The 116,423-nt window shown below is 31.5% G+C and overlaps 7 protein-coding genes, 1 long non-coding RNA gene, 2 other non-coding genes and 2 pseudogenes across 22 annotated transcripts; 8 read left to right on the forward strand and 4 right to left on the reverse strand.

Moving 5' to 3' along the window:
• Positions 1–2,643: 2,643 nt before the first annotated feature.
• On the reverse strand, positions 2,644–17,381 carry LOC149889289 (low-density lipoprotein receptor 1-like). Of its 3 annotated transcripts, XM_090085275.1 has the most exons (17): positions 17,266–17,381; positions 17,011–17,133; positions 15,684–16,072; positions 15,351–15,574; positions 14,733–14,858; positions 14,099–14,288; positions 13,016–13,246; positions 12,272–12,654; positions 12,060–12,185; positions 10,664–10,751; positions 10,499–10,575; positions 10,177–10,270; positions 9,979–10,064; positions 9,490–9,589; positions 6,058–6,301; positions 5,768–5,886; positions 2,644–2,773 (listed from the first exon to the last, which is right to left on the reverse strand). In XM_090085275.1, exons 4-15 carry the CDS (start codon positions 15,466–15,468, stop codon positions 6,175–6,177), a joined length of 1,746 nt encoding a protein of 581 aa, XP_089941401.1. In that variant the 5' UTR covers positions 15,469–15,574; positions 15,684–16,072; positions 17,011–17,133; positions 17,266–17,381; the 3' UTR covers positions 2,644–2,773; positions 5,768–5,886; positions 6,058–6,174. The 3 variants fall into 3 exon arrangements, with proteins under 3 accessions (XP_089941401.1, XP_089941402.1, XP_089941399.1); XM_090085276.1 differs by lacking the exons at positions 2,644–2,773; positions 17,266–17,381 and adding an exon at positions 7,198–7,445 and having other exon boundaries at positions 5,703–5,886; positions 17,011–17,140; XM_090085273.1 differs by lacking the exons at positions 2,644–2,773; positions 17,266–17,381 and having other exon boundaries at positions 5,703–5,886; positions 17,011–17,140.
• Positions 17,382–22,569: 5,188 nt separating this feature from the next.
• Positions 22,570–23,465, forward strand: LOC149889290 (uncharacterized). Its single transcript, XM_090084152.1, has 2 exons — positions 22,570–23,101; positions 23,275–23,465. The coding sequence occupies exons 1-2, from the start codon at positions 22,570–22,572 to the stop codon at positions 23,463–23,465; spliced, it is 723 nt and encodes a 240-aa protein (XP_089940278.1).
• A 52-nt stretch (positions 23,466–23,517) lies between these two features.
• LOC149889291 (uncharacterized) lies at positions 23,518–24,203 on the forward strand. The gene is made up of 3 exons (XM_090084153.1): positions 23,518–23,527; positions 23,633–24,101; positions 24,188–24,203. Exons 1-3 carry the CDS (start codon positions 23,518–23,520, stop codon positions 24,201–24,203), a joined length of 495 nt encoding a protein of 164 aa, XP_089940279.1.
• A 272-nt stretch (positions 24,204–24,475) lies between these two features.
• LOC145195342 (uncharacterized) lies at positions 24,476–25,545 on the forward strand (annotated as a pseudogene).
• A 146-nt stretch (positions 25,546–25,691) lies between these two features.
• LOC149889292 (ATP-dependent DNA helicase PIF1-like) lies at positions 25,692–26,502 on the forward strand (annotated as a pseudogene).
• Positions 26,503–29,044: 2,542 nt separating this feature from the next.
• Positions 29,045–32,560, forward strand: LOC149889293 (uncharacterized). 8 transcript variants are annotated; one of them, XM_090086357.1, is made up of 8 exons: positions 29,045–29,476; positions 29,560–29,577; positions 30,611–30,631; positions 31,034–31,063; positions 31,137–31,157; positions 31,354–31,377; positions 31,460–32,232; positions 32,325–32,560. In XM_090086357.1, the coding sequence occupies exons 1-7, from the start codon at positions 29,383–29,385 to the stop codon at positions 31,657–31,659; spliced, it is 408 nt and encodes a 135-aa protein (XP_089942483.1). In that variant the 5' UTR covers positions 29,045–29,382; the 3' UTR covers positions 31,660–32,232; positions 32,325–32,560. The 8 variants fall into 8 exon arrangements, with proteins under 8 accessions (XP_089942483.1, XP_089942486.1, XP_089942485.1 ...); XM_090086360.1 differs by lacking the exon at positions 30,611–30,631; XM_090086359.1 differs by lacking the exon at positions 31,137–31,157 and having other exon boundaries at positions 29,046–29,476.
• A 6,409-nt stretch (positions 32,561–38,969) lies between these two features.
• On the reverse strand, positions 38,970–67,722 carry LOC145181928 (uncharacterized). 3 transcript variants are annotated; one of them, XM_090084940.1, is made up of 10 exons: positions 67,522–67,711; positions 64,188–64,261; positions 40,835–40,945; positions 40,584–40,706; positions 40,431–40,496; positions 39,957–40,079; positions 39,604–39,776; positions 39,443–39,507; positions 39,204–39,298; positions 38,970–39,085 (listed from the first exon to the last, which is right to left on the reverse strand). In XM_090084940.1, the coding sequence occupies exons 2-10, from the start codon at positions 64,201–64,203 to the stop codon at positions 38,985–38,987; spliced, it is 873 nt and encodes a 290-aa protein (XP_089941066.1). In that variant the 5' UTR covers positions 64,204–64,261; positions 67,522–67,711; the 3' UTR covers positions 38,970–38,984. The 3 variants fall into 3 exon arrangements, 2 of the variants coding, with proteins under 2 accessions (XP_089941066.1, XP_089941067.1); XM_090084941.1 differs by having other exon boundaries at positions 64,057–64,261; positions 67,522–67,710; XR_016451734.1 differs by lacking the exons at positions 38,970–39,085; positions 39,204–39,298; positions 39,443–39,507; positions 39,604–39,776; positions 39,957–40,079 and having other exon boundaries at positions 40,469–40,496; positions 64,057–64,261; positions 65,665–67,722.
• On the reverse strand, positions 43,791–53,824 carry LOC149889294 (uncharacterized). The gene is made up of 21 exons (XM_090084939.1): positions 53,768–53,824; positions 52,584–53,456; positions 52,441–52,479; positions 52,139–52,183; positions 51,934–51,987; positions 51,556–51,652; positions 51,307–51,472; positions 51,019–51,211; positions 50,868–50,906; positions 50,256–50,405; positions 49,735–49,797; positions 49,511–49,576; positions 49,382–49,426; positions 49,106–49,177; positions 48,866–48,922; positions 47,680–48,760; positions 45,944–46,486; positions 45,656–45,793; positions 45,127–45,186; positions 44,469–44,555; positions 43,791–44,137 (listed from the first exon to the last, which is right to left on the reverse strand). Exons 1-21 carry the CDS (start codon positions 53,777–53,779, stop codon positions 43,998–44,000), a joined length of 4,020 nt encoding a protein of 1,339 aa, XP_089941065.1. The 5' UTR covers positions 53,780–53,824; the 3' UTR covers positions 43,791–43,997.
• On the forward strand, positions 47,401–53,312 carry LOC149889295 (uncharacterized). 2 transcript variants are annotated; one of them, XR_016451735.1, is made up of 5 exons: positions 47,401–47,881; positions 48,096–48,147; positions 48,880–48,947; positions 52,589–52,637; positions 53,127–53,312. It is a non-coding gene; the product is annotated as an uncharacterized LOC149889295 (long non-coding RNA). The 2 variants fall into 2 exon arrangements; XR_016451736.1 differs by lacking the exon at positions 48,096–48,147 and having other exon boundaries at positions 47,420–47,881.
• A 29,403-nt stretch (positions 67,723–97,125) lies between the features above and the next one.
• LOC149889296 (U1 spliceosomal RNA) lies at positions 97,126–97,297 on the forward strand. The gene has a single exon (XR_016452268.1). It is a non-coding gene; the product is annotated as a U1 spliceosomal RNA (small nuclear RNA).
• A 744-nt stretch (positions 97,298–98,041) lies between these two features.
• Positions 98,042–98,160, reverse strand: LOC149889297 (5S ribosomal RNA). The gene has a single exon (XR_016452270.1). It is a non-coding gene; the product is annotated as a 5S ribosomal RNA (ribosomal RNA).
• Positions 98,161–104,017: 5,857 nt separating this feature from the next.
• LOC149889298 (ATP-dependent DNA helicase PIF1-like) lies at positions 104,018–105,106 on the forward strand. Its single transcript, XM_090084155.1, has one exon. The coding sequence runs from the start codon at positions 104,018–104,020 to the stop codon at positions 105,104–105,106; it is 1,089 nt and encodes a 362-aa protein (XP_089940281.1).
• Positions 105,107–116,423: the final 11,317 nt, after the last annotated feature.

A 116,423-nucleotide genomic window follows, 5' to 3' on the forward strand; every position in this document is an offset into this window, starting at 1 on the left:
AGTTGGAGGAAAGAAGACCAAACAACATTATTGTGTCTACGAAAACGTTAGATCATCCATCTTATTTCAACGTTAACGAACAATATGAGATTTTTGCCCAGAAAGACATTAAATTTGCTGCTCTCTCACAAACAATGATAGCTTTATCCATTGGGCTGAATTTGGAGAAAGGTGTTGCAGTGATAACATTAATGAATAAAATTACTGATCAATTGAATTATAGAAAAAACGAAGTTATTATTTCAGAGTCTGTAGATGATGTTATTATGGACGTGAATAGTAACAGCAAACAGGACGTGATTGTTAAAAAAGGAGAAAAACTTTGTAAGATTAACTACATTGATTTAAAATAGTTTTTTTCTTAATAAAAATGGAAATATTGAATGATAAACTTTATCCAGTTCTTCCAACAGCTCCTGCAGATGAAGGAGGTCATGTTTACCGTCTTCAAAAAATAGGCGAGATACAAAAAGAGATACAGAGTGAAAAAGCAAAGCGAGTTCATCTGAGCAAAAAGTACCATCGCGCTTTCAGAATCATTTCTAATGTGGATAATACGATGCAAGCCTTATGTATAGTTTTGGGTGCGACTGGAATTGGTCTTTTATCAACCATTATTGCCAGTCCTGCAGCGATTGCGTGTGAAGGTGTGGCTATTGGCATGGGTTTTTTATCCATTGTAGGAGGACAAGTCAACAAAAAACTAGCATTAAAAGCGGAGAAGCATGAAAAGATCAAAAAGTTGGCAGAGTCGAAATTGAATACGATCAGCGAGCACATTTCCAAAGCGTTGATGGACGGGAAAATAAGCGATTTAGAGTTTCAATTGATTTTAGACGAGCTTCAAAAGTTTAAATCCTTGATGGAGGAAATACGAGTCAAAGCTAAAAAGGGAATAGATGAAGTTACTAAAGAAAACTTGATTCAAAAAGGAAGAGAAGATGCGATTCAAACGTTCAATAACCTTTTTAAGAAAGGATCAACGTAGTCGTAAAAACCAATTTATGTTTTTTTCTACGTATTTTAAAAAGATGTTTTTCTTTAAAATACAAGACATGAATAAAAGGGATGAAATTGTGAAAGAAATTAATGACAGAAGAAAGAGGATTTATCAGAACAGTATCAACGACAACATTTCAGATACGAATTTTCAAGCTGATGTGAGCAAGCTGTTGAAGCCGATCATCGAGAGCAATGAAAAGATGATCAAAAGCCTGTTAGTCGATCAAAAAAAGAAATGGCCTTTCGAAGTGAACAAAGTTGGAGATAAAATGTACATTGGAAAAATGGAGGTGAAAGTGGATGTAAATGATATCATTGTTGGTGATGAAAGGTATGAAGGAACAAAAGGTCTTTGGGAGCTGATGACTGAATTAACAATACCAAAGAGCTATACCGATGAAGATTTGCAAAATTATGAAAAAATTTTAATGGATAGTGATGCTATAAGATCTGATTCGCAACCGCATAAACCGAAATCATCAAGAAGACCAAAGTATCAGCAACTTATTGCTCCTATTTGGGAAAAAATGATGCGTATTGAAAAAGGTAAAAAAGGTCGTGGAGTGATCATTCTTCCCAACGATCCTAATGCGTTGGTTGAAAAGCTTGAATTGAGTATCGCTGCTTGGCATGCTGGAAATACAGGATCGAGAAACGAGGCTGTTGCTATTTGCGATGAGTTGTTGAGACAAGGGGAGATTAATAAAGAGGAACATAAATCGTTAATGAGGACTATTGATAAAATTATTTAAAAAAATGTTTTATTTAAAAAAATGCTCATTGTGAACAAAAGAAGATATGTGAAAAAGAACGTTGTTGGGGGAGGTGGTATTGTAGACATGATTAAAAATTTCATAAAAAGAGAAGCTGCGTCAAGTGTAACAAAAGCAACAGTGAATTTGCTTAAAAATGTTGCAACAAGCAAAATTGGACAAGAAGCAATTACAGCTGCAAAATCTGCTGGTACAGAGTTAGCCCTTTCAGCCATCTCCGCTGCTAAAGACGTGGCTATTGATAAAGGTAAAAAGACCATTGAGAAATTAAAGACTGGTTCATCTATTCAAAGTAAGAAAATGTCTAAAAAGAACGCGATTCGAATTCAAGACCTGGTGAAAATGGGGCAGGGCATGAAAATAGTATGAAGATAGCATTCTGTTGCGATGACTTGTTATAAACTTGCAATGTCTTGCAATGAGAGACATTTAAATGAATTAAATAATTTTTTTATTATATAAAAAATGATAAGTACTGAGCGATTAAGAGTTACTGAGAACCCAGAGTATGATATTGGTATTGAAAAAGTTGATTTTTTTGAGTATCTTCCAACCAATCTCGATTTAAATTCTTCAGGCACGATTACTTTTGAGATTGACTATCAATCGATTCAAACAGTACCATCAGAGGCTTACATTCTTATTGAAGGAGTGTTGAAAAAGAGCGATGGAACCTTTTACGATGCTAAAGACAACATTGCACTGGTGAACAACGCTTTGCTGTATTTGTTTAATGATGTGACTTATGACTTGCCGGGAGAGCAAGTGGAAAGAGTGATGTATCCAGGTCCAGCCACCACCATACTTGGATTGATGAAATATCCTTATGGATTTCAGTTTGCTGATGGATTAAAACAGATGTGGTATATGGGTACGTCAAATCTTGTTGGAAATTCAGGATTCAATGTTAGACGAGACCACTTGTTTGCAGACACTACATCCGTTGGAGCTTTTTCGTTTAAAATTCCGTTGAAGCACATTTTTGGATTTTGCGAAACCTATGACAAAGTTGTTTATGGGTTTAAACATACCATCACCTTTACAAAGAAAGAATGTGATGATGCGATTTATAGAGCGGAGAGCGTTAGTGCAGGAATGATCATCCTTAAAAAATTCAGACTTTATATGCCTCGCGTTGAATTAGATATTTCAAGGAAGACTGATTTCATGAATTTAATAGCTCAAAAAATTCCCATTCAAGTGGCTTATAAATCAAACTAATGTGAAAGACAGCTTATTCCAGCCGGTCAAACAGAATTTACCTGGTCGCTTGGAAGAGTCACTGACAAAAGCATTCCAAGATTTATCTTGTTCGGACTTCAGACAAACAGAAATTCCAGTCAAACAGTTAATCCGTCACTATTCGACCATTGTGATGTTAGTAATTTTTACGTGACTGTTAATGGAATAAAGTATCCAAATTACAATTACGACTTGAATTTTGGAGAAAAGAGAGTGGTTATGGCTTATTCAGATGCGTTCTCTTTTGATGAAAAATATTACGGCACAAATGATCTTGTTTGTCAATCAGGGTTAACCTTGCTTGAATATATAAAATTATATCCGTTGTTCTTTGTGGATATCAGCAAGCAAAAAGAAAGAATGACGTCGGAAACAGCTGAATTAGTGGTAAACCTTAAATTTCGAACTTCAACTATTGCAAATACCGTTATTTTTGCAGTGGTTTTTTCTGATAAATTGCTTAAATTTGTTTCAGACGGAACCAACATGACTGCTGTTTATTAGTTTTTAATCTGAATAAAAATGGATAGCAAAACGGTAAAAGAATTGCGTGAATTAGGTAAAAGCCATGCGATAAAGGGTTACTCGGAAATGAAAATGGATGAGCTTGTGAAAGCAATAAAAAACACAAGACCAGTCATTAGTAAACATTCTAAAGAATCATGATTTTTGAATTGACTTAAAAAAAATCTTGTTATAATAAAAATGAGATATACAACATCATATTTGAAAAATTTGTTGAATGAAAACGGTGTTAGTAAAACAGCAGATGATTTAATAACGTTGATGATGCTTGCGGTTGAAAATAATTTGATCAGTAAAGATGCGATTTTAGAAAGAGCAAAAGCAAAAAAAGTAAAGCCTCCTCCAAAAGAAAAAAAACCTGCTGATCCAAAATAGGAATGGCTTCGTTTTGTTAAGAAAAAGCCCATCACTGTGAGAATAACCAACATTGAAACGGGTGAGGTGACTGAATACAAGTCTCTTTACAAAGCGATGGCAGGGACTGGACGTGGATGGAGATATTTAGAGCGTCGAGATGGAAAGGTGGATGATGGAATCAAGATTGAATTTTTAAATTCTGAAAAGCTTGAAAAACGTAAAAAGCAGCAAAATTGATTTTTTAACTTTTAACATGTTAAAAAATTGACTTAAATAAAATTCTTGGCATAAATAAAAAAAGATGGAAAGCATGCGAAAGGATGATCTTTTAAGTGCCCTTGATGATAGCTTTGAGTCAACTTCTGATACGGCTAAATCAAAAAGTTTGCTTAAATTTCTAAAAAACGTAAGAAAACTTCCAAAGGAACATCGAATCATTTTCAAAGAAATGGTTGAAGTAGCACCTTTTGAAGAAGTGATCAGAATTATAAAAGAAGACATTTATCTGCGTAATAAATTCCTGATCGGAACAAATTGGAGACTAAATGCTAGCGGACGTAATAATTGTCGTAAAATCACTGAAAATATTAGAGATATTAAAAATATGTATTCATGTCTTTCTAAATAATTTTTTAATTCTTTTCGCTGGGAATTAAAAAAACGGTAAAAACTTTTCGAAGAAGAAAATATGTTGAAAGTGTGCCAAGATTTCAAAAAATTGAATTGACTTAAAGAAAATCTTAGTATAATAAAAATGAGTATCTATTCTTCAAAACCAGAATTAATTGCCAAAGAGCGAAAACTTGAATGCATCGAAAAAAATTTTATTTCCCCTAATAAAATGGGTGATAAAACTGATGCTAAAAAGCAAAAAGCAAAAACTGCTGCTAAAGAGCGGAAAATTGAAAGTGACATAAAGAAAAATCTTTCCGTAATAAAAATGGAAAGTAAAACTGTGAAAGAATTAAAAGAAATTGCTAAAGAGCACAAAATAAAAGGGTATTATAAAATGAGAAAGGAGGATCTTATAATGGCTTTGCAGCCTGCTCCTCGTGTCGCCGCTCCTGCTGCTCCTCGTAGACGAACGACTGAGGCAAGACCGTTGCCTGCTCCGAAACCATCAATCATTCCACCAAGACCTGCTGTGGTAAAACCTCCTATTGCTCCGAAACCAATTCATTTGCAAAGACACATCCTTGACACACCTGTTTCAGATTCAACACCTGTCATTATACCAAAACCAGTCATTCCACAGAGACCTTCATTTTTTTCAAGCCTGACATCAGTTGCAAAAAGTGTGACGTCATATGTTACAACTAAGTTTAATGATATTAAAGAATGGATAGAACCCTACGTTCCTGAAATAGTCAAGGAGAATGTAAGCGAATCAGTGGAACAAATCAATGAAAAGATAAAGTCTATCAAATCACTTGTATTAAGAACAGTATATAAACAACACGTGTCAAAGCCTTATAAAATAAAATTCAAGTTGACTGAACATTCAGCGGAGCGTTCTGTGAAACAATTTTCTTATAAGCCTTCTTCTCGATATCAAGACCTTGCATCCTTTTTTAATTTGGTGAGAGAGTCTGCCATTCAAACCATGGAAGGAGAAAGAAACACCAGAGTAAGAATTATTTTAACATGTGAAATGAAATCTGTAAGCATCACGACTGGTGAAGAAGTGACTCGGGAAGCAAATTTTTCATCCAACTCGGAAATTATACTAGCAGCTACAGATGTAAGAACGCTCATGGGTGAAATGGAGGAAAAAGTCTTGGAGCGCAGCACCAATAACAATAAGTTGGGATCTAATTCTACCCTGTCAAAGATTTTAAAAATGGATATCAACTTTATTGATTACGTACCTCTCAGCGGTTTTTCCTATATTGAGCTGTCTATAGAGCTGAAAGACAAAAATGCCATCATCAACATGAAAAACGAGGACAACCAATGCTTTAAATGGTCGGTCACTCGAGCGTTGAATCTGAAAAATAAAAACAACGAAAGAATTGATGAAGACTTGATTCTAAAATCAGAAAAATTGAATTGGGAAGGTGTAAAATTTCCTGTGGATTATCATAAAATTAACAAGTTTGAAGTGGATAATCCAACTATAAGCATTAACGTCTTTGGGTATGAAAATAAAAAACCTTACCCTTTGCGAATATCTGACTTTGTAGATCGAAAGCACTGTGTTGATTTGTTGTATATTACAAACGAAGACACAGAACATTATTGTCTCATTAAAAATTTCAGCCGGTTTGCTGGTTCCTCAGCATCGAAACATCAACACAAAAGATATTTTTGCCGAAGATGCCTTCAAGATTATGGCCAAGAAGAAAAGCTCCAAATTCATCGAGAAGACTGCTATGATAACGCGCCAATGAGAATCGATCTTCCTAAAGAAGGGGCAACTGTTGAATTTAAAAACTATCAAAAGGGTATGAAAGTTCCATATGTTGTATACGCAGACTTTGAAAGTTTCGTCAAGCCTATCAACACTTGCACACCGAATTCTAAACTGTCGTATACCAAGCAGTACCAAAAGCACGTTCCAAGCTCCTTCTGCTATTATATCAAATGCTTTGATGACAACCTTTACAAAGGAAAACCTGTTTCATACACAGCAGAAAGCGATGATGACGATGTAGCTCAAAAATTTATAACCAGTCTTGAAACTGATCTTATAAAGATTTTCGACAAGATTGATTTAATAAAAAAGAAAGTGATGACTGTTAAGGATAAAAAGAATTTTGAGGATGCAACCCTATGTCACATTTGCAATAAAAATCTTAATGGTGATAAAGTCTTCAAAAAATGCTAAACTTGGACAGACCACGATACTTTCCAGACCATTGTCATTTGACTGGAAAGTATCGTGGAGCTGCTCATAACAAATGCAACTTGGATTATAAAATTCCAAAATTCATTCCGATCGTTTTTCACAATTTGTCTGGTTATGACGCTCATTTGTTTATTAAAAAATTAGGTGGGAAACTCAATTGTATACCCAACAATGAAGAAAAATATATTAGCTTCTCTAAACAAATCAAAGTGAGAGAATTTACTAATAAGAAGGGTAAACTTAAGGAAGTATGGAAAGAGCTAAGGTTTATTGACAGCATCAGATTCTTAATCTTCGGTTTAGACAAACTGTCTAAAAATCTAACCAACGATCAGTGTAAAAACGTAGCCGAATATTACAAAGAAAAACAGTTCAGTCTGTTAAGGAAAAAAGGCATTTACCCTTATGATTGGGTAGACTCCATTGAAAAGTTTTCCGAAACGCAATTACCTCCTATCGAAGCATTCCATTCCAAACTGAAAGATGAACCAGCAAAAGTTGAAGACTATGCACATGCTCAAAACGTTTGGAACGAATTTGGATGCAAAACGTTTAAAGACTACCACGATTTATATAATATTTCCGACGTGTTGATATTTGCAGATGTCTTTGATGATTTCAGAAACACATGTTATACTCATTACGGTCTTGATCCTGCTTGGTATTACACCTCTCCTGGATTGGCTTGGGATGCTATGCTAAAGAAAACTAAAATTAAATTGGAATTGTTAACCGATATTGATATGCTCAACATGGTTCAAAAAGGAATACGCGGTGGAATAAGTATGATATCTAATCGATATGGAACTGCTAATAACAAATACATGGGCGATTCCTACGATCCTTCAAAACCTTCGAAATTCATTCAGTATATAGACGCCAATAATCTTTATGGATGGGCCATGAGCAAACCTCTTCCCGTTAGAGGATTCAGATGGATGGCTGAGGATGAACTTTCCAATTGGAAATCCATGCCTTGCATTCTCGAAGTTGATTTAGATTATCCTGAAGAGCTTCACGATGCACATAATGACTATCCTTTGGCTCCTGAAAAAATGATTATTGGAAAAGTGGAAAAGCTAGTTCCCAATTTAAACAACAAGAAGAAATATGTCGTTCATCATGAAAACCTAAAACTGTATGAACGGATGGGACTTGTCATCACCAAAATTCATCGGGGTATAAACTTTGAAGAAGAACCCTTCATGAAACAATACATTGATCTCAACACCCAATTAAGAGCAAAAGCCACCTGCGAATCTGATAAGGAATTTTTCAAACTCATGAACAACTCCGTCTTTGGAAAAACAATGGAGAATATTCTAAAACGCATTGATGTTAAACTCATTACCACGAGAAAAGATGTCTTAAAATTATCCAAAAGCCCTCGATATGAACGAAATACCATTTTTGATGAAAATTTAATCGCGGTTCACATGAAAAGAACAAATGTCTTATACGACAAGCCTGTTTTCTTGGGAATGAGCATCCTTGACATCAGCAAAACTCTCATGTTTGAGCATCATTACGACTACATGAAGCTTAAATACGGAGATCGCGTGAAATTACTCATGACTGATACTGACTCGCTATTTTACGATATCGAAACGGAAGATTTTTATCAAGACATTGCCGGTGAAGTACTTGAAAATTTCGACACGAGCGACTTTCCTAAAGATCATTCTGCCATTCAAAACGCTGGATTCAAAGTGGGCTTAAATAAAAAAGTTATCGGAATGTTCAAGGATGAGGCTGCTGGCAAGCAAATTAAAGAGTTTGTTGGACTTCGACCTAAACTCTACTCCTATGAGGTATTTAATAAAAAAGAAGAACACAAAAATTGCAAAGGGGTTCAGAAAAGTGAGGTTGAAAATCGCATCACTCACCGAGACTATAAAGACTGCTTAATAAATAACAAAGAAAAGCTTGCAACCATGAACGTCATCCGCTCTCATCTTCACAATATCTACACTGAAGAAATCAACAAAGTAGCACTCAGCGCTAACGACGACAAAAGATTCATCTTGGAAGATGGAATACACACCTTGGCTATTGGACTCTACAAAAAAAGACCTTGTTTTAAATTTATGGATTATGATAAAGTCTTTGGCATGGAATGAACCACAATTTTTACTACTTCATTGTCGATTCTGGCATCTCCTAAAAAATTAAACCTGATAAGAATATTCTCGGAGCCATCTTGGGTAACATCGAACCCCTCAATATAATACGGTACCAATGAGCTGGAATCGGCATTTCCTAGTAGTTATGTTATTTGAAACATTGGGCCGACATGAACTCATTTAAAAAAATCTAGCATAAGGTCTTGGTTTTTGGGCACATGCATAGCTTAACAAAATTGACCAAAATTTTAAATATTGCAATGTATAGCCTCTAATTATACACTGCTAATTGTACTACGAAATTCCATTCTACATCAAATGATTGCATTATAACAGAAATAGAGAAATTATACCATGATATGCAACAGATTGAGAAAGCTGTCGCTAGTTGCAGCTGCAACTATTGAAACTGGGAAACCTAATTGAGCATAAGTATTTTAAAAAAGTTTACAGTAAAGCAATAATGAAAGCTGAAATTACTGCGCATTCCAATAAAATTCAAACTAAAATTTTTCTTTAATTCAAATGTTCATAATCTGCTGTAATAAAAGAGGTTGAAAGTGTAAAATAACAACTCAAACATAGTGCATTGAGATTTTTTTTACAAAAAAAAACTTACCTTCGGCTGAAATACCGACGCATCTGCACACCTATGAAAATGATAATACAAACCAAAACTGCTGCAACAACAGTGATAATCAATGGTAAACTAAACTTTTCTAGAAATAAAAAAAATTTTCAAAACCACATATTTTGCTTCCTATGCCATTTCTTTTTATATCTATAAAAAAAAAAAAAAAAAAAAAAATGTTTTTTCAAATGTTTTTGTTTTTTTTTCAACAAGAATTTGTTAGAACAAATAAATGTCAATTTGTGATTAAAAGAGGAGACAATCAAATTCTGATGGGTGCAATGCCATTTATTTTGTGGGCTTTATTACTTAATGTAATTTATTTTTTAATAAATTTTTTTAATTTTTTAATAAGTTTTTACAATTCAAACACATTTTTGTAGAGCAGCATAGGAAAATAATCTTATAAAAACATTAATGAGATTAAGTTTTTATGAGATTAAAGATTTCTTTAAATAAAAGGGGAGAAAAGATTACCTTGAAGAACTTTTGTTGATGGATTGTTAGTTAGATAGGCTCCGATATAGGAGGTACATCTTTCACCATCATAATCCCTTGGACATCTTACATTAAAAGCATAAATATATAATTAGAAAAAACTATTATAACAATAATAATACTAACAACAGTAAATTTGCATTAGTAAAGCAAAACATTTTTCAAAATCTTTCCTACTTGCAGATTGGTTTGTAAAGTAACTTGTTGAAGTCATCATGCTCTTTACATAACCCACCATTTTTACAATACCAGGATACACATCTATATCGCGCTGCAAAAAAAGAAAACACAATCAAAATAATAGAGTATTTGATAATATTGAATTCAGAAAGTTACTGAATCAAGCTTAGAAAATAATTGCTAGAAAATTATGTAAACTTAAATGATCTTTTCAATGAATCAACTCAATCTGATTTTTTTGACTTTGATTTTAATAGTTTTCTTCATGAAAAATTCCAAGTTTAGCATTTTTTGAAAAAAAAAAGCCTTTGGAACTTGCCTAATGAACCATTCTCATACAATGGATGAAGATCCAATCGGTTTTGACAACGATAACCTGCGTATCCATTCTTACATCTAAATAAAATAACCACACCATATCATACATTCTTGGGGGATAAAAAATCTTTTGAACAAAAATAAAAAACTAATTGGAGAAGCTTACAGACAAAAGGGTGGGACTTTTTCCTTTCCTTTCTTATCTATACAAACGCCATGATTTAAACAGAAATCCTCTTTACATAGGAATGCATCTGGTAAACAAACAAAAAAAATTACTAAACATAAAGAATAGATGAAAAATAGATATTAAACATAAAGAGTATTTAGTAGAAAAAAATGGTGTTTATACTTGCCTTTTTGATAGATATACTTTTAAGTGCAATTTGTTATATTATTATTTTATAATCAAACTTAGTAAAACCTGTTGTTGAACATATTTTGAGTTGTTTCTTTAGCTTTTGATAAATATTTTGAAAATATTTATCAGAAGTAGAAATAAAGTAGTTTAGTATTTAGTAGAAATAAAAGGTGTTTGTGCTTGCCTTTTTGATAGCTATACTTTTAAGTGTGATTTATTTTATTGATGTATTTTGTTTTATAGTCAAACTTAGTAATACTTGTTGTTTAACTCAGAAAAATAAGTCAAATAGAGTTTTACAGATTACCACAAAAAAGAATTATCTTTTTTTAAGAAATGTTAAAAAAGAAGTTATTTAGATGTAAATCCTTTAAAATAGAACTTTTGTAGAGATTAAAAATTAAATATTATATAGATGTATTTTGTTTTATAGTCAAACTTAGTAATACTTGTTGTTTAACATATTTTGAGTTGTTACTTAAATTTCTGATAAATATTTTAAAAATATTTATCAGAAGTTAAAGTAACAACTCAAAATATGCTCAACAGCAAAAATGTCAACTTTGGAAAATAAGTTATACAGAGTTTTACAGATTAAGGTTTTACCACAAAGAAAAATTCTCTTTTCTTAAAAATGTTAAAACAAAAAATTATTTAGACTTTTAAAACCTTCAAAGGTTTTGTAGAGAATAAAATTTGCCACAAGAAAGTTGCAACTCGAACTTAAAATATGTTCACCAGCTAAAACGTCACCTTTGGAAAATAAGTTTTACAGAGTTTTACAGTTCTAGACAGTTTTACCACAAAGAAAAATTTCCTTTTTCTCTTTTCTTCAAAATGTTTAAAAAAAAAAATATTTAGACTTAAAACCTTCAAAGTACAAGTTTTGTAGAGAATAAAAGTTGCCACAAGTAAGTTACTATTAATCCTACTAAGTTATGCTTTGCATATTTATTTTTCTTTCCAAATATTTTATTACAAATATAATTGTGAGCATGGTGATAATGAACAGAAATAAAAGTATTTCATAGTAGCACTGTTCAGATCAAAGTTATTTTTAAAAAAATAGTTATCTTTATAAAATAAAAACAAAAACTTATTCTTTTTATAACTTTTTATTTTATTATAAATTATGTTTAAATTTTAATTATGTTTCTATTTTAATTATGTTTTTATTTCAAAAATGATATAGGAACTGTACCAGGAGTGTTGCAAGTGAAACCATCAGACAATAACTCAATACCAGTAGGGCTAGCACATCTATATAGTTGATTATGTGAAAGCAAGCAAAGATGGCTGCAATAAATATTTGCACATGGATTGGAAACTAAATTGAAAGAACAAATTTATTTGGCTAGATCAAGAAAGTTTTAAATAATAAACTTAAAAACACGTAATAAGTATGTTTTATACTCTCAGGTTGAAGAACCCCATTGTAAACTGAGATGATGCTGTCACTTGATGGCGAGGCAATTAATCTGGTGACCTGACTCCCTTTAAATTTATTGCATTTTACCACAAAATCTTTTTCTATCCATATGACATCATCAAGAAACAATCCCAAAGTAAATGGGCATTCAATCCATTGAGTCACCCTTCGAATATCCTGACCATTTGTTCCAACACAATATATATAATTCAAATCAAACCAATAGATCATCTCAGTAGGAAAATCTAGTACCAGTGTGTATGGTAAAACTTGATGTGATTTGTAAACAATATGTTTTGTAGATTTTTCTCCATCCATGCTTACTGCCCAAATAAATCCCATTTCAAGCCAATACAAGAACCTTTTGCTACAAAACAAGCACATCAATTAATTAATCAGCATAGTGCTACCATAAATTGTAATATTAAAAAACATGCAATAAGGCGAACAAAAAAATGATAAGTTATTTGCATAGGATCTCAATGAACCAATGTTATAAAAGTTTCATTTTGATAATAGTTCAAAAGTTCCAAGGTTCAAAAGTTCACATTTTGCTTTTTCAACTTTTCCTTAATTATAATATATAATATGCATATATCAAATTGAAATATTAAACAAAAAGTCGAATCAAAATATCAACATAATAACCAAATTAAACTTCAATATTTAAAAGAGCAACAGAGATGTCTTTTTTAAATAACTTTAAATTATTTGGAAAGGAAAATCACCTTGGAGAAGGATCTACAACGAGAGCATAAGGTTTGTTAGCATTCACAAGTTGCAGCATGTTACTTCCATCAAGCTCAGAAACCTCAATAAGATTATCTTTTGGAAGAGTCCAGTAAAGCTTTAATCCCACCCAATCAATTGAGATAGCATAAACTCCGTTTAAATTTTGAATGACATCTTCTTTCATGAGGTTTTTTGAAATAGACTTGTTAGTATTTAAAAGATTTAATCTAAACATGAAAAAGTTGTTGAAATTATCTCACAGCAGAGAATAAAAAAAGCTTATGAACATAAAAAGAAGCAAATTAAAATGAAAAGTAAATCAATGGCATTGAAGTTTTGCAAATGACTTCTTTCCATCTCATATTAAGTTAAATTATTTTACTTTAAAGAGATCTTACTCCAAAAAAAAAACATTTACAAATATGGAAAAAACTGGTGTTAAAATCTCAAATCCTCTTCGTTCATACCTTCATTTTTTATCAAATCTTAAAAATGATGCCATAAAAAATGAATTCAAAAAGATTTTTTGAAAAAGCACATTCACAAAGAAAAAAAAAAGGAATAAGGTTTTAAGACATAAAATGGTTTTAAAGTTCATTTATAGTCTCAAATATTTATTAATGGTCTTAAAAATACAATCATTCTTAACTTGGTTTGCTGTCATTATAACAAAACCATTATGATAACAAACAGATGATAAGAAAATTGGAATCATAAGCTAAATATAGTTTAAGTATTTAGGAATAATATGTATATAAATATGCAAAAATGTAGGAAAAGTATTTAGGTGTCATTAAACCAAAACATAAGAATTACTACATTCCCCCACCCCCCTTACCCTCCCCATATTCCTTTTTTTATTTTTTTGCATAGATTTCAACAAAAAAAAAAACCAATGAAAAAAAAATATACCAATGCAATATGCTTTTGATTTCAAAAATATTAAAAAACTAAAAAACTTTTTGCATTCAGTATATAAAAACTATTATCAATTATTAAAAATTATCAAAGATTATTAAAAACCTAGAAATAAATTCAAAAACTAAAGTTTGAAAAAAAAAATTATGACAAAAAACTACCTGCTTATGACAGATTGCTCCTTGTCTGTCCAATAAATGTAATTATGCTTTGCATGAAAAGAGCTTCCACTACCAAGTGATATATTATTTAAAATGACATGATAATCTTCATCAAGTTTTTTGTATTTATCTTTTACCATGATTACTTCCCCAATGGTGTTATTACCAAGTATGTGCAAAAAGAAACCATCTAAAAGTTAATCATAAGATCATAAAGTTAATCATAAGATCATCCAAAATTAAAAGAGCAACTAGAATGTTTGTTCCAGTGAAAACTACACACTGTAGAATTGATTTCTGAGCAAGAAATACATTTCATAAAATTGCTCGTCCAGCCCAAGAAAGATTTAATAAATTTATAGTCAAATATCTTTATATTTAAATATAAAATATTTAACATAAGAATCCAGAAATCTTAGGTAAACTCTAAATTGCTTGAACTTTTCAGTGTTACACTTTTCAAGAAGTTGTATTATCTATACATGAAATATTATTTTTCAATTTTAAACTGTAATCTTTCAACAAAACTTGCAAAAAAAAAAAATATTACATTTAGTTATCTAAAGAGATAATCTGTAGAATCTGTAAGAGAATTGAGGTTAATGTTTACAAAATTAAAAAAGGATTTTTTTACCACCAGGGACATCACAAAATCTTTTATCACGTAACTCATATCCATTCATGCAACTACATTGATATCCACCTGGAAAGTTGCGGCACATCTGACTGCATATTCCCAGTACCAAACACTCGTCCACATCTAAGAAAAGCATAAAAAGCAAACAACTCTAAATATAAAAATGTGAATTTAGAAAATAAATTTTGGAATGACAATGGAGTCAGCACTTCAGATCTAAGACCTAAAGTGTGTAAGAAAAAAAAACAACAGATGATACTTGAATACAATTCAAAAAATGATAAATGTAATAATGTTTAGAACTTAAATGAGTAACATTATAGTTTACAGAAAAATTCCAAAACAATATTTGCATAGAATTTTATTTTATTTATTTGCATAAATTACTTAAATAGTCTAATCAAGATTTGTCATTGAAAATTACTAACTTCAATTAAATTACTGGTATAAAAGTGATTATGTTGACAACAATGATTACAGTAATTGATTTATTTTGACTATAACTTGAATAAATTTCTTTTACCAATATCTATATTGACATTTGATAATTCATAATACAAAGAATATCTATACCAATTGCCTTTTTAGGCGAGAAAAAAAAAAAACACTAATTACCTATGCAATGGGGATCCAAAATATTTGTACTTTTCTTCTGGTAACCTTCATAACATAGGCACTCCCTAAAAACATTTATGTCTTTGCAAATCTGAGAGCAACCACCGTTCTCAATCATGCACTCATCTTGGTTGCAAAATGGACTCTCATCAAACCCATTGCGACAATCTTTCTTTTTATCACAAAAACCAGATGAATTGAAGCATTGAAATGTATCAAGACATCTAAAAAAGAAAAAGATGCAAATTTTATTACCAAACATTTTTCTAAAGAATCCAATCATTTTCTCAATACTAAACTAAGTATTACTTTGAAATTGAACTAAATCCAAACCTTATAAAACCAGGTTTACAGGCAAAACTGCAATTTGACTCATCATTACCAAATAAGCAGTCATTATATCCATCACACACTTTTTTCTTATTGATACAAACATTTTTTTCACACTGAAATCCTTGACATAAAGGTGTAGAGCTGCAATGTCGCTCATCTGAGCGATCTTCACAATCTTCAATATCATCACAAACCACTTCCTGAGGAACACAGCTGTCAGTTGATTTGCAGTGGTGACCTCCTGCTTTACATCTTGGTTGTATATGGCAAACTGGTGGTGTTTCATCACTTAAATCATAACAATCATCTTCTCCATCACAAAGAAATGGAGCTTTTTATGCATCTTTGATTCTTGCAAGTAAAAAAGCCAACAGGACAACTCTGATTTGCTATTTAAAAACAAGTAAAAAAATTAACCTTTATAGTTTTTAAATTAAAAGCAACTTATATGAAAATTTCTGAGTAAAGCTTTAGGAAAATGTTATTAGAAAAAAAAAAGAAGAAAAATTAACAATAAAATATCTTCTGTATTGTTGTGTTACATGATTTGTACAGAAGCTGTGTACACAGTCTGGTTGTATAGAAGCTGTATACAAAGTCTGATTAAAGTCATTAGTGCTTAGATTTGACACTTCGAACCAAAGCAATTCAGTACTGCTTCCAGCTATAAAAATTATTTTCTTTTCAAGAACAATTTTCACATGTTTGTGACCTTCAAGTGGACTCTTTTGAGCTGTGTGCATTGGCATTCTGCAGTTTTGTCAATGTGCTTCATAACAGCTTTGAGTAGGTGGTGGTGGTCAGCTAAACTTTGATTACCAAGATAAAGAAGTGTACTTGTGACAATATAGACATTGGTGTTCAGGAGTTACAAAAGGCAGCTGTTGAGTGCAGCCTTTCGTAACATCTGAACATCAATGTCTATATTGAGAAAAAAAAGGGTCAAATTGCTCAACCACTTGATGGTCTTTTGCTGAAATATATACATGTGGAGTTGAGCATTGCCTAAACCTACACATCATATGGTCAAATTGTTCAGGGCAATAGCATTTGGCATTATTACCAAGTTGCTTATTAAACACTTCACTTCAGTGAAGCCTGCATTGGCAGCAATCAGGTAGTGAGATTGGTTTTTTTTCATCATCTATGTATGCCACATATAGCAGGCAACCCTTTCTCCTCATACAAGCCTGTGATTAACAACTTCAGTGCCAGTGAACTAAATGAACTACAGGAGAGTCAAGCTCATGGCTTGCCATACTTTTAAAGTTATTCTTTGCCCTTTAAACTTATAAACAAATTGAAATGTCAAAGTTAAAACATTTACCACATACACTTGGAAATTCATCACTGAAATCTCAACAATCATTCTCCCCATCACAAACCCATTTTTTATTTATGCAAATACCTGTACCACACAAAAAATTATGTTCAGTGCAGTTATCAGCAGCTAAATAAAAAAAACTATCACTTTAAAATTAGAACCATTATGATAGATTATGATTATTTTATTTTATAGCTTTGTCTTAGAAGAAACTAAAATTTTATTTAAAATTTTGAACAAGTTTTTAAAAACACGCACGACAATCTCTTTCATCAGCACTATCTTCACAATCACGCTTAAAATTGCATTTCTCTATCAAAGTGTAACAAGTCTTTTCACCATCACACTTTATTTGGTTTTCAGTGCATTCATCTAAAAATAAATTTTAGCCATTATAATAGTATGTTTAAATTTTCCTCTCTTTAAGTGTAACATGGCTTAAATCTTTAACAAACTACTGATTTTTTGAGAAAAAATATCTTACCAAAAGAGCGTACATCATACTGGCACCTTAACCCATAATAATTGTCAGCACATCTGCATTCATTGATATAAAAAAATGTAAACTTTTCATCTAAAATTTCTTTTTCCCTCAATATATATATATATATATATATATATATATATATATATATATATATATATATATATATATATATATATATATATATATATATATATATATATATATATATTGAAAAATTAAAATTTGAAAAAATAAATTATGACAAAAAGTTATTGTATATATATATATATATATATATATATATATATATATATATATATTTAGCCGGATCATAAAAATTAATTTTTTTTAGAATTTGTGAAAAGTGGCGTGATATAGTGTTGTTTAATATTTACAAAAAAAATATTTCTAAAGAATTGATTATACTTTGCATTTTTAAGTTTTAAGGTTTTATATGCTAAGTATATTTACTTTAGTACATGCATTAACTGAAACATGCATTTAACCCTAATTCTAGATATAATCCCAAGGTTATGAAATTGAACCAAACCTATACCTACCTAACTAAATTAACCCTAATGATATGATTAACTCCAACGCTATTATAACTTTTTATTATTATATTATTATTATTATATTATTCTATTTTTATATGATTGTTTATTAATTTCTGCTTTTATCAACTGATTGCAGAATTTATCCGTCTTATCTTGTATTTTTAGAAATTAACTGAAATTCTGATATGTTATAAAATTGTAAAACAATAATGATTTCAAGATCTAAAGCTTCAAAGAATCGTCATATACTTTTTGGAGAAGGTCGTCAATTACCCAATTTTTGCTTGCCAACCCATAAGCAAGTAGGCAAAGCATACTTGTCTGAGAAGAATTATGAAACTGAACCACTACGGTCTGTTTGTAAGAGACTAGCAGAGAAACTTTCTCAGATATGGATTAAAGCATCAGTTCCTACTATAAGTCTTCGAGGCATAGAATTACAGCTGGAGAAGTACATAGGCAATGTTCAGAAAGTGATTCGATCAAAGTCTGCAACAGTCAAACAAGATGAAATAGAAAAAGATCTTGACACATTGTTTGACAAGAAATAGAAAAAGATCTTGACACATTGTTCGTGTAAATGCAAAGAACTTTCGTCTTGTTGCTGTCCAATGGTTCTGAAGGTGCCAGCAATTGAGCATGACTTCCTAACTGATCAACGCACTATACGTGTTGGCAGAATAGCTGGAATCGACAAGAAGGAATCCGCACGTGCTGAGAGGCGTTTAAAACAAAAATCTGTTTCATTATCAAAGGAAGAGACTGCAGTTAAGTGTGCCAGAGTCGTTGAAGCATCTGATAATGAATCAGATAATGAAACAGACAACAATTCTGACACCGAAACTTATTCCCTTTCCGTATCAGATGTCGATACCAAAGTCACATCTACTCGTCTGAAAAACCGTTGTTTAAAAAATATTGCTCTACAAGCAGATGGTTTTGGTATATCAGATAGAGCAGTTGCCGCGATTGTATCAGCAACTCTGCTTGATTTTGGTATAGAACATATGGGGCCAGTGGATCGGAATAAAATTCGCAGAGAACGAAAACTACTGAGAACATCCTGTAAAAATGCTGATTGTAGAATTACTGGATTGTATTTTGATGGAAAGAAAGATCAGACTTTAAAACTTGAGGGGGAGAGGCAGACTGTGATTTCTGAGGAATATATTTCCATTTTATCAGAGCCAAATTCAAAGTTGCTCAATTCAAATGCTGTTCCACACTATTATAAAATGATAGAAACATCACGATTTCTTCCTGTGCGTTATCGAATAATTGTTCAGCAAGTTTTAAAGCGCAATAGCTACCCGGCTCATATCGAGAGCATTATTCTGGCTATGCTCAAAGACAACCGTCAAGTGATCCGTAAGCTTGCGTTGAAGAGAATTCTTCGTGCTCGTGAAAATGACATACCAAATCGAAAATTTCAACTCCCTGAGATACGATTTCAAGCGACTAGTTATGAAGAACTGATTGACTGGCAAACACAGCCCCGCTTCGAACCTGTTCTGACAAAACATATTCCAACTGTACAAATATTGGCATTGCTTTCGTCAGTTGAAGACATAGTTATTGACATTGAGCCATTTCCATGTCACAATCAAAGTGTTGAAAGTGTGATTAAAATTGTGACTGAATCAGCATCCAAAGTTTATGGTCATGAAAATCGTGATGGCTATATTCGCGTTCAACTGGAGCGCCGCAAGTTGATGCCTCACTTTGACACAAAATCTGAATTTAAGAACATTTAAGTTTAGTTTCTAATCAACGTTTGCTAATGATATATTGTTTTGACTGTTCAAATAATTTGAATTTTATTATAAACTCAATCAATAAATTATGTGATAAATGAGCGTTTTTAAGTTAATTTATTTGAAAACTTCAAAGGTAAAAATACAAAGTATAGCAAAGTAGTAGCGAAAAACGGTTTGCAGCATTGCATTCAGCGTATTTGAGAGCCAATTACTGGAAATTCCCGAAGAAATTTTCCAAATTTCTTTAAGTTATGATCCGGCCTAATATATATATATATATATATATATATATATATATATATATATATATATATATATATATATATATATATATTATTATTTTTTTTATTTAACCATAAAATCAAAAATTACAAATTTAATTATAATTTACAAAGTTAGGTTCGGTGTCACTCATATAGTTAAAAACTAGTCAATGGAGTGACACCTTATTAAAATAAACCAATAAAATAAAAAAAAATATTAAAACTAGGAAATAATAAAGAAAGCAACATTAATACAAGTAATAAAAAAAAGAAGTAATAGGAACATTGAAATTACTGCATTGAAATTTCCGTGATGCTATTAACTATTTTTGTTCTTTTTTAGAAAATTTAGAAAAATAAATGAAACTTTTGTGCCAAAACTAATATGGCATGTAACATGTTATTGTATGTAAGGGTTAAATTTTGTTATGAGGATTACAGTTCTAATGGAAAAAAAAAGAAGGTAAAGAGTATTGTTTGTAAAATATATATTTTGTATCTTTTTAAATTTTCTCGTGTCATTTTTAAAATTTTTATTTGCACACGTTTATTGTTGGCATATATGCTTTTTTGATATGTATGTGTATGTGGTAATAAGTGCTTTATAGTTGTTTTATCAATGTGTTTTTATAATAATGTAAAATGTTTTTTTATTGTTTGTGCATGTGTTGATATGTGTTATATAATTGTTTTAAAAATGTGTTTTAACATCTATATGAGGTATATATAATTAACTTTATATACATATTTAAACATATTTATTGTGTTTATAGTTGGTACATATGTTTATATTATGTTGTTTCCGTGTTTTCAAAGTGCTGTGACTTGGTGAACGTGTAGAGCAAGATTTGTTAACTATGCCAGCCAAGTGATGTACTTTTAACAGAGGGTTACACGATGGTGTTTAGTGTCAAACTGTTACTGCTTTAGGTCTAGCTGTTTTCAATCCTTTATTATTGAAGATTATTCTAAAAAAACGTAATAATGTATTTTAATAATATTTTGCGTAATGTTGTTACTTATGTTTTGTTTTATATGAATGTTATCTCACTTAAGTTATTATATACATATATTATATTAACTTATGGTGTGTGCTATTGTTGTGTTGTTGCTGTGATGTTTTTTTGTTATCTTTTGAGTTAGTAGACATTTGGCTTATCTTCATGTTAGTGTCTATTGTTAAAAATGGTCAGTAGGTAGTTTTATTAAAAATCAATAATCTAAAAGCTAATACAAATTATATTGCCATATATACAATTTGATTTATCTCAATTTGATTTTTTGTCTTTAGAGTTGTTTACTACATGATTTTGCTATAAATATTCTGGAATCATGATGTTCCAGCATGAATTATTTTGTAAAAGCAAACAAAATATTAATATTTTACATTTCCTTCTCTGGTAAATCATTACAGCTTTTCTCTATAAGGTACATTGATTTTAATTTTTTGTATATAATATTTTTCTTATTTATTTACTTATTCATTACATTTTTTTATTTTAGATTTATCAGATGATGTATTTATGTGGTATAGAAGAACAAAATAATGTAAAGTTTTGTGAATTTCTAAAAAATGTTTGCTAACAATTTTTTTTGAAGAAATAATGTTTAAGTTTGCAAAAAAGGGTTTACAATGTTTTTTTTTTGTTTTGTTTTGATTCTTCTTTGTTAGCAGTATGTTTATTATTAGAATTGCATGTTTTTAATAATTTTTTTAATTATTTGCTAAGCTAATTTTTTTCAAACATCTCCTAGCTGATACATATATTTTTTTAAAGTCATAAGTTTATTGTATAATTTAATTTTAATGACAGTCTGTTATATTTAAAAATTATTTGTGTGTGCTATTTAGAGTAGAAAGGAAATTATATAGGAAAGATCGCAATCTTTAGGATTCGTTTCTTTTCTGATTCGTCTAACTTTCAATTGAAAGTGAAGTTTAAATGGATGATATTAGGCTAGAAGCAGATATTAGTTTAGAAAATGGAAATGTTAATAGGCAAGTTAATCGTTGCAGAAATGAAAGAAATAGGCTTCGGCGAGATGAAATTAATAATCGACAAAATGCTAGAAATGCTGCTTCGCAAGCAGCAAATAATTCAAACCCATATGACGAGAGCTTGGTTAGGCGAATTGAAAATAATCGTCGCAGAAATGAAAGAGATAGACATAGGCAAGATGAAATTAATAATCGACAAAATGCTAGAAATGCTGCTAGATACGAAAGAATTTATTGTATAGCAAGAAGTAATACTATTTCAGATTATAGTTATTTAGGAGAAATGAATTATGTTTGTCAGCATTGTGGTGCTAAAAAATTTCTTGATGAAACACATTTTTTATGTTGCCATAATGGAAAGGTAGTTTTGTCGCAACCTTCATCATTTCCGTAAGATTTAGAAGATTTATTTAAAGGAAACTATGCAGATAGAAATGCCAATCTGAATTTTTTAAAATATATAAGAAATTATAATGCTTGTCTTTCTTTTGCTTCATTTGAAGCTAATGTAGTTCAATCCATGAACCATGGGCCGCCATGTTTTAGAATATGTGGTCAAGTTTTTCATCGTATAGGTAATCTAAGACCAAATCAAGATGTTCCGCCGACATATTGTCAACTATACATCTATGATCCACTAGCAGCAGTAAATTTTAGAATGCAGCAACGTGGTAATGATCTTTGCTTAAATGATTTAATGTTGCGATTGCAAACTATTATTAGTGAAGAGAACCCATTTGCTCTTGCATTTAAAAACATGGCTGAAGTGGAAGATGAAGAAGTGTGTCGAGCAGCTCTAGAAGGGCGCTCAGTGCCAGTTGTAAAAATGTCTTTGCTTGAAGGGCAAGATAGACGTCGCTTTAATCTCCCTTCACACGAAGTAACAGTTGTTAACGAAGTTGCAGTTGTACTTGTTGGTGAAGATGTTGCACCACCTGCTTCCAGGGAAGTTGTTATTTACCCAAGAGGTCATCCTCTTAAAACTATATCAAGTTTGTCTGCCAACTTAGATCCTATGGTTTATCCTCTATTTTTTCCGAGGGGTGATGCTGGTTAGCATAATCAATTGGTTCACAACCCTGAGCGTGCTACATTGGTTAGAAATCATGTTACATTATCTCAGTATTACAATTATAAACTTTCAGTTAGACAATTTTTTCTTCACTCTTCTATGGCAAAAAACTGTTTCAGCAATATGCTGTTTATGCGTATGTTAAAATTGAAGGCCAGCGCCTTGCTTTCGTCAGAAATAACCAAAACAAACTGAGAAGCAAGCAGTATGATGTCTTACACGACCATGTAAACAACCTCGGAAATGATCATAATGTTAGACCAGGGCGTGTTGTAGTTTTGCCATCAACTTATGTAGGAAGTCCTAGAGCTTTAAAAGAAAACTTTGAGATGCTATGGCTATAATTAAAAAGTATTGTAAACCAGGTCTTTTTATTACTTTCACTTGCAACTCAAAATGACGCGAGGTAACTGAAAATTTATATCCAGGTCAGACAGCAAATGATAGCCCTGACTTGGTTATTCGAGTATTTAAACTCAAATTAAATAACCTTCTCAATGACATTTTTCAGCATTGTGTATTGGGAAAGTTGTAACACATGTTCAGGTTATTGAGTTTCCAAAACGTGGTTTGCCACATGTTCATATTTTATTTCACTTTGCAAATGATGATAAGCTTGAAACAGCACATAATATCAATAATTTAATATCTGCAGAAATTCCAGATCTGATTGTTAATCGAAACCCTTATGACGTTGTTGAAACGTGCATGATTCACGGTCCATGTGGCATACTGAATCCAAATTCTCCCTGCATGAAAGATGGGGTGTGCAACTATCCTAAAGAATTTAATGCTAACACAGTAGCAGTTCATAATGGTTATCCACGATATAGACGTCGTGATAATGGTTTGGTTATCAATATTAAAGGTAACAATGTAGATAGCCGCTGGGTGGTACCTTACAATCCATGGTTATCAAAGAAATATCAAGCTCACATTAATGTTGAAGCTTGCATGTCTGTTAAGGCTGTTAAATATTTGTACAAATACATATACAAGGGTCACGACTGTGCCAATATTTTAATAAATGAACAAATTAATCATGATGAAGTAAACACTTTTTTAGATTGTCGTTATGTTAGTGCACCTGAACCATTTTGGCGAATTTTTAAGTATCCAATAAGTCATATGTCACACACTGTTATACGCCTTAAAGTTTATCTACCTGAAAATCAGTTAGTGTATTTTAGAGAAGGAGCAGAACAAATGGCTTCAGATCGTGCATCTCAAAGTGATACGCACCCAACAGCATGGTTTAAGTTAAATACTGAAAATGAAAGCGCACATGGCTATTCGTATGTAGACATTCTTTATCACTTTATATTTGATGATAAACATTGTAAATAGAAGGTTAGACAAAGGGGTGGTGATAAGGTGATAGTAAGAATGTATAAAGTTAATCCAACTGGAGAATTATTTTTTCTTAGACTGTTACTTTTGCAAGTAAAAGGAGCAACATCTTGGGAGGATGTGCGTACTGTTAATGGTATTGTCCTTGAAACGTTTTGTGAAGCATGTGTTTTGATAGGTTTGTTGCAAGATGACACTGAATGGCAGAATACTCTTTCTGAGGCGGTTTTAACACGTATGCCAAAGCAAATTAGACAGTTGTTTTCAATTATTTTGACCTTTTGTGAACCTGACAATCCTTTACATCTCTGGAATACATACACAGCTTTTATGATGGAAGATTTCATTCACCGCTCAGTCCCACTTCTAATAGCTGAACAAGCTACTCTTCATCAAATTGAGAAGATTATTAATCAAAGTGGTAAAACGCTGGCTGATTACAATCTGCCTGTTATTGAAGAGTTTATAGGCTGAAATTTAGAAAACTTTGATGAAAATGTTCAACATTTTATTGACGAAGCCAATCGAATGAGACTGTTGCTTAATGTCAATCAATTAAATGTATGTAATGCTATCCTTGCTGCACTGCACGAGCAACCAAGTGTAGAAAATCAATATTGTGGATTGTTTTTCATAAATGGACCAGCTGGTAGTGGAAAAACCTTTACTTATTATTATTTGATTGCTGAAACCATAGGTAGGGGCTTTAAATCTGCTACAGCTGCATGGACTGGCATAGCAGCAACTCTTCTTTCAAATGGATCTGCATTGCATGGCTTACTCAAACTTCCTTATCGAATATTGGATAATAGCACATGTAATGTAATTCCGAACTCTATGCACGGGCATTTTTTAAGACAATTTTGTTTATTTTTGCTTTATGAAACATCCATGATACCTAAACATGCCTTAAATGCAATTGATAGGTTGTTAAAAGTTATTTTCAACAACAACTTTCCGTTCGGAGGAAAAATCATTCTTTTTGGTGGTGACTTTAGGCAAAATCCGCCTGTTGTGAAAAGAGGACAACCAGCTGAAATAGTGAAATCGTGTGTAAAATGTTCTTTGCATTAGCAATGGGTGCAGAAGTTTGCATTAACTGAAAATATGAGAGTACAAGATGGGGAAGGTGAATTTTCCAAATGGCTACTAAAACTCGGGAATGGAACGATTCCTGTCAAAGAGGAGGATTCTTTTAAAGGATGCATTAAAACACCAAATCAGTGCATTATTAGAGAAAATGAATCAATTGTTGAAAAGAGTTTTGGAGATGCTGATCAAAATGATTATTCTAAACGCATGATTTTAACACCAACTAATGTTGATTCATTATCAATCAATGTAGAAGTGCTTGAATGTCTCCCAGGTGAGGTCAAAATATATTTAAGTGCTGATCAAATTGATACTGATGACCTTAATGAAAGAAATAACTTTCCTGTTGAGTTTTTGAACAGTTTAACTCCTTCAGGTATGCCACCTCATTGTTTAAAATTGAAAATTGGCTGTGTAATTATGCTACTTAGAAATTTAGATCTCAAAGCTAGGTTATGCAATGGTACTCGAATGAAGGTTTGTGCTCTTCAAAATGATTATATTGATGCAGAGGTTTTGACAGGTGTTTCTGGTGGTAAACGGGTTTTTGTTCCTCGAATTCAATTGGCTCCATCAGGTTTTAATTTACCTTTTGTTCTGAAACGTCGTTAGTTTCCTGTCAGATTGGCATATTCAATGACAATTAACAAAAGTCAAGGTCAAACATTTGATAGAGTTGGGGTATATCTCAAAAAAGCGTGTTTTTCTCATGGTCAACTCTATGTTGCATGTTCAAGAACTAGATCATTTAATAGTTTGTTTTTCAAAATTGATATACATCTCATTCAAGGTATGGTAGGTGAAAAGTGTTACACAAATAATATATTATAATATAATATAATATATTATATTATATATTATATATATAATTAATATATTATATTATATATTATATATATAATATAATATAATATATTTTCTAATGTTCTTAATTTATAGTCTTTAGATTTTTATTTCGAAAATTTACTGTTTCTCGGTTGGGAGCACATTTTGTATGTATAAATTTATTTATTATTTTAATTTAATATTGTTATAAAATGTGTTTATATGTGTTATATACCACCATATTTGTTTATAGTTGTATATATGTTTAAATTATGTTGTTTCCATGTTTTCAAAGTGGTGTGACTTGGCATTATGTTGAGCAAGATTAATAACTTTGCTAGCCAAGCGGTGTACTTATACCAGAGGTGTGACTTGGCAGCATTTAGTGCCAGGCGGTGTTACTGTTTTAGAGCTAGGTTGTGTTGTCTAGCCTTTTTTAATTATTTTGGAAACACATAATAATGTCTGTTAATGTTTAGCGTAATGTGTATGAGAGAGTATGCAACCTTGATCTTTAAATCTAGGGTGTTTTAATGTCCTAAATTTGAAGTAATTGAATAACTAATTATAAATGTATAAACAAATATACTTTTATGTATTTATATGTTTAGTAAAAAGATAAATTTAGTTAAATTGAAATTGGTTTTCTAATTTTGCCTTTCATATTTTAATTTGGATTTTAGGATCAAGAGTGTAAATATTCTATTGTTATGTGTTATTGTTGTGCTGTTTTGTGTTGATGGACTACTTGGCTTACCTTCATGTTGGTGTCTATTGTTAAAAATGTATAATAGGTAGTTTCATTATTGGAACTTACTGCTTTTATTCATTTACTAAAAGCGAAGGCAACATTATGCTAAAAATGCAATTTATATCTTAACTTTATTTTTTTTTTTTTATTTTTTTTTTTTTTTTAGAATTGTTAATCCTTTTGTACTTCGAAACAGATTTTATAGTTACATTTTCATGTTTATAATGAACTGTCATTTCAAAATAGGTTACTGTAAATAGGTAAATCGATTTTCAGTTTTTATATGGTGTGTTTTTTCTTTTCTTTTTTTTTTGTAATTATGGTATCATAATTCCATTTTTTTCTTTTTTTCATTAAGATTTACGATTGACGCTAATTTCCTTTTATTGTAAATTTTTGTCAATTAAAATGATATAAATATTTGCAATTAGTTTAATTATTTTTAAATTTTCTCTATTTTATGCCTAATAATTTGTTGTACCTAACTTAAGGGAACTTTTTAAACGGGGAGTCGCAACTAAAAACCTTTAAAAACATGAATATTGTAGTTTTGCGCATTAGTCAAATATCGAGTTACTTAAATTTTATAAGGTGTTTAACTAATTAATTAGCTTAGTTTGCATTTGCAATACTTTAGAGGAAAGAAAAAATTCTTATATATGTTAAATTCTTATATATCGCGAGGTTAGAATTATTTTGTTCTATCTCCAAGTTTAAACGTTGGAAGAAAGTTTTTGATTTTTTCTAAAAGTAAAAATTGTTTAAAATTTAGTTTTTATTTTTAAAGAAGCAATAACTTATGCTTTAATTAATTTATACTTAAGCAAATTATTTAGAAAAAGATTTATAAAATAATGCGTATTTTAAAAGTTATAATTACTGAAATTAATAACTCATTTTCTCCCAACTTTTAAGATTGGAGATAGAACAAAATAATTCTAACCTCGTGATATATTGAAAAGAAAAATTCTTATACATGGAAATCTTTGTTTTACATTTTGTTATTTTGGTAAAAGGTCTTCATCAAAAACTTTTTCTCTTAATAAAAGTAAAAGTAACTATTCTCCTGGCCACCATTAAAGCAAAAACGGGGAAGGGAAGTCCTTTATTAGTGTCAAAATATTTAAAGAATTAAATTTCGAGTAACAAAAGGAATTTTTAGTAAATGGTTGCAAATTAACGTTTACTAAAAACTATTGAAACCAAGAGTCCACACATAAAAATGGTCAGAAAAGAGGCCACAATATAAAATTGGTCTGTGTTGAACAGACTTAACAAGACCCGGGTGCGGTCAGCTTGGTTAACAAACATGAAAGTATGTCAAGTAAAAAACTATGAACGTAATGTAACCTTTGAAAGCCAATTTGAAACATTTTTGGAAACTAAATGTGATAGTACATTAAAAACACTATTTAAAGATTTTTTGGCTCTAAAAAGGGATTTAAGACTTAATCGATTGTGGCTTCCTGTTAAACCGCAAATAACGATTATAAGACAATATGGCCCAGACGGAATATGCGACATAAATATCAAATTTGTATTTTACTCATTCACAAAAAATGGAGTTAAGACAAATTGGCTCTTATGTCCAGATATGTTTACTGCACATATAAGTAAATAAACTAATTATTTGCGTAATGAGTTAGACGCATTGATAAGTTGTTTTAGGCATTAATTAAAATTGATGATTTATTTATAATAGATTATAATAGATGAGTTATTTTAGGTATTGATTAAAGTTGCTAATCACAATGTAATTAATTGAATATGCTAATCGTAATGTAATTAGTAATAACGTAATGCTAAAGTTAAACGCGCTTTTACTTTTTAGTTACTCTTGGTTGTTTTGTTACGCTTAGTGATGGGCAGGTTTTGTTTGTGCGCTGTTAGTTTTTCTTCTGTTCTGGAATTTTGAGATTGGAATTTCCAATCATTTAAAAAAGCACGTTTCTACTATTTATGTTCTAATACATCTTATCGTATTTTTCAAGTAGGTTATATTCTGTGTTGTAATTAGCGTAAAAATTGCATTATTGTGTCGCATCAGAAGGAGCGTTGTGCGTGCGTCATATATTCATTGTAAAGAAATTCATTGTACACAATGAATTTGGAAAACATATAAATTGTAAAAGCTGAGAAAGGAGAGAATCTTATAAATTGTGAATGTTATGACAACACGGTCGTCTTGATTTTGCATACTCTTTTATCACTTTAATCGTTTACATTTTTTTTTACATCTTAATATGTCTATTTCCTATATTAAATTTGTTTTTTATCATATTTATTTTTATTTTTATATCGAATTAATTAATAGAATGTCCCAAATCGTCAATGAAGGTTTGTATTTATTTAGATGTGTGTCATGTTACTGATTCGTATCATGTTAGGTAGTTAGTTCTTAAAAATCTGTTTATTTTTAGTCGCTGAATTACTAAGAAGTAAGTTTTGTTCCCTTTTGTTATAATAAAATGTTACAATTGCAGTTAGTTTGTGTTTTTTGACTTAATTTAACTTTACAATAAGAAATTGGTTTAGACAAAAATCTATATAAATTAATTCAATCCAGAAAGATTAAATAATTATTTTAATATTGAAGTAATTAAAGAGGTTTAAGAAAGAATCGAATTCAATATTTGTTTGCGTTTCTGTTTAAATGACAACAGTATTATAGGAGAAAGTAAGTTAAGCATTTTTACCTTTTAAAAAAGGAAAAAAAAAACTTCATATGTTTTTTTTTTTAAGTAGGTTTAAAATTTCAGGTTTTTAAAATCTTGCATTATAATCTTAAATATTTTTTAATTACTTAAAAAATTCATCTATGTTAAATAACATTAGGTTGTAGAAAATAGTTATAGTTTAATGATAAGGTTGAAGACAGTTAGAGCCGATTGAATAGATCAAAGATCGATTTAATCTACTTAACCTACTACCATAGTGAAAATTCACTATCAGTTGTTTGTTTTTGTGTTTAGTTGGCAACAATGTAGAGAGAGGTAGTAAGTTTTATGAGATTTGTTTTTTTAAAAAGTAACTAAAATGTTTTTAAAAAAAACGTTGTTGACTTTAAAGTAAAATAGTAGATTTTTATAATTTTTACAATAAGCCCAAGAACTTAGGTCCTACTTTAAATTGTCAGTAATAAACAGAAGAAATTTAAAATTCTCAGTAAGACAGCTTTTTATTATATTATATCAAGTAAGTTTAATTAAGATTTATTTTCCTTAGTTGTTAAAAAAAGAGCTAATAATGGTATTAGTTACATTAGTTAAATGAGTTTTTTTTAAAAAAGTTAAGTAAATATTTTAACGTCTATACATTTAAGTGCTTATATTATTTAGATACCTAAGTCAAGGCAGAATTAAGTCGTGTTTTTTGCTATTAGATATTTGTTAACAGGAATTTGTTTATTTGTACTGTAACTGGAATTTTAAAACTTCAAGTACTTTAGCTTTATTTTATTTTTTCTTTTAGGAGAGTTGGAAAAAAAACTAAGTATAAACTATATGATTATGATTATTATAGTTAAATAAATGAAGCATATATATCTGTAACTCAAAAGTCCAAGGTCAGTTGTCACATTGTAGAAATTGTCCAGGAGAGAGAAAATAGTAAAATAATTAGTCATTATTGGCTTATTCTTGATGGTTAAATTTGTTATTTTTTCGTGTTTTATTTAATTTTTCTTGAAGCAAATTAAATATATTTTTGAAAAAAACTAAAAATTAAAAATTAAAAAAAGTGAAAAGCCATTTCTGGACAATCAACCTTTGTCTTCTGAGGTACAGATACTAAGATTTAAAGTTTATCTTAGTTTAAACTTTTGGTTTAGTTTATAGTCAAATTTAGTTTACTTTTTGTTAGTTTTAGCTTCAGTTGTCTTTTTTCTTACTTTAGGCAACTTTATGGAGGAAATGAAGGGATTAGGTAAAAAAAATTATAATATATTTATGTCAATATTATTTCATCAATTATTTTGAGGTATATTTTTTATCTTCAGTGTCTGGTAAAAGTACAACTGGTAGGACTATGTTTTAAATTTTAAATATTTTTTCTGGAGAAATATGTGCTATTGGTGAAAGAATTATTTAGTTTAATATAAATACAAATATGACATTTTTAAACTTCGCATTTTACTCATTTTTATTAAGATTAAACTTTTTACAAGTTTAACCCTTTTTAGTTTTTTAGTTTTTTTATTTTTTAAACATTTTTAGCATCCTCTTCATCCTGTGAAAATGGTGAGGATATGCTTTATATTTTGATTAAATAAAGTTGCAAATATTTTTAATTTTTATTATATCCTTCTATTTGTAATTTTAGATCCGTTAACTTTTGAGCAATATCAAAGATATCGCTCCCAACACCCAGGGCCTCTCTCGGAGAGGTCCTTTAATAAGTGGTGTACCAATGGCGGTATAGATGAGCCATCCTTTAAATGGAGGGCTCATCCATACCGGGGTGTTGGGAAACATCGAAGAAAAAACAGCAACCAAAAGGTTGTAAATGTCTTCTATCAGTGAAGATATTTATAACCTTTTTGTAGCCGCTTTTTTCACTTTTTTTTAATATTGTAATTTTTTAATTTTCTTTAATAAAATATTTTGTATATTTGGTTTTTTTTTTGTCTTTTTTAATTAAAATTTTATTTTTACCAATTAAACTTATTAATTAAACTTAGCTATATTAAACTTGAACCATTACTCAATCAGCATAACATGATATCATAAAATCACATTCTTTATAAAGTAACATTCTTCATAATATAACAATATAATGTTTAAAATAATTAATTGGTAGTTTAATTTATTGAACTCTCTGCTTTTAAAATTTTCTATAAGCCAAGACAATGTTTTGCTAAATAAATGCAATTTATTTATATCTCAACTTGATTTTATCATTTTTTATCGATTTATTGTTTGGCTATTTGAGGCATTAGTTATTTTGTTTTTTAATTGAAGTATTTTAAATCTATTGTAATGTCTTTTAACTTAAACTAAATATTACTAAAAGCCAACATGAAATAACGTCATAAAACAACACCGACAAGCAGCATGACAGTATTTTAAGTGCAACAAGAGGTTACCGAAACTCAGGTATATTGTCTTTCAGTTTGTTTGGTTTTTTTTTCTTTCTCTCCCTCTCTCTTCATTCTATGTTTACTTATATTTTACAATTTTTTATTTAGGCTTATCGTATGACGCATTAATGCAATATAAAAAATGAAAGTTTACATATTTTTAAATTAGTTATACACATAATTGATTGTAACTTAACTTTTTTTTTGTTTGAAACCTATTTGTACTCAATTGCTTAGTTATTTTTTATAAATTTATTAAGTAGTGTGTAATTAACGTTTTAAAGTCAATTTCCTTTTTTAAAGAAACATGTAGCAAGTAGCTACTAAATAATAATCATGTATAATTTACGTTCGTTTTAAGTTAAAGTGATTAAAAAACTGCATGATATAAAAATATAACAATATTTCCAATTTATTTTTTCGTCAATTTAAAGCATAATGGTGCGTTATTATTTTGTGTTAGTAAATAAAAACGCAATATGTTGAATTAAGTAATGCAGAGGAAAGTGGTTTTTCCTTACTCTGATATGACTCATGTCATGTAAATTACGAAAATAATGTTAAATAATTGGTAAATTATTTTACCTTCGGAAATTTTTTTATTTTATTTTTACAAATGGGGGGTTTTTCTAAAAGGATATTAGTTAAGGTTTCGCAACTTAAAAATTGTGGAAAACAGCCACTATAAATTAAGTAACAGACCGACCATAACCCGTATTACGGGTTGCTTTTTGCAAGTATCATTAGTTCAATAATGAAAGTATATTATTAAATCAACAAATAAATCACTTTCTATCAACATATTTCTTGATGATAAAAATGATTGCATGAAGATCTTTCAGTTTATTTCATCAGTAAACATAAAATTGCAATAATAATATATTAGCGAAAAAAAAAAAGGGTTACTTTCCCAAATATTCATTAAAGCATTGTTTTCAAAATCATAGAGTTTAGCTAATTTAAATGCAAGTGGGATCTGATGATACTGCTATTGCACTGTCAATCAAAGTAAAAAATGTGAAAACTAAGTCTAGTTTTCCTTACTTAACAAATATGCAAACTGTTGACTTATCATATATGTGATAATGTGAAAGATTTTAAAAGTTCTAATATTTTTCTTTTAGTTTTAAGTTTTTTAGCTTTATCATTTTATTGGGTTTTGCGTTTGATTTTAAACAAAAATTATATCTCTCATTGATCCACTCAATTTCATGATGTTCCAGAATCATTTATGTCTCATATGTCCTCTTGTTTATTCTATAACGCGATAACATGCGAAATAATTTTTCGTATTTTTTTGTTTACTTTTCCTGAGCGTCTGCTCCGGAAAAACTATATTTCCAACTGTTTTAAAAATTACATAACTTATTTATCGTACTGAAATTGCAGATTAAATTTTTGATAGCACCAGCAATTTTAAAAGTTTCCGTGGCTAGGTGTAGTTTTTTTTGATATTTTATTGGTGGCATTATCAAGTCAAAGTTTTTTCGCAGTTGTCTAGAAATACACATCCCTTTGCTGCCTACCCACTAGTAAGCACTCTCCTCAGCAAAGGTTTACAATTAACTGAAAAAGAGAATAAAGGAAGTCTAAGAGTGAAAGTGAAAACTTTCTCTCATAATTTGCTGTCTGTCACATTTCTTTTACATATTGAATATTTTTCCGAACATTACGAAAAATTGCCAAAATGAAATATACGCTGAATAGATTTACTTTTACAAATAGTTTAAATCAACAAATAATATTAGCAACATGATTATAAATAGTTATTCCTTAGTTTTGTAGATTAATAAAAGTCTACGTCATTTAAATAAAGGAAAAATATATGCGAAAGCTATCCCTTGTAGATAGTGAATAAGCAAGGTCCTGAACAACTTATTCGATGGGCTTCTAGAACCCTGGGACGACTTCATGGGGGAAGAGATTTCCAATCGCCGCCTGACCTGCAGAATTTTTTTGATTGTAATTTTTTGTGGCAACGAAATTTTTTTTTTTAAAAAAAAAAAACATCATAAACGAAACTATTACAACGGTTTTTTCTTATTACAAAAAAATTAAATAGTTTCAAAAAACGCAATGTTATCAAGAAAAATCTTATGGAAAACAAAGCTTAAATTTTTTTTTAATTATTCCAACTGATAGGGCCTCACCCAGGGGAAGACTTATCTGAACTTCTTTAGGGGTCTGTTGACAGGAATATTTTTCTAGATCAATAAATATAAAGTAAATAAATTTTAAAGTAAATTCAATGATAATTGCGATTACAATAACATTTTTTTACTTAATAACAAGAAAAGGTTTAGCTATAATGGTTATAATGATTTATATGTAAAGTAATAAAACCATAATAATTTAATTCATATAAATTATTATGACCATAACAGTTTATATTTAGATTTGTAACCATAAAATAAATTAAACAAGCATTTATATTTTTAATCATAAAGTAAATGAAACATTTCTGTAAAATATTTAGCAAAGTTATATAATTAAGTTAGTTATTGTTAAGGTTTTCATATTAATTTAATTATGCTTTTCATTAAGGTTATATAAAAAATACGTTTTTACGATACGTTCTAAATATGCGCTAAATGGAAGAATGGATAAATGGAAAACTCCGTGTACAGTGTTCGTTATCTAAGAACAGCGTTTTCTTCGCATATTTAAATTTTCCTATCAACTGGAATCCCATCAAATCGAAGTTCAATAAATAAAATTAAATATTAATTAAATAAATAATTTAAAAATAATGAATATAAATAAAAAATAGAAAAAACAACACTAGTTTAAATAAATAAAGTAGATTAGCAATGAAGATACTTTGGAATATTACCTTTATCTAGTTTGACTTTATTCGAATTTTTCCGTTTTACAACAGATTAAGAAAACTAAATTATTGTTTTAAAACTAAGGCTTGCTTAAACAAAGTTGTTTTTCTAAAATTGAAGAACCATAAATTATCAAAAATTGGTTTTGACAAGAATTTAGAAAAAAAGAGCGATAACTGTGCTTCTAGTTGACGTAAATAGCTCACTAGCAACGCAGCCAGGGCCCTATCCTATAAAGCTTGTTACGCAAAACGCAAAAAATAAGTAAATGCGGAAAATTTTTGCATAAATTAAAATTTTGTGTAATTACGCAATTTTCAAAACAGCAATTCTACAAAAAAAATGCGAACTTACGGATTTTCCAAATTCCACGTAAAACTGGTAATTCTTACACAAAAAGAGAAATTTTAGCTTTTTTTTGGCTCACAAGGTAGAGACAAAAATTATATCTTGGAGAAAAGCATTTTTCTTATCTGTATTTTGTAAACAAATTTCATTTCATCCTTTCAGAGATTAGCGTACGAAAATAGAGGTTTTAAATCTATACTATGTAAATTTTATGTTCCGTGCTTACCTTGTGTGTCAAAAAAAGGGCCTGCATTTCTTAAATTTAGAGGAAAAAAAATCGTGTACTCAGTGATATGTTGTTTGATTTTTATTGATTAAAACCTAACTTCATTTATTAAAATGACAAAGATTTATTTTAGAGGATAACAAGTTATTTAATGAATAGTTAACCTCTAAAACAAATGATCTTTAAAATAAAAAACTTATTTAATGGATGGTTCACCTAACTTCACTAATGTTGGAAATATAATTTTTTTCTTTAGCTCATTTGCTCCTTTTTTATAAGTTTACACATAGAAAAAATCACAGCGTTTGAATAGGAGTTCGTCACTCTACAAAACAAGGGGTTGAATGCTTGTTTTGTAGAGTGATGGATGCCTATTGATAGGTCTTTTATGTCTTATATTGCAATCACTCGTGAGTTTGCTCGTGTGTAAACTTACCATTTTGGTAAAAGTTTCATCTTCAAGTTGATAGATTTTAAAATATTTTAAATAAATTAAACAACGCTTCTCACCCAATACGTACATTTAGCAAAATGTCCAAAAGATTACTGAAACACTTAATAAACCCTGATATTTTTAAAAATTATGTAAGTACGCTTTTCGAGGTCAAATACTTTTATTTACAAAAAAAGACATCTGCGGTTTGAAAAATAATTCACGAACCTTTGCACAATCATTCTTTGGTTAAAATATGTGTAATTATGCAAAAGTTAGAAGTTGCAGCACTTTTTTTTGCGTGAGAAACTTTGCGTAATTTATTCAAAAATTCTGCGTAATTTTATTTATAAGATTAAAGTTTACGAAAATTTTTCGTAATAGAAATCCTGTTTTTTTTTTTTGCTTAAATTATGCATTTTTCAGCTTTATAGGATTGGGCTTTGTATATTGTATAAAAGCACACACAAAATGAAAGAGTTGTGTTTTTTTTAAAAATACTTTTAACAGTTTTTCAAACGGTTGTATGAGTATGAGTTTGTTTAACAATAAGAATGATTAAAGAAATATATTTAAAGAAGTTTTCCTAACAAATTAAAGAAAACTTTGTATTTAAATTTTCAATATAAAGTTTTCTTAAATTTATAATTTTTAAACATTAATTAGCTTGAAAAGTATTAGGCATTAATTAGCGTATAGGCTATAACAAAAAATAAACTTCATTGAGTATATTTTAAATCACCTAAAGTAAATATTTTAAAAACTAAAAAAACTAGGGTTGTAGAACTATAAATTAATCAATTTTTAAAAACTTCTCTTTAATTAACTATTTACTAACTTGAATATAAAATTTGTTCAAATCACGAAAGTTAACGATTTTAAAGCAGTGAAATAAAAACACGAAGTCAAAAAAACTTTGTGCGAAGAAGTGTTTCGGATGTTTGTTTTTTTTCTCAATAAAAGTATTTCAATCATGGGTGTGTGCACTAATTTATTTTAATTTCTTAGTTCTTAGTTGTTTTTTTTTGGTTGAACAAAAACCTTTTCACCTGTAATTATCGATTGAAAGAAACAATATCTGTTACATGAAGTTTTTTTAATGAGCTCTTTTTCTTTTTTTTTTAAGCTTGCAATTTTCGTCATGAAAAATTTATTTAATATCTAAAACAGTTAACAAAAATCAATTCTTCTTATTTAATGTTTTAATAGTTGGCGTCGGTACGTATTAAAACATTAATATCTCACATAAATCCCACACAAACCCTTGCAACAGTTCATGCAAAAGTAGTCTTCAAAAACATTCTCCAAACAAATTTTATTTAGTTTGTATCACAAGGATGATCAAAAAAGGCTTGTAATCTTCTGCAGCACATAACACGATTTTCTCACTTAAAAGTAAACCAAACCAAAAACTTCCAATAAAATTTAACTTCAAAAGCTACAATTTTCGATTGGCTTCAGTGATGTCATAAAATTCTTATGGTTTTTACATTCTTTAAGTTTGATAAGTCTTTTATTTATAGAAAGCGAAAAATCTAAAAATTTATTTCATATAAGAGCAATTTAAAACCATGAGACTTTTTTTTTTTTTTCAATATAATATTTTCTTGATATCTTAGAAATTTTTTTGAAAATAAAGGTTGAAATTGTCTTCTTAAGTTTTTATTTAATTAAAATAATCTTTTCACAAAAATTCTTAATGCGACTTTTTTTTTGAAATTATTACGTAAAGGTTAAAAAACCATTTTGAATTACAAAAGTTCTTGTATCTTTAATTACATAAAGCCAAAGTAATTGTCGCGTACAATGTTTTTCATTAGAGTTTTGTTTATTTTAAAAATCTGTTTTACATTCTTGTTAACGGAAAATTACAATTATTTTGCAATTTTTCGTTCAACTTAATATTCCTGTATTCTAATACCATGAAAGTATTGTTTTTCGTTCAACTTAATTTACTTATATTCTGATACCATAGAATTAAAACTAGAATGAAAGTCCATCATTGAAATGTTTATAATCGTCCTGGTGTTAGGAATAAAAAGTTAACATCTTATTACTTAATCAGTTTTCCGTAAAAACATATAATTATAAATGTAAGTATGATGTCAAAAATTGAGCATGACCATGGCTTTATTGAAAGAGTCTAGCAGAAAAAATCAAAGTTTAAAGTATAATAAATTGTAAAAACAACCTTTAAACATTTTAACTGAAATTTTTTTTTAAATTTGCCATTTTTTTTAAATTTGCCACAAACATGCAAAGTTACCCAGCAAACAAAAAGACGTCTGTTAGTCGGCTTTAAGACGTCTTTTCAAGATCGAGGAAGACGTCTTAAAGATGTCTTAAAAAGGTCTACGTTGTCCGTCGAAAAGACGTCTTATTCAAGACTGTTTAAAGACGTCTTACTCAAGACAGCTTAAAAACGTCTTGTCTAAGACGGATTAAAGACGCTTTATTCAAGACGGTTTACTGAATATCACCAGCACACAAAAGACGTCTTTTAGTTGTCTTAAAGACGTCTTATAAAGATCAAAAAAGACGTCTTAAAGATGTCTTAAAAAGGTCTACATTGTCCGTCGCAAAGACGTCTTGCTTAAGATTGTTTCAAGGCGTCTCACTTACGACGGCCTAAAGATTTATTTAATTATGTATTAAGAAAACTGTGTAGTATTAATGGTATATTTAGGTTGCGATTACCTATTGTATTAACAACATTAAAAACACTATTGAGCAAGTTCAAGTTCTTACTTTGTTTTTTGGAAACATTATTAAAGAAGAAAAAGAAAATTATTAAAAAAAAAAAACAACGCAAATAATTTAAAAAGGTACATATAATACAGTTAGTTGGATTGTTACCAAGTATCTTTCTATTTAACAATTTATACAACATATAATAATATATACAATATATAACAATAAAAAAGAATACTTTTTTATTTTGTTTTTTGCCGTGAAGGAGCATTTTTACAATACCGTCCAATTTGCTGTTTAATTTCAGCATTTGAAACCTTTTCAAATCTTCTTTTTATAACTTCTAAAAATCATATTAATCATGTAGGATATATTTATCAAATATATTGGAAATAAATTTAACTTAACATAGATTTTTAACTAAATTAAAAGTTGAATAATTTAAACCTATTTTAGATTACCTTCTATTAAGTCACACAGTTTAGTTGATAACAAACCAATCTTTCCACCAGAACCTTTTAAGTTGAACTGTGTCAACAGGTTATTTGTAAATAATCTTAAAAACATATCGAATAAATGATAAAATTTATGAAAAATATTAAACAATTTATAATTATTGATTTCCATAATTACTATACATGAAAAATATATTTACCACAAATACGAAAAATGATTCCTATGCAAAATGTAATAAAAAAACCTATTCATGACCAATCTTGTCAGTTGTTTAAAATCTTCTGCACTTAAAAAACTGAGCTGTTTAACCTAAATAAAAGTTTGGCAAAAAAATTATAAAAAAATAACTATTTTCACTTTTAATTTATATGGATTATAAAGATTTACATATGGATAAAGATTTACCAAATCAAGTCGAACACAATCATCCTCTAAACTTTTGATAAAATCCTCATACTCTGCAATAGTGTCTAATTTCTTGATTGCAAAATTACTATTGGATTGTTTGTTTATAGCTAAAATAAGCTCCTGGTTTTCAAGAACCTTTGAAACCATCTTGAACATCATGTGTTGGTATTCTAAATTATATGAAGAAAATGAAAAAAGAAATATACAAAATGCAAAACATTTATTAATACATTTTCAAAATTGTTTACAAGTATTATTCTTATACCTAAAAAAAATCCAAATGTGAGAACAAACTCTCCACATTTTACTTACTCCAAATAAAAAAATCAAGTAAATGTTAAAAAGCTTACTTCCAACTTCCATAGGAAACTTATTTTTAAGTAACTTCTCAGATCCAAGCGCTTGAATCATGGTTTTTTCTTGTATGTCTGTTTTCTGAAGCTTTTTGTTTGGTTCTGATGTATGAGGTATAACTAAAGCAAAAAAAAAATTATATATATAAATAATAAAAAGTTACTTTTTTAATCTGCAACAAATCTTTTTAAAAAATTTTTGGTACTTTGTTATTATTAATACATTTTTTTCTTATTTTAGGCTTTAGCTCCTCGAGACCACAAAAGTTGATAGTTAAGAGGAGGGGGATTATAATATTTTTTAGTTTAGAGTCTATAAAAAAAAATTATATATAAAAAAAAATTTGATTGTTCCATTTCAGTTGATTGTGAATGTAAAAATAAGTGAGACAAAGATAAAGTTAACAATAAAAGAATATTCCAACTTTTATGAACAAAAAATATAGTAGAAATATCAAAAATAATACATACATAGTGCACCAGAATATGAAGGTGATTGTTCCTCTGTAGTTGAATGTAGAGGTAAAGAAGTTTCAGCTAAAAATAGGAATTCAGTAATAGTGTAGATTAAAAATATATAAATTCTAATTTTGAAAAAATTGAAAATTAAGAGACAAAATGTACCAGAACACAGATTAGATTGTTTGGAAGTAGATCCAGATGACAAATTAGAGTCAAAAGATCTTTTCAATGGTTTTTTCAACACAGATTTAAAAACTGGCGGAGGCAAAGGAAAGTCAAGTAACTCTAAAACATAATAGTTTTATTTATTTTTCTTTTAGTATTTATACAAACATATTAATTTACAATATAGATTTGACATTAAACAAATAAAAATAAATAATTAACATAAATATAATTAAATTTAATTATACCATTAACATTACTTTTCACTTTAAAGGTATCTTTGGAAACACAAATATCAATTTCATCTTCTTCCTCTGTTGCTGTGGTGTAACAATATTCTTTTAGTTCTTCCATATTATCTAAAAGAATCAAAACTTTTATAAATCCAATATAAAATCAGATATTTTGCCAGCACATACATGGTGGCAAAATATTTGATGTTTATATTGGATTTATAAGAGCTATAATATATATATATATATATATATATATATATATATACTTCTAAGAGCGCTATTAGGTCTACACAGTAAAAAAACCGCGTTAAGGGCGACACTGTGTTTTAGCTAAAATATTCATTAAATTTTAATTTTGGCGTATTTACGTCTTTGTTTGTAGCTTTTATGTAAATTTAATATAAAAAAAAAGTCTTAATAATATTTTCTAAAAATCTCGTGTAGCCCTTAATTTTTCTGACTTTTTTATGTAGACCTTAATAAAAAATATCTTTAAAAGCTATAGTAGGACTACACATATATAAAAGTTCGTTTTATTGGAACGCTTGTTTCCGACTGCAAAACAACTTCCTTTATAAAGTCAATTATTTAATAAGAATTAATGAAACCGCATTTTTATGATTTTTTTATTTGTTTGTTTGTTTTTTTATTTATTATTAAAAGACTTACTAAATATAAAAAATAGATAAATAAGTAAACGGAATTGTATTATCACGCTCTGGTTATATTCATGTTGTCTCTTGGTCGATTTTTTTTGAAAAAAAAAAGTAAAAAAATGTTATACGACTCATTATTTATATACCTTCATAACTTTTATACACTTTGTTTATACTATTTGGAATAAATTATTTTTTGTTAAAAGTTTGAAAACAGTTCTGCAAACAGTGAATGGACGTCATAAACACGAAGCCGTAAGTAGCTTATTTATTAATTAAATTGCCTGGATGTGCATCGTACGAGAAAAAAATTTTGTCTTGAAAGTATTTCTGAAAGCTTTCTCTTCACTCTCGATAAAAAGTGAATATCTTTAAAATATCTTAATCAGGTTTTTTTATTTATTTATTTAGATAACATGTAAAAAGTAAAAACTAAAAAAAAAAAATTTTGATGTAAGGAAAGGATAACATTTAAGATGATCATTGAAATATGATGATGAAAAGAAGAAGAGAAAGAAAAGAATTAAAACAATAAATAGTTAAGAAACCCTCAACTCAAATGTCTATACTTCAAAAATACTGATGCTTTCGAATTTTGAGTTCGTGCTCATTTTAGCCTAGAACTGGGATCAAACGGTGGTATAGATTATGGGACTTAGTGCTATAGTCTCTGGGAAACCCCACGGTGACACAATTATGGCCCTGAGGACAAAGTCACTTTAACCACTACACTAGCAATTAGAACAAAGCACAGATGTTTTACCTTCTCCCCATCTTGTCCCCTACAATCTATTATTAGCATAAAATCTTGTGTAAAAAAAAATTTTGTGTATATGATTTCGTAAGTGTTGTCTAGTCTTCTAAATTAACAGTAATACAGTGAAGAAAATTTTTGTTTGGAAAATGTATATATATATAAAATAACAACAACTTATCCTAAAGTCCGCGTGGCATAGTGGATGGTTTTAATACTGATCAAAGATTGTTCAAGGTTTCAATTAAACCTGCGTTATACAAAAATGTTTCTTTTGGGTTATTTAAGTTTTAAATTCTTTTAACCGCGCTCATCAAATTTTTGTACGTGTTTATATTGTAAAAAGACAAGCATATATGAAACAAACCGGGGTTTTGTTGTGTATGTTTGTCAACTATGCATAGCAGTTAAACTTTTTAATCTCCGTGAATCTAGTCATCTCCCCAAAAACGTTTATACTATTTCTAATCTTAAAGCTCATATTATTTCTTCCGAAAGGCAGCTACTCCTCGGTCTCAACTAGTATATGCATATACAAAGTAAATAGAATTTCTGATATTATGAAATGATAATGTTTAAGATAATCATAGGATAATGACGATAAGAGATAAAAGAGAAAGAAAACAGTTTACTGCAAAAATTAAAAAATGTTTAAACACAATTCGTAATGTTTTATATAATGAGCAAAAAGCTGATGTTGCAGTCAGTTATAGTTTTCTTTTAAATGTTGTTCAAATTCTTGCGTGTTTGAAAAAATGTATAACTTATCAACCACATGCAAAATTTTACTTTTAAATAGATAAAGTTCGCTGCTAATCACAAATTTAAGTTTGATTAAGAAATATTTGCACTCAAAGCATGATTTCCTAATTGAAAAATTATTTTACGGATAGATGTGTAAAGTTAAAAAAGTTGCACTGAGTTTTATAACTGAAATCAATTAATGAATTAGTATGATATTACATTTGAATTTTACTTTGTGTAACAAGTCATGGAAGATTGCCAAATAATCGAATAAGAGCCACAATCAAAAGATTAATAGAAAAAGTTTAAAGCGACCATATAAAAAAGCAATAGAATGTCAGCTTTCTTTTTTGAATCTTGATAAAAAAATTTCTTTTACCAATTGAAAAAAATTTTTAAAAAATTAAAATTAAAACCAATTTGCAAAACACTATCCTTACATTGTTTGCATAAGCCTACATAAATTTGAAACCGTTTGACTTAGAAATTTAAAATTAGAAGAACAAGTTATTATTTGAGGAAAAAGGTACGTGGCACCAAAAAAGTAACTTGAATATGAAAATTAAGTTTTTTATCAGCCCGACTTATAATATCTAACGAATTTTAAAATCCGCCACCAGATTTGTAGGCTTTTTGTAACAACTTTTATGCTTCAAAAACATCTTTCCCTATTACCAGAAAACGACCTCTCCATTCATAGGTTTAGAAAATTTCGGTTGCCGTGAAATAAAAAACAAAGTTCTTTAAGAATTTTTATAATATATTCAATAGCATTACAAGCAAAGAAACTAGCACGATGCGATAATCTCTGACGCGCTTTTGTTTGTTAGCAGTTCAAGTTAATACACGTTTTCCAATTCTGGTTATTTGTAGCTGTAGCATTGTTAATTAAAGCATCCGTTAGACAAAGGCGAAGTGTTAATGCAAATCTAGTTGACTAAACTCAAATATAAGCAAGTAATTCACTTTTAGGATCCCTAATATAATCAAAAATCGCAAGAAAGGAAAAATATAAATATGATTATAAAATGTTAATGTCTTTTAAACGTTCTTTCTTTTTATTTAAACTTTTCATTCGTTCATTTGTAAGTTTGGTTCGAGCTGTTTTATATGGAATTTCCTTCAAAAACTCTTCCAAAAACTCAAGCAATTCTTGTTTACCTAAAAAAAAATAAGTTAGAGATCTTCACTGCTAGCACAGTCAATTGAAAAAACAGTTAGTGTTCTAAAGCTTATTTTTGTCATGATGTAGTTTGAAATATTGCCTTATACAATATCTCTTACTTGTTTGTTTTATATTTTTTATTAGTTAAGTAGAAATTAAGATTATAATTATTTATAAGTATATATCTATATTTATATAGAACTATGGTTTTAAAATATTTATTTGTTATTTTTTATGCTCATGATTATATTTCAGATTTTGTAAAGCATAATCAAAAGCATAGTTCTTAGCGTAAAAGATTTCATAGTTTTTAAAAATGGAGATTACTTGGCATTTTGTTGCCATCAATGCAACTTTGAAATTTATCCAGCAGTATTTTTTCATCTCTTTGCATCCAAACATGATACTCTCTTTCTAAAAAATAAAATGAAAAAAATGATAATATTGGTTAGAGCATATTTGTGCAAAATAAAAAAGAAATATTTTTCAAAAAAAAAATACACATATATATATATAAATATACTCTACACCAATATCATGTTTACATTATACTAGTGTAGAGTATATATATAACTATTAGGAGAAGTTTAGTCATGTTAAATCTGGTTTATTTGTTATGTCTTTTTTAAAATGTTTAATATATTTTAATTTTTTCATTTATTCTGTATGTTTTGTTTTTTTTTATTTTAGCAAATAAAAATGTGATGAATAACATTGGAGCGCCATGTGTCTTGAGGTATTTTTCTTTTATTTCAGTCATTTGTTTTTTTTTTGTTTTGTTTTGTTTGTTTAATCTTTAAAAAGCTTTAAAATGTTTGTTTTTTTTCTAAGCCAATAATTGTTGGCTGCCAAATTTTATAGAAACATTATAAATATGATTCTCTAGTTTACAGATAGTTTTATTTATATCTCAGAAGCATTCAAACAGTTAACCATTTCAAAAAAACTAATTAAAAATTATATTTGTTACTAAATAATTAGTTACCTGCCAAATCTTTTTGTGGTTCTTCCACTTTTTGTCTCTTTTTTTTTCTTTTCACAATTTCTAAGAGAACAAATGATACAAGTTACAAAAAATCATACTTTTTAATAATACTAAATTCTGACAGTCAAATTAAGAACAGTGTTTAAAATTTTGAATGTAGATCATTCAGTTACACTGAGGTAATTTTTGACCTTTTACATGATTTCAAAAGTTAGTTAAAATTTAAATAAGAATGTGAAACTTTTGAAACAAAGTACTTTTATTTATTAAAAGCTGAATTAAATGAAAAATTTTTAGCAAAAATATAAGATAAAATTTATGGGATATTATGGAAACTTAAATTTAGAAACGTAAATTTAGAAACATTAGAGCAGTTCTGAAATGTTTAAATTTCTGCATAAGTTTGGACTTTTTGTGCAAATTTATGCAAAAAGACTTTTTCTTATATTATTAAGAAAACATAAAATACTAAAGCTATTTATATTTTATTTAAAATTTACCACAAATTTCAACAAAAACTGTAAACTACCTTTTTGACTTTCAGCTGATGAATCTGCATAAGCTTTATCTATGTCATTTTTAGGTTCGACATCAGCTTTGTTAGACACAAGATTAATAGTTTGAGGGAACCTTGAGCTCTCATTAAGTGTCTTGGAACAACTTCCATCTTTTTAAGAAAATAAAATCAAAAAGATATAAGTTTTAAAATTTTTTTTTTTTTTCTAGTTTTTTCTAAGAGCTGAGCTAAAGTGCTCTTTTTCCTACATCAAACATCTGTATGATAAATTCTCAAATTATAATAAAAAGTTAAACCTACTTGAATCAAAATTAAGAAGATGTCTTCCAACTTTAGTTATCTCCATCAAGGCAAGTGGTACTTGGTAGGTGTTCTCATTTATTTCTTTTGAATGGCCCATATGCTTAAAAAATACTGCTCTATCCTTTTCAGGTAAGTCAAGGGCAGAAAATAATGTACTCACTCTATGTCGATTTGTAGTGGCTTTCAAGTTTTCTGGTTTTTTTAGATTTAATTTTTGAATGACACTATGAACAGCATTCCAACCAGATGTATGTCCTTCAGAATTTCTTGTACATGCAAATAAAAACTTATTTCCTTCTGGTATATTTACCTCTCTTCTTATATCGCTATTAGCTATAATTTTTAATGCTGGAAGGGTATCTGGAGGAATAAGAACAGGAACTAGATGATTGTTTCCTTTTCCAGACATAAAAGTTATTTTTAAAGTTTCAACTAGCTTTTGATCAATCTCATCTAGACCAAGCAAGCGTTGTTTGTCTATCCATGTGTTTTCAATAGCTTGCTGGTATTCATCAAGATGAAGCCTGGCTGGTTCACCACCTTATATGTAAAATGCAAATATAAAATTTAAAGTTTGTTTTATATAACTAGTTTTATATAAAAAAAAAAAAACTGCTTCAAAATTTTAATTTTTTCTACTTGGATTATCCTTTTATTTGTTTTTCTAATATATATCACATTTTGTATATATAAAAACTCAATATAATATTAAGACATGAATAAGGACAATAATGATAATAATAGAAGTAATAATGATGATAATAATAATAATGATAATAATAATAATAATAATAATAATAATAATAATAATAATAATAATAATAATAATAATAATAATAATAATAATAATAATAATAATAATAATAATAATAATAATAATAATAATAATAATAATAAATAGTAATAGTAAAAATAATATTATTAAATAAAATATATAAAGTTATAATGATATTAAATAAAATACATTAAAAGAAAAATAATAATAATTATTATTATTACTATTACTTTTATTATTATTACTATAAAAGTCTTAAAAAAAAAGATATTTATTGACACTTAGCCTTTATATTTTTGCCATATATTTATAATAATGATCTACCATTTAATATGTTTAATCTACTAGGTTTGTTTAGTTTACCAATAAAATTAATTATTTGTATTATTTAAATATGTTAATATTCTATTCGAAGAACAATTTTATTTTAATCAAAGAAAAATCTCAAATACTGTATGAGGATTCTTGTTTTATTTTTTATTTATTTATTTTTTTTTTTAGCAGAAACTATTGATTTATTAATCATGTGTTATAATTCTTGACCTTGTTATATCAGTTAAAAAGTAGGCATAGATTTTAAAAAAAGATCTTGTATACAAATAACATAAAAAATTAAGTAAACAGATTATAAAGCCACAAAGGTTGTGAGAACAGCAAGCTTTTATGTCAATTTCACAAATATTAGTTGAAAACTTTATGTTTTACAAAATATCTTTTACAGTAAAAAACCACAACATTATGTTGCTAAATTAACACTATTTAAAATTACATTAACATCAGTTACAAGCTCTAATTTTTTTTTTTTTAAGCTTAGATAAAATTGTATTTGTAATTATAACAAACTAAGATTATGCAAGTTATATGGAAGTAGTTCATCCTGAAATGATATGATGTTAATAGCTGATATTTTTTTAGAATTTGTTAAATAGTATAAAAAACAATAGTTGTAATTCCATACCTCTTCTAGCATTTAGCAATGTAAGTCTTGCACATGCGCAATCCCGAAGCTCAACAAAACATTCAGAGTCAAACCATTGGTAGGAGTCTTTTGCTAAATCTGCCATTTTTGTAATTACAAAATTGCGAAAAGCAATGACATCTTCTTCAACTGGAAGTTCAGATGGTTTACGGGATTTTACGTTTTTGTTTTTATTTAGTTGGTAAGTGGCATCTCCAAAGATAAAGTCCTCCCACATTTCTAAAACACTAACAAACTTGTCAGTTTCACTAGCATCACTGTCATTTGCTTCTGATAAATATAATGCTTTTAGAACTTTTGCAGCACGTTTTATTAAATAAAATAAATTTTGTTTTAAACCAGCTTTGATCCCTGAATCTGCCTTTTTGGTAAAAATATCTATTGCTTCTCTTAAGGCAAAGAAGTTAGAGCGCAAAAACATACTACTAGAATCTTTACTTTGTGTTGGTAAGTTTTTGCAGTGTAAAAATAGGTTGTAAAGATGTGCTAATTGTCTCATGGCATTTCTGACAGAGCTTCTTGCTTCCATAACTTTATCAAGTTTTCTCTTTTCTTTATCATAAAAGACTGAACCAATTTTAAGAATTGTTATGTCTTTTAGGCAAATCTGACCAATTTTATCTGTTCGAAAATGTGATAAAATGTTTTTTTTAAATTCATCACTTAATCTTGCTTCTTCAGGTAATCTTAGAAGCCCCACTGGAACAGGAAGAACTTTTTGACATGAGTGTTTTTGACACGACTTCACATGATTGTGCCAGAATCGTTTTGAAACAAACACAAGGCATTGACTGCAATAACTAATTTCCATATATTTTTGAGCCTCTCGTTCTCTTTCATATTTTGGTTCCGCTTTTCCAGCTTCAGCTACATTGACTTCCAAAATCCCTTTTCTTTTAAACATTCCAAAAGCTTCATCTCTTTCTTTTTTCGATTTAATTGATAATGCAACTTCAACTTCTGGATGACTTTTGTGCATAAGCTTTATGTGTCTTGTTAAATATGATGTATAATTTTTACAAAAAATGCAAAATCGATGTGGTTTCTTTCTTCTTACATTCTAAAATTTAGAATTTTAAATTTCAATTTCTGAAAATTTTGGGATTTAACTTTATTCAGATTGATTTATGAATTGTGTAAAAAAAAATGTATTTTTAAAAGGTACCTTAACTTTTTTAGGCATTTCTTCATCAGGCAATGTTGGTTGGCTGTTTTGACCTACCTAGAATATTTAACAATAGTATGAAGTAAGAGATGTTTTCTTTTTTAATAGTTTTTCTTAATTTTATTTCATATAATGCTAAGAAAGATTTAATATGTTTAATATAAAATCAGTGTTTTTCTTAGTTTTTAAAATGTGAAGTACTTAAAATATTTTTTATAAAAAAGTCAACTTAATTTTTACCTGAGATTTGTCTGTCACGTCATCTATCATAAAAATGCTTGAAGCTGTTTTGGCATTTTTGATATCGGATATCTGCAAACAAATGTGATTAATATATTTGCTACATTAATCAAAAATAAATCAAAAAGCAATAAACTTAACTTGATTTTGATCACTTTAAACATGGAAAAGTTATTCATAATCAAATAACATTTAAAATATTAAATTAAGTAACACTGAAAACATTTTGTGTATTTAAAATTGTTTTCAGCTTAATAAATAAAATAATAAATTTACCTCTAAAACTAAGTTGTAGTTAAGAGCTTCAAAATCAATGTCATCCTAAAAAATCATTAGCATTTTGTTTAAATCAAATCATATCATAAATGCAAAGTGGTAGTAAATTAAAGTTAAAACTTCACATACCTCACTGGAATCTGATCTTGATGTGCTTTCATTTTCTAGAGTATCAATTCTTTCTTCATCACAGGACTGTAAATTAAATTTTTAAAAATCTATATCATTAGTTGCACATAAAATATTTCCATTTAAGTTTGAAATGCCGGATATTTTTCCTCTCAAATGATCAATTAGTTTTAATCAATCTTCAAATATTAAAAAGCATGAATTTGTTTACAAAAGCAGTATACCTGTGGAGTTTGGGGTAGAGACTCTTTTTCACTTTGATGTTCTTGAGTGATTGATGAAAAAATCTATTGTAAATAAAATAAAAAGATGTTTCTTTTTTTTTTTTTTTTTTTTTTTGATAATTGATAAAGTCACTAGCCAAAACAAATGTTAAAAAAAGTGTAATAACAATTGAAAAAGAAATAGAATTAACAGAATCAAAGTAGAAATCTAGTCAAATATCTTTCGAATTTTCATTATGAGTTTGAGTTTGCTTATAAATACGAGGTTTTAAAAAATATTACTCCCTATATTTAAAATATCCTTACTTTATTAAGAATATTTTTAGGGTTAGAGTAAATTAGATGAACCTTTAAGATTAAATACAAGAAGTAATATAATTAAAATAATGAATCTGTTATAAGTATGTTGCAAAACATGCAAAGAAAGTTTTTTTTTTTTTGCCAAAAAAATTTTGCTTTTAAATAATAATATCATGTATGTTTGTTATATATTCATTTAGTCTTTTTTTAGAAATATTTACTTGAATATTGTCTTTTTCATCACAATCTGTAGCTGCCAATTTTGTGACTTTATTAAACTGTACATCACTTCTGACTTCTTTGTCTTTTTCTAACTGTGCACTTTTCTCAACTGGTTCTATGCCATTTTTCGGTCTTTGTAATTTTTCAATCTAAATGTTTGTTTGTTTTTTTTTCAATAAAAAGAAAATGATCAATTTTCTCATATAAAATAGACACTTTTTCATTATACTTTTTTAGTAACAGGAGTGAATATAACATAAATATAAAAAAAATTTCAAAAATATCTTGTTTTTTAAAATTGACTTTGAGATAACAAGAAAATAATGCTTCAAAATCAGAAAGTAGCTTTAGAACTAAAAAAATCAGTAAATTGTTCTCAAAAATAAATCTTTCTCACTTAAGTTATTATTCATCCTTGTGAAGAAAAAAAAAAGTGTATTTTATGATAGCCCTAAAAAAAGAACAGCTCTAACAATGTGAAAATAATTTTAGAGTTAGGGTGCAGCAAACTTTATTTATTATAAAACAATTCATTTGGGTATTATTAAATCGTTGTGCACACAGTTATTATCTTATAAAGTGTGGATAAAATTTTTAAAAGGTTTTTTTACCTTTGATATTCTTTTTTGTTCTGTCTTCATTTGAAATTCCTGAGTTAAAAAAAGGTTTTTTAGTAACGTTTTAAGTAAACCACCAGGGAATGCAAATAATTGGCAAAATATAAAAATAAGTAGGTAAAACTTGAGAAGAAAATATAAAAACCTCAGCATGCCACTTTAGATTATCAACTCCATAAAAGTAGAGAATTTCATCACCAACACAAATGTCTTTCAAAGCAAATAAACATAAATGAGGAACATCACAATGCAAAATCTTTTTCATGTGTGCATTTGCAAAGTATTTTGAGTCATTAACATAGCGTCCTAAGTATTCATTGTATGGAGTTGCGTCAATGCTAAATAAAAATTTTTGTTTTAAAAGAATATCAATATAAATAAAGAAAACATTATAAAATTTAGATGAATTTTAGAATAAAAATTAGTTTAGTACCAGTATTCAATATTTTTGTGTAAAAAGTCATAAACATAACTGCCAGCATTTGTTTCTTCGTATAACTTTTCTTTATTTTCCAGTGTGCTTTTTGCAACGAAATCCCCCCTATATTCTACTATGAATTCTCCTTTTTTTATGCTTTTGCATGCAAACACTCCAAAACCTATACAAGTAAAACCATATTTGATATCTGTTATGTAATATTTCATTCTGATATTATTTTTTTTACATTAGAAGTTTTCTAACCTTTTGTTTGATTAATAAATTCTCTTTTTAAATAACTTGGATCTTCCTTTAATGATATATAGTGCTTTGCTGCCTCAATTGGAGAAAGTCGTTTTCTCTAAAATTATAATTTTTAATCACTGAGTTTCTCCTAAAAAATTGGCTTGCTATTTACAATATAAAAACATAGGACAGTCAAAATGTTGCTTTTTTTTCCCTCTGGATTTATATGAATAAAATTCTACAGCAAAAGTAAATTTTAATATAAAGTTTATTATAATTATTATAATATATATTTTAATTATTATAAATATTATAATTATAATTACTAAAGTCTAAGTTATATAAATGCTCTTTGTTGTTATCATTGTTGAGTTAGTAACCTAATGGGTTTGTTACCTGACTTTTATTTACTATCTTCTCTTCATGATATGGCTGAATGCTACTTGATACCTATAATTGTATTTTTGAAATAGTTAGGAAGAAAGTTGTGTGCTATTGAAGGGTTATTTTCAGAACTACTTCTTTAAAAGTGAATTACTCAAAAGTCTGTAGAAGTTGTAAGTTTTCTTGTTTGCATGTTCTATTAAAAAAAAAAACAAACCTGCAATGTTGATGTATTTATGTCACATGCTTGAATTGGTGCACCCTAATTCAATATAAGTATCTATAATGAACTGTGTTAAATAACGTTTGGAATATTGTACTACAGCTACTCTCACATTGCATGAAATAAATTTTCAGAAGTTTTATTTTTAGCCTAGTATAAAGGTGGGCGTGGAAGTCTATTTTTAATGAATAGTTATGTGAGGATGCATATTAAAAAAACAACTTTTGAAATAAATAAATTACAAGTTTGCAATAATGTTTGTTAATGCTATAGCTAAAACATGAAAGGTGACCTACCATGACAGATGTTATTATACTTGACACTGTTTCTCTCCACTAAAAAAAATGTTTTTAATGAGCTTGTTATATATATCTTTAGTATATTTTTATATCTAAATTTCAAAGTCAAAGTGAAATTAAAGCTTTTCTTTTCTTATTACCTCAGATATGGTTGGTCTAGCCGTTGGATTGTCTTGCCATGTAGTCTCGATCAGGTTAGTAACTTTAACCACATTAATTGTATTTTCCGTATATAAACCGGTAATGTGGCTTATGTTTGGTCGTTTTCCAGATTTGATTGCATCAAGCAAAAGTATATCTTTAAACAATGGTATAACACCATGCCATGCTGTGGAAAAACTGCTAAAAAGCTCGAATGCAGTTATTGCAAGAGCGTACATATCAGATTTTTTGTTTGGAGATTCCACCTCACAATTACACAGTTCAGGACTTGTGTAGGCAAGGGTCATTCCTTGATTGTTGGGCTTCGTCATATTACATGTAACTGTTGCTTTTATATCAACAAAGTCATCAAAGTCGCTGACTTTTAAAGTTACATTGTACTGATGCCCTGTCACTAAAATGTTTGAAAGCTTGATATCTCTATGAACTATATTGTGTTCGTGCAAATATTCAATTCCTTCTGACATTTGTAAAAGAAAATCTAATCTTTGTTGAAATAAAAAAATTTTCTCTTCATTTAGGAGATCAATCAGCTGAGACAGATTATTGACTTCCATTTGTTCAATGTTAGTGGCGCATAATTCAAAAAACAAAGCGGTTGGCCTTACAGAATAACCTAGAAAGTTTACAACATTTTTATGTTGTAGCTTTTTTAATTTTGTTGCAATTAGCATTGTTTTTCTTTGAGAAAATTGGGTTTTAATCAACTTCACGGCCGTTTGTTTGTTTCCTAAGTTATACTTGAAGACTGAAGCTGATGTTCCTTCACCTATTTTGGAAACCAAGTTTATAGGCATATCAAATACTTCATAGTTTTTTATGGAGTCCGTTTCAGCAACATCTTTTACAAGCTGTAATATAAATCAGTAATGATAACGTTTAGAGTTTAATTACGCTAAATTTATAAATCAGTGACGTAACAACTTATGATGAGATGATAGTGAATGCTGCACTGAATTTTTGAAAATATTAGTGATCCAAAACCTTTATTATCTTAGATTTTCTTGTCAGGTTATACCAGATTTATAATTACTCAGTTGATTGTTAATCAGTTAAGTAATGATAAAAATTTGATAAGTAAGTAATGAAATTTAATAATATCTGATTCTCCAAGAAAATATATATATATAATAATACTATATTAAAAAGTAAATTTGCTTACCTTAGAACTCATTTTCAATAGTCCTCAGAATTTCGGAAAACAGTTAAAAATATTTCTAAATATAAAGTTTTAAGTTAATGTCGCTTTTGATGTGGCATGTATGATTTTAATGTAGAAAAAACATTAATTTCTCTACTTCTTAATGTAAAACCATGTTAAGTAGATGTTTAGTTGTTTATTATACTTTATTTTAATTTTGTTCACTGTACTAACAAACCAAGAGAACGTGTTTATGACAGTAATGATAAATAAAAATTTTTGTTAGTTTTATTTATTTGTGTAAGTAATCCAGTCAACTACGTTAAATTACAGGTGAATAAAAGATTTTACATCTCTTTAAAAATTTTTCCAAAGTTTGAAACTTATAAGAAATTCAATTTATATGCCATGAAATTCGGTTTCCGAATTTGCACATTACAGTAGCTAATGTAGAAATTAGGCAAATTTTATAATGAGATGCATAAACATTTTTTAAAAAATCAACAAGCGTTTTTTTTTAACGCTCAAGCTTCAATGTTCAACTGAAATCCACGTCTATTTTTAAACACTTTTGTTTTAGAAAACATTTCCAATTATTTGAAAGATGATAGTAAATATAGAATAAACATAACTTAAAAATGGTTTTCATTTATAACTAGGTAATCTCAACTTGGGTTACCTTTATTACTGTTCTAAGATTCTTGATATTAAGTTACAGTAATTTTGAAATACTCCTTATTATTTTGTTTTATCTCCCGTTTTAAATGTTGGGAGAAAATGAGTTGTTAATTTTAGTTAGCAATAATAACTTTTAAAACACGCTTTATTTTATAAATTTTTTCTAAATAATTTGCTTAAACAATTTATCTAAAGCATAAGTTTTTTTTTTTTTTTAAATTACAGCTAAAACTTTAAACAATTTTTACTTTAAGAAAAAATCAAAAACTTTCTCCCAACGTTTAAACTTGGAGATAGAACAAAATAATTCTAACCTCGCGAATTGTTTAACACAAAACTTTAAAAAATAAGAAATACCTTTCTATCACTTACTCTTCACAGTCTTCTTCGGTCACATATGCCTTATGATATCTCCTAAAGGCTATTTAAACGTTTTCAAGGAGTCAATTTCGCGTTTTTAAAATGAGAATTAAAGTAAATCGGAAACATTTTGAAAAGAATGAAGTCAAATTCCAGTGATGGATAGAAACCAACTTCTAAGTTTACCGACTTATTAAGCAGATGAATTATTAAATTAACGACTTTTAAACTTCATAACAACTTTTTAACAGTAAAAGGTTACTCGAAAGGTATTAGAATCTTTGTTTGCTTTTCTTTTGTTAACCCGTTCTTAATTTATTTACTTCTACTTAATTGTTCTTAAATCCAATTTCCACTCTCACTCTTAATTAGGTTAAAAATCTGATTTCACTTCCTCAAACTGTTATGCAAAATATCACTAGTTAAATTTAAGTTTTCTGGTTCGGAAACTAAGTGTTACTAACAACTGCCTCCTTTTTAATATCGCAAATATTATTCCTTTGTGAGCTTTTTTAAAAGTGTTGTTAATCTTCAATTGTATCTTTGAGAAGTCATTTGATATCTCAATTTAAAATTCTTTCTTGAACTTTACTAGTTAGTTAACTGTTACAAGAATCAACAGTTTAGAAAATCTTGAAGCAAGTAATAAAAGATGATAATTTACCCACAACATTTTTACTACTCAAAAATATATAATCTTATAGATGACTTTAAGTCTGCGAAGTTCTTTACCTTTTAGTAAAATTGCGGAGCAGCCATAAATTAACTCTTCTTGTCATTCATAATTATGAGGCAGACTCTTATTTCAGTTTCTGAAATAAAAGCGTTTTATATTTTTTAATTACGAACAGCCTCCCTTTTAAATGCCGTATTTCGTGTTTTGATAATGTAAAAAATACCTCTGATAGATTTCGATGTTTGTTTTTGCACATATAATCTACTGTTTATTACTTCACTTTGAAAATATATTTTATTCCCCTTAAATTGAAATTGATTAGGAAAGTTTCATATTATTTTTTGCAAAAAAGTCAATTGAAGTCATTCCCAGCTGTCTTTAGTTCGATGCCTTCTAACTAACTAGTCAATTAGATAGCTGTTCCTATTTCAAAAACATACCTTTTTAAAAACCTTAATAATTGCATCTTTTTTAGTTCGTTGTAAATTATCTAGTCACAATTATGTAAGCACAAATAGAAAAACGCACACAATATTTCAATTGTTTAACAGTTGGTTTTTAAACAAATGCAAATAAAAATCAAATAGCACGAGAAGTTTGGAAACCCATGGAAAATACTGAAGGTTATATTCACTGTTTTAAGTTTGGCAAATTAGCAAATTCGAGTTCACGTTGAGCACACGAACACTGAGAACAAACTTTTTTTGTAAAGGTTTTTAGTTCATTACAAAAGCTGTAAAAAGTTTCATTTTAGTAATTAAATTTATCTTTAATTTAATTTTTTAATATGAACTAGAAATATAAAAGTTCTTGGAATCTTTTCCATTTTCCATTTTTAGTTTTAAAAAAAGATTGAAGGTATTGATATTCTATAGAAGGTATTGATATTCTACTGTAGGAGCGCGACACGAAAAGGCATAGTTGCTTATACAGAAGCAAATAAAATCCTGGAATTGATAGTAAGCTTTTTCTATACATAAATAAAAACTTCCGTATGAGGAAATTAGCTTCCCATAAAAATAAAAATTTAATAAATCTGGAAATCTCCATGTGCGAAAGCCGCTGTAATCAATTCTGATGGAATATTGATAAAAATTTAGCATAGTTAAATGTATAAAAGCGTTCACTTAAACTATTACGGCTACAAACAAAACAAAACATAAGTTTTTTGTTGTGAAAAGTAAAACTTAAATATAAAAAACTCATTTATCATAAAAATGTGACCTATGGAAATTACTGAAGGTTACATTCACTGTTTTAAGTTTGGCAAATTAGCAAATTCAAATTCACGTTGAGTGCACGAGCACTGAGAACAAACTATTTTTGTAAAGATTTTTAGTTCATTATAAAAGCTGTAAAAAGTTTCATTTTAGTAATTAAATTTATCTGTAATTTAAATTTTTAATATGAATTAGGAATATAAAAGTTCTTGGAATGTTTTCCATTTTATATTTTTAGTTTTAAAAAAGTTAACTCGACTTAGATGTTTTTTTTATGACAGCGCTAAAAAAGTTGACGCAAGCGCCTTATAAGTATTGTTGTGGCTATTTTTGTTTAAGTTGTTCCTATTGTTAGTATTACTGTTTCTAAAATTTATTAATATTAATTTGTTATTATTATTTTTATTACTTTTATTGTTTTTATTATTATTATTATTACTATTATTATTTATTATTATTATTTTTATTATTATTATTATTATTATTATTATTATTATTATTATTTTTATTATTATTATTTTTATTATTATTATTATTATTACTATTATTATTTATTATTATTACTATTATTTTTATTATCATTATTATTATTAATACTATTATTATTATTATTACTATTATTATTATTACTATTATCATTATTATTATTATTATTATTATTATTATTATTATTATTATTATTATTATTATTATTATTATTATTATTATATTATTATTTTTATTATTATTATTATTATTACATTTATTATCAGCGTTATAACATAGCATAATACTCATGACAAAACACACTACTCATAACAAAACAACATTAATTTGTCAATGACGTTTTAGTGATTTAATTTACCTAAGAGTTTTGTTAAGTTTATTGTAAACTCTGGAAAAATTAAATTTTTTAGCTATAAGAAATATGGAAGCATTAAATTAAATTTTTTTCCTTATTTTTTTGAAGCTTAGCATGGTTTTGAGTCCATTTTAGGGAGTATATTACAGATACCGTTATTTTTTTCTCCCAATGTCTTTTCGAAAGATAAAAGAATATATTGAAGTTAGCATTCATAAGTAACAATTTCCAGGTAGCTGTTTCCCAATTCTTTTTCCTTGAACTTGACATTGTAACTATGGATTTTAATTAAACTTCTCTATTACAGAGATGTTTAATAACTACGTGATTTTCCATATATTCATAATTATTATTTTTCGTGTGAACTCTATATTTCGCGTGAACTCTATTTTCGTGTGAACTCTATGTTTCGCCATTCGGCTTATCATTTACACTCTAATTTTATGATTGTTTTAAAACACGGGGGCAGGTTGGGAGAAAATGAAAGCATTACTTAAATAATAATACTCATAGAAGTTGGAGCGCGACAAGAAAAGGCATAGTTGCTTATACAAAAGCAAATAAAATTCTGGAATCGATAGTTAGCTTTTTCTATACATAAGTAAAAACTTCTGTAAGAGGAAATTAGCTTCCCGTAAAAATAAAATTTTAATAAATCTGGAAATCTCCATGTGCGGAAGCCGCTGTAATCAATTCTGATGGAATATTGAAAAAAATTTAGCATAGCTAAATGTACAAAAGTATTCATTTAAACTATTACGGCTACAAACAAAACAAAACTTAGTTTTTTTTATTGTGAAAAGTAAAATTTAAATAAAAAAACTCATTTATCATAAATATGCGACGTTTCTGGGTTTGTTCATTTGAACGCGCAATTTATTGTTTTTTCTTTATAAGAATAGATTTTTTTTTATAATGCAGCTGCTACTACATTGTAATTCAAATCTATTCAAAATGTATTCAACTAAAAAACTGAAATACTATCCCTTATGAAATAGTTTCTGAAAATAAGTTTTCCATGTTTCACTAAATTGTCTAAAACGCTTTCTTTCTCTAGAATATTTTTTACCGAGGTATAATTCCAATATATATTTAGTAACATTTATGTATTGAATACTAAGTGCAACAGTTGCGCCTTAAGTATTGCAAATTTCTGAAACAGGTTGACAACATCTTCATGATTAAGTTTAAAATTTTTTTTTCGCAATAAAGAATACTTTAGTGTAATTCTCGTCATTTGTTTTTGAAAATTATAAATTGTCCTTTCTTATTGGAAATTATAGATTTTTTAACTTGACTTATAAGAAAAGTTTTCGTTTGAAATTTGTCGGGATTTTGTTTCGTTATAGACTTTCTACATTTGGAGTCTAAAAACACTTTCTGCACATATTTGTACCAATTTAAATTAAATAATATTTGCAAACGGATATTATTTATAAAAAAAGACGCCGTTTATAACTTGACATTCTCTATATAGTTCACCGAAATCACACTATTTTTTGTATATAATAATAAATTAACGAAATAGCCTTTTCTTTGTCATCTGTAATTGCATTACTGAAATTCAGTATCATCTGTAATTGCATCATTGTACATCAGTGCCCAGATTACTACTAAAAAAATAAACTATATTCTTCTAAAAAAATACAGATTAATAATGAAAATTGGAACATAAATATCTTATCGGAACAAATTATTACAAAAGTGTTTCAATAAAACTTCAAAAGAAAAATTCATTCTTATGAAGTTTTTTTTTTTGAAATCTCATTATGATTAAGTTTCCTTCCTTTACAATAACAACGATATTTTTTTTATTAGTTATTTTTTTAAGTAGCTTGCTACTTTAGAGTGGAATTTTATAATATGTTTCGCAGTTTGAAAATTTTTAGAACACCATTAAAAAATAGGACAGTTAAATAAATCCCATCATCATTATAAATATAATTAATAGTAAAAAATTTTCAAAAATTTAAATTGTGAGCATATTTCTAATACCATTATATTAGCTATGCCATTATGTTACTTATTGCTATACTGTTTAAATAAAAACCAATGCAAGTTTTATTTTAATCACTATCCATTAATAATCCCATTCTGAACAACTTTTTAAAATGAAATTAAGGACATTGTTTAAATATAACAAGTAAGTCTGAATACATTTCGGATCCACCATTTATCTAATCAGATTAGCCTTAGCTCTGTTTCAGTTTTCCACATAAAACCTAGCATATGAAAATGTCTTTGTTTTCGATGAGTTTTTCATGTAGTTTTGTTTCGTTTGTTAATATGCGTGATTCTTTAAATTTACATTGATTTTATCATTTCTTATTTAAAGTTAGCTAAGAAATTATTTCGATTATCGCTGTAGGATATTACAAACTCATTTGGTGTAGCCCTTATCTGCAACTTAAAACACTCAAAATATATATGCAATTTAAGGACGAGTCGCTTTAAAATTTTATTTATATTGTGTGACGTTAATCTCCAATTTCAATTGCTCAAAAGTGTATATGCCTTTGAAGACAACACCGTGTAAAAATTTACAAAATTCGTGTAGACCTTATCTCTATTTTTAAGTACTCGAAAGTATATATGCAGTTTAAGGCGACACGCTGTAAAATATTGTTAGTTCCGTGTAGATCTAATCTTCAATTTTAAACATTTTTTTTTTTATTGTATTATATTCGGATTGTATATCTTTATTTCATTAGTAATTATAATATATAGCATTTGGTATATTTATTTACATCTAACTTAATCCATAAAATATGCTTGCTTATATATATAGTATATTTATTATATATTTCTATATTAGTTTTTTAATTGAGTTTTCCTTATATTTATTTATCATTTATTATATTTGTATTTATTATACTTTATTTATTACACATTATTTAGGGTGGCCATCTGGGAGTATTGTGAGGTGGGGCTTTTTATAATTTACTTATGGGTATATTTCAGGGAATGGGGATGGGGTTTTGGTATTTCGCATAGGTTAGGAGGTTCGGGTTAAAAATGTGTGGGGGTATGGGGAAGCCTCCTGGTTCTGTGTAGCATTCTGACTTATTCTTGTTAACACGCGTACTTTTCTTTACGTGCAAACTTTTGTTTTAACTCTAATAATAACAGTCCTTTTTCTTTAATATACCGTAATCGTTATTGAAATCTCTACACTTTAACATTATATAAATACTAATTCTTCTAAACTCCTTTTATAAAATCAATTCTCCGGTCTACTTATATTCCGAAGAACCTAAAACTTTGTACCATCTCTTTTCTTCGTAATTCTTGAAGTTGAATCTTGTATCCCCTCCTTTCCTATCTCTTAACTAACTCCTGACTGACCACTGACTGACTCTCATTTACCGACTAAATCCAACTAATTCTTCTGTTTTGTATCTCCCTTTTTATATTGGTTCCAATGCTTCGGGTGTTGGCGTCTTTTCATTTTTTATTCGTTTCTTTGTAAAATATTAATTAATGGCTATAGGTGGTTTTATTTTTATTAACGACATCTTGTTTTACTTAGAATTAGCTTCCTCACAGTATTTAGCCAGGACAGTCTCGTATTTTTACAAAATGTCCCGTGTCCTTTATTAGACCACATTTGTCCCGCATTTTTGAATTATTTAGTACAAACTTCACTTTTGATTTTTTAATGAAAGTTTTAACGTTTTTTTTAAAACAATTTGCAAATAATGATGTCGTCGAATATTTCTATTTGAAAAACTAAATTTGCCATTTTATTTTTAAATATTAAATCAAAATCTTGTTTTATAAATTAAACTTCTTTTGTCTTACTAAAAAAATGTTTTCATCAAATAAATTAGTCAAGGAACAGTTTTGATGTTGTATCAAAGTATCAAATGTAAAAATCGACTTGATATTAGACAATTGATTCATTGACAACAATTAATTACAAATCTAACTTAAAATGCTTACATTTTCATAATCTAATTAAGGAAAATGTTTCCTTCCTTAATAATGTTATTTCAAAAGAAAAATATTTAAAGTAAAAGTAAATTTATTTTTTAAAACTTGATTTATTTAAAGAAATATCTCACAGTTATTATTGAGTTTCTCAGCCATTAAATTAAATTTTGAATTAAACAAAAAAAAATTTTTTGCAGCACAATAACTTTGTACTTGAGATTGCATTCTAAATTTTTTTTTACTTAAACGCACTTTTGTCATTCATTAAGAAATAAATTATATATGAAAATGTTGAGGAACTTTTTAAAAATAACTACAAAATTTAAAACATTTTAAAAAACAAATCAAAAACTACTTTTTGCTTCAATATATTTACAATAAAATTTTTTTAGCTAAATCCCGTATTTTTAGCAAAAATCCCGTATTTTTGCCAATTTTCCCGTTTTTTTGAAAAAAAATCGAAGGCCACCCTAACTTTATATATTGTTTATTGTATTTTATTTATACTTTATCTTTTATTTCTTTCGAATATTTACTTGAAAATGTATAAGTTGTTCAATTGATTTCGTGTAGACCTAATCTGCAATATTAGATACTCGAAAGTATATATGCAGTTTAAGGCGACACGCTGTAAAATGTATAAAACTCGTGTAAACCTTATCTCCATTTTTAAGTACTCGAAAGTATATATGCAGTTTAAGGCGACACGCTGTAAAATATTTGTTAGTTCCGTGTAGACCTAATCTTCAATTTTAAACTTTTTTTTTTTTAATTGTTTTATGTTCGTAATATACATTTTTATTTAACTTGTGTCTATAATATATAGCTTATAGTATATTTATTTGCTTCTAATTTAATTCACGAAAATATACTTTTTTATATGGTACATTTATTGTATACTCCTATATTATACTATTTTTCTTTGAGTTTTCATCATATTTTTTTATCATTTACTTTATTTATCATTTGTTATATGTATTTATCATACTTTATTTATTACACTTTATTTATTGTTTATTGTATTTTATTTATACTTTTTCTTTTGTTTCTTTCAAATAATTACTTGAAAGTATGTAAGTTGTTCAAATGATTTCGTGTAGACCTAATCTGCAATATTAGATACTCAAAAGTATATATGCAGTTTAAGGCGACACGCTGTAAAATGTATAAAACTCGTGTAGACCTTATCTCCATTTTTAAGTACTCGAAAGTATATATGCAGTTTAAGGCGACACGCTGTTAAATATTGTTAGTTCCGTGTAGACCTAATCTCCAATTTTAAACATTTTTTTTAAATTGTTTTATATTCGTAATATATATATTTATTTGATTAATATTGACGATATACATCATGTATTCATTATGATTTGCATACATATATCGTATTTTATAAATTTATACTTCTTACCATTTTGCATACTGTGCATTTATTTTTATATAGCATATTCAATATATTTATTCTATATTTATTTTTTATTCCTATTGTAATTTATCTATTATTCATCATGTTTTATTTATGTATTACTTTTCATTCATCAAAAATTTCGACTATCTAATCGAATGTATATTAGTAGCCTATTCTCAAATTTGAAGTATTCGATATTATATGCAGTTTAAGGCGATATCATTGCAAAATATTATCGATATCGTAGTTTTATATTCCTATTGAAGTACAATAGAACAAATATGTAGCATTGGATGAAGTTATTGCATTAGTTTGTTGAGAAATAACAGATTGGTGTTAACTTAAACACAGTTTTGTACGTATACAAGGAAGTGTCCGTTGCAAGCATCATTTCTTGTGAAGCGCGGTAAAAATGTAAAGAAACTATGATGATGTGGATAAATTTATATAGAAACCTTGATATTTATTAAATTGGTATAACTAATATTGTTTACATTGATATAACATAATATTGTTTAAAAAAACTAATTTAAAAAAGATTTTGATTACTTAAAAATCTACGCATTACTTTTAAATTATAAAATGACGTAACTTCGATTCCGTGCCAAATTGAATTTTTTTTGGCGTAAGAAAATGTATATCTTGTTTATTTCGATAAACACTCGTTTTCAAGACAAAACAAAATATTTTTTAAATAAGTATTCTAAAAGTCTTTATTAAACAGTTTTTATATTTTTGATATAGACTTAAATAACATAAATAATTGTTAAAAATATTCGTGTAGGCCTAATCTTCACTTTTACGGATTTGTACGATATACATGCTTAATAATAAAACGCTGATTTTTAGCGAAATTTTAAATAAAAAACAAAAATGTTAAATGGAAACTCTATAAATTATCAAAGAAAACCACACGGGTTGTGAAAAAAGTATCAGCTAAAAAAGATTAGTCAGAAAAGTTATGCTTGAATTAAGGTCTACACGAAATATGTCGCCCTTAGTTATATGTAGACCTAATATAGCAAACTTTCACATTTCGTGTAGACGTAAACTGCTCTTATATATATATATATATATATATATATATATATATATATATATATATATATATATATATATATATATATATATATATATATATATATATATATATATATATATATATATATATTATAGCTCTTATAAAATATTTCATACCACTCTCAAATTTGATTTTAACAAGTTTATATTTGTCCCATGTCTCATCCACATCCAATTCATCTTTAACAGCTCTATGATAAGATACACCTGCAGGCCAGAATAATATTTTTTTATCAGTATCTATTCACCTTCTAGGAACAACATCTTCTATTTCCTCAAAGTTCTCTATCCAAACAGCTCTTGCCCAAATCATGGTGTAAAACTAAATCATGAAAAAAAAGTAAAAAATTTCAAATATCAACAAAAGTCTTATATTAAGTTGGAATAACAGAAATAAGTAGCAATAACAAAAGACAACTGTCTTTTAATTTAAAAAACTTATAAAGGAATGAAAAGGAACAAAAAAAATCATTAGGTTAATAATTATGGTGAAAATGACAAGGAAGAGCACTGATTTGTCTGAAAAAATAGACAAATAAAACAAAAAAAGGAATTAAAAACAGCGTTAAAATAACTGTGTGGGCAGTTTAAATAAATCTGTTTAATATTTTAAATATTTAAGATATTTTACTTCATCACTAACTATTAAAGGTAGTTTTAATAAATAATCTAAATAATAAAGAAATGAAACAATGTTATAATAATGTTATTTTATATATATATATATATATATATATATATATATATATATATATATATATATATATATATATATATATATATATATATATATATATATATATATATATATATGTATATATATATATATATATATACATATATATAACTTTATTTTTAACTTTATTTTTCCATTTTATTTGTTTTTTACAGTTTATATTTTTGTTTAAAAAGATACTCTTTAATTGAAATTATCTTTGCTTTATTTAAAAATGTATTTAAATGCAATTATTTATCATTTTTTGAAATTTAAAAAAACCACTTTTTAAGTAAAATTCAGTAAATGAACAAATAAAAGAAATAAAGTTAAAGAGCTAAAAAAGTAAAATTAAAAAAAAAATTATCTAAGAGATTTAATTTTTTATAACATTGTTTCATTTCTTTATTATTTAGATTATTTATTAAAACTACCTTTAATAGTTAGTGATGAAGTAAAATATCTTAAATATTTAAAATATTAAACAGATTTATTTAAACTGCCCACACAGTTATTTTAACGCTGTTTTTAATTCCTTTTTTCGTTTTATTTGTCTGTTTTTTCAGACAAATTAGTGCTCTTTCTTGTCATTATCACCATAATTATTAACCTAATGATTTTTTTTGTTCCTTTTCATTCCTTTATAAGTTTTTTAAATTAAAAGACAGTTGTCTTTTGTTATTGCTACTTATTTCTGTTATTCCAACTTATTATTAGGTTTTTGTTGATAATTTAACTTTTTTTTTATATTTATTTTTTTATAGATAATTTCAATTAAAAATTATCTTTTTATACAAAAATATTAACTGTAAAAAACAAATAAAATGGAAAAATAAAGTTAAAAATAAATCATTATATATATATATATATATATATATATATATATATATATATATATATATATATATATATATATATATATATATATATATACTTTGGATACAAGATGCAAATTAATTAAACATAATAAATATAAAATATTTAATCAAAAGAAATTTGAACTTAAAAACCTTTCAATTAATGTTCTATTTCATGCAATAAAGGAAACCATGCAAGACCTCCCTTCCAAGGTAGAACAACAACCTTTCGGCAAAGATTTTCCATTTTTAACTCAACAAACTTAACTCCAATTTCATCAATACTTGGTATGAAGAAAATTTGAAAGATTTTAGACTGAATAGGTTGTGTATATAAATCATTTTGTAAATCAAGTCTAAATATTCTACACTTAAAAAATCCAGATGATAATTTCTCATCAACAAAACAAAATTGATTTTCTCCTATGTAAAAACATGAATTATTCAGCTTCACTGAAACTTTTAGTTTTCGAGATTTTGTATTTAACATAGATTGTATACTTTGATATTGCTTGGCTATTTGAAAAACAGGACTCTTTGAGTTTTTTACTGCTTTCTTTAATGTCTGCATATAATTTTCGAAGGGAAAACAAGATATGTCATTTAGTGAACAATCAAATTTAACAACATCATCACAAATATGAAGTAAGCAGTGAACATTGTAAACACAGAATGGATTTGTATATAAATGTTTTGAGTTGATAACAAAATAATTAATGAGTTCTCTAGCAAAAGCAAGATAATGTTTCCTAAATTCACTGTCTTCATTTAAGAGAATTACCATTGCAACATGCAATGTTAGAAAATGATTATAAATTTCTTTGCTAACAACACCCTTTAAAACTAAGGGACCAGTGTATAAGATAAATTGTCTGAACTCTGTTGCTTTCCACTGATCTAACTCTAAAAGGGAATGTGGTTGTCGAGCAAATTCAGATGGCATCATACCACGTAAGCTTAACAGATTATCAGATATTTTTTTTATTTGGCCATTTGAAAGTCTACAATGTTTTGGACCAGACTTTAAAAAAGTAAGTATACGTCTTACTACACCAAGACAAACCATGTGCATGTAATCCAAAATAAAATCAGAAACACAAGATATTTTAAGTTGAGCTAAAGGAGTAAGAGATTTCTGATGATCAGTGTACAAAAAGGAATTAAACTCTTCAGTTAATCTTGGAGTTGATGGGTTGTTATCAATATAAACAACTCTATGCTCTTCATAAAATCCTTTAACTTGGCATCGTTCACAGGAGTAATATCCTGTATGACTTTGTATACATTTAAGAAAAGAGCGAGAAGGTGCATCACATATGAATGCTTTAAGTGTAACATCAATTTTTTTATCATTATAGTATAAACCTTCACCACTTAACAATAAAGATTCTTTGAGAAAACCATTAAGAAAACCATCCAAGCAGTCTGGTTTACCATCACCACAGAAAAGTGCAATGATAAAAATATAGTTCTCTATAAGACCAAGTATTGGCCATAATTGAAGATTAGAAGATTTGAAAAGAGGTAGCCCATCAACATTAATAGTAATTGATAACCCAGTACATTGAGAATCATTTTTCAAATTCAAAAAATTGTTTATGCCATCAGCAATAGTAAAGTAAGCATAAGTTCCACCACACTTCCTATCTACTGTAACAACTTTAGAGGGTTTTAAAAGCGTTCTTGCATCTTTTGGTAACTCTGAAAGACCATGTTTTTTAAGAATACTCAAAAGCTCGTTTAATTGGTTTTGAGAAATTTTGCTTTTCGAAGACCACATTGCTAAATCTTCTGATAATGTTTCTGTTGTCAAAAGTGGTGCTGCATTAAAACATTCAAAATTCTCATAATTACAACTCAAAGACTTATTGTTTTCTTCTTTAAAAACATTATTTAGGGCTTTACAAGGATTTTCAGGCTCAGCCTGAGAAGCATTAAAATCAGGATTCAAATTCGATGTACTATCATTAATATCTTCATCTTCAAATGTCATTATAAAATTCAACATACTTTTATTCAAGCGACGACGCTTCATTCTATTTTCAGTTTCCATAATGATACCTATATAAAACCTTTTTCTAGAATAATGATTTAGAGAATTAATATTGGTCGAGATAAAACCTTTTATGAAAAATTTCACATCTTTAAAAGACACTAAGTTTATTCACGCCGAAAGTCTTTTTAAAGACGTCTTTAAGACGACTAAAAGACGTCTTTTTGTTTGGTAGAATTATTCGAAAAATAAAGACGTCTTTAAGGCGTCTTACGAAGACGAGCGATTTTTCACTACGATACAGTCTTTTAAAAGACGTCTCTAAGGCGTCTTACGAAGACGAGCGATTTTTCACTAAGATACAGTCTTTTAAAAGACGTCTTCAAGACGTCTTACGAAGACGCGCAATTTTACACGACGCAACAGTCTTTTAAAAGACGTCTTGAAGACGTCTTACGAAGACGCGCAATGTTTCTCGACCATACAGTCCTTTAAAAAGACGTCTTAAAGACATCTTGAAGACGTCAATCGAAGACAAGACCATTTAAAGACCTGAATAAGACGGTCTTAAGACGTCTTATGTTTGCCGGGTATAGTTGATTCTATTTCTCACCCACTCATTATCTTCCCTTTAAGGCAATTTTTTTTCAGATAGTAGCCTTATTTAGTAATAACTTTTTTTTTCAAGACTTAAAGATATTAATTAAACAAAAAATTTAGATAACGTAGTTTTCTAGCTTTGAGTAAATCTCCTTTCGTTGGAAATTTACGCTTTTGACGCTGATTTCACTCTACAGCTGCAAAAGAAACTCTACAGTAACAATCGATTTTTTCCTGAAATTATGATGAACCAATGAGAAGTACAGAAATAGTTCCGCACGGAAGTTATGCGCTAATAAATTCAAAGTGAAAATGAAGCTAACACCTCATTCCAGTATTTCGCAAAAAACAGTAGTATAATAGATCAAAAATTTCACTCTACTTGCTTATTTTATAGTTGAATAAAATGATAAACGCAATGAAATAATTTTGGTAGTTCTACTTTAACTAATTTACTTTAAGTAATTACACTTGCAACTAGGTTAGTGTTATGAGCAGTTGATTACTTATTTAATTACTATTTATTAGTAAAGTTACAAATTATTCTTCGGCTACCTTTTAAAAAAAGAGTAAATAATTTTTAAAAACGTAATAAGAGTACTCAGAATTTTTTTTCTTTTAAATAAAAGCGGTGGCACAATTAAAAAATGCGGTAAGTATATTTTTGATGAAAGTGAACTCAATTTAGTTGCATGTTTCTATAAACTAAGAAAAGTTCAATTGTTTGCAAAACCGTGATAAATAGCATATTAAAATCACTAAATGGCGTTGATTATCGTATCTCTCTAGTCTTACATACAAAACTGAAAAGCTGTGAACAGCACAACTGTGAAATCAAGATTTTGTGCGTAACACATTTTACAATTAAGTCATTGAAATTGTTTTTAAAAGAGAACGTTTTTTTAAAAGAAAAAGCATTTTTTAAATAACTTGACATGCAACAAAGCCATTTATTCTTATCATTCGTTAAAAAAGTATGAAATCCATATTTCTTTTAAATTTGTATTTTGCGCTGCATAGGTTTCTTTAAAAACGCAAATATTAGATTTTTTAAAAGCGGAGAAGCACGAAAAGATAAAAGTGTTGGCCGAGTCGAAATTGAACACGATCAGCGAGCACATTTCAAAAGCGTTGATGGACGGAAAAATAAGCGATTCCGAGTTTAAATTGATTCTTGGTGAGCTTCAAAAATTTAAATCTTTGGTGGAAGAAATACGAACCAAAACCAAAAACGGATCGGACGAAATGGCTAAAGAGACACTGATCCAAAAAGGTCTAGAAGACGCCATTCAAGCGTTCAACAATTTGTTTAAAAAGTCATGATGATTTTCCACGATCCGAAGGATTTAAGAAAGGCTAAAAATAATTTCTAGCGTATTTTAAAAACCATGTCTTTTTTTAAAATACAAGACCCGAAAAAAAGGGATGAAATTCTGAAAGAAATTAATGACAGAAGAAAGAGGATTTATCAGAACAACATCAATGGCAACATTTCAGATGTCAATTTTCAGACGGATGTGGGCAAACTATTCAAACTTATCGGTAGCAATAAAAAGGTGATCGATAGAATCGACATCATCAAGGCTGAGCAAGATAGCATCAAGGCTGAGCCCAAGTCTTTTTAGACTCAACAAGAATGGAAGAGTCGTCTATTCTTCCTGAAGGTGATGATCCTTTGAAACATTTGTTTGATCTAGACACAAGAGCAAAATTTAAAAGGAATTTTAAAAACAAGTTTGAATTGAGCAAAAACGATGGTCAATATACGATTGGAAAAATGGAAGTGATGTTTGAAGGCAAAGACATGAATGCTGGTGGTGAAAAGTATGAAGGTACAAAAGATTTTTGGGAACTCATGACCAATCCAAACATTTCAAAGAGTTTAGACGTGACGGAAGAGGATGTGGCTAATTACTCGAAAATTTTAATGGACAGTGAAGCCGTAAAGCCAGATGCAAGATCGAACAGGCCCAGAGCTTCAGAGGTTGAAAAATACAATCAATTCATCATACCTATTGAAAACGAGCTTAAATCTCGTAAGAAAAAAGAAGACGAAGATCGTCTTAGAGCTGAAATTTATGAGCATTTATATGAGAAATATCCAGGCTTTGAGAAAAACTCAAAGAATCCCGAATTAAATATGGTTTCCGGTTTTGAAAATTATTTAAAGACTCACAAGGGGGCTACTTTTAAAAGCTATTTGGTTGATAAAGCTACCAAAGGCGACAGGGTTGTCGTTCTTCCGAGCGATCCGAATGAGTTGGTGGAAAAGCCTGAATTGAGCGTGGCTGCTTGTCGTGCTGCGAAAACGGGGTCGAGAAATGAAGTCGTGAGCATTTGCGATGAGCTGTTGAGGCAAAAAGTGATTAGCAAAAACCAGTACAAATCGATGATGAAGGTCATCGATGGATTAAAAAAAAAATTTTGCATATTAAAAAATGATCATTTACAGAAACAGATATGTTAAGAAACACGTTGTTGGAGGAGGTGGAATCATTGACACGTTAAGAAATTTTTTAAAAAGAGCAGCTGCGTCAAGCGCATCGAGAGCAGCGTCTACTTTGGTTGGATAAAATTGCAAAAAGCGAACTGGGAAGAGAAGCAATTACAGCTGCAAAATCTGATGGAAAAGAGCTGGCTTCTTCGGCGATTGTGATTGCAAAAGACGTGGCTATTGATAGAGGCAAAAAGGCGATAGAAAAGTGTATGCCAAAACTGGAACTCCGAATCCAAAAGTGCTCACTCAAAAGAGCATAGACATTATTTCGGGAATGGTTGCATCAGCAGCTCCAGTGATCAGCAGCGACTATTCCTCGGCGGCTCTTTGCGTCCTAAAAAGTTGTCCAGGAAAAACGCCATCCGAATCCAAGACCTGGTTAAAATGGACAACCAAGGCCTTGTGAAAATGGGAAGCGGGCTTAAAATTGCATAATTTTCAGAGACCTGAGAACCGAAATTTTTTTTCTTTTGTATAAAAAATGGCAAATTCCGAAGTTTTAAACATTACAGAAGAAATCATTGTTGATGAAGACATTGAGAGATTTGATTTTCACAATTATGAACCGGTCAGCACCAATTTAAACACGGCCGGGGAGATAAGAATCAGCAATGAGCAGCAAGATTTGTTCACGCTTCCCTCTGAGGCATACCTTTTGGTCGAAGGAAGACTGACAAAAGCAGACGGGACTTCCTATGCGGATGCGAATTCGGTCGCTCTTGCAAACAACGGCATTATGCACCTGTTCAGTCAGATTTCTTATCAGTTGTCAAATCAAGAGGTGGAAACAATATACAGCCCAGGTCAAGCCATCACCATGCTGGGTTTTTATAAATATCCGGTGGAGTACCAAGTGTCGGAAGGAATGAGTCAGCTGTGGCAAAGAGACACCACTGCCGTTGCCGATCTTGCAGGTAACAGCGGATTTAGTCAAAGCCAAGATTTCATCATTAAGCAGCCTGCTGTTAAAGGAACATTTTCATTTTCCATTCCGTTGAAACACATTTTTGGTTTTTGCGAAGATTACGAAAAAGTTCTTTACGGATTTAAGCACACGTTTACTCTTGTGAGAAAAAGCGACGCAGATGCAACTTTTAAGAATGCTGAAGCAGCCGCAGGAAAAGAGGACTTGAGCAAACTGTCTTTGTTTATGACTCATGTCATCCCCTCTTTTATGGCAAACACCAATCTTTACAAACTCATCGAGTCCAAAGTGGACGTGCCGTTGTTGTTTAAATCCCGACAGTGCGACACCATTGCCGTGCCAGTGTCCAATACATTCAGTTGGAGGTTAAGCGCCAGATCTGCCAGTGAACGACCGAGGTACATCATTGTTGGAATTCAGACCAATAAAGACGGCAGTCAAGATTTAAAACCCTTCCGTATTCAACCACTGCGATTTGAAAAACATGTACGTCACTTTAAACAGCGAAAGGTATCCAGCCGTCGATTACGACTTGTCCTTCACAAACAACAAATTTTCGAGGATTTACAGGGACTCGTGCAAGTTTGACAACAAGATTTTTGGAATCAGCGAAATTATCGCTCAAACGAATTTGACGGCGCTGAATTACAGACACATTTGCCCTCTTTTCGTTTTTGACGTGAGCAAGCAGGCTGAGAGGTTGAAATCGACCGTGCTGGACGTGCAAATTAAGGCTACCTTTAATGAAAACGTTTCTGCAGACACTCAAGCTTATGCGGTCGTCATTTCTGACGAACTGCTCAGAATCAAATCCGACGGAAACCGAATGAACGTGGTGTATTAGGAAAAAATTAATTGGTCCTTTATAAAAGGATGAATTATACGAAAAAGGATTTGAAAAATTTGCTTTTCGAAAATGGCGTTTCAAAAACGTCGAAAAGTAGAATGGGATTGGCAATGATTGCGATGGAGAACCATTTGATCGACAAAAATGCCATGATGGAGGACGTCAAGCCGATAGATTCGAAATATGAAAGACTCCGTTTGATGAGAAACAATCCCGTGGCTGTGAAAACGACTCACGCTGAAACAAGAAAAGTGATCGAATACGGGTCGCTTTACAAAGTGATGAAAGAAACGGGACATGGCAACAATTATTTGGAGAATAGCGATCGACAGACACGTGCTCGGTTTGGACTGCGATTTCGAAGAAAAGAAAAAAATGTCTGGAAAACTGAAAATGGACGCGCTGCTCAAAAAATTTGAAGATTTTCCAAAATTTGCTGAAAATAAAAAAAACTGAATTGAAGAAAAATGAATTCCAACGAAAATAAAAAAGATGGATAGGGTTAATTTTCTGCAAGAAAGAGAAAGATGGTTGGAAGAAAGAGAAAGATGGTTAGAAGAAAATGAAAGAGAGTTGGAAGAAATGAGAGGATATTTTGAAGAAAGACGGTTGGAAGAAATGAGAAGACGGTTTGTAGAAATGAGAAGAGAGTTGGAAGAAATGAGAAGACGGTTGGAAGAAGGCGACTCGTCAGATGATGATTCGTCAGATGATGATTCGTCACCTGAAAATATGTCGGAAAACGAAAATATTGCAAAAGAGTGGGAAGAACTTCAAAAATTCATTTCAAAACATTGAATGGGAATATTTTGCGCTCCTGCTGCCTAAACATTTTTTAAGATTTCTTAAATTCCGGAAAATCACTTGTGATTTTTTAATTCTTTTCAAAGAACTGAAAAGTTGCTGAAAATAAAAAAATTGAATTTGAGTTAAATAAATTCCAACACAAATAAAAAAGATGGGTGATACCATTAAAGAAAAAATAATTTAGTTGGAAGATGATTTGTAATATGAAAAAAAAAAGGTTTGAAGAATGAATAAGCGAGTTTGAAGAAAAAATAAAGTCTAATAAGGAGGAGATATATGCGTTGGAAAAGGAGAAAATAAATCTGGTTCAAAAAAGAAAAGAGGTTACTGAGGAAAGAAAAATAAAATTCCCATTCAAAATCAAAACGTGGGATGAAGAAAAAAAAGAGTTTTTGGAAGATCTTGAATTGTCTGAGTTGATGAAAAAAGCAAATTCATCAGAGGTGGCTCAAAAAAGAAAAGAGTTGGCAGAGAAAAGAAAAATTCCGATGAGTGAGGAAATGAAAGCTGGAAAAAAACTGATTTTAAAAAGAGGGAGAGAGCTTTCGAGGGAATTAAAAAAGGTGAATGAAAGAAAAAACATGCTGCTTTATGAAATAAATGAGATGGATCGAAAGATATATAAATTGACTTCGAAAATAATGTATTTGGAAGGACGTTTAACGTTGGAATTTATCGAAAACTTGGATGAATATTTGTAAAAAGAAACCTTTTTAATTCTTTTTTGAAGAATTTAAAAAATTGAATTCGAGTTAAATAAATTCCAACGAAAGTAAAAAAGATGGAAAACGATACGAGTGTCATTGACGAAACCATTGTATTTGATGAATTGGGTGATAAGTTAATAACTGAATATTTAGAAGAGCCACCTGTTGTTAAGAAAGATTTTCCTCCTCCAATCAATTCGAAAAGTTTGCTTGAATTCATTCACAACGTTGGAAAACTTCCAAAGAAATATAAGGATGCCTTTAATGAAATGATTCGAAGCATGCCAATAGAAAAACTTAGAGAAATTAAAGATATGTTCGATTTAGTTAGTCGGATTAAAAAAGTAAATATTAAAGAAGATAAAGAACTGAAACTTTTTAAAGATCTACCCATTATTGATAGAATAAAAACTGATGAAGAACGAAAAATTATAAGTGAAGAAAACAAACTTTATACGCTCTTTGATATTGCAATTTATAATCATAAAAAGCCTGGAATAGATTTCATTTTTAGTACTCCAGAGAATGAAATTAAAACTTATAAAAAAGATTGCGAACATTCTTTTTGCAGTTTTGGATGCCAGAGATAATTTTTAGTTCTTTTTGAAGAATTGAAAAAAAATTGAATTTGAGATAAATAAAATATTTCAGTAATAAAAAGATGATTTACATAAAAAAGGTTTTGAAAGATTTGCTGATTAAAAATGGTAATACAAAAACAGCACACACTTTGGTAGCTTTGACACTGATCTCGATTGAAAACAATTTGATCGATAAAAGCGATTTAATGGAAAATGTGAAAGAAAAGAGACCTGTGGGAAGACCTAGAATACATGAAAAAAAAGAAAAAAAACCCGTCGATCTTAATGGGAAAAAACTTGTTGACATTAGAAATCACCCTTTCACTTATAAAATAACCCATGTTGAAACGGGAAAAGTGATCGAATACAAATCCGCTTATAAATTAAGAAAAGAGACGGGACACTATTGGAAATATTTTGACGATAAACACGGATATAAAATAGAAGTGATTAAGCCATGAAATTTAAATTTGCTGAAAATTTAAATTTTTCAAAAAATTGAAAATGGGTTAAAGAAATTTTTTTCCTTATATAAAATGGATAGAATGAATGTGAAAGAATTAAAAATAATGGCTAAAGACCGTGCCATCAAAGGTATCTCAAAAATGAGAAAAGCCAAGCTTATTGAAGCTATAAAAAATACAAAACCCATCATTGGGTATGGACCTGTAGCTCGTAGACGGACGACTGATGCAAAACCGTTGCCTGCTCCTTCTGAAAAGCCAAACGTAGTTAGGTTTGTTTGAGCTCCTGTTAAAATTTCTGTGAAACCTGTAAAAGTGCGGTTCGTTGTTAGACCTGATGTAACACATGCCCCAAGACCGGTTCCTGCTCCTCGTCCCGTTTCCAACGACTTGATTTCATTCGGGCCTGCTCTCTTGCAAAGTCGGGCGACAAGAGCTGATCCATATATCCTTGACACACCGGTTACCGATTCAACGAGCACTATTACGTTTAGACCGGTTCCAGCACCAAGACCTGGTTTGTTTTCAAGAATTGCAACGACCGTCTACAACGGTTTTAACCAAGTAAATGCTCACATTGATCCATACGTTCCAGAAACGGGGAAGAATGCAGTGAGCGGTGTGAGAAATGGAGTGGAAAAAACGATAAAGTCTCTCAAAGGTCTTGTATTTAGTACACCTATTCCCGCTCCTCATCCTGTGAAGATAAAGTTTTAAATGACTGAACATTCAGCGGAGCGTGCTGTTAGGCAATTTTCTTACGAACCTTCTTCTCGATATCAACACCTTGCAGCCTTTGTTAATTTGGTTAGAGAGTCTACCATTCATGTTATGGAAAGAGAAAAAAACACAAAAGTAAGAATTATTTTAACGTGTGAAATGAAATCTGTAAGCATCTTGACTGTAGAAGAAACTACTCGAACGGCTAGTTTTTCATCCGACTCAAAGATTATACTGCATGCTACGGATTTAAGAAAGTTAATGGGTGAAATGGAAGAAAAAATCTTGGAGCGTAGTGTCAAATACAACAAGATGGGATCCAATTGCGTAATGTCTAAGATTTTAAAAATGGGTATTAACTTTATTGATTATGTGCCTCTCAGCGGTTCTTCCTACATTGATCTCCCTCCTGAACTGAAAAACAAAAAGGCTATCATCAACATGGAAAACGATGACGATCAATGCTTCAAATGGTCTGTCACCAGAGCGTTGAATCTAAAAAATAAAGACAACGAAAGAATTGAAGAAGACTTGATTCTAAAATCAGAAGAACTCAATTGGGAAGGAATTAAATTTCCTGTCGATTATCATAAAATCAACAAATTTGAAGAGATTAATCCAGAAATTAGCATCAACGTCTTTTGCTATATTGAAAAAACACCTCAACCTTTGCGAACATCTGAATTTGTAGATCGAAAGCATTGTGTTAATTTGTTGTATATTTCGAACGAAGACACTGACTATTATTGCCTCATTAAAAACTTCAGTCGGTTTCCTGGTTCCTTAGTATCGAAACATCAACACAAAAAATATTTTTGCAGAAATTGTCTCCAAGCTTACGACCAGGAAGAAAAGCTCCTAAAACATCGAGTTGACTGCTATTATAACGCTCCAATGAGAATCGAACTTCCTAAAGAAGGGACAACCGTTCAGTTTAAAAACTATAAAAACTCAATGAAAGTTCCATATGTCGTATTTGCTGACTTTGAAAGTTTCATCAAACCTATCAACACTTGCACACCAAATTCGAAACAGTCGTACACCAAACAATATCAAAAGCACGTTCCAAGCTCCTTCTGCTATTACATCATGCTTTGACGAAAACCTTTATAAGGGAAAACCTGTCACATACACAGCAAAAAGCAATGATGACGACGTTGCTCAAAAATTTGTAACCAGTCTCGAAACAGACCTTAGAAAGATTTTCAACAATAACGATTTACTACAACATCGCTGGAGTAAAAAGAAAGTGATAACTAATGAGGATAAAAAGAATTTTGAAGCTGCAACAAAATGTCATATTTGCAATAAAGATTTTGACGGTGATAAAGTCTTAGACCACTGCCATTTGACTGGAAAGTATCGTGGAGCTGCGCACGATGCCTGCAATAAAAAATATCAAATTCCAAAATTCATACCCGTCATTTTCCACAATTTGTCCGGTTACGACTGCCATTTGTTCATCAAGAAATTAGGCGGAAAATTAAAATGCATTCCCAACAACGATGAAAAATACATCAGCTTCACGAAAAGCATCAAAGTGAGAGAATTTATCGATAAGAAAGGAAAACTTCGGGAAGTATGGAAAGAATTGAGGTTTACTGACAGCTTCAGATTCATGCCCTTCAGTTTAGAAAAACTGTCTAAAAATCTAAACAATGACCAATGCAAAAACGTGGCTGAATATTATTCCGGAAAGCAGTTTGAATTGATAAGGAAAAAAGGTGTTTACCCTTATGAATGGGTGGACTCTATTGAAAAATTTTCCAAAACAGCATTGCCTCTATCGAAGCATTCCATTCCAAACTGAAAGACGACAAAGAAAAAGAAGAAGAAAAAGACTATGCACACGCTCAAAACGTTTGGAACGAATTTAAATGTATCACGTTTAAAGACTACCACGACCTGTACAACGTTTCAGACGTGCTGATACTTGCAGGTGTCTTTGAAAATTTCAGAGACGTGTGTCGCACCTATTACGGTCTTGACCCTCCTTGGTATTACACTTCCCCTGGTTTCGCTTGGGACGCTATGTTAAAAGTAATTGAAATTGCAATAGAACTTCTAAGCGATCCTGATATGCTTCTCATGGTTCAAAAAGGAATACGCGGTGGAATCAGCATGATCTCAAACCGACATGGAAATGCCAATAACAAATACATGGGCGAATCGTATGATCCTTCACAACCATCAAAATTTATCCAGTACTTGGACGCCAATAATCTTTATGGATGGGCGATGAGCAAACCTCTCCCCGTTGAAGGATTTAGATGGATGACTGAAGACGAACTCACCAATTGGAAATCCATGCCTTGTATTCTTGAAGTTGATTTGGACTACCCTGATTATCTTCACGACAAACACAACAATTACCCTTTGGCTCCTGAAAGAATGCCCATTGGAAAAGTTGAAAAACTCGTTCCAAATTTAAACAACAAAGTGAAATACGTCGTCTATCATGAAAACCTAAAACTATATGAGCGAATGGGATTAATCATCACAAAAATTCATAGTGGCATCACCTTTAGAGAAAAACCTTTTATGAAAAAGTAAATTGACCTCAACACCGATAAGAGAGCAAAAGCTACCTGCGAATCTGATAAGGAATTTTTCAAGCTAATGAACAACTCCGTCTTCGAGAAAACCATGGAGAATATTCTAAATCACGTTGATGTTAAACTCATCACCACAAAAAAAGAAGCTCTAAAATTGTCTAAAAGTCCTCGATGTGAGCGAAACACCATTTTTGATGAAAACTTAATTGCGGTTCACATGAAAAGAACAAATGTCTTTTACGACAAGCCTGTTTTCTTGGGAATGAGCATCCTCGACATCAGCAAAATTTTAATGGCTGAATTCCAATACGACTACATCAAACCTAAATACGGTGATCGAGAGTAGATATAAAATGCGGGTTCTGGCGCAAGACATCAAAATCGGTAAAACAGGCATCAAGTTATAGGACATGAAATCAATAAAAACCTAACAATGCGCCAGAACCCGCATCATAATTTTAAAAAAGAAGCAAAAATTTAGTTAGAAAGCATCTAATTAAATTATTAAAAATAATTAAATAAAAATGACTAAATAAAAATAATTAAATGAAAGTAATTAAATAAAAATGATTAAATAAAAATAATTAAATAAAAATAATTAAATAAAAATAATTAAATAAAAATGATTAAATAAAAATAATTAAATAAAAATAATTAAATAAAAATAATTAAATAAAAATGATTAAATAAAAATAATTAAATAAAAATAATTAAATAAAAATGATTAAATAAAAATAATTAAATAAAAATAATTAAATAAAAATAATTAAATAAAAATAATTAAATAAAAGTAATTAAATAAAAATAATTAAAAATAATTAAATAAAAATAATTAAAAATTTTTTCCAACTTTTTTTGAAATTGACTTAAGTTAAATTCATTTAAAAGAAAAAGAGTTTTACCGCTAGAACCAAGTATGCACGTGACTTGAAAGCCATGTTAGATCTTTTGTTTTATAACATGAAGATGGCTTGCTTAAATATTAGCAAAGAAGGAATTCATTTAAAATCAAAAACAAATAATAATTTAATGTTTGAAGTTAATCTTTTAGCAGATCAGTTTGACGAGTATATGTTTAATTTTGAAGAGACTTTATGTATTAGTATTGAGAGCTATATTAGTAAGGCATTTAAAACGATGAAGAGTAAGAGTTTTGTGTCTTTATCGATTTTTGACCCAGGAAGTTTGATTATTGATGTAAAGTCTGAAGATAACTTTGAGTATAGTATTAAGGTGTCAACATAGAGTGTTCAAAATGTATTTTTTCTCGATTATTTTTCGTATGAAGAAAAGTTAAGAAGAAGAATTTTAATTTCAAGGTTTAGCGATATGTGTAGAATGATTAAACCTACTTCTGAATTTAGCGTAATAAGGGAAAAAGGGTTGTTTATTTTTTCGATGAACACTCAAGATATTTTTTCAGAGAGTTTTAAATTTGGAGTAGGGGATTTATTAGATGAGATGAAAGTTCATAGCGTGTATAAGTTGGAACAATTGTATAGAACATCGAAGATTGCTTTATTTTCAGACGTGTTGGATGTTTTTGTGGAGAAGGATAATCCGCTTATTTTTATGTCAACTGTAAAAATTGGAGTAATAAAAGCCTATTTTCTTTAAAAACATTCGAAAACGTTTTAAAAGAAGTTTTATAGAATAGCTCCTGAAAAGGGGATGCTTGAGAAGGGTGAATTAGGTCCAAGCAGCAAACCAGAACCAATGAGTTCATATCCTTTTCCATTTTTAATGAAGAGTCCATCGCCTAAAATGGGTTTGTTTTTAGTCCAAGGTCTTAAATATAAACCAGAGCCTGCAGCAGCGAGTTTTACTCCTTTTCCATTTTTGCTCATGTATACGACTCCTCGTCCTGCAATTTTATCAACCATAGCTGAGCCTGCCGAAGCTCCAACACCAGAAAATAGCCCAGTAGCAAGAGCGGGAACGACTCGAGTTGCTAAAGGGCTTCCAACCATTCCTAATAAAGGTAGAGGAGCACCGATGAAACCTCCTTCTACTTTAGAGTTGTATGCGATTTGTCTTTTGCTGAGTTTAAGAGTGACTCCTTTACCAGCTTCATACGCTTTTTTAATTTTGTTGAGTTGTGCTTTAGTGACAGCGAGAACATGTTCACCGTTCAAGTCTTGATGACAAAGCTTAATGCTAGCATCGGTTTTATCCTGCATCGCTTTCTTGATTTTATCAACTTGCCCTTGTGAGATGTTCAGTTTGATGTTTTGATAACTCCTCATTTTTTAAAAGAAAAGAAAAAAATTTTTTTCAATTTGCAACTTCATAAATTTCACAGGTAAAATTTATCGATCGACAGCGCTGTTTGTATATAAATCTTGCAACCCGGAAGAAATTCGTTCTCTAATATGAAATCGAATAATGATATCTTCTCCTTTAAAGTCGAATAAATCTCCATGCTGATCAATAAGTTGAGTTTCCATTCTTGAAATTTTGCTTACAACGATGGGAAGGTATATCAAGTGAAACGGTTTTTCGCTAATTTTATATCCAGGAGGAGCATCAGGATAAAAGGAATAAATATCATTGGTTGACTTTCCGTCTAAATAGGATGAACCTATAATATCGTTAGTAACTCTAATGACAGCGAGTTCTTCAATTCTAACAATGCTTTCAGATTCGTAGTAGTCGATAACGCTGGTGACTTTATTAGGATCAACAGGATCTTCTTTTTTCTCAACGTAAGTGTATTCCTTTTTATCAAAACCGAGAAGTGAGGCTAAGCTGTTGTTTACGTTAAAGTCGACCCAGGTTTTCGTTAAAGTCGATCCAGGTTTTCCAAAAGTGAGAGTAGATCTTGAAGTAGTATCACTAGTTCCAAGAACGACTCCATCTGCTTTGTATAAAGTTCCAGTTTGCTTTTTTATTTCTTTTTGCAAGTAATCTTTGATTTCGTTAATTTCGTAAGCGCCTTCTTCGATGTAGATGGTGTAACTGGTTGATCCTAGGTTCGGACTGTATCTGAAGACGTTATTTTTTGTAGTGATGTTAGGATAGCTTCGATAAGTCTCAAGCCCGACTAAGGTCATTTCATACTTTTTATCAAATCCGAGTTCGATAGGAACGTCAAAGTAGGTTCTAATGACGCTGCTGTTTACGGTAGAAGCTTCTTTTTTAGATTTCACGATGAAGTAAAATCTAGACATGTTTTTTATACGTTTGGAAAATAAAAATCGCTAAACCCGCTTCGGTACTTTCCCTGATTCTTTTTAGAAGAGAGATCAATGACAGCAAATCCGTGAGGTTGAGCCCAGCAGTACTTGCAGAACTTTTTAAATTCTTCTTTAGATATGTCAACAGCAGCATGATCTCTGTAGAGGTGATCAACGTTTTTTTGGTCTTGAGGAAAGAGGCAAATAAAGTTGGCATTTTCTCGGATGGTTTGTCTAGGAAGCATGAAATAATTTTGAGCAAGATAAAAGCAGTCGACGTTAGAGTGTCGTCCTCTAATATAATATTTTTCGCATTTGTTTTGCTTGGTGAGTTGCAAGTCGTCAAAGATCATTAAATCGTTTTTAGTTGAATCAAGAACTTCAGGTTCAGGAACGTCTTCTTCAGTTTCAAAGATTTGACATTCAATGACTGTTTTTCCTTCCCAATTTTTAGAAATTTCTTCAATGACACATGCAGGACTCGAGTTTAACTCTTCAATTTTGTTTTGAATGTTGAAAAGCTTTAGAATGATTTCTTTAGGTAATTTTTTTTTCGAAGGACCTTTTGAGTATTTTGTATTCAGGTTGACAAAGAGACTTGTAATCGGTTATAATCGAGCCATCCAGGTCTAAGCTGTAAATTGAGAAGCAGCGTTGTTTTTCCGCAACCAGACTTTCCAACGATGATCCCTCGAATGCTTCTTGGGAAAAGCTTGTTGTTGTTTCTTTTTGTTTTACCAATGTTCCATGACAAATTAATGACTTCCATTTTATATAAAAAAAATTTTTTAGTTATATGTAAAATGTACTGCGTTAAATGCAAAAGAGAAACTGAAACTATTCATATGAGAAACGAAAAGACGAAAAATAATCGAAATATGTTGAAAGGGACTTGTTATTCTTGCGGAACGACCAAATGTAAGTTTCTTAAGGCTATAAAAGGAGGATACTTGGTAGAATCGACTAATAAATTGTCTAGTAAAGTGAAGCTTCCATGGGCAAAATTTCCAGGAGAAATGCATATTCCAGGGATGAACTTTGCAGGTCCTGGTACGAATTTGGATAAGAGATTAACATCAACGGATATGTATGAAGAATGGAGCAAGCCGGTGGGCAGAGTGGACAATGCGGCATATCATCACGATATAGCTTATAAGTATTTTAACGACAAAGAGAACAGGAATTTAGCAGATCAGATGATGCTTGAGGAGATGAATTCAATCCCTAACCTTACTGCAAAAGAAATCAGTGAAAGAAAGCTTATTGCTTCAGTGATTAGGGCTAAAGCTAAATTTGGATTGAGTGTTCGCAATATGAAAAAATTAATTTTTACTTTTATTAAAATGAGTAAGATAATAGTTTTATTCGAGCCGTTTATTAATGAGTATCTTAAGACAGATGATTATGAGGAGTAGTATTATTATGAAGAAAAGTATCATTACAAGATTTACAGCTTTGAAAACGATTTGGATTTTACTATTATTTGTCGAATGAATGAATTTGAGTTGTTAGTAAAGTATAACGGTGTTCGTTTTTCAAAGAGTGGATTGTCAAAAGAGGATTTGTTTGAATATGTTCGAAGAAAAATAGAGAAGATTAAGCAGCAGAAAAAATTTGATTTAAGTAATTTAGATTCTTAGACAAAGAAAAAGATGAATTATTTGGTCTAGGAATTATTTCGTGCGGTTTGACAAGGGATTACAAAACTAGCTTATTGTCTCAGCGTTTCGTTTAGCCACGCATGCGTGCGAAGATCACTGTTATTGCGCATCATTTTCATTATAAATCATTTGATTTAAGCGTAAACAACACTATTTTTAATTTAACTGATAATGTCGATTTTTGTTCCTGATAAAGTGTTTTTGCGGGGGATTCTTCTTCATTACTTTAACATGAAGAAAAGTGCTACCGAAAGTCATCGTATTTTGGTTGAAGTTTATGGTGACAATGCTCTAGCTGAGCGAACGTGTCAGAAGTGGTTTGCACGGTTTAAAATTGTTGATTTTTGTTTGGAAGACCAAGAGCGACCAGGACAGCCGAAAAAATTTGAAGATGCAGAATTGGCAGCATTGCTCGATCAGGATTCTTGTCAAACGCAAGAGGACCTTGCAAAATCGTTAGGAGTTGAACAATCAACAGTTTCCAGAAGCCTCAAAGCCATGGGTATGATTCAAAAAATCTCTCATTGGGTTCCACATGAATTGAAAGACAGAGACGTGGAAAGAAGAAAGACCATTTGTGAATTGCTGCTTGAAAGACAGAAAAGAAAGGGATTTTTGCATCGAATCATTACTGGTGATGAGAAATGGATTTATTACGAGAATCCTAAACGAAAAAAGGCCTGGGTAAAGCCAGGTGAACCAGGTCCATCACAACCCAAACGGAATATTCACTGTGCAAAGAATATGCTGTGTATATGGTGGGATATGAAAGGTGTAGTGCACCATGAGCTTCTGACACCTGGTGAAACTATTAATGGAGAACGTTATTGACGACAATTAATGCATTTGAAGCAAGCTATAGTCATAAAACGACCAGATTGGGGTAACAGACATGATAAACTCATTTTTCAGCATGATAACGCTAGACCACATGTCGCAAAACCTGTCAAAAACTATTTGGAAAATGTCGGATGGGAAGTGTTACCCCACCCGCCGTATTCTCCGGACATTGCTCCTTCTGACTACTACTTGTTCGATTGCATGAATAACGATTTGATTGGACAGCGCTTCACTTCTTCAGAAAATATCAAAAAAATGGGTCTCTGATTGGATCACTTCTAAGGATGAAGCATTTTTTCAACACGGAATTCGTAAATTGCCGGAAAGATGGGCAAAAGTAGTGACTAGCGATAAACACTATTTTCATTAATGTATTCATCCATTTAGTTTTTGAAATAAACCTTCAATTTTCAATTAAAAAGCGCATGAATTAATTTCTAGACCAAATACGTAACGGTTGAAAATTTTGATGAAAGCAAATTGTCAGTGGGTGAGATTTATTCAGCGTCCAGTCCAGTTCAGTTTCAGAAGGTTCCGCTCTGTTATGAGTATTCTTCGGGAAACGGTCCTCTTGTATTGCGAACTCCTGTGCTACGTTCTCTTGGAATCTTTTAAAATTTGAATTTGGATACGAATGAATTGAAAGGATATTTCATGTCTCTTTTGGGTGAAGAAGAAGCAAGTTTGCAGAGGTGACAGAAAAAATATCAAAATACCTTCGCGAGCAAGTGAAAGAGTTGAGTTCTGTGTTAAAAAAAGGTGGAAGAACTAAGAAGATATCTGTAGAAGACTTGTCCATTTTAAAAACAAAACCTGGCGGTTCTCCAATTCTTTTCGGAAAGTTGTTTACCAAGAAAAAGAACATGGAAATTAGCTCTATGTTTTTTAAGAAGGTAGAAGGGAAAATGGAAGTGAATAAAAGTCCTTTAGACTATTTGAATCAGAAATGTGAGATGATTGCTTCGTTAAAAACAGAGGGAGTGTTTATTGGTTTAAAGGTAGAATCGATTCAAGTGAGTGTTTCAGAAGTGTTAGTTGTGAAGACCTGCCCTGTTAAGCGCATTATGAGCGATTTGGATTTGGGAGAGTTGTAAAATGATTTTTAATTTTTTTTTAATTTAAAAATGATCAATGTTGAAGGAATAAAATTGCCAAACAAAGCTTTAACTAATTATGAACTGATAGAGGATGTTAAAAAGCTAAAAATAAGAAACTTTTGAGGTGTTTTTGTAAGAGACGAGTTGCCTAAAAAGCCAAGAAGAAAAGAATGCCGGATTATTAATACGGGAGACTCAAGCACTGGCGGATTTCATTGGGTGTGTTGGTTTAAAGATGAAAATAGGAAATATAGTTTTGATTTTTATGGTCAACCTCCTCTTGTCCAGTTGGTGAAATATTTGAAAAGTCCAGTTTATTATAACAGTGAGCAAGTTCAAAAAGGAAACACGTCTTGTTGTGGTCACTTGTGTCTTAACGTTTTGAAAAAATGGGATGAAGGGTTTGACTTTCAAGATGTTATTAATACTTTGTGGTAAAATTTTTTTTTGCAGTAAGTAAAATGATTGATAAGTTTGGAAGAACAGAATTGGGGAAGTATTTGTACAACCCTTATTTAGTGACAGCAAGTGAGCTGTATGTAAGAACAGATAGAAACAGCACCATCACTTCAGACATTGGTTTTAATTCTCACAAAATTATTAATTTAGCAGAACCGTCCACTTCTCATGACGCTGCTACGAAAAATTACGTGGACACGCATTCGTCAGGAGGAACATCGATTGGCGCTGCGGACTTGGATTTGAATTTTCACAAGGCGATCAATTTGAACGAGCCGACCAATCTTCATGACGCCGCCACAAAAAACTACGTCGACGTCAGCTCGAGCATGCGCGTTAAAACGGACGGGACAAGCACGATCACCGGACTTGAATTCACACAAGTTGATTAACGTCACCGATCCAACCACTATTCACGACGCAGCGACAAAAGGGTACGTTGACACTCGAGTCGCTTATTCCAATATTTTATATAACGATGTCAACATTACGCAGCACAAGTTTACCAATATGGCGGAACCCGTTTCAGCCTCGGATTCAGCCACTAAAAATTATGTGGACACGCATGCGTCAGATGGAACAACTGTGGGAACCGCGGACTTGGATTTTAATTCTCCCAAACTGATCAATGTTCTTGATCCTTCAAACGCGCAAGATGGAGCAACGAAAAGTTATGCCGACGTTTTGTCACAAAAATCCAACTTTTTAGGACTTGTTCCCAATTCAAGTTTTTCATCCTTGGGTTTAAAGTTGCAAACTGTGGCAGGATCGACCACTGCACTAGTCTTTAACTACGTAGACGGTCCCGGAGTTCTGAGAAGATTATGGCTGGCTTTGAGTAGAACCGGGAAAAACGTACCTGGAAATGTTTTTATCAGAATATTGGCAGACGGAGAAATAAGAGTGGGAAATTATTCAATGGTCACAGACGTTGTTGGTGTTGACACTGTAGCCCTTGCTTGTGACTTGCTCTTTTCCCCTCTCGGTGGATCGTATTACGCCAACTCTTTACAAGGATGCAATGTTTTAAACACCACTTCTTTGGGAGGATATTTTACCGTCGACTTGCCGTATACAGCAAACTTAACCATCCAATTGGTCAATAATAATACTGCAAAAATCACTTACTGGATTCAACCGTTCATTTCCAGATTCACCTCCATTCCTCCTCTTCTTTCCTCCGTTAAATTGTACTCGATGACGTTCCGATATATGAACACCACTTATTTAAACGAATATGTTTTGCTGAACACTAATGGAAAAGGAAATGGTGTTGTTTTGAAATACATAAGGATGCACATCATAGGAGCCTCTGGAAACTGGTGGGAATCCAGAGTCCGAATGTATGATGGAAATATACCTCCAGAAAACGGTACTGTTCTCAGTCTATGGACCTCTTACAGTGCAAACAATTACAACACTTTCAATGGGTATGACGGCGACAGCAAATGCATCTTTTCCTCCTCAGGATTGGAAGATTTTTATTTGTCTTTGTGGAATGGGATAAACTTCACCTCGTTCAACAACAAATCGACTGGACTGCTTTACCAATCCACTGCATCTATCGGTTCCACCACCACCATTTCGTTTTACAGAAATTTCGGAGAGGCTGACTCCATGCCAAGCGTCGTAGCAGGCAGAAGACTCGTGGTGACGCTCAATTCAGGAGACGCGCAAGTGGGTCAATCCGGAAGCTTTTACCTTCTTCTAGGGCAAGTCTATCATTACGCTTAAGTAAATGGGTTCGGATGATAAAATGGATAGAAAAATGAGAATCTTGCGATATGAAAACGGGAAGCTTAGAAGTTTTAAATAACTCGATCCCATTCAACATTTAAGAAGTAAAGGAGTAGGATGGCGTGAGATAGAAATGTACAACTTAATTCTCACAAGACAGAAAGAAGACGAAGAAGTAAAAAGAAGAAAAGAAATTTTTTGCAATGGTAAATTAAAGCATCTTTACAAAAATCGATAATTCGTTATGAAAAAAAATGATTTTAATGTAATAAAATGCAGTGTGTGAGACGAGTTTATTATGATAGAAAGAAGGATTGGAAAAAATGTGTTATTATGATTGACAAGTATTTAAAGCATCCTCCGTTAAAAGTGGGTGAAAGATATGAGAAATTTGCTCAAAAAGACATTAAATTGGAAAAGTCATCAAAGCAACAGATTATGTTTATGTTTGGAATTGAGAGGGAAATAGCGTTGGTGAATTTGAGACATTGTTTGAATGTTAAATTGAATTATTTTATTCACAGTATGATGATTTCGGAGCCGATTGATCAGGTGGTTATGGAAATATACAATTGAAGCGGGAAAGACGTGGTGATAAAAAAACGTGAAAGTTTGTGTTCGGTAAATTTTCTTTAAAAAATTATTTCTTTTTCTTATAATAAAAATGGATTTGAAGAGTTATAAAGAAATTTATCCGGTTCTTCCGACGGCTCCTATTGAAGAAGGAGGACACGTTTACCGTCTTCAAAAAATAAGCGAAATCCAAAAAGAGATGGACAACGAGAGGAAAAAGCGAGTTCATCTGAGCAAAAAGTACCATCGCGTTTAAAATCATATCCAATGTGGACAATACTATGCAAGCGCTGTGTATAGCTTTAAGTGCGACTGGAATTGGGCTTTTGTCAACGATTATTGCCAGTCCTGCAGCAATTGGGTGTGAAGGCGTGGCTATTGGAATGGGTTTTTTTATCGATTGTTGGAGGCCAAGTGAACAAAAAGATGGCGATAAAAGCGGAGAAGCATGAAAAGATAAAAGTGTTGGCCGAGTCAAAATTGAACACGATCAGCGAGCACATTTCAAAAGCGTTGATGGACGGAAAAATAAGCGATTCCGAGTTTCAATTGATTCTTGGTGAGCTTCAAAAATTTAAATCTTTAGTAGAGGAAATACGAACCAAAACCAAAAACGGATCGGACGAATTGGCTAAAGAGACACTGATCCAAAAAGGTCGAGAAGACGCGATTCAAGCGTTCAACAATTTATTTTAAAAAAACTAAGCTTGTAAAATATTTTTTTTTTTTCTGCGTATTTTAAAAAATGACCTTTTATAAAAAACAAGACCCGAATAAACAGGATGAAATTGTAACAGAGGTGTTGGCGAGAAGAAATAAAATTTATCAAGATAGCGTGTATGAAAACATGATAGATTCTCAATTCCAGACGGATGCGAGTAAGCTGTTCAAACCGATCATTAAAAGCAATAAAAAGATGATCGATAAAATCGACTTCATCAAGACTGAGCAAGATAGCATCAAGAATGAACCCAATTGGCCTATGGTTAAGTTTGAGCCCAAGTCTTTTTTAGACTCAACAAGAATGGAAGATCCTGAGGGAGATGATCCTTTGAAGAGTTTGTTTGCTTTAGACACGAGAGCAAAATTTAAAAGAAGTTTTAAGAACAAGTTTGAATTGAGCAAAAACGATGGTCAATATACGATTGGAAAAATGGGAGTAATGTTTGATGGAAATGACATGATTGTAGGAGGAGAAAGGTATGAAGGAACAAAAGGTCTTTGGGAGCTCATGACCAATCCAAACATTTCAAAGAATTTAGACGTGACGGAAGAGGACGCAGCTAATTACTCGAAAATATTAATAGATAGCGGAGCCGTACAGCCAGATGCAAGAAAGAACAAGCCAAAAGCTGCAGAGGTTGAATACTACAATCAATTCACCATCCCTATTGAGAACAGTCTAAAGGCTAAAATTAATAAGGATCCTGAATATAATATGGTTACTGGTTTTGAAAATTATTTAAAGACTCACAAGGGAGCTACTTTTAAAAGCTATTTGATGGATACGGCTTCCGAGCGATCCGAATGCGTTGGTGGAAAAGCTTCAATTGAGTATTGCTGCTGGACATGCTGGGAACACAGCTTCAAGAAACGAGGCTGTTGCCATTTGCGATGAGCTGCTGAGACAAAAGGTGCTTAGCAAAAATCAGAACAAGTCGATTCAGAGACTGATAAAATAAATTTTTCCCTACATAAAAAAATGATCGTTTACAAAAAGAAATATGTGAGAAAACACGTGATTGGTGGAAGCGGTATATTTGACACGTTTAAAAATTTCATGAGACGAGCGGCTGCTTCAAGCGCATCAAGAGCTGCATCGAATTAAGCTCATAAAATGGCAAAAGGCGAATTAGGACGAGAAGCGATTATGGCTGCTAAATTTGTTGGAAAAGAACTCGCTTCTTCTGCGATTACTACGGCTAAAGATGTGGCCATTGATAAAGGCAAGAAAGCTCTTGAAAAGGTGTATGCTAAGACTGGAACTCCGAATCCTAAAGTGCTCACACAAAAAAACAAAGAGATTATTTCAGAGCTGACTAAAGCTGTTCCTGCTCCTGCTCCAAGACATGACGAATATTCTATGATGGGAGGATCTTTATCTCAGAAAAACGCGATTCGAATCCAAGACCTTGTCAAGATGGGGAGGGGACTTAAGATTATCTGAAAAATTCATTTTTCAGAGAACACTTTGCGCGAAAGCGCAAGTGTGTGTGCACGCGCCCTTCGGGCGCGTTCCCCAGGGAGAACATCGGAACTTCTGAGCTTCGGAACTTCTGAGCTTCAGAACTTCTGAGCTTCGGAACTTCTTAGCCTTCTAAAAATTTTTTTTTCTTTTTCTATAAAAAATGGCAAACTCAGAGATTCTAAATTTTACAGAAGAAGTCATGGTGGATAAAGAGATCGAAAGATTCGAGTTTCACGAATACGAGCCCGTCAGCACCAATTTAAACAACACTGGGGAGATAAGAATTCTCATTAAACAGCAGGATTTGTTCACGCTACCCTCTGAAGCTTATCTTTTTGTGGAAGGATGGCTGACTAAAGCAGATGGAACCTCTTATGCAGACGCAGATGTGGTTACTTTTACAAACAACGGCATCATGCATCTGTTCAGCCAATTTTCTTACTATTTGTCAAATCAAGAGGTAGAAAACATTTATAGTCCTGGTCAATCCACCACGATGTTTGGTTATCTTAAATATCCGGTCGAGTTTCAAATATCTGAAGGTATGAATCAGCTGTGGCAGCGAGACACGATCGTAGATGCTGATCTTGCGAACAACACTGGATTTGTTAACAGACACAATTATATCATCAAACAGCCTTTGGACAAAGGAACCTTTTCGTTCTGCGTTCCTTTGAAAAACATTTTTGGTTTTTGCGATGATTATGACAAAGTTCTTTACGGTTTTAAGCACACCGTTACCCTTGTAAGAAAGAGCGACACGGATTTTTAAAGCCGCTGCCACTGGCGCTGGAAAAGTCGATTTGACCAAACTGTCTTTGCTCATGCCTCATGTCACTCCCTCTCTTTTGGAGAGCAACAACTTGTATAAAATCATCGAGTCTAAAGTGGACGTTCCATTAGCGTTCAAGTCTCGACAATGCGATACCATTTCTGTTCCTGTGGCAAACACGTTCAGTTGGAGGTTAAGCGCGAGATCTGCTAGCGAAAGGCCGCGATATATTGCGGTTGGATTCCAAACCAACAGAGACGGAAGTCAAGACCGAAATCCGTCTGTCTTTGGTCACTGCGACGTTAAAAACATGTACGTGACCTTAAACAGCGAAAGGTATCCTGCTGTGGTCTATGACCTGGACTTTAAAAACAACAAATTTTCAAGGGTTTACAGAGACGCATGCAAATTTGACAACGGGCTTTATGGCATCGACGACATTGTGGCTCAGCCTAGTATGACTGGCTTAAATTACAAATACATTTGCCCTCTTTTCGTCTTTAATGTGAGCAAACAAGCTGAAAGGTTAAAATGAACCGTGTTGGACGTTCAAATCAATGCCACCTTTAATGCAAACGTTCCTGCAGGCACTCAAGCCTTTGCTGTGGTGATTTCTGACAAGATGCTCAGGATTAAATCCGACGGGAAAAAAATGAACGTGGTTTATTGAATTTTTTCTAAATAATTTCCAAAGCTCTTAAAATGAGGTACACGAAAAAAGAGTTGAAAAAGCTGCTGAGAGAAAACGGAGTTCCATGGACGTCTAAAAGCAAATTGTCTTTGTTGATGCTGGCATTGGACCATCGTCTGATTGATTAGAGCGAACTGATGAAAGATGTGATGGAAGAAAGACCCGTAGGACGACCTAAAAAATTGAATTCAGGTTGAGCAAGTGTTTCAAGTTTTAAATCAAGATGGATATTTACAGCGTATTTGATGAATATGATGGAGGTCGTGCTTATGGTGAACCAGGTCTTGGCGATTTTAATGATGAAAATGAAGATCGACATTTTATTGAGTACGATTACGATTTGGATCTTGGATATTTTATTGATGCATCTGGAATTCGACGTTATTTTCATTATGAAAGAGATGCATTTGATAATGGCAATGACGGTAGTTGCGATTGGTATTTTATCGATGAAAATGGAAATCGTCGTTTTCTTCACTTAAATTATTCAACCTTTAGAGTTGTTAACCGTGATGAATCAGGTCGTGTGTATTTTATTGATAAAGATAACATTGTCGATATTTAGATGAATCAGGTCGTGAGTATTTTATTGATAATGATAACATTCGTCGATATTTAGATTAACTTGCTAGCTATGATGATTCGTCAGAGGAAGAGCAACAGCGAAAATTGAAGATTAAGGCATTGATTAAAGGTTTTAGTAAGGATAGGCGTAGAGTGTGCCCTTCTGCTGCTTAAACATTTTTAAATTCTTTTTTCAAAGAATTAAAAAGTTGAATTCGGGTTAAGAAATTTCTTAGTATTTAAAAAAGATGGAAGATTTGGTAAAACCATACCTAAAGACTTTGAGCATTGGGATTCAGATGGAGTGGTCACTTTTTTAAACGCTCAATTTCAAATTCTTCTGTTCAATGGCACAATTGGTCAACAAATTGGTTATGCTAGACAATTGGGTCGTTGGAGTCGAATGCATCCCAATGTAAAAGCTCACAACAGCCAAAGTAATAAAATGTACTGTAATGAAAAATGCAAATGTCTTTTTTAAAAATTGAAAAGTTGAATTCGGGTTAAGAAATTTTTTGGTATTTAAGAAAGATGTTTAGTATTGATGAATCAGGTTATCTGATTGATGTTCTTGGAAATCGATATGTTTTTGTTGACGAATATGATGTGATCGATGAATATGACGCTTCTTATACACTTGGTTTTGATAAATATGGAAATCTTTTTTTAGTCGATTTTGATGCGGGTTTTGAAGAATGGGAGTTTTAAAGATTAAAAGATTTTTAATTCTTTTCGAAGAATTGAAAGTTGTCAATAATTTATTTGACTTAAGGAAATTTTTTTCCTTTAGTAAATAAAAAGATGGATAAAATGAACGTGAAAGGATTGCGACAATCCGCTAAAGAATGCGGTGTTAAAGGCTACTCAAAAATGAGAAAAGCCGAACTTATTGAGGCTATAGAGTCTCGTAATAAAAGACCTACAGTGGTTAGGGTTGTGAAACCTGCAGTGGTTAGGATTGTAAAAGCTACAAAAGTAAGGATTTCTATTCCTCCGGCACCTGGACTGGTTTCAAGAACAACAACATCCGCGAGAGATGTGGTTGCGAACAGCTTTAACAACTATTGCAACGATTGGTTCATATGTTCCAGAATCGGTGAAAAAGACAGTCATTGACTTAAGAGACTCCATCTTGTCAGCTCCTGTCGATAGGCCAGTTCCAGCACCAAGGCCGTCTGGGCTATTTTCAAGAATGACAGAAACTGTTAAAAATGTAGTTCAAAGGCCGGTTCCTGCTCCTCGTCCGGTTCCTGCTCCGAGAATCAAGTTTGTGTTAACTAATTCAGCTCTCAAATACATCACCAAACAACTTACATATAAACCTTCTGCTTTATATCGAGACCCTGCTGCCTTTTTAAACTTGGTTAAAGAAGCAGCGATTAAAGTTATTGAGAAAAACACAAAAATCAACATTTCTTTAACCTGTGACATGATCCAAACCAACATTGCTACTGGATTGGAAAAGATTAGACCTGTTACCTTCCCATGTAAATACGAACTTATTCTTGAATCAACAGATGATGTGAAAAAGAGTGAAATGTTTGAGACGTGGAAGGAAAGAATTCTTGAAAACATTCTCAATTACAACAAAGAAGGGTCCAATTGGATAGTTCATAAAATTTTAGAAGCTAACGTAAACATGGTTGCTTGGGTTCCTATTACTGCTTCTTCCTACATTGATCTGCCTAATGATCTAAAAAGTAAAAAGGCGATCATCAACATAAAAAACAATGACGTTCTATGCTTTAAATGGTCTATCACCAGGGCGATAAATATGAAACCTAGAGACAACTAAAGAATGGATGAAGACTTGATTCTAAAATCAGAAGAACTCGATTGATATGGAATTGAATTTCCAGTTTCTCTAACTCAAATCGACAAGTTTGAAAAGATTAATCCAGACATCAGCGTTAACGTCTTTGGATATGACAAAAAAAAGATAAGTCTTATAAGAATATCCAAAATTTTTAATCGGAAGCATACTGTTGATTTGTTAATTATTTCAAACGACGTGACCAATCATTATTGTGTGATTAAAAACATGAGTAGATTGTTAGCCTCTTCTACATCAAAAGGCAAAAGAAAACGACATTATTGCAGAAATTGCCTTCAAGGTTTTAATTCCGAGGAGGTACTTATTAATCATTCTGAATACTGCTTTGACCATTCCCCCGTTCGATACGAACTCCCTGAAAAAGGAACCATCCTTCAGTTCCAAAACTACAACAGGTCGACAAGGGTTCCGTACGTCGTATATGCCGACTTTGAAAGTTTCGTCAAACCTGTCAACGACAACACTGAATATTCCCATGATGAGTCGTATACAAAACAATATCAAAAGCATGTCCCAAGCTCCTTCTGCTATTACATTAAAGGACCTGAGGGTTTTAAAGAAAAAATGGTTAACTACACAGCAGAGAGCGATGACGATGATGTTGCACAAAAATTCATTAAAAGTCTTGAAAAAGATGCTAGAGACATTTTTAATAAGTACATGAAGCCTGTCATGACTTATTTAAACAAGAAAAGTTTTGAAGATGCAACCCAGTGCTACATTTGCAGTAAAGATCTTAACGGTGATAAATTAAAAAGCCACTGTCGTTTTATCGGAAAGTATCGAGGTGCTGCTCATAAAGAATGCAATGATAATTGCAATCCAAAATTCCTTCCTGTTATCTTCCATAATTTAACCGGTTACGACAGTTCATTAAGAAATTTGGTGGGAAACTCAATTGCATACCCAACAATGAAGAAAAATATATCAGCTTCTCTAATAAAATCAAGACAAGTACATGGAAAGATAAAGAAACTGGAAAACTAAATGAATCCTGGAGAGAAATAAGGTTCATCAATAGCTTCAGGTTCATGGCAAGTTCGTTAAAAGATTTGGCTGACAAACTTATTAGAGACTTATGTTATGAATGAGGCAGTTCAGGCGTTAATAAGTGCAAGAAAAGCTGTATATATAAAAAAGGAAAGGAATGAAAATGCAAAAAAAATTGCGAGGATTGTAAAGCTCGTCGACTCAAAATAGCTGATACTGAATGTAAAAACCTAAATTCGCAATACAGCAGAAATAAACGAGATTTGCTATTAGGAAAAGGTGTCTATCCTTACGATTGGGGGGAATCCGTTGAGAAGTTTTCAAAAACAGCATTGCCTGACACCAAAAGAGTTTTTCTCACAATTTAACGACAAAGGCATTGATCCTGAAAATTACGAGCATGCGCAGAACGTTTGGAATGAATTTATATGTGTCACATTTCGAGATTATCACGATGTTTACAACGTGTCTGACGTGCTGATACTTGCAGATATCTTTGAAAATTTTAGAGACGTATGTCTAAATTACTATAAGTTAGATCCTCTTTGGTATTACACTTCCCCTGGTTTGGCTTGGGACGCTTGCTTAAAAATGACTGAAAATGAAATGGAGTTAATAAGCGATATTGATATGCTTCGCTTGATACAAAAGGAATTCGAGGAGGAATCAGCATGATGTCAAACCGACTTGGAACTGCTAATAATAAATATATGGATGAATATGATCCTAAAGAACTGTCAAAGTTTATCCAATATTTAGATGCTAACAATTTGTACGGATGGGCAATGAGTAGACCTCTTCCTGTTAAAGGTTTTGAATGGATGACTGAGGGAGAGATTTTAAATTGGAAAAATATCCCTTGCATTCTTGAAGTTGACTTGGACTATCCTGATCATCTTCACGACGAACACAATGATTACCCTTTGGCTCCTGAAAGAATGCTCATTGGAAAAGTTGAAAAGCTACTTCCCAATTTAAACAATGAAAAGAAATACGTTGTGCATCATGAAAGCTTGAAATTGTATGAGCGAATGGGTTTAGTCATTACAAAAATTCATCGAGGTATTAAATTTGAGGAAAAAGATTGAATGAAAAAGTACATTGACCTCAACACTGATTTAAGATCTAAATCTAAAAACGACTTTGAAAAGGACTTTTTTAAACTTATGAACAACTCCGTCTTTAGAAAAACAATGGAGAATATTGAAAACCATAGGGATGTTAAACTTGTAACTGATGAAAAAGAAGTCTTAAAATTAGCCAATAAGACTCAATTCGAAAGCCGAACCATTTTTGATGAAAACTTGATCGCAGTTCATTTAAAAAAGACAAAAATCTTTTACAACAAGCCTGTTTTCTTGGGAATGCGTATCCTCGACATCAGCAAGACTTTGATGTTTAAATTCCATTATGACTACATCAAACTTAAATACGGTGATAAGTCGAAATTGTTAATGACTGACACTGACTCTCTCATTTACGAAATTGAAACTGAAGATTTTTATGAAGACATTGCTGATGACGTAGAAAGCAAATTTGACATGAGCGAATTTGACAAAGAACACCCTGCCATTAAAAATGTTGGATTCAAAGTGGGTGCTAACAAAAAGATTATTGGAATGTTCTAGGATGAGACTGCTGGTAAGCAAATTAAAGAGTTTGTTGGGCTTCGACCTAAGCTCTACTCCGACAATATTCCTGAAGAAAAAGAAGAAGAAGAAAAAGGAGAACATAAAAAATGCAAAGGGGTTAAAAAGAGCGTTGTTGACAAGAATATTGAACATGCGCATTATAAAAGTGCATGTCATTTTTACTGGTCGGTTAAACGAATTCATGTTGGAATACGAAAACAAATAGGAATGAATAAGTAATTGAGTTGAACACTGAAAATTTGAGACAAAATGTACTGTCCAACTGCAATACTGACAATACCTTAGTTTAGCAAGTAATTGAAGCCCAGCTGACTGATTAATTGAAGGCCAGTAATTGAAGAGCCCAGCTGACTGATTTTTCAATTGTACGGCAACAAAAAGGCATGGGGACAAACCACTCGCCACAAGCATTTGAATATTGACTAAAGCTCGACCTTTCTCAGCGCCTCGATAGGCACGGAAAAAACACACACTTCTACTAAGTCACTGTGTATTAAGGTACATGTCAATTCTTTAACTGTCGAGTTTCGTTAGTTTCGGGGCTTCGGGAAGGGCAACCACAAATGTACAAAAGCGAAACATCGTCTTCGGACGCATCAAGCATTTATGCACGAGCACGAGATCAGCCAATCGACCAACTCGTACTTACTTACAGTGAGAAAACGTTAGATTGCGGGAAAAAGCATACTTACCTGACGGTGAAGCAAACCTGATCAACATGGGGCTTCTTCCAGGGTGAGGCTTTTGCATTGCACTTCGCCTGGGCTGACTCTGGGTTGACTGCGATTACCGCTTACGTCGGTAACTCGACCGTACACTTTCTGGCTGTGGGGGCCTGCGTTGGCGCTCGCCCCTTTCTCTTACGATTCAATCAAAAGCATAGCTTCTCGAGCCTAAACATTAGGCTCCTAAATTAGACGCAATGAGCGCTCCCTTTTTTCTTTTTTTAACTGCAGGTGCTGCTGCCCAGTTCCGGCTTCTGCAACTTTTGCCAATTTTCTTTCTCCGTTAAGTGTTACGTTCCAAGAGCATTAATGGAGCTAACTTCTTACGGAGATTAAGTTTCCTTTGTGTTTATAGAATACCAATGGATGGGTGCCAATAAGGTCACGTGCGTGCACACTTTCTATTCATGTTACGCTGGATCCGCGCAAAAGTGAGGAATTTGGTACATCCACGTGACCTATGACGCATTTTTACCAAACTCTCTTACTTTATTCTCCCTTAGGTTATAGTTTATGTTCAATAAAAATGGCTGCCGAGAATGGTTTTGTTTTACACTTTTTCTTCGGAACTTCTGATTTGCTTTGAATGTGCATGCACTTCATTGGAGAGGTATGTCTTTATGCTGTCTACTAGTGTAGTACTATCTTGTTTTGGCATCCTTGTGGACCCAACCCTAACGTTTGTTCTTTTTTGGGAAGCACCTTAGCAACCCCAAATCATTGAACTTAAAATGTTGGTCAACTAGCATGCGTGTTCGTTTTTACCCAACAGCAACAGTCTCAAACACGGATTTGCAGAAACAAAAGGCATACACACACACACACTCACACACGCACTTCAAGCTATTATTTTGTTTTGGCTAGGGCAAAACAAAAGCCTACGGCACCAGGAGTTCCCAGGCGGTCACCCATCCAAGTACTACCCTGGCCCGACGGTGCTTAACTTCCGTGATCGGACGAGAACGGGTGTGTTCACCGTGGTATGGTCGTAGGCGAAGAGGTTGTCACCCATTAACGACTTTATACTGTAAACGCCTCATCATGGAATTTTAATTGATTAACTATTACAGCAAACAAATACATTTTTGCAGGATTATATTTGGAGGAGACAGAAATACACCTTGTGAGCCTGTGCACCAGGGACCGTCGTTGTGGAACGGAACACATTTCTAAACACCTAGATCAAGAGGAAAACTACGCTAAAACAATTGGAAGCTGAATGTAAACGCTTTTCATTACTTATATGACTTTGTTACATTCAAATGCATACAGGTGTTTGGGAAAATACTCATGAAACTCCAGTTTAAGGTTTAACTTTTAAACGTTTTTTTCTAAAATTTTTATTTTTTTTTTTTTTTTTTTTTTAATTTTCATTTCACAACTGTGTTAACTTTGTCATTTTTTACTATATACTCTTACATTTTTTTAAATGGAGCTCGGTGAGAAGACAAACTCCTGTTTTATTCTTGGTGCAGCCATCGATTAGTTTATTTCATGGAGTTTATTTTGTAAAAAAAAGTTTTAAACTTGAAGAAAAAGAAAGAGCTCGCTTTTAGTTTAGGTTAGAGTTACTTATGTCAATCTTTAGATATACTATACGTCAAGATGCAAAAGTTCAATTTCACCTTTTTTGAGTCCCTCGGGTACGCTTGTTAAAAGACTAGTAACAGCACGTAACTTCTTACGTAGGAAAAAGTGCTTTTAATCTAAAGTACTACATTTACCTGCTGGTGATGATGGCTGAGTTCATAAATCGAGTCTTTTCGCGTCAACTTTAAAGTTGCTTTTGTAAAGTAAGGAGCATTGATGAGACAACTAGCGTTTAAGAGACAAACTTAGGGTCATTAAGAAGAACATTAAATTGTCTGCAGATGTTACTCAGTTTTGATGGTTAGATCCATTCGAGGAAAAGGAAAAGAAGCCAAGTTTAGTTAATGACTTTTACCAACGTTTTTACGTCGAAGCATGGGCATGGGTTAACAGAAAACAAAGGTAACGACGAACTCATTGATTCTTTTTAACAATTTAGCAAAGCGTGACGAACACAAGCAGAACTTTCAAAAGGAGATTTGCCAAAAACAGTTTTAAAGAACAACTTTGAAGAACAGATTTCAAAAAAGAAACAACTTTTAAGAGCAGATTTCAGGGACCAACAAAACGAAAGAAAGGGAAGTAGAAAGTGCATGTCATTTTTACAGAACGTTTGGAATGAACTTATATGTGTCACATTTCGAGATTATCACGATATTTACAACGTGTCTGACGTGCTGATACTTGCAGATATCTTTGAAAATTTTAGAGACGTATGTCTAAATTACTATAAGTTAGATCCTCTTTGGTATTACACTTCCCCTGGTTTGGCTTGGGACGCTTGCTTAAAAATGACTGAAATTGAAATGGAGTTAATAAGCGATATTGATATGCTTCGCTTGATACAAAAGGAATTCGAGGAGGAATCAGCATGATGTCTGATGATGTGTATACAGAGTATGAAAACGTGCACTTGAGGCGGTCCCTGCATTCTGATTGGTTCAAATTCATCACGTGATCACGACGTTCCAATCACAGTATCGATGACGTCATCATGTCGTCACGTTCATGAATTTCACCAATCACGTTGTGTCGTCGTGCAAGCACGACTTCTCAACGTGATTGGTGAAATTCATGAACGTGACGACATGATGACGTCATCGATGCTGTGATTGGAACGTCGTGATCACGTGATGAATTTGAACCAATCAGAATGCAGGGACCGCCTCAACTGCACGTTTTCATCCTCTGTATACAAATGTATGAATAGAGAATAGCTGAAAAATAAAAATACATCAGAAACAGCTTCCATTATAGAAAAATGAAAAAAATGAATAAAATATGCATTTAACAAATATATGTATAAAATATATAATAAAAAAACACCGTTTAAAAACGTAATAAATACCGTGTAAAATAATGTAAAAAACACCGTGTAAAATAATGAAAAAAACACCGTGTAAAATAATGAAAAAAACACCGTTAAAATCTACTAAAAAATGCACACTTTTACTAGGGAAATTCTTTGAGAAATTACTAGTTTCCAGTCCCCAAAGACACTAAACCGCGCATTTTTACAAATAAAGAAAAAATAAAATGAACAACAAAGTTACCTTCCTTCGACGCCATTTTGGAAAAAATTTGAGTAGAGCTTCGCCGTCCGATCTCCTTTGGGGCTTTCGCCCAATTGACAGATTAACGTTCGCACCGGTATATATAGAGAAAACGGCCCTTAAGTAAACAAACGACGGCCCTTAAGTAAACAAAACGTTGCGGGGGGTCCCAAATCGACCAATCAGATTGCAGAGAAAAGTAAACAAAAAACCAATCGACCAATCAGATTGCAGAGAAAAGAAAACAAAAGAAAAAATCGACCAATCAGATTGCAGAGAAAAGTAAACAAAAGAAAAACCGGGGGTAAAATAGAAAAGAAGACGGGTGTTATGAATAAATTATTATTCAATTGTTACACATATGTCCATAGAGATAAATACATATTCTTCCGCTCCGTATTCGTTGAATTCAAAACTTTTATCTAAATATTTTTCATCAACAGGGATAAGGTGATGAAGATTGTTATGTTTTGTAACATAAACGTGTTCGTTTCTTGAATAAATGATAAACAAGGTTCGTTTGCCATCGGCTCTGTAATAGTTTTCAACTAAAGCGGTGGGTGAAAACGAAATAGCGTAATTATCTGTTAACCAATGCCGATCTAATTCATATTCATTTGGAATTCGAGTAATATCGAGAATCGTCGGTTTGCAGTTTTTTCGATCTTTTGAGAAATAGATAACAAGAACCATATTTTTATTTTTTTTAAAAAAAGTCTATATATAAAAAGAAGGTATTAAATAAATTAATTTGAGCGCTCTAATTGAACAAAAAAAACACCGTTTAAAATAGATAAAATAATAATGCTAAATAATAAATAAAGTTATAATATATATTAGTTAATAGAATAAATTTTTGAAAAAAAAAATGAGCGGAAGAAGATACATGCCTCCTTATCCTTATCGTGGAAACGGATTAAAAAAAAAAGCGACAAAAAGAAAAAGACAGAGAGGAGGAGGTGAATTAACCGACAAAGCTGTTGAAATATTATCTCCTCTTCCATTGGCGTTTACCGAAAGTGCTAGTAGATATTTGGTGAAGAAAGCTTTAGACAAATTATCACCTAGTAAAAAAAAGTTTGTAGTGATACCAAGTTCTACAACATCAACAAACGTTTCATCGATCAATACATCGAGATATGACGATTAAAAATCCATTTAAAAGATTAAGAAGATGGTGGAAAAAGATGAAAGAGAAAAAACGAATAAATAGAATAAAACCTGTTCATTACGAATATTGGTTTATAAAAGAATAAATATTTACAATGTATATTAAAATCGTATTTTTTGTAATCGTTTAAATGCTGTCGAATTTGTGATAGAATTAAATTTATTTTCAATTTGTTCTGATACACCCCATAGATATGCGCAACATCTCAATCGATCGACAAAATCGGTAATGTTTACAGCTGTTTGAAGAAAAACAGCGATAGCGCTTTCGATTTCTCTTTCGCCGATGTTTGTGTTTCGATCGTTGTTTGTATCGTCTAAAAGTTTAGTTATTTCCTTGAGCGGTATTAGATTTTCTTTGTCGAGCGAAAGGAGAAACAAATAATGATGCTTGCATTTCCATATGTCTTCCCATTCGTTGACAATGTATGGATTAAATCGAGCATAGCAGTGGTTACATTTTTTATTACAGTTCATCTAAATACAATAATTAAAACCGTTTAAATACGAATAAAAACAAATATATATATATTGGTATAAGCTAAAAAAAGGAATTAATAATAAAAAAATGGAGAATAATAGCGAGAAAAAAAGTTGTATTAAGCAAATAATGGATATAATAAAACAAAATAAAATATCAAGTTTGATTTTGATAATTATTATTGTATTTTTTGCTTTATATTTTGGAAAAGAAAAAGCGCAACAGCTTCAATTAGCTATCGATTGGATTGCTACAGTCTCACCTAATTTTACCAATAACAATAATCGTGTAAAACCTACATTATTTACAACAAAAAAAACAGTGTTTTATCGACGTTGTTGTTTTAACAATTAAACGAGCTTAATAATTGCGAATTGAATTGTGATAAATTGATCATCGGATCATCAGCATCTTTGTTTTGGTGAATTTCTCGATGTTTGCGTAGACAACTGAAGCATAAAGAGATATGACAGGTCTTGCATTTTGTAGAGTATATAGAAGTTTTATCCATATATATTTCACAAACAAAACAAATTGTAAAACCGCTTTTTTGGTGAGCGTAATATTCGTGCAATCTTTTTTTCATTTTTTTCCATTTTTTTAAATAGATCAAGGCTATTTTGTTGCTTTTCTGTAATGATTCATTTAAATTGTTTTCATTTTTTCGCGATTCGATATAGTGACGAATCTTTCTGCTTAAATTGTAAAACGTATCAAGTGCGATTTTTGATTTTTGTTCGACATTCGTTTTATAATCTTCATCTTCGTTTTCGTCCGTTACAAGTCTAATTTTACATTCAACGTTTGACATTAGATCAAGAATTTTTTCTTCTTTTGTATTTTGCATTGTTATGTATGTACTAAAGAAAAGAGAATATATATATATTTGTAAAATAAAAGTTATTTTTTCATAACAACGTTAAAAATAATTTTTTCGAAATATTCTTTCCAATATATTTTCCAAAATTCGTTGCAACAACATTTGCAACAGCACAACGATTGATGTTCTTCGTTTTTATCGATTTCGATTTTTAATTGACCAAACAACATAACTTTTTCAAAGGCGTCGTTTATTTCCTTGCTCAACGTTTTTTGTTCCATTGTAATTATATTTTAATCTAAAAAAATTACAGATTACAAAAATGACAGATAAATTAAATAAACATTAAATCTTTTCGATCTATTGTGGTAAATATGTGATTCCAATAAACGCGTTCATGTTTTGATATTTCATCTTCCATGGAATAGCCTTTCATTCGCATCCACCTTCGTACAGTTTCGTGTGATTTTTCGTATGACTTTTCTCGATCGTAATCGTAATCGATCGTGTCCAAATTGTAGTGACTAATGTTCAATTCTCTTCCCGTTTTTTTCCAATCAATTCCAATGCGTAACGATACAAAATTAACAAATTCTCGATATTTCATTTTTTTTTTAATAACTAAAAATTAAAAAACAAAAAAAACAATATATATTTTTATATAATTAATTTTACACCCTCTTTCAACAAAGAGTCGCACATTTCTTTTCGTTTCTTTTCATCGCTCTTCATTATTTCGGGCAAACGTTTTATAATATCGTTATCGATATCGACAGTGTTTCCTTCATCGTCATTTTGAATAATGTAAATATCAATAATGTATAGGTCAAAGTTTAAACCAATATTAGCGTAACGTCATGACAATTGCACACTTTAATAGTTACGTCAGAGATGCGTCACGTATTGACAAAGGAACGATATAAACGTTTATAATAAAAACATTGTTTAAAGTTTAAAGTGTAAATCAATATCGATATGACATCATGGAACAGCTGAACCAACAATGAAAAAACGTATAAAAAAAAGCTATCGATTTTTTTTTTAAAAAAAAGCTATCGATTTTTTTTTTTAAAAAAAAACAATCGATTTTTTTTTAAAAAATAAAGAAAAAAAAAAAATGCAAAAACAGCATCGAGAAGAAGAAGAAAAAGAAGAAGAAGAAATTTTATTTATGAAAAACGTAGATGCTAAAAAAAACGTTTTTTTAACAGGAAGCGGCGGTTGCGGTAAAAGTTACATGATTCGAAAATGCTATCGTTATTTAAAATCGATCGGAACGGAATGTCGTATGACGGCGAGCACTGGAATAGCCGCTAGCTTGTTTGAAGACGGAACGACGTTGCATTCGTTAGGCGGGATAGGAATCGGTGACGGAAACGGAGGGTTTAAAAAACAAATGAACGAAATCACAAAAGAAACGTGGAAAAAATTGGAAGTGTTGTTCATCGACGAAATAAGCATGCTAGACGGAAGTTATTTCGATCGTTTAAACGGTTCGGTGAAAGCGGCGAGAGGAAACGATAAACCGTTTGGAGGAGTGCAATTGATCGTGAGCGGAGATTTTTTTCAAATATCGCCGGTAAGCGGAAATTATTGTTTTGAAAGCGAAACTTGGAAAGAAGCGAATTTTGTAAAAGTGGAATTGAAAACGTCGAGACGACAAAAAGACGAAACGTTTGCAAAAGCGCTTAGCGAAATTCGCGTTGGAACAGTGTCGAGTAAAACCCTGTGGTTTTTCAATTCGCGTTACGAAGAGGAATTGCCTTTGAACGTGCCTCGACTCTATTTTAAAAACGCCGAATGCAACGTTCACAATCGATACATGTTGAGTTTGATCAAAAACGAAAAAACTCACGTGTTTACGAGCATCGATTACAACGCTCGAGGTTATTCTTTTCAGTTGCCTCAAAAATTGGATGTAAAAGTAGGAGCGATGGTGATGTTGGTTAAAAATTTGAACGAACGGTTGCACAACGGTTCGTTGGGAACGATAACTAAAATAGACGAACGTTGCGTGTACGTTAGATTCAACAACGAAAATCAAACGAGTGCAATCGAAAAAATCGAAGAAAGACATTACGAAGGTGAAACGGTGGTTTCTAGTCGAACAAACTATCCGCTTATTTTAGCTTATGCGATGACCGTTCACAAAGCTCAAGGTTGTACGTTTGACAAATTGGTGGTGTTTTCCTCGTTTCAATTTGCACCGGGACAATTGTATACAGCTTTGTCGCGCGTTAGAGATATAAAAGGATTGTATTTAGGAAACGTGATCGGTTATCCGCAACAAAATCGTAAAGTGATGGATTTTTATAAAAACTGTTGATTTTTTTTTAATATTGTAAAAAAACTTTTTTTTTTTTTTTTTTTTTTTTTAGAGAAAATAAAACAATAATGAAATTCAAAAGAAAAGAGTTTAAAAACGAGGACGTGTTAAACAGATTGGTGTACGAATCGAAACGCGTTTTTGTAGACGATGAAATAGTCAACGAAGCTGTTATCGACGAAGCTTCTGAAACGATCGATTCGATCGAAAAAAAAATAAACGACATGATTAAAAGACTTTACGAAAAGACTTTTTTGGAACCGAATCGTTTGTCGTGTTTTAACAAAACGTATTACGTCGAATACAACCTTACGATGGCTTATTGTTTGGGTGTGGAATACGACGTGGACGACGAATATTATCGAATTCGTTTGCAAGAATATCAAAGTCCCATGTATTCTGTAAACGCGTTATCGTACGCCATTTCGATGAAAAATCATCAAAAAGAAACCTTGGAAAAAAGCGCCGTATCGATGGGAATGAAAAAGAGCGGTTGGAGCGTGTTGTGCTTGCTTCGTTTTGAAGCGGTGTCTTATGTTCGACAGCAACAACAAGAAAAACAAATGAAAGTGATGAAAGAACTGACGACGATCGGCGGTTTAAAAAGAATACATCCGATGAGCGAAGAAGAACTGAAAATCAAAAGGGAAAAAAAGAACGAAACACGACGAAACAAAAGACGAAAAGACAAAGAAACGATGACCGAAGAAGAACTGAAAATCCAAAGGGAAAAAAAGAACGAAAGACAGCGAAACAAAAGACGAAAAGACAAAGAAACGTCGACCGAAGAAGAGCTGAAAACGAAAAAAGAAAAAGTCAACGAAAGTCAACGAAACAAAAGACGAAAAGACAAAGAAACCTCGACCGAAGAAGAGCTGAAAATCAAAAGGGAAAAACGAAACGAAAAAATACGACAAAAGAGATTCGAAAAAAACCTCGTTCTCGAAGCGGAACAAAATCGATGGGAAATTGCCGGACCGTGGCAACGTGGTGATGTCAATTCCAACGGTGCTACTTCTTCTTCTTCTTCTTCTTCTGCTACTGCTGATGGAGCTGCTGTAAAGTCTCGTCGATTTTACAACAAGAACAACAACAACGACAAAAACGGCGAATTTGACGCGTGGAAAAAAGAACAAACTTTTTTGGATTATTCGCCGTTGTTCGGAGAAGGATTGTGTTTTTACGCCGCGATAGTCGTTTCGTTAACGTTGAGCAAGCTGAACGTGGATTCGTTAGAAAAGTGGAAAGAGTTTTTAAAATCGCGTTACGAGGACGATATCGACGAAGACGGTAACATCGCGATCGAAGGCGGCGCTGACATTGAAGAAGAAAGCGAATTTTACAAACTGTTGGAAGAAGGACTGAGCGAAAAAGAAATCGAAATTCAAAGAGCGGCGTTGGCAAAGCTCAAAAAACCGTTCGTGACTTTGGAAACGTTACGCGAAACGTGTCAGGATTTTGCGTACGACGACTATTTCCTCGATCGCAACGTGCAAGTGTGGACGTATCGCGAAAAAAACAACAACGCGATTTATTACATGAAAAGTTTCAAGAGGAAAGCCGTCAGAAAAACGAAAGCGTTTATCAAGTGCTTGTTCGAAAGTCGAAAGTGTCTTTCCGAAGAACGAGACAAACACAAAAAGTTTTCGACGCGAGAAGAACGAGAGGCGGCTAACGTTCGTTTGCAAAACAGAAACACGTTGAAGATTTTTTTGAGAGAAGAAGAAGGAGGAGAAGAAGGAGGAGAAGAAGGAGGAGAAGGAGAAAACGGTTTGCAAACGCAAAGATTGCACGCTTGTTCCATGTTGACGCTGCGACACTGTTTTTATTACGAAATGTCGACCGCTCGTTTGCAAAAAATGCAGCAGTGCGAAAAGTGTTCGTTGTTTTTCACTCATTTGAACAACCATTCGCCTTTGTGCGAAGGATTTTACAGCAAGACTCAGTTTGCTTTTTCCAAACACGGCTATTACGGAGAAAACGAATCTTTTCTGGGCAGCTCGAGAGTGACTCCTCCGTTTTTCATGACGTTCGACACGGAAACGGAACTGGTGAAGAGCTCGCGCGAAAAAACGACTCCTACCACGAGAGAGTTGGGTTCTCAAAAGTATTTTTGTCACACATTTTCGCTGTTTTGCACCCATCCTCCTTTGGCTCGATCGTTGTTTGGCGAACGTCGCACGGCGGTAACTTGGTATTACGAAAACACCGAAGAGAGCATGTCTCGTTGCCCGTTGAGCAAACTGCCTGCGGAGATGAACCATCCTTGGTTGAGACTCGAACGACGAGCCGCGTTCGAAGAGTGTCTTTACGAAAAAGGAGTCGACTTTTCCGATTTGAGATGTTTCGACATGGTGACGATCGCCAAGAGCGTGCAACGATACATGATCGAGGTGTTGAAACCGCTTCACACCGAGCTGAGATTGAGCGCCGAAGAACGACGATCGCTGTGGAACGACGAAAAGCTAAACAAACGTTGCACCGTGTGCAGACAAGAACTGGATTTGAACGTTCGTCGAAAGAAATCGCCTCTGTTTCCCGCCCCCGTTCCCGCTGCTGATGAAGGTGCTGCTGCCTTGGGATTGGAGGCGGTGGCGGGGGCGGCGGGCGGCGGCATGGGGCAGGCAGGCCTCACCTCCGGGTCGCGAAGCGACCCGGAGGCGGATTCGTCGATCGATATTTTTAACAGCGCTGTTACCAACATTATCAAAAGAGAAAACGTCAAACGATGGTTGTTTAAAGGCGTGACTCGCATGGACATGACAAACGATCTGCTGATAAACACTCAAAAATGGTTGGTGGGCAAAGATTACGAATCGACGAAAGAGTTTTTGTTCGAACCGGCACGATTGTATCGTTGTTTGTGCGTGTTGGAAGAGTGTTTTGAAGAAAAAGCCGACGCTACGGACAGAGAGGTGTTTGATCTCGAACTGTTCAGCGAGCCCGAACCCGAAAAAACGTGGAACCTTTTGATACCGTTTTACGAACGGATGACCAACGAACGTTTGATGACAGATGGTAGCGAACTTGAAGGTGAGCGAGGCGAAGACTTTCAAAATTTGAAGACGATTTACGAAAGCTTGAAAAAAAGAAGACATCCTTGGATCGAAATGGTAAAAGCGTACGGCGACTCGCGACCCGAATACGACGTTTTTTTCAACGTGATGCTGAGCAAAGCATATCAACTGTGCGGCGACGGTAGAAAACCGGGAACGAGAGAAATATTGTACGGCGGTAACGAAGCGTTGAGCAAAGCGTACGCCGCACAACACGACAAGCTGATGAGATTGTTCGAAGATCACGTCGTGGTGGATCACTGTCATTGGACGGGGAAAACGATCGGTTTGGCTCACAACAGCTGCAACATGAGTTACGGCGCTCGAATCGAACTGGATCCCGTTATAAACGTGTACGCTCACAATTCGTGGTTTGACAATCAAGTGTTGAACTTGAACTGTTCGTTTGGCAATTGTTTTAGCTTTTTTAAAATGCCTCGCGGTGACGAAGAAGGCGATGAAACAAACGATAACGACGACGGCAAAAAAGAAGAAGAAAAAGAAGAAGAAAAATACAAAGAGACGTGTCGACACGTTTCGTTGGAAGACAAACTGTTCGCGATCGCCAAGAACTCTTCAAAAATCGCGCTTTATTCGTTTGACAACACGGTGCGAGTGTTGGACAGTTTGAAAATATTGAATCAATCTTTGGATTCTGCCACTTCCATGCTCGGAGAAACGTTGCAAGCCGAAGTGCGAGAAAACATGATGGCGTTTTTGAAAGAAGAAAACCTTCTTCAGACGACGACGACGCAGCTGGATTTGAACGAAAACGAAACGAAAGAACTGCGCTCGCTGTTGAACAAAAAAACGGTGTTTCCCTATCAACACATTAACGACGAACGTTTGGATTTCGAATACGAACGCTGTCCGTCGTTAGAAACGTTTGCAGAAAACTATTTGAGCAAAAGCAAAACGAAAGAAGACGAAATGAAAAGAATAGAACCCGCTTACCTCAACGCGAAACGAATGTGGGAACTTTTAAAGTTGAAAACGTTGAGACCTCTGTTGAAATTGTACGCCGCGATGGACACTGCGAGTTTGGGAGCCGTGTTGATCGATTTTGACAACAAGATGTTTGAAAACACGGGTTATCACATGATGAAGGTGGTTTCCGTTTTTAAATTTGCCAGCCTGTTCAATTCTGTCAACAGCGGAATATCCATTCGTTTTCCTCAATCGCTCGAACATCACGAAACGATCGAAAAAATGCTCAAAGGCGGAATGGCGACCAACGGAATATGCAAATACGCAGCCGACACGGACGATTATCCGATCGCCAAACTGCCTTCGTATCGACAATGCATAAAAATGTACGACGAAAACGGACAATACGCTCGAGCGCAGTTGCAACCTTTGATATTTCAAGCGGGCGAAATGGATTATTCGTGCACGACGTTGGAACAAATAAAAGCAAAATACGGCGATTTCTCTCAAAACGGATTCGGCAAAACGTGTTTGGTGTACGCCAACGTGGAGATGAAAGAAGAATACCAAGACGCGATGGGAGGTTATTCGCCCATGATCGAAAAACGCGAAACCGTTCCCGAAGAATTGAGTCCTTACGAAATCGAAAGAACGAGAAAAAAGTTAAGAAACGGAACGTACACGCTGCCTTTGAACAAGACGCCCAAGTTGGTTTTTCGTTTGTCGGCGCACGACACGGTGGAATATTTTCCGTGCTTGTTGGACTTGATAGAACGTTGGGGTTGCCGATTGAACAAAATTTATTACATGGTGCCGTGTTGGACTTTTCCGTTGGCGAGAGACATGGTGAAAAACAACATTGCTCGCAGACAAGAAGCTATTTTGCGAGGAGACAAGATTACGGCCGAAAATTGCAAGCTTTGCACCAACGGGCATTACGGTTGGCTTTGTCAAGACGCCGCTAAACACAACGCTAGCACGCACGTGAACCATCAAGAAAAAACGTTGCAACGAACGATAGCTCGCACGCGAAGAGTGATCGAAATGCTGTGCGACGATAGTGAAGGATTTGCGACGAAAGATGCGATGGAAATGATCGACCCGCGATTTTTGTATTTGTTCGTAGACGACGGTGACAATTTGATTCGCGAACCTGTCGAAAAATACAAACTGGATACTTTTGCTCATCGCGTGCGTTTAGACGGAACGTACGTAACTCCCGATTATACTTACGACGATTATTACAAAGAATATTTGAGGGAATGCCTCGTTCGTGACAGCAAATCGATCGTTTGTTTGGCTCCGTCTTATCGCCATCGTCATCGCGGTGGCGATGAAGAAGAAGAAGAAGAAAAACACGTGTTGGAATGGGTGTTTGGAGAAGAGGACAACAATTTGAACGAATGCGTTTTTTTGGTCGTTCGCGAAAAGAGAAAACAAAAAATGAAGTCTTTGAGATTGACAGCCGCTACCGTTTTGTCGTTAGCCAAAAATCAAATCAATCGTTTTCGTTGGAGTTTTCAACAAGCGTTGCCCGAATGCGACGTTCAATTGTTATTGGCCGATACGGATTCGTACGGTGTGGCTGTTAACCATTATTCGTACGATAACGATGCAGAACGATTTAGAGATTATATAGACAGACGTCTTTACGAAAATCCCGATGCTAGGCGATGGTTAGACTATAGCAATTTGGACAAGAACGATTATCGTTACGACGACAGTCATGCCAAAGAAGCCGATTATTTTCAAGAAGAAGTACCTTCGCCGTGGTACATACAAGAAGCAGTAGCTTTAGCTCCCAAGTGTTATTCTTTAAAAAAAATCAATTTTAAAACTCGCGACAAAAGCGAAAAAATTACGGCCAAAGGCATGAACAAAACGGCGCTTTGTTTCGAAGATTACGTTTGTAAAATCAATGACAGCGGTGATGGCGACGGTGCAGAAAAAAAAAGAGTGTTGCAAAATCGCATGCAAAGCAACGTAAACGGAATTCGCATTATAGAAAACACGCTCGACTTTGCTAAAAACATCAACAGCAAACTTTACATTTTTAACGACGGCGTGATGGGAGAAATACGCGATCATTATCGTTTAAAACCCGTTCGAGATTTGAACAAGAGTTGCAAAGGCGATTTACAAAAAATGTGTAGTGACGAACACATTGCAACGTTAAAAGCGTGCGAAGAAAAGATCGTAAACGAATGGTTAGTTTATCGAAATAGACGCACGATGATCGAACAACACACCCTTCCTCATTTTAAAAGAAACAAACGTTTGTAAAGAATAAAAGAAACATTGTTATTAAAATTTATATATAACGACGAGTGTGTAATATAGATTATTAGAAGAAAAAAAAAATTATATATAGAATTGTAAGAAAAAAAAAATCGTTTAAAAAAAAAAAAAAAATGATGAACGAAATGACTCTGGAAATGATTCGTAGAATAAAAGAAAGAGAAAAATATTTTAAAAATCGACAAGGCGAAGAAGATGATCAACAACAACAACAAGAAGACGAAAATAAAAAACAAGAAGAAGATGAACAAGAAGAAGAAGAAGAAGAAGAAGAAGAAGAAGAAGAAGAAGAAGAAGAAGAGGAAGAACAAGAAAACGATAAAAAAAAAAAAAGATTTTTTGTTTCGTTTGTTAAAAGAGAAAGGTTTTGAACCGTGTTATACCGAACGAAGCGATGGATCGTTGGAAAAGAAACAAAAGGCAAAACATCTCATATTCGAACCTCGTTTAGACGTTTATCCTGAAAACACCATTTTGTTGGGTCCTACCAATTGCGGAAAAACGACTTTGGCTTTGAACCTGATCAAATCTGGTAAATATCCTCACGCAGAAATGCTTTTTGTTTTGCAAAGCAGACAAACTTCACCGCCACAACTCGAAGCTTGGCGTTCCATTGCGAGTTCCGATTACAATCGCATTCGAGCTGTATATTTGACCATCGTAGACAGCATGGAACGATTAGATCAAGAAATATTGCGAATTTCTTCTTTGAGTTTGGAAGCGTTCGGCGTGCAAAACAACAAAAAAAGACGCATCAAAACGTTGATTCTTTTTGACGATATAAGTCCTTTGTGTGTAAAAAGCGAACAATATTTAACGCTATGCTCTAGCGGTTCGCATCACGGTTTAGGCACCATGACTGTTTTTCATAGCGTTCCCAATCATTCGATTCATTGGCAAAATTTACAAGTTCATTATAAATTGGTCATTGCGTTTAACGCGTGTTCGGCTATTCACGCCATGTTTCGTAACGAGTTTCCGTCTGGCGGAAGCAGATTGAAACATCCCATAGTCGATTTGTTAGACGATAAAACAAAAGAGGGGAAACATTTGGCTTTTTTTCGAAAAAATAGCAGCGTGGCCCGATTGAGAAGTTCGTTAGACAATCCTGTGCGACAAGAAGTGTTTGTACCCGTAGACGGTAAAGGCGAATGCGATTTCGATTATTCGAGCATGAGCGTTGCTAAAAAACTAGTTTCTTTTCAAGCTTTTCCGTACGTCAAAGTTAAAGATCGTAATTAACATTTTTATTTAAAGTCGTGTTATAACGAACCCCCCGAATTAAAAAGATCTAACCCCCCGATTGACGATGAAAAAAAACATATAAAAGCGTGCGACGACGACGAAACGATTCTTTTTCAAAAACGACAGCAACGAAAGAAAGAAAGAAAAGAAAGAAAAAGAAGACTAATAATCAAACGAGCAAACGATTTGCTCAAACGAATAAAACGAGTCGAAGATGACGATGACGACGATGATGAACAATAGTTTGAAACAAGATTTCGATAACGATAATTGGTTGACGGAAATTGTGCAAGAAAAAGAAAAAACAAACATTTTTGAACAAACGTACGACGAATTATGGTTTGAAGAATTAAACGCTTATTTATCGTTAAAAGAGGAAGAACAACAACAACAACAACAGCGTTCGATCGAACAATGCAACGAAACGGAGTTTGTAAAAATCGACAAAAAAAAATTAAAAAGACAAAACACGAGAATCAAACTCAAATTGAGAGCCATATATCATATACCGAACATGAAACAACGTAAAGATTTCGATCGAAACGAAATTGAAATTTTGTTGTTGCACATGATAAAACATTACAATCCTGTTCAGTTTAGCAAATGCGAATTGATGAGCGAAGAAGAAAAACGAATGTTTGCTAAATGTTTTAAAGAAAACGTCGCATCGTCGATAAAAGAATTTATAAAAATACATTTGTATCCGTATCCCGACGAATACGCGTTTTCGGGAAGGAAACAAAAGGACAAAAACGAATCGATAAAAGCGTTTGTTTGCGAAAACATAACGGCGTTAAAAGACTATTTCAATTCTAACGATTTCCATAAATACTTGCAACAAATAAACGTTCACGCAACCAAGTACATGTCGTGTCTTGTGAAGAAAAAAAAAACTTGTATTATAGATTTGTTAAGATTAAAATTTGATATCGATTATATGAAATAAAAAAAAAAAAAAATGAACTTAAATTCTGTTTTTGATTTGTTAAAAAACATGAGAGAAAACGTCTGGCAAAGACAGCGTCTTTTTGTGAAAGATGCGGATGCTAACGATAACGACAACGATAAAGATGGAGTTGAAAATAACGACGAAGATCGAGATAGAAAACGAGATGAAAATCAAATCGCGTTTGAAAATTTACCTTCAAAACTTTTGTTTCAAAATTTAAACCAAGATCCTTTTACTTATCGCATGAGAAACGAACAAGAATACAATCGCATGGCGTTGTCAGACATGAAATTGCAAAACGTCATGCAAAACAAAACCGTAGCCGTAACCGATAACGCTTTATGGGAAACGTGGGAACAAACGGGAAGAAACGGCAGTTTGTTTGGTCAACTTGTAAAACGCAATTATACCAATGCGTTTTCGGATCGTATGAGACAAATGGAATTATCTCGTTTGCTTCGTTCGCAAAGAGGTACGAATTATCGTTTAACGAGTTCGAGCTTGAGCGGTATAAGCGAGACCGTGTCGAATTATTCCCCTTCAGTACAAAAAAAAATGCGTGTAGAAGAAGAAGAAGAAGAAAAAACAAAATTTATCGATCAAATGCACAAAGACGAATATTTGTTACGTTTTTGCAAATTTAAAGGTCGTTTGATGTTTCCCGACTCGCGTTACGAACACGAATACGAACGTGTGTTTTTAAAACGAATGTGTCAAACTCCGGTCACTATAGGATGGGACGATTTATACAGCTTCACCATGGAAGTGCGTCATCGTAAAGAAATAACTCAACCTCAGTTAAACGATTTAAATATTTTCATCGTATACGGCAACAGCGTGCGAAAGACAAACGAAAATTTAAAAAAGCTATACGATCATCTTACAAACAAAGACAAACCAAACGAAACTAAACTCGAAGACAGAGATAAAATTTCGTTTTATCAAAACGTGATTCGTTCGGTTACGGGAGGAATATCGCTTGTCGACGATTCGTTTTCGTTTTCGAAAGTTTGGAAGATGGAAATAAAAGCTGACAACGTTAACTTTAAAAAAAGCAACGTCGAACTGGAACACGTTACAGTACAAAGAGATTTGCAAGTCGATCCTTATTATCCTATCATGCGCGGTTTGCTCGACAAATCCTGGCTCGGCGAATCGCCTACTCAAACGGGAGCAATAGCCAAACGTTTTTTTGAAAACGTAGAAACGAATTTGAGAAAATGGGAACACTCGTTATTATCCCGTTACGCCAGATTTGATCATCAATCCAAAAAGTTAACAACGTTAATGAGCGAATTTGTAGAAAAGCATCAAGAGTACATTATAAAAGAACACGCACCGTTGTTAAAGGCTATCGAGGATTTTTCAGTTTTTGCAAAGGAAAACGAATGGGACGAATTTTTACCGTTGCTTTATCAGAGTTTTGTATTTAAAAAAGAGTTACCGTTTAGAACTGATGATGATGTGGTCGAGGTGTTTCAAACGTATCATGCGAACGTGTCGAAGAATGTTCTCGTCGATAGGTTTTTGCTCGATTTTAACGCTTCTTTATGCGACACAACACACGGAATATTTGGCGTGTTTGCTCGTTTCATCATGTTTTTGGTAATGGGTTCTGTTTTGACTTCCAAAACAAAAGATTTGCCTATTTATTTGTCAGCTTTTTTTAATTTGTTCGAAAAAGATTCAATCGACAAAGAAAGAAAATATACGAGAGATATTTTTAAAGAATTATCGATCATAAAGGTGGATTTGATTACTCAACCTAAAATATACAACACTCGAACATGACGACACTGACTAACGTGCAAGACCTTGTGGAACGATGGAAAACAAACATTAAAAGCAAACTGTTTATTTTAACCCGACGAGATAAAATTTATCGCTACTTGAGCGATGCGAAACAAATTAAAAACGAAACAGACGAAAAATTGCTTGTTTTGTTGAACGATGTATTAAAAACGCAAAACGAGTTTGTTTCGCTCAAAGAAATGTTAAAGGCTTGGTCGACGACGAAAAAAATAAAAACCAAAACCGATTTTGATAAAAGCGAAGCTCCGAGAAAACCGTATTCGTACGAAACAGACATGAACAGGTATAACGAACCTAGAACGTATTTTCATGCCGATTTGGCAGATATGAGAACGTTTAACGTCGACAGGAGAATATTTAGACCTAAATATTGTTTGGTAATGATCGATGGCGTTTCGAGAAAGATATATTTGCGAAGCTGTCTAAACAAAAAACCTTCTACCGTTACAAAAGCTTTTGAAAACATGTTTGAAGGAATAGAAAGAGTGTTTGACAAACGCGTTCGTTTGCAAACGGATAAAGGAGGAGAATTTTTCAATTCTCAATTTAAAAATTGGTGCAAAAAAAAACGACGTCGTTCATTTTTCAAGCAAGACGGGTCATGCGTACCGTGCGGAAAGAACTATTTATACTTTAAAGACTCTAGTAAGACGTTTAAAAATGAGCGAACAACTTAGCGTGAAAAAAAATTGGGACGCGTATATTGAAGAATTGCAAGACGTCATCAATTCTACTCCTTGTTCGTATAGCGGTTTCTCACCTGTTCAATTAGATGCAAACACTGACGAAAGTAAAATAATGCGAATGAAGGATCGTGTATCGGCGCAAAAAAAGAGAAAAGCACAATGGAAATATAACAATACGACTAGAATAGAAAAAGAAAAGAAACCGATTTTAAAACCGTTATCCGTGGGAACGTTGTGTTATCGAAGACAAACAAAAGCTCTCGATCAAGACACGTTTAGCAAACCTTCGACGCGAACCGAATCGTATTGGAATAAAAACGATGTTTACAAAATAACCAAAGTAA

The sequence above is a fragment of the Hydra viridissima genome, unplaced genomic scaffold (assembly GCF_058129835.1).
Source record: "Hydra viridissima isolate aposymbiotic clone 2 unplaced genomic scaffold, HvirCarnegie_v1 scaffold_4, whole genome shotgun sequence".
NCBI lineage: Eukaryota > Metazoa > Cnidaria > Hydrozoa > Anthoathecata > Hydridae > Hydra > Hydra viridissima.

Bases quoted from the DNA above. Each gene is read 5' to 3' on its own strand.
- LOC149889289 (XM_090085275.1), bottom strand. From the start codon at position 15,468: ATGATTGAGAACGGTGGTTGCTCTCAGATTTGCAAAGACATAAATGTT. The intron at 14,859-15,350 runs GTAATTAGTGTT...TGCTTTTCTTAG, and splicing joins TTTGGATCCCCATTGCATAG to ATGTGGACGAGTGTTTGGTA. The intron at 10,065-10,176 runs GTAGGAAAGATT...TTTTAATGTAAG, and splicing joins CTTTACAAACCAATCTGCAA to ATGTCCAAGGGATTATGATG.
- LOC149889290 (XM_090084152.1), top strand. From the start codon at position 22,570: ATGAACCATGGGCCGCCATGTTTTAGAATATGTGGTCAAGTTTTTCAT. The intron at 23,102-23,274 runs GTTAGCATAATC...TTAAAATTGAAG, and splicing joins TTTTCCGAGGGGTGATGCTG to GCCAGCGCCTTGCTTTCGTC.
- LOC149889293 (XM_090086357.1), top strand. From the start codon at position 29,383: ATGTCTATTTCCTATATTAAATTTGTTTTTTATCATATTTATTTTTAT. The intron at 31,064-31,136 runs GTAAAAAAAATT...TTTTATCTTCAG, and splicing joins GGAGGAAATGAAGGGATTAG to TGTCTGGTAAAAGTACAACT. The intron at 31,158-31,353 runs GTAGGACTATGT...AAACATTTTTAG, and splicing joins GTCTGGTAAAAGTACAACTG to CATCCTCTTCATCCTGTGAA.
- LOC149889294 (XM_090084939.1), bottom strand. The intron at 52,480-52,583 runs GTAATAAGAAAA...CATTTTTTTTAG, and splicing joins CTAGACCAACCATATCTGAG to TGGAGAGAAACAGTGTCAAG. The intron at 49,427-49,510 runs GTATGTGAAGTT...ATGATTTTTTAG, and splicing joins CAAGATCAGATTCCAGTGAG to GATGACATTGATTTTGAAGC.
- LOC145181928 (XM_090084940.1), bottom strand. The intron at 40,080-40,430 runs GTATGTATTATT...TTTTTGCTTTAG, and splicing joins TTCATATTCTGGTGCACTAT to TTATACCTCATACATCAGAA. The intron at 39,508-39,603 runs GTAAATCTTTAT...ACTTTTATTTAG, and splicing joins ATTGTGTTCGACTTGATTTG to GTTAAACAGCTCAGTTTTTT.
- LOC149889298 (XM_090084155.1), top strand. From the start codon at position 104,018: ATGATTCGAAAATGCTATCGTTATTTAAAATCGATCGGAACGGAATGT.